Here is a 142,390-nt window from a genome sequence, read left to right as displayed (position 1 = left end):
GAATGTCCAAGAGTCCGTTTTGAGGGCCTAATCCGGCCCGCTGGTTGGTTTAATCCAGCCCCTGTGGCAGTTTATTTCCTGGGGTAAAATCCTTAAAAAAAGCCCTCAACAACTACCATCCTAGAAAAAGCACAACAACTTCAATCCTATAAAGGTCAACAACTTTGGTCGGCCCTCGCAGCCCTTCACTTCATCAAATCTGGCCCTCTGAATACCACTGGATACCACTGAAGTAAGGGAAGGGAAATGGGCTGAACAGATTTTAAAATAGAATAGGAAAAGGGGAATGTGCATTCACACACATACACACAGCAGTGGAAGTTCCACAAGTGCCTATTTTTCGCTCTATAAGACGCACCTGACCATAAGACGCACCTAGTTTTAGAGGGGGAGTTTTAGTGGGATAGCCGCTCCGGAGGCTTCAGGCAGCTATCCCTGAAGCCAGGAGAGCAAGAGGGGAGAGCTGCACTCTGGAAGTTTCGCGTTGCTTTCGCTGAAGCCATGGAGCCTGCATTCGCTCCATAAGACGCACACACATTTCCCCTTACTTTTTAGGAGGGGAAAAGTGCATCGTATAGAGCAAAAAATATGGTACATTGTAGGTATTTGGTAGATTAAATCTAGCCTTCCAAGCAAGCATGCATAGCATTCAAATGACCCTCTGTGCAGACTTTGGTGGGCTGAGCCAATGGTCATAGGATCGTGTAGGATCTACTTGAGATTTCTGCACTGCAGGGGAATGGACTAGATGACTCTGAGGCTTAGGGATTTTTTCAAAAACAGTTGTTCAGACGTCGAGGGCTAATTCTGTTTCCGATGATAAAAACCCATCTCCCCCCCCCCCCAAGCTTTCAGGGGATCATTTGCAACAGTTTGGCACCAATTTTGAGGCAATTGCAGAACGTCAGATTTTTGCTGAAATTGTGACCGCGCGGCTTAGGGATTTTTTCAAAAAAGGTTGTTCAGACGTCGAGGGCAAATTCTGTTTCCGATGATAATAACCCTTCTGTTTCCCCCGAAAAACCATTCCGGGGGTACGTATGCAACAGTTTGGCACCATTTTTGAGTGAATTGCAGAACGTCAGATTTTTGCTGGAATTGTGAAAAAAGTTGTTCAGACATCGAGGGCTAATTCTGTTTCCGATGATAAAAACCCATCTGATTCCACCGAAAAACATTTCAGGGGATCGTTTGCAACAGTTTGGCACCATTTTTAGTGAATTGCAGAACGTCAGATTTTTGCTGAAATTGTGACCGCGCGGCTTAGGGGTTTTTTCAAAAAAAATTGTTCAGACCTCAAGGGCTAATTCTGTTTCCGATGATAAAAACCCACCTGATTCCACCGAAAAACCTTTCAGGGGATCGTTTGCAACAGTTTGCCAACATTTTAGAGAGAATTGCAGAACGTCAGATTTTTGCTGAAATTGTGACCGCGCGGCTTAGGGATTTTTTCAAAAAAGGTTGTTCAGACGTCGAGGCCTAATTCTGTTTCCGATGATAAAAATCCATCTGTTTCCACCGAAAAACCTTTCGGGGTATCGTTTGCAACAGTTTGACACCTGCTAGAATTAGAACTTCAAAGGACAACAGAGTAAACAAAGCTGGAGTGACCCTTTACCAAATGGCCATTCGCCTGAATCTAGTATTCTTGAACGGCACCTTCCCCCCCGATATACCGGGGGAGTTCACTCACCTGGGACCAACATCTAACAGTGTTATCGATTACTTCTTGATCTCCGCAAATTTGGCCGTCAATGTACTTTCCTTCCAAGTTGAAAACCAACATTTCAGTGATCACCTCCCAATAGTGACCACTTTGTCATTGTTCCGGCGCCAGAAAGACTATAAACACTCAGTCCCTCTGGAAACCTCATCAGCGACCAAAATAAGAGGGATCAAATGGTCGGAGGCTGTGGCCCAAAAATACCAGGATTTTTTCCATAGGGAAATCACTGCCTATCTACCTCAAATAACTACTGATTTACAAGATTCCAATTCGGTTTTGAAACTTTTTAACCTTCTTACAACAAACCTTACCTCTTTTTTTACATCACCTCCTCAAAAGGCGAAAGTGGCGCATTGCAGTGCTGGGGCCCCTTGGTTTAACACCTCTTGCAAACAAGCAAGATCCCTTCTTCGTTCCATCTATAATGAATATAAAAACTCTAATGACCATCCTCCAAGCCAAAAGAACATACAAACAGACTTTAAAGCTGGCCAAACGTGAGTGGAATTTAAAGCGTTGCGGCTTCTAGATCCCGCAGACCACAGGAATTTTGGGCTTTGATAAACACAAGAGGAAGGAAGTACCCACTGACGATTATCCCTGCGCCCACATGGGAACAATTCTTGAGTAAATATTTCTCCTTGGCAGAGGAATCCAACTCTTCAACAGAATTCCGAGCCGACCACCTACCTTTGTGGCCCTCTACCGACCCAGACCTGATAATGAACTTGATATTAGAACTAAAAACGGGCAAAGCCCCCGGGCCGGATCTAGTCCCTGCTGAGGCCATTGTTGCGCAACCGAGGTGGTGGGCTGAAATTCTGGCCAAAGTCTTTGACGCAATTAATTCTACGGGGCTTATCCCTACGTCATGGAAGGAGGCCGTGATCGTGCCAGTCCATAAAAAGGGTCCCCCTGCTGACCCGGAGAACTATCGGAACATCAGCCTTTTGTCTATCATCGGGAAAATCTATGCAAAATTTTTGCTGTCTAAGCTATCCCATTGGGCAAACGACTCAAATTTGATTGGCCATGAACAAGCGGGCTTTAGGACCAATTATTCGACCACTGACCATATGGTAATTATGTATCATCTTGCCAGAAAATATTCTGCCCGGAGGCGGGGGCGCCTATGTGTCGCTTTCATAGACCTAAAAGCCGCCTTCGACAGTATCCCAAGAAACTGTCTATGGAAGAAATTAGAGAGATGGGGCATAGATAGAAGGCTGTTATGGCTTATAACCCAATTACATCACGGGTCGTCGGCTAGAGTGAGACTCACACCGGCGGGAAACCTATCCAACGAGGTCCCAATAAATAGAGGTGTGCGCCAAGGCTGCATTTTGGCCCCACTCCTCTTTAACTTGTTTATTAGCGATATGAAGCTCTTTCTGAATGAGTCTCAAGCCAACATTCATGCCCCCTGCCTAGCTGATTTCCGCTGCCCTCTGCTCCTATATGCCGACGATGCAGTGATCCTTTCCTACTCTAGAGTCGGCTTATGCAGAGCTCTAAAGATTTTTGCGGCTTATTGCAAACTCAACCATTTGACAATTAATCATGGGAAATCTAAAGTCCTGGTCTTTACCAGGTCTCGGAAAACTTACAGCTGGAAGTTAGATGGAGTCCAATTAGAACAGGTTTTCAAATTTAAATACCTGGGAGTCTTTTTTCACTACAACCTAAGCTGGAAGCCACAGATACAGTATTTACTAAACAAAGGGAAAACAATACTTTATGCTCTACTCCAATTTTTTGCGGCTGACGGAGCCTCCCACATCCCTTCTGCATTGAAGGTATACCACGCAAAAGCGGTTTCCACCCTCTGTTATGCTGCCCTGCTCTGGGCCCCAGGGTCCACTCTAACATCGCTTGAGACATTGCAGAATCAGTTTCTCCGTCGCCTCCTGAAACTCCCCATGTGTGTGAGCAACACAGCCATACGTTTGGAGTTAAGGATTGCATCTTTGGAGACTGTCATCTGGAAGCGAGTCTTTGGCTATTGGCTGTCCAGCTGGCATAGGCTTCCCGACCATTACCTCTTCCAGTGCCTCTGGCGGGACGACTTTGTCAATCCGTGGGTAGGAAAAATCCAAGCCAAACTTCTGAGCATCAGAATTTCCCCAGCGGACTCCTTAAAGATGAACTTACGCTCAGCCAAAAGCCTTATAGAGCAAAGATTAGCAGACATTGAAAATCAACGCAACCTCGCCTGGGGTGGGGGTGTCTGCTCCCCCAGGTATCACGGAATAACCCCACCACTTGGCCTTCCATCATACATGTCATCTCTTTCATCTGTACCACACCGACTTGCATTTATTCGTGCAAGGTTCAATGTCCTTCCATCGAACCTGCTGAGCCACAGATTTTCCAGGGGTTTGGTGTCTCCGCTATGCGTGTGTGACGGGAAAACTGTTGAAACTCTTCCACATATAATGTTCAACTGTCCCATACATAGCATAGCCAGGACTAAATTCCTGGGTCCTGTGTTATTGCGCTTGGTTGGCAGGCCTGTTGAGTCACACGCCGCACTACTTTTGCAGGATACAGATCCTTCTGTAACTCTGCAGGTGGCGAAATTCCTGAACGCGGTTATCTCACACACAAAAACCACTAAAAAAACAACAACAACATCAAAACTAATCGGACAGCTATGATGAGAGTGCATGTCGGATCTCGTTTTCAGTTTTCCTTTTTCTGCGATCTGTCCCTTGGAGCTCTCCGGGCCCCAAGCTGTTATTTGGCTCGGCTCAATGTCCCACCCTTGCATCGTGGTGTTCTCTTTCTGGTGCCGAATATATCGGTCTTTATGCCTCTGCCCTTTTACGTTTGTACATATTTTATGGGCTAATAGCCGTAAATAAAATTAAGTAAGTACTTCTGTTTCGAGTGCCAAACCTGTCAGGGGAGCATTTTCAAGCTTTTGGCACCATTTTTGAGTGAATTGCCAAAAGTCAGATTTTTGCTGAAATTGTGACCCCGGGGCTTAGGGATTTTTTCAAAAAAACATTTTCTGCCGGTTAAGTTTTTGAGGGCTGATTTCTTGTCCTGTGATAAATATCCTTCTGTTTTGAGTGCCAAACCTTTCAGGGGAGCATTTTCAAGCTTTTGGCACCATTTTTGAGTGAATTGACAAAAGTCAGATTTTTGCTGAAATTGTGACCCCGGGGCTTAGGGATTTTTTTTTAAAAAAAATATTTTACGCCGGTTAAGTTTTTGAGGGCTGATTTCTTGTCCTGTGACAAAAAGCCTTCTGTTTATATCGCCAAAGCTTTCAGTGAAGCATTTTCAAGCTTTTGGCACCATTTTTGAGTGAATTGCCAAAAGTCAGATTTTTGCTGAAATTGTGACCCCAGGGCTTAGAGATTTTTTCAAAAAAATATTTTCTGCCGGTTAAGTTTTTGAGGGCTGATTTCTTGTCCTGTGATAAAAAGCCTTCTGTTTTGAGTGCCAAACCTTTCAGGGGAGCATTTCCAACCAGTTGGCACCATTTTTGAGTGAATTGCCAAAAGTCAGATTTTTGCTGAAATTGTGACCCCGGGGCTTAGGGATTTTTTCAAAAAAATATTTTCTGCTGGTTAAGTTTTTGAGGGCTGATTTCTTGTCCTGTGACAAAAAGCCTTCTGTTTCCATCGCCAAAGCTTTCAGGGGAGCATTTTCAAGCTTTTGGCACCATTTTTGAGTGAATTGCCCAAAGTCAGATTTTGGCTGAAATTGTGACCCCGGGGCTTAGGGATTTTTTCAAAAAAATATTTTCTGCTGGTTAGGTTTCTGAGGGCTGATTACTTGTCCTGTGATAAAAAGCTTTCTGTTTCGAGTGCCAAACCTTTCAGGAGAACATTTTCAAGCTTTTGGTACCATTTTTGAGTGAATTGCCAAAAGTCAGATTTTTGCTGAAATTGTGACGCCGGGGCTTAGGGAATTTTTCAAAAAAATATTTTCTGCCGGTTAGGTTTTTGAGGGCTGATTTATTTTCCTTTGATAAAAAGACTTCTGTTTCCATCCCCAAACTTTCAGGTGAGCATTTGCAACCGGTTGGCACCATTTTTGAATGAATTGCCAAAAGTCAGATTTTTGCTGAAATTGTGACCCCGGGGCTTAGGAATTTTTTCAAAAAAATATTTTCTGCCGGTTAAGTTTTTGAGGGCTGATTTCTTGTCCTGTGATAAAAAGCCTTCTGTTTCCATCGCCAAAGCTTTCAGGGGAGCATTTGCAACCGGTTGGCACCATTTTTGAGTGAATTGCCAAAAGTCAGTTTTTTGCTGAAATTGTGACCCCGGGGCTTAGGGATTTTTTCAAAAAAATATTTTCTGCCGGTTAAGTTTCTGAGGGCTGATTACTTGTCCTGTGATAAAAAGCCTTCTGTTTCGAGTGCCAAATCTTTCAGGAGAGCATTTTCAAGCTTTTGGCACCATTTTTCAGTGAATTGCCAAAAGTCAGATTTTTGCTGAAATTGTGACCCCGGGGCTTAGGGATTTTTTCAAAAAAATATTTTCTGCCGGTTAAGTTTATGAGGGCTGATTTCTTGTCCTGTGATAAAAAGCCTTCTGTTTTGAGTGCCAAACCTTTCAGGGGAGCCTTTTCAAGCTTTTGGCACCATTTTTGAGTGAATTGCCAAAAGTCAGATTTTTGCTGAAATTGTGACCCCGGGGCTGAGGGATTTTTTTCAAAAAAATATTTTTCTGCCGGTTAGGTTTTTGAGGGCTGATTTATTTTCCTTTGATAAAAAGACTTCTGTTTCCATCCCCAAAGCTTTCAGGGGAGCATTTGCAACCGGTTGGCACCATTTTTGAATGAATTGCCAAAAGTCAGATTTTTGCTGAAATTGTCGGGGCTTAGGGATTTTTTCAAAAAAATATTTTCTGCCGGTTAAGTTTCTGAGGGCTGATTTCTTGTCCTGTGATAAAATGCCTTCTGTTTCCATCGCCAAAGCTTTCAGGTGTGCATTTGCAAACGGTTGGCACCATTTTTGAGTGAATTGACAGAAGTCAGATTTTTGCTGAAATTGTGACCCCGGGGCTTAGGGATTTTTTCAAAAAAATATTTTCTGCTGGTTAAGTTTTTGAGGGCTGATTTCTTGTCCTGTGATAAAAAGCCTTCTGTTTCCATCGCCAAAGCTTTCAGGGGAGCATTTTCAAGCTTTTGGCACCATTTTTGAGTGAATTGCCCAAAGTCAGATTTTGGCTGAAATTGTGACCCCGGGGCTTAGGGATTTTTTCAAAAAAATATTTTCTGCCGGTTAGGTTTTTGAGGGCTGATTACTTGTCCTGTGATAAAAAGCTTTCTGTTTCGAGTGCCAAACCTTTCAGGAGAACATTTTCAAGCTTTTGGTACCATTTTTGAGTGAATTGCCAAAAGTCAGATTTTTGCTGAAATTGTGACGCCGGGGCTTAGGGAATTTTTCAAAAAAATATTTTCTGCCGGTTAGGTTTTTGAGGGCTGATTTATTTTCCTTTGATAAAAAGACTTCTGTTTCCATCCCCAAACTTTCAGGTGAGCATTTGCAACCGGTTGGCACCATTTTTGAGTGAATTGACAAAAGTCAGATTTTTGCTGAAATTGTGACCCCGGGGCTTAGGGATTTTTTTTTAAAAAAAATATTTTACGCCGGTTAAGTTTTTGAGGGCTGATTTCTTGTCCTGTGACAAAAAGCCTTCTGTTTATATCGCCAAAGCTTTCAGTGAAGCATTTTCAAGCTTTTGGCACCATTTTTGAGTGAATTGCCAAAAGTCAGATTTTTGCTGAAATTGTGACCCCGGGGCTTAGGGATTTTTTCAAAAAAATATTTTCTGCCGGTTAAGTTTTTGAGGGCTGATTTCTTGTCCTGTGATAAAAAAGCCTTCTGTTTCCATCGCCAAAGCTTTCAGCGAAGCATTTTCAAGCTTTTGGCACCATTTTTGAGTGAATTGCCAGAAGTCAGATTTTTGCTGAAATTGTGACCCCGGGGCTTAGGGATTTTTTCAAAAAAATATTTTCTGCCGGTTAAGTTTCTGAGGGCTGATTACTTGTCCTGTGATAAAAAGCCTTCTTTTTCGAGTGCCAAATCTTTCAGGAGAGCATTTTCAAGCTTTTGGCACCATTTTTGAGTGAATTGCCAAAAGTCAGATTTTTGCTGAAATTGTGACCCCGGGGCTTAGGGATTTTTTCAAAAAAATATTTTCTGCCGGTTAAGTTTTTGAGGGCTGATTTCTTGTCCTGTGATAAAAAGCCTTCTGTTTCCATCGCCAAAGCTTTCAGCGAAGCATTTTCAAGCTTTTGGCACCATTTTTGAGTGAATTGACAAAAGTCAGATTTTTGCTGAAATTGTGACCCCGGGGCTTAGGGATTTTTTCAAAAAAAAATTTTCTGCCGGTTAAGTTTATGAGGGCTGATTTCTTGTCCTGTGATAAATATCCTTCTGTCTTGAGTGCCAAACCTTTCAGGGGAGCATTTTCAAGCTTTTGGCACCATTTTTGAGTGAATTGACAAAAGTCAGATTTTTGCTGAAATTGTGACCCCGGGGCTTAGGGATTTTTTTTGTAAAAAAAATATTTTACGCCGGTTAAGTTTTTGAGGGCTGATTTCTTGTCCTGTGACAAAAAGCCTTCTGTTTATATCGCCAAAGCTTTCAGTGAAGTATTTTCAAGCTTTTGGCACCATTTTTGAGTGAAATGCCAAAAGTCAGATTTTTGCTGAAATTGTGACCCCGGGGTTTAGAGATTTTTTCAAAAAAATATTTTCTGCCGGTTAAGTTTTTGAGGGCTGATTTCTTGTCCTGTGATAAAAATCCTTCTGTTTTGAGTGCCAAACCTTTCAGGGGAGCCTTTTCAAGCTTTTGGCACCATTTTTGAGTGAATTGCCAAAAGTCAGATTTTTGCTGAAATTGTGACCCCGGGGCTGAGGGATTTTTTTCAAAAAAATATTTTTCTGCCGGTTAGGTTTTTGAGGGCTGATTTATTTTCCTTTGATAAAAAGACTTCTGTTTCCATCCCCAAAGCTTTCAGGGGAGCATTTGCAACCGGTTGGCACCATTTTTGAATGAATTGCCAAAAGTCAGATTTTTGCTGAAATTGTCGGGGCTTAGGGATTTTTTTCAAAAAAATATTTTCTGCCGGTTAAGTTTCTGAGGGCTGATTTCTTGTCCTGTGATAAAATGCCTTCTGTTTCCATCGCCAAAGCTTTCAGGGGAGCATTTGCAAACGGTTGGCACCATTTTTGAGTGAATTGACAAAAGTCAGATTTTGGCTGAAATTGTGACCCCGGGGCTTAGGGATTTTTTCAAAAAAATATTTTCTGCCGGTTAGGTTTTTGAGGGCTGATTACTTGTCCTGTGATAAAAAGCTTTCTGTTTCGAGTGCCAAACCTTTCAGGAGAACATTTTCAAGCTTTTGGTACCATTTTTGAGTGAATTGACAAAAGTCAGATTTTTGCTGAAATTGTGACGCCGGGGCTTAGGGAATTTTTCAAAAAAATATTTTCTGCCGGTTAGGTTTTTGAGGGCTGATTTATTTTCCTTTGATAAAAAGACTTCTGTTTCCATCCCCAAACTTTCAGGTGAGCATTTGCAACCGGTTGGCACCATTTTTGAGTGAATTGCCAAAAGTCAGATTTTTGCTGAAATTGTGACCCCGGGGCTTAGGGATTTTTTTTTAAAAAAAATATTTTACGCCGGTTAAGTTTTTGAGGGCTGATTTCTTGTCCTGTGACAAAAAGCCTTCTGTTTATATCGCCAAAGCTTTCAGTGAAGCATTTTCAAGCTTTTGGCACCATTTTTGAGTGAATTGCCAAAAGTCAGATTTTTGCTGAAATTGTGACCCCGGGGCTTAGGGATTTTTTCAAAAAAATATTTTCTGCCGGTTAAGTTTTTGAGGGCTGATTTCTTGTCCTGTGATAAAAAGCCTTCTGTTTCCATCGCCAAAGCTTTCAGCGAAGCATTTTCAAGCTTTTGGCACCATTTTTGAGTGAATTGACAAAAGTCAGATTTTTGCTGAAATTGTAACCCCGGGGCTTAGGGATTTTTTCAAAAAAACATTTTCTGCCGGTTAAGTTTATGAGGGCTGATTTCTTGTCCCGTGATAAATATCCTTCTGTTTCGAGTGCCAAACCTTTCAGGGGAGCATTTTCAAGCTTTTGGCACCATTTTTGAGTGAATTGCCAGAAGTCAGATTTTTGCTGAAATTGTGACCCCGGGGCTTAGGGATTTTTTCAAAAAAATATTTTCTGCCGGTTAAGTTTCTGAGGGCTGAATACTTGCCCTGTGATAAAAAGCCTTCTTTTTCGAGTGCCAAATCTTTCAGGAGAGCATTTTCAAGCTTTTGGCACCATTTTTGAGTGAATTGCCAAAAGTCAGATTTTTGCTGAAATTGTGACCCCGGGGCTTAGGGATTTTTTCAAAAAAATATTTTCTGCCGGTTAAGTTTTTGAGGGCTGATTTCTTGTCATGTGATAAAAAGCCTTCTGTTTCCATCGCCAAAGCTTTCAGCGAAGCATTTTCAAGCTTTTGGCACCATTTTTGAGTGAATTGACAAAAGTCAGATTTTTGCTGAAATTGTGACCCCGGGGCTTAGGGATTTTTTCAAAAAAACATTTTCTGCCGGTTAAGTTTATGAGGGCTGATTTCTTGTCCTGTGATAAATATCCTTCTGTTTTGAGTGCCAAACCTTTCAGGGGAGCATTTTCAAGCTTTTGGCACCATTTTTGAGTGTATTGACAAAAGTCAGATTTTTGCTGAAATTGTGACCCCGGGGCTTAGGGATTTTTTTTTTAAAAAAATATTTTACGCCGGTTAAGTTTTTGAGGGCTGATTTCTTGTCCTGTGACAAAAAGCCTTCTGTTTCCATCGCCAAAGCTTTCAGCGAAGCATTTTCAAGCTTTTGGCACCATTTTTGAGTGAATTGCCAAAAGTCAGATTTTTGCTGAAATTGTGACCCCGGGGCTTAGAGATTTTTTCAACAAAATATTTTCTGCCGGTTAAGTTTTTGAGGGCTGATTTCTTGTCCTGTGATAAAAAGCCTTCTGTTTTGAGTGCCAAACCTTTCAGGGGAGCCTTTTCAAGCTTTTGGCACCATTTTTGAGTGAATTGCCAAAAGTCAGATTTTTGCTGAAATTGTGACGCCGGGGCTTAGGGAATTTTTCAAAAAAATATTTTCTGCCGGTTCGGTTTTTGAGGGCTGATTTATTTTCCTTTGATAAAAAGACTTCTGTTTCCATCCCCAAACTTTCAGGTGAGCATTTGCAACCGGTTGGCACCATTTTTCAATGAATTGCCAAAAGTCAGTTTTTTGCTGAAATTGTGACCCCGGGGCTTAGGGATTTTTTTAAAAAAAATTTTTCTGCCGGTTAAGTTTCTGAGGGCTGATTACTTGTCCTGTGATAAAAAGCCTTCTGTTTCGAGTGCCAAACCTTTCAGGGGAGCATTTCCAACCAGTTGGCACCATTTTTGAGTGAATTGACAAAAGTCAGATTTTTGCTGAAATTGTGACCCCGGGGCTTAGGGATTTTTTCAAAAAAATATTTCCTCCGGATAAGTTTTTGAGGGCTGATTTCTTGTCCTGTGATAAAAATCCTTCTGTTTTGAGTGCCAAACCTTTCAGGGGAGCCTTTTCAAGCTTTTGGCACCATTTTTGAGTGAATTGCCAAAAGTCAGATTTTTGCTGAAATTGTGACCCCGGGGCTGAGGGATTTTTTTCAAAAAAATATTTTTCTGCCGGTTAGGTTTTTGAGGGCTGATTTATTTTCCTTTGATAAAAAGACTTCTGTTTCCATCCCCAAAGCTTTCAGGGGAGCATTTGCAACCGGTTGGCACCATTTTTGAATGAATTGCCAAAAGTCAGATTTTTGCTGAAATTGTCGGGGCTTAGGGATTTTTTCAAAAAAACATTTTCTGCCGGTTAAGTTTATGAGGGCTTATTTCTTGTCCTGTGATAAAATGCCTTCTGTTTCCATCGCCAAAGCTTTCAGGGGAGCATTTGCAAACGGTTGGCACCATTTTTGAGTGAATTGACAAAAGTCAGATTTTGGCTGAAATTGTGACCCCGGGGCTTAGGGATTTTTTCAAAAAAATATTTTCTGCCGGTTAGGTTTTTGAGGGCTGATTACTTGTCCTGTGATAAAAAGCTTTCTGTTTCGAGTGCCAAACCTTTCAGGAGAACATTTTCAAGCTTTTGGTACCATTTTTGAGTGAATTGACAAAAGTCAGATTTTTGCTGAAATTGTGACGCCGGGGCTTAGGGAATTTTTCAAAAAAATATTTTCTGCCGGTTAGGTTTTTGAGGGCTGATTTATTTTCCTTTGATAAAAAGACTTCTGTTTCCATCCCCAAACTTTCAGGTGAGCATTTGCAACCGGTTGGCACCATTTTTGAGTGAATTGACAAAAGTCAGATTTTTGCTGAAATTGTGACCCCGGGGCTTAGGGATTTTTTTTTTAAAAAAATATTTTACGCCGGTTAAGTTTTTGAGGGCTGATTTCTTGTCCTGTGACAAAAAGCCTTCTGTTTATATCGCCAAAGCTTTCAGTGAAGCATTTTCAAGCTTTTGGCACCATTTTTGAGTGAATTGCCAAAAGTCAGATTTTTGCTGAAATTGTGACCCCGGGGCTTAGGGATTTTTTCAAAAAAATATTTTCTGCCGGTTAAGTTTTTGAGGGCTGATTACTTGTCCTGTGATAAAAAGCCTTCTGTTTCCATCGCCAAAGCTTTCAGCGAAGCATTTTCAAGCTTTTGGCACCATTTTTGAGTGAATTGACAAAAGTCAGATTTTTGCTGAAATTGTAACCCCGGGGCTTAGGGATTTTTTCAAAAAAACATTTTCTGCCGGTTAAGTTTATGAGGGCTGATTTCTTGTCCCGTGATAAATATCCTTCTGTTTCGAGTGCCAAACCTTTCAGGGGAGCATTTTCAAGCTTTTGGCACCATTTTTGAGTGAATTGCCAGAAGTCAGATTTTTGCTGAAATTGTGACCCCGGGGCTTAGGGATTTTTTCAAAAAAATATTTTCTGCCGGTTAAGTTTCTGAGGGCTGAATACTTGCCCTGTGATAAAAAGCCTTCTTTTTCGAGTGCCAAATCTTTCAGGAGAGCATTTTCAAGCTTTTGGCACCATTTTTGAGTGAATTGCCAAAAGTCAGATTTTTGCTGAAATTGTGACCCCGGGGCTTAGGGATTTTTTCAAAAAAATATTTTCTGCCGGTTAAGTTTTTGAGGGCTGATTTCTTATCATGTGATAAAAAGCCTTCTGTTTCCATCGCCAAAGCTTTCAGCGAAGCATTTTCAAGCTTTTGGCACCATTTTTGAGTGAATTGACAAAAGTCAGATTTTTGCTGAAATTGTGACCCCGGGGCTTAGGGATTTTTTCAAAAAAACATTTTCTGCCGGTTAAGTTTATGAGGGCTGATTTCTTGTCCTGTGATAAATATCCTTCTGTTTTGAGTGCCAAACCTTTCAGGGGAGCATTTTCAAGCTTTTGGCACCATTTTTGAGTGAATTGACAAAAGTCAGATTTTTGCTGAAATTGTGACCCCGGGGCTTAGGGATTTTTTTTTAAAAAAAATATTTTACGCCGGTTAAGTTTTTGAGGGCTGATTTCTTGTCCTGTGACAAAAAGCCTTCTGTTTCCATCGCCAAAGCTTTCAGCGAAGCATTTTCAAGCTTTTGGCACCATTTTTGAGTGAATTGCCAAAAGTCAGATTTTTGCTGAAATTGTGACCCCGGGGCTTAGAGATTTTTTCAACAAAATATTTTCTGCCGGTTAAGTTTTTGAGGGCTGATTTCTTGTCCTGTGATAAAAAGCCTTCTGTTTTGAGTGCCAAACCTTTCAGGGGAGCCTTTTCAAGCTTTTGGCACCATTTTTGAGTGAATTGCCAAAAGTCAGATTTTTGCTGAAATTGTGACGCCGGGGCTTAGGGAATTTTTCAAAAAAATATTTTCTGCCGGTTCGGTTTTTGAGGGCTGATTTATTTTCCTTTGATAAAAAGACTTCTGTTTCCATCCCCAAACTTTCAGGTGAGCATTTGCAACCGGTTGGCACCATTTTTGAATGAATTGCCAAAAGTCAGTTTTTTGCTGAAATTGTGACCCCGGGGCTTAGGGATTTTTTTAAAAAAATTTTTTTCTGCCGGTTAAGTTTCTGAGGGCTGATTACTTGTCCTGTGATAAAAAGCCTTCTGTTTCGAGTGCCAAACCTTTCAGGGGAGCATTTCCAACCAGTTGGCACCATTTTTGAGTGAATTGACAAAAGTCAGATTTTTGCTGAAATTGTGACCCCGGGGCTTAGGGATTTTTTCAAAAAAATATTTCCTCCGGATAAGTTTTTGAGGGCTGATTTCTTGTCCTGTGATAAAAATCCTTCTGTTTTGAGTGCCAAACCTTTCAGGGGAGCCTTTTCAAGCTTTTGGCACCATTTTTGAGTGAATTGCCAAAAGTCAGATTTTTGCTGAAATTGTGACCCCGGGGCTGAGGGATTTTTTTCAAAAAAATATTTTTCTGCCGGTTAGGTTTTTGAGGGCTGATTTATTTTCCTTTGATAAAAAGACTTCTGTTTCCATCCCCAAAGCTTTCAGGGGAGCATTTGCAACCGGTTGGCACCATTTTTGAATGAATTGCCAAAAGTCAGATTTTTGCTGAAATTGTCGGGGCTTAGGGATTTTTTCAAAAAAACATTTTCTGCCGGTTAAGTTTATGAGGGCTTATTTCTTGTCCTGTGATAAAATGCCTTCTGTTTCCATCGCCAAAGCTTTCAGGGGAGCATTTGCAAACGGTTGGCACCATTTTTGAGTGAATTGACAAAAGTCAGATTTTGGCTGAAATTGTGACCCCGGGGCTTAGGGATTTTTTCAAAAAAATATTTTCTGCCGGTTAGGTTTTTGAGGGCTGATTACTTGTCCTGTGATAAAAAGCTTTCTGTTTCGAGTGCCAAACCTTTCAGGAGAACATTTTCAAGCTTTTGGTACCATTTTTGAGTGAATTGACAAAAGTCAGATTTTTGCTGAAATTGTGACGCCGGGGCTTAGGGAATTTTTCAAAAAAATATTTTCTGCCGGTTAGGTTTTTGAGGGCTGATTTATTTTCCTTTGATAAAAAGACTTCTGTTTCCATCCCCAAACTTTCAGGTGAGCATTTGCAACCGGTTGGCACCATTTTTGAGTGAATTGACAAAAGTCAGATTTTTGCTGAAATTGTGACCCCGGGGCTTAGGGATTTTTTTTTAAAAAAAATATTTTACGCCGGTTAAGTTTTTGAGGGCTGATTTCTTGTCCTGTGACAAAAAGCCTTCTGTTTATATCGCCAAAGCTTTCAGTGAAGCATTTTCAAGCTTTTGGCACCATTTTTGAGTGAATTGCCAAAAGTCAGATTTTTGCTGAAATTGTGACCCCGGGGCTTAGGGATTTTTTCAAAAAAATATTTTCTGCCGGTTAAGTTTTTGAGGGCTGATTACTTGTCCTGTGATAAAAAGCCTTCTGTTTCCATCGCCAAAGCTTTCAGCGAAGCATTTTCAAGCTTTTGGCACCATTTTTGAGTGAATTGACAAAAGTCAGATTTTTGCTGAAATTGTAACCCCGGGGCTTAGGGATTTTTTCAAAAAAACATTTTCTGCCGGTTAAGTTTATGAGGGCTGATTTCTTGTCCCGTGATAAATATCCTTCTGTTTCGAGTGCCAAACCTTTCAGGGGAGCATTTTCAAGCTTTTGGCACCATTTTTGAGTGAATTGCCAGAAGTCAGATTTTTGCTGAAATTGTGACCCCGGGGCTTAGGGATTTTTTCAAAAAAATATTTTCTGCCGGTTAAGTTTCTGAGGGCTGAATACTTGCCCTGTGATAAAAAGCCTTCTTTTTCGAGTGCCAAATCTTTCAGGAGAGCATTTTCAAGCTTTTGGCACCATTTTTGAGTGAATTGCCAAAAGTCAGATTTTTGCTGAAATTGTGACCCCGGGGCTTAGGGATTTTTTCAAAAAAATATTTTCTGCCGGTTAAGTTTTTGAGGGCTGATTTCTTGTCATGTGATAAAAAGCCTTCTGTTTCCATCGCCAAAGCTTTCAGCGAAGCATTTTCAAGCTTTTGGCACCATTTTTGAGTGAATTGACAAAAGTCAGATTTTTGCTGAAATTGTGACCCCGGGGCTTAGGGATTTTTTCAAAAAAACATTTTCTGCCGGTTAAGTTTATGAGGGCTGATTTCTTGTCCTGTGATAAATATCCTTCTGTTTTGAGTGCCAAACCTTTCAGGGGAGCATTTTCAAGCTTTTGGCACCATTTTTGAGTGAATTGACAAAAGTCAGATTTTTGCTGAAATTGTGACCCCGGGGCTTAGGGATTTTTTTTTAAAAAATATATTTTACGCCGGTTAAGTTTTTGAGGGCTGATTTCTTGTCCTGTGACAAAAAGCCTTCTGTTTCCATCGCCAAAGCTTTCAGCGAAGCATTTTCAAGCTTTTGGCACCATTTTTGAGTGAATTGACAAAAGTCAGATTTTTGCTGAAATTGTAACCCCGGGGCTTAGGGATTTTTTCAAAAAAACATTTTCTGCCGGTTAAGTTTATGAGGGCTGATTTCTTGTCCTGTGATAAAAAGCCTTCTGTTTCCATCGCCAAAGCTTTCAGGGGAGCATTTGCAACCGGTTGGCACCATTTTTGAGTGAATTGCCAAAAGTCAGTTTTTTGCTGAAATTGTGACCCCGGGGCTTAGGGATTTTTTCAAAAAAATATTTTCTGCCGGTTAAGTTTCTGAGGGCTGATTACTTGTCCTGTGATAAAAAGCCTTCTGTTTCGAGTGCCAAATCTTTCAGGAGAGCATTTTCAAGCTTTTGGCACCATTTTTCAGTGAATTGCCAAAAGTCAGATTTTTGCTGAAATTGTGACCCCGGGGCTTAGGGATTTTTTCAAAAAAATATTTTCTGCCGGTTAAGTTTATGAGGGCTGATTTCTTGTCCTGTGATAAAAAGCCTTCTGTTTTGAGTGCCAAACCTTTCAGGGGAGCCTTTTCAAGCTTTTGGCACCATTTTTGAGTGAATTGCCAAAAGTCAGATTTTTGCTGAAATTGTGACCCCGGGGCTGAGGGATTTTTTTCAAAAAAATATTTTTCTGCCGGTTAGGTTTTTGAGGGCTGATTTATTTTCCTTTGATAAAAAGACTTCTGTTTCCATCCCCAAAGCTTTCAGGGGAGCATTTGCAACCGGTTGGCACCATTTTTGAATGAATTGCCAAAAGTCAGATTTTTGCTGAAATTGTCGGGGCTTAGGGATTTTTTCAAAAAAATATTTTCTGCCGGTTAAGTTTCTGAGGGCTGATTTCTTGTCCTGTGATAAAATGCCTTCTGTTTCCATCGCCAAAGCTTTCAGGTGTGCATTTGCAAACGGTTGGCACCATTTTTGAGTGAATTGACAGAAGTCAGATTTTTGCTGAAATTGTGACCCCGGGGCTTAGGGATTTTTTCAAAAAAATATTTTCTGCCGGTTAGGTTTTTGAGGGCTGATTACTTGTCCTGTGATAAAAAGCTTTCTGTTTCGAGTGCCAAACCTTTCAGGAGAACATTTTCAAGCTTTTGGTACCATTTTTGAGTGAATTGCCAAAAGTCAGATTTTTGCTGAAATTGTGACGCCGGGGCTTAGGGAATTTTTCAAAAAAATATTTTCTGCCGGTTAGGTTTTTGAGGGCTGATTTATTTTCCTTTGATAAAAAGACTTCTGTTTCCATCCCCAAACTTTCAGGTGAGCATTTGCAACCGGTTGGCACCATTTTTGAGTGAATTGACAAAAGTCAGATTTTTGCTGAAATTGTGACCCCGGGGCTTAGGGATTTTTTTTTTAAAAAAATATTTTACGCCGGTTAAGTTTTTGAGGGCTGATTTCTTGTCCTGTGACAAAAAGCCTTCTGTTTATATCGCCAAAGCTTTCAGTGAAGCATTTTCAAGCTTTTGGCACCATTTTTGAGTGAATTGCCAAAAGTCAGATTTTTGCTGAAATTGTGACCCCGGGGCTTAGGGATTTTTTCAAAAAAATATTTTCTGCCGGTTAAGTTTTTGAGGGCTGATTTCTTGTCCTGTGATAAAAAAGCCTTCTGTTTCCATCGCCAAAGCTTTCAGCGAAGCATTTTCAAGCTTTTGGCACCATTTTTGAGTGAATTGCCAGAAGTCAGATTTTTGCTGAAATTGTGACCCCGGGGCTTAGGGATTTTTTCAAAAAAATATTTTCTGCCGGTTAAGTTTCTGAGGGCTGATTACTTGTCCTGTGATAAAAAGCCTTCTTTTTCGAGTGCCAAATCTTTCAGGAGAGCATTTTCAAGCTTTTGGCACCATTTTTGAGTGAATTGCCAAAAGTCAGATTTTTGCTGAAATTGTGACCCCGGGGCTTAGGGATTTTTTCAAAAAAATATTTTCTGCCGGTTAAGTTTTTGAGGGCTGATTTCTTGTCCTGTGATAAAAAGCCTTCTGTTTCCATCGCCAAAGCTTTCAGCGAAGCATTTTCAAGCTTTTGGCACCATTTTTGAGTGAATTGACAAAAGTCAGATTTTTGCTGAAATTGTGACCCCGGGGCTTAGGGATTTTTTCAAAAAAAATTTTTCTGCCGGTTAAGTTTATGAGGGCTGATTTCTTGTCCTGTGATAAATATCCTTCTGTCTTGAGTGCCAAACCTTTCAGGGGAGCATTTTCAAGCTTTTGGCACCATTTTTGAGTGAATTGACAAAAGTCAGATTTTTGCTGAAATTGTGACCCCGGGGCTTAGGGATTTTTTTTGTAAAAAAAATATTTTACGCCGGTTAAGTTTTTGAGGGCTGATTTCTTGTCCTGTGACAAAAAGCCTTCTGTTTATATCGCCAAAGCTTTCAGTGAAGTATTTTCAAGCTTTTGGCACCATTTTTGAGTGAAATGCCAAAAGTCAGATTTTTGCTGAAATTGTGACCCCGGGGTTTAGAGATTTTTTCAAAAAAATATTTTCTGCCGGTTAAGTTTTTGAGGGCTGATTTCTTGTCCTGTGATAAAAATCCTTCTGTTTTGAGTGCCAAACCTTTCAGGGGAGCCTTTTCAAGCTTTTGGCACCATTTTTGAGTGAATTGCCAAAAGTCAGATTTTTGCTGAAATTGTGACCCCGGGGCTGAGGGATTTTTTTCAAAAAAATATTTTTCTGCCGGTTAGGTTTTTGAGGGCTGATTTATTTTCCTTTGATAAAAAGACTTCTGTTTCCATCCCCAAAGCTTTCAGGGGAGCATTTGCAACCGGTTGGCACCATTTTTGAATGAATTGCCAAAAGTCAGATTTTTGCTGAAATTGTCGGGGCTTAGGGATTTTTTTCAAAAAAATATTTTCTGCCGGTTAAGTTTCTGAGGGCTGATTTCTTGTCCTGTGATAAAATGCCTTCTGTTTCCATCGCCAAAGCTTTCAGGGGAGCATTTGCAAACGGTTGGCACCATTTTTGAGTGAATTGACAAAAGTCAGATTTTGGCTGAAATTGTGACCCCGGGGCTTAGGGATTTTTTCAAAAAAATATTTTCTGCCGGTTAGGTTTTTGAGGGCTGATTACTTGTCCTGTGATAAAAAGCTTTCTGTTTCGAGTGCCAAACCTTTCAGGAGAACATTTTCAAGCTTTTGGTACCATTTTTGAGTGAATTGACAAAAGTCAGATTTTTGCTGAAATTGTGACGCCGGGGCTTAGGGAATTTTTCAAAAAAATATTTTCTGCCGGTTAGGTTTTTGAGGGCTGATTTATTTTCCTTTGATAAAAAGACTTCTGTTTCCATCCCCAAACTTTCAGGTGAGCATTTGCAACCGGTTGGCACCATTTTTGAGTGAATTGCCAAAAGTCAGATTTTTGCTGAAATTGTGACCCCGGGGCTTAGGGATTTTTTTTTAAAAAAAATATTTTACGCCGGTTAAGTTTTTGAGGGCTGATTTCTTGTCCTGTGACAAAAAGCCTTCTGTTTATATCGCCAAAGCTTTCAGTGAAGCATTTTCAAGCTTTTGGCACCATTTTTGAGTGAATTGCCAAAAGTCAGATTTTTGCTGAAATTGTGACCCCGGGGCTTAGGGATTTTTTCAAAAAAATATTTTCTGCCGGTTAAGTTTTTGAGGGCTGATTTCTTGTCCTGTGATAAAAAGCCTTCTGTTTCCATCGCCAAAGCTTTCAGCGAAGCATTTTCAAGCTTTTGGCACCATTTTTGAGTGAATTGACAAAAGTCAGATTTTTGCTGAAATTGTAACCCCGGGGCTTAGGGATTTTTTCAAAAAAACATTTTCTGCCGGTTAAGTTTATGAGGGCTGATTTCTTGTCCCGTGATAAATATCCTTCTGTTTCGAGTGCCAAACCTTTCAGGGGAGCATTTTCAAGCTTTTGGCACCATTTTTGAGTGAATTGCCAGAAGTCAGATTTTTGCTGAAATTGTGACCCCGGGGCTTAGGGATTTTTTCAAAAAAATATTTTCTGCCGGTTAAGTTTCTGAGGGCTGAATACTTGCCCTGTGATAAAAAGCCTTCTTTTTCGAGTGCCAAATCTTTCAGGAGAGCATTTTCAAGCTTTTGGCACCATTTTTGAGTGAATTGCCAAAAGTCAGATTTTTGCTGAAATTGTGACCCCGGGGCTTAGGGATTTTTTCAAAAAAATATTTTCTGCCGGTTAAGTTTTTGAGGGCTGATTTCTTGTCATGTGATAAAAAGCCTTCTGTTTCCATCGCCAAAGCTTTCAGCGAAGCATTTTCAAGCTTTTGGCACCATTTTTGAGTGAATTGACAAAAGTCAGATTTTTGCTGAAATTGTGACCCCGGGGCTTAGGGATTTTTTCAAAAAAACATTTTCTGCCGGTTAAGTTTATGAGGGCTGATTTCTTGTCCTGTGATAAATATCCTTCTGTTTTGAGTGCCAAACCTTTCAGGGGAGCATTTTCAAGCTTTTGGCACCATTTTTGAGTGTATTGACAAAAGTCAGATTTTTGCTGAAATTGTGACCCCGGGGCTTAGGGATTTTTTTTTTAAAAAAATATTTTACGCCGGTTAAGTTTTTGAGGGCTGATTTCTTGTCCTGTGACAAAAAGCCTTCTGTTTCCATCGCCAAAGCTTTCAGCGAAGCATTTTCAAGCTTTTGGCACCATTTTTGAGTGAATTGCCAAAAGTCAGATTTTTGCTGAAATTGTGACCCCGGGGCTTAGAGATTTTTTCAACAAAATATTTTCTGCCGGTTAAGTTTTTGAGGGCTGATTTCTTGTCCTGTGATAAAAAGCCTTCTGTTTTGAGTGCCAAACCTTTCAGGGGAGCCTTTTCAAGCTTTTGGCACCATTTTTGAGTGAATTGCCAAAAGTCAGATTTTTGCTGAAATTGTGACGCCGGGGCTTAGGGAATTTTTCAAAAAAATATTTTCTGCCGGTTCGGTTTTTGAGGGCTGATTTATTTTCCTTTGATAAAAAGACTTCTGTTTCCATCCCCAAACTTTCAGGTGAGCATTTGCAACCGGTTGGCACCATTTTTCAATGAATTGCCAAAAGTCAGTTTTTTGCTGAAATTGTGACCCCGGGGCTTAGGGATTTTTTTAAAAAAATTTTTTCTGCCGGTTAAGTTTCTGAGGGCTGATTACTTGTCCTGTGATAAAAAGCCTTCTGTTTCGAGTGCCAAACCTTTCAGGGGAGCATTTCCAACCAGTTGGCACCATTTTTGAGTGAATTGACAAAAGTCAGATTTTTGCTGAAATTGTGACCCCGGGGCTTAGGGATTTTTTCAAAAAAATATTTCCTCCGGATAAGTTTTTGAGGGCTGATTTCTTGTCCTGTGATAAAAATCCTTCTGTTTTGAGTGCCAAACCTTTCAGGGGAGCCTTTTCAAGCTTTTGGCACCATTTTTGAGTGAATTGCCAAAAGTCAGATTTTTGCTGAAATTGTGACCCCGGGGCTGAGGGATTTTTTTCAAAAAAATATTTTTCTGCCGGTTAGGTTTTTGAGGGCTGATTTATTTTCCTTTGATAAAAAGACTTCTGTTTCCATCCCCAAAGCTTTCAGGGGAGCATTTGCAACCGGTTGGCACCATTTTTGAATGAATTGCCAAAAGTCAGATTTTTGCTGAAATTGTCGGGGCTTAGGGATTTTTTCAAAAAAACATTTTCTGCCGGTTAAGTTTATGAGGGCTTATTTCTTGTCCTGTGATAAAATGCCTTCTGTTTCCATCGCCAAAGCTTTCAGGGGAGCATTTGCAAACGGTTGGCACCATTTTTGAGTGAATTGACAAAAGTCAGATTTTGGCTGAAATTGTGACCCCGGGGCTTAGGGATTTTTTCAAAAAAATATTTTCTGCCGGTTAGGTTTTTGAGGGCTGATTACTTGTCCTGTGATAAAAAGCTTTCTGTTTCGAGTGCCAAACCTTTCAGGAGAACATTTTCAAGCTTTTGGTACCATTTTTGAGTGAATTGACAAAAGTCAGATTTTTGCTGAAATTGTGACGCCGGGGCTTAGGGAATTTTTCAAAAAAATATTTTCTGCCGGTTAGGTTTTTGAGGGCTGATTTATTTTCCTTTGATAAAAAGACTTCTGTTTCCATCCCCAAACTTTCAGGTGAGCATTTGCAACCGGTTGGCACCATTTTTGAGTGAATTGACAAAAGTCAGATTTTTGCTGAAATTGTGACCCCGGGGCTTAGGGATTTTTTTTTTAAAAAAATATTTTACGCCGGTTAAGTTTTTGAGGGCTGATTTCTTGTCCTGTGACAAAAAGCCTTCTGTTTATATCGCCAAAGCTTTCAGTGAAGCATTTTCAAGCTTTTGGCACCATTTTTGAGTGAATTGCCAAAAGTCAGATTTTTGCTGAAATTGTGACCCCGGGGCTTAGGGATTTTTTCAAAAAAATATTTTCTGCCGGTTAAGTTTTTGAGGGCTGATTACTTGTCCTGTGATAAAAAGCCTTCTGTTTCCATCGCCAAAGCTTTCAGCGAAGCATTTTCAAGCTTTTGGCACCATTTTTGAGTGAATTGACAAAAGTCAGATTTTTGCTGAAATTGTAACCCCGGGGCTTAGGGATTTTTTCAAAAAAACATTTTCTGCCGGTTAAGTTTATGAGGGCTGATTTCTTGTCCCGTGATAAATATCCTTCTGTTTCGAGTGCCAAACCTTTCAGGGGAGCATTTTCAAGCTTTTGGCACCATTTTTGAGTGAATTGCCAGAAGTCAGATTTTTGCTGAAATTGTGACCCCGGGGCTTAGGGATTTTTTCAAAAAAATATTTTCTGCCGGTTAAGTTTCTGAGGGCTGAATACTTGCCCTGTGATAAAAAGCCTTCTTTTTCGAGTGCCAAATCTTTCAGGAGAGCATTTTCAAGCTTTTGGCACCATTTTTGAGTGAATTGCCAAAAGTCAGATTTTTGCTGAAATTGTGACCCCGGGGCTTAGGGATTTTTTCAAAAAAATATTTTCTGCCGGTTAAGTTTTTGAGGGCTGATTTCTTATCATGTGATAAAAAGCCTTCTGTTTCCATCGCCAAAGCTTTCAGCGAAGCATTTTCAAGCTTTTGGCACCATTTTTGAGTGAATTGACAAAAGTCAGATTTTTGCTGAAATTGTGACCCCGGGGCTTAGGGATTTTTTCAAAAAAACATTTTCTGCCGGTTAAGTTTATGAGGGCTGATTTCTTGTCCTGTGATAAATATCCTTCTGTTTTGAGTGCCAAACCTTTCAGGGGAGCATTTTCAAGCTTTTGGCACCATTTTTGAGTGAATTGACAAAAGTCAGATTTTTGCTGAAATTGTGACCCCGGGGCTTAGGGATTTTTTTTTAAAAAAAATATTTTACGCCGGTTAAGTTTTTGAGGGCTGATTTCTTGTCCTGTGACAAAAAGCCTTCTGTTTCCATCGCCAAAGCTTTCAGCGAAGCATTTTCAAGCTTTTGGCACCATTTTTGAGTGAATTGCCAAAAGTCAGATTTTTGCTGAAATTGTGACCCCGGGGCTTAGAGATTTTTTCAACAAAATATTTTCTGCCGGTTAAGTTTTTGAGGGCTGATTTCTTGTCCTGTGATAAAAAGCCTTCTGTTTTGAGTGCCAAACCTTTCAGGGGAGCCTTTTCAAGCTTTTGGCACCATTTTTGAGTGAATTGCCAAAAGTCAGATTTTTGCTGAAATTGTGACGCCGGGGCTTAGGGAATTTTTCAAAAAAATATTTTCTGCCGGTTCGGTTTTTGAGGGCTGATTTATTTTCCTTTGATAAAAAGACTTCTGTTTCCATCCCCAAACTTTCAGGTGAGCATTTGCAACCGGTTGGCACCATTTTTGAATGAATTGCCAAAAGTCAGTTTTTTGCTGAAATTGTGACCCCGGGGCTTAGGGATTTTTTTAAAAAAATTTTTTCTGCCGGTTAAGTTTCTGAGGGCTGATTACTTGTCCTGTGATAAAAAGCCTTCTGTTTCGAGTGCCAAACCTTTCAGGGGAGCATTTCCAACCAGTTGGCACCATTTTTGAGTGAATTGACAAAAGTCAGATTTTTGCTGAAATTGTGACCCCGGGGCTTAGGGATTTTTTCAAAAAAATATTTCCTCCGGATAAGTTTTTGAGGGCTGATTTCTTGTCCTGTGATAAAAATCCTTCTGTTTTGAGTGCCAAACCTTTCAGGGGAGCCTTTTCAAGCTTTTGGCACCATTTTTGAGTGAATTGCCAAAAGTCAGATTTTTGCTGAAATTGTGACCCCGGGGCTGAGGGATTTTTTTCAAAAAAATATTTTTCTGCCGGTTAGGTTTTTGAGGGCTGATTTATTTTCCTTTGATAAAAAGACTTCTGTTTCCATCCCCAAAGCTTTCAGGGGAGCATTTGCAACCGGTTGGCACCATTTTTGAATGAATTGCCAAAAGTCAGATTTTTGCTGAAATTGTCGGGGCTTAGGGATTTTTTCAAAAAAACATTTTCTGCCGGTTAAGTTTATGAGGGCTTATTTCTTGTCCTGTGATAAAATGCCTTCTGTTTCCATCGCCAAAGCTTTCAGGGGAGCATTTGCAAACGGTTGGCACCATTTTTGAGTGAATTGACAAAAGTCAGATTTTGGCTGAAATTGTGACCCCGGGGCTTAGGGATTTTTTCAAAAAAATATTTTCTGCCGGTTAGGTTTTTGAGGGCTGATTACTTGTCCTGTGATAAAAAGCTTTCTGTTTCGAGTGCCAAACCTTTCAGGAGAACATTTTCAAGCTTTTGGTACCATTTTTGAGTGAATTGACAAAAGTCAGATTTTTGCTGAAATTGTGACGCCGGGGCTTAGGGAATTTTTCAAAAAAATATTTTCTGCCGGTTAGGTTTTTGAGGGCTGATTTATTTTCCTTTGATAAAAAGACTTCTGTTTCCATCCCCAAACTTTCAGGTGAGCATTTGCAACCGGTTGGCACCATTTTTGAGTGAATTGACAAAAGTCAGATTTTTGCTGAAATTGTGACCCCGGGGCTTAGGGATTTTTTTTTAAAAAAAATATTTTACGCCGGTTAAGTTTTTGAGGGCTGATTTCTTGTCCTGTGACAAAAAGCCTTCTGTTTATATCGCCAAAGCTTTCAGTGAAGCATTTTCAAGCTTTTGGCACCATTTTTGAGTGAATTGCCAAAAGTCAGATTTTTGCTGAAATTGTGACCCCGGGGCTTAGGGATTTTTTCAAAAAAATATTTTCTGCCGGTTAAGTTTTTGAGGGCTGATTACTTGTCCTGTGATAAAAAGCCTTCTGTTTCCATCGCCAAAGCTTTCAGCGAAGCATTTTCAAGCTTTTGGCACCATTTTTGAGTGAATTGACAAAAGTCAGATTTTTGCTGAAATTGTAACCCCGGGGCTTAGGGATTTTTTCAAAAAAACATTTTCTGCCGGTTAAGTTTATGAGGGCTGATTTCTTGTCCCGTGATAAATATCCTTCTGTTTCGAGTGCCAAACCTTTCAGGGGAGCATTTTCAAGCTTTTGGCACCATTTTTGAGTGAATTGCCAGAAGTCAGATTTTTGCTGAAATTGTGACCCCGGGGCTTAGGGATTTTTTCAAAAAAATATTTTCTGCCGGTTAAGTTTCTGAGGGCTGAATACTTGCCCTGTGATAAAAAGCCTTCTTTTTCGAGTGCCAAATCTTTCAGGAGAGCATTTTCAAGCTTTTGGCACCATTTTTGAGTGAATTGCCAAAAGTCAGATTTTTGCTGAAATTGTGACCCCGGGGCTTAGGGATTTTTTCCAAAAAATATTTTCTGCCGGTTAAGTTTTTGAGGGCTGATTTCTTGTCATGTGATAAAAAGCCTTCTGTTTCCATCGCCAAAGCTTTCAGCGAAGCATTTTCAAGCTTTTGGCACCATTTTTGAGTGAATTGACAAAAGTCAGATTTTTGCTGAAATTGTGACCCCGGGGCTTAGGGATTTTTTCAAAAAAACATTTTCTGCCGGTTAAGTTTATGAGGGCTGATTTCTTGTCCTGTGATAAATATCCTTCTGTTTTGAGTGCCAAACCTTTCAGGGGAGCATTTTCAAGCTTTTGGCACCATTTTTGAGTGAATTGACAAAAGTCAGATTTTTGCTGAAATTGTGACCCCGGGGCTTAGGGATTTTTTTTTAAAAAAAATATTTTACGCCGGTTAAGTTTTTGAGGGCTGATTTCTTGTCCTGTGACAAAAAGCCTTCTGTTTCCATCGCCAAAGCTTTCAGCGAAGCATTTTCAAGCTTTTGGCACCATTTTTGAGTGAATTGACAAAAGTCAGATTTTTGCTGAAATTGTAACCCCGGGGCTTAGGGATTTTTTCAAAAAAACATTTTCTGCCGGTTAAGTTTATGAGGGCTGATTTCTTGTCCCGTGATAAATATCCTTCTGTTTCGAGTGCCAAACCTTTCAGGGGAGCATTTTCAAGCTTTTGGCACCATTTTTGAGTGAATTGCCAGAAGTCAGATTTTTGCTGAAATTGTGACCCCGGGGCTTAGGGATTTTTTCAAAAAAATATTTTCTGCCGGTTAAGTTTCTGAGGGCTGAATACTTGCCCTGTGATAAAAAGCCTTCTTTTTCGAGTGCCAAATCTTTCAGGAGAGCATTTTCAAGCTTTTGGCACCATTTTTGAGTGAATTGCCAAAAGTCAGATTTTTGCTGAAATTGTGACCCCGGGGCTTAGGGATTTTTTCAAAAAAATATTTTCTGCCGGTTAAGTTTTTGAGGGCTGATTTCTTGTCATGTGATAAAAAGCCTTCTGTTTCCATCGCCAAAGCTTTCAGCGAAGCATTTTCAAGCTTTTGGCACCATTTTTGAGTGAATTGACAAAAGTCAGATTTTTGCTGAAATTGTGACCCCGGGGCTTAGGGATTTTTTCAAAAAAACATTTTCTGCCGGTTAAGTTTATGAGGGCTGATTTCTTGTCCTGTGATAAATATCCTTCTGTTTTGAGTGCCAAACCTTTCAGGGGAGCATTTTCAAGCTTTTGGCACCATTTTTGAGTGAATTGACAAAAGTCAGATTTTTGCTGAAATTGTGACCCCGGGGCTTAGGGATTTTTTTTTAAAAAAAATATTTTACGCCGGTTAAGTTTTTGAGGGCTGATTTCTTGTCCTGTGACAAAAAGCCTTCTGTTTCCATCGCCAAAGCTTTCAGCGAAGCATTTTCAAGCTTTTGGCACCATTTTTGAGTGAATTGCCAAAAGTCAGATTTTTGCTGAAATTGTGACCCCGGGGCTTAGAGATTTTTTCAACAAAATATTTTCTGCCGGTTAAGTTTTTGAGGGCTGATTTCTTGTCCTGTGATAAAAAGCCTTCTGTTTTGAGTGCCAAACCTTTCAGGGGAGCCTTTTCAAGCTTTTGGCACCATTTTTGAGTGAATTGCCAAAAGTCAGATTTTTGCTGAAATTGTGACGCCGGGGCTTAGGGAATTTTTCAAAAAAATATTTTCTGCCGGTTCGGTTTTTGAGGGCTGATTTATTTTCCTTTGATAAAAAGACTTCTGTTTCCATCCCCAAACTTTCAGGTGAGCATTTGCAACCGGTTGGCACCATTTTTGAATGAATTGCCAAAAGTCAGTTTTTTGCTGAAATTGTGACCCCGGGGCTTAGGGATTTTTTTAAAAAATTTTTTTCTGCCGGTTAAGTTTCTGAGGGCTGATTACTTGTCCTGTGATAAAAAGCCTTCTGTTTCGAGTGCCAAACCTTTCAGGGGAGCATTTCCAACCAGTTGGCACCATTTTTGAGTGAATTGACAAAAGTCAGATTTTTGCTGAAATTGTGACCCCGGGGCTTAGGGATTTTTTCAAAAAAATATTTCCTCCGGATAAGTTTTTGAGGGCTGATTTCTTGTCCTGTGATAAAAATCCTTCTGTTTTGAGTGCCAAACCTTTCAGGGGAGCCTTTTCAAGCTTTTGGCACCATTTTTGAGTGAATTGCCAAAAGTCAGATTTTTGCTGAAATTGTGACCCCGGGGCTGAGGGATTTTTTTCAAAAAAATATTTTTCTGCCGGTTAGGTTTTTGAGGGCTGATTTATTTTCCTTTGATAAAAAGACTTCTGTTTCCATCCCCAAAGCTTTCAGGGGAGCATTTGCAACCGGTTGGCACCATTTTTGAATGAATTGCCAAAAGTCAGATTTTTGCTGAAATTGTCGGGGCTTAGGGATTTTTTCAAAAAAACATTTTCTGCCGGTTAAGTTTATGAGGGCTTATTTCTTGTCCTGTGATAAATATCTTTCTGTTTCGAGTGCCAAACCTTTCAGGGGAGCATTTTCAAGCTTTTGGCACCATTTTTGAGTGAATTGCCAGAAGTCAGATTTTTGCTGAAATTGTGACCCTGGGGCTTAGGGATTTTTTCAAAAAAATATTTTCTGCCGGTTAAGTTTCTGAGGGCTGATTACTTGTCCTGTGATAAAAAGCCTTCTTTTTCGAGTGCCAAATCTTTCAGGAGAGCATTTTCATGCTTTTGGCACCATTTTTGAGTGAATTGCCAAAAGTCAGATTTTTGCTGAAATTGTGACCCTGGGGCTTAGGGATTTTTTCAAAAAAATATTTTCTGCCGGTTAAGTTTCTGAGGGCTGATTACTTGTCCTGTGATAAAAAGCCTTCTTTTTCGAGTGCCAAATCTTTCAGGAGAGCATTTTCAAGCTTTTGGCACCATTTTTGAGTGAATTGCCAAAAGTCAGATTTTTGCTGAAATTGTGACCCTGGGGCTTAGGGATTTTTTCAAAAAAATATTTTCTGCCGGTTAAGTTTCTGAGGGCTGATTACTTGTCCTGTGATAAAAATCCTTCTGTTTTGAGTGCCAAACCTTTCAGGGGAGCCTTTTCAAGCTTTTGGCACCATTTTTGAGTGAATTGCCAAAAGTCAGATTTTTGCTGAAATTGTGACCCCGGGGCTGAGGGATTTTTTTCAAAAAAATATTTTTCTGCCGGTTAGGTTTTTGAGGGCTGATTTATTTTCCTTTGATAAAAAGACTTCTGTTTCCATCCCCAAACTTTCAGGTGAGCATTTGCAACCGGTTGGCACCATTTTTGAGTGAATTGACAAAAGTCAGATTTTTGCTGAAATTGTGACCCTGGGGCTTAGGGATTTTTTCAAAAAAATATTTTCTGCCGGTTAAGTTTCTGAGGGCTGATTACTTGTCCTGTGATAAAAAGCCTTCTTTTTCGAGTGCCAAATCTTTCAGGAGAGCATTTTCAAGCTTTTGGCACCATTTTTGAGTGAATTGCCAAAAGTCAGATTTTTGCTGAAATTGTGACCCTGGGGCTTAGGGATTTTTTCAAAAAAATATTTTCTGCCGGTTAAGTTTCTGAGGGCTGATTACTTGTCCTGTGATAAAAATCCTTCTGTTTTGAGTGCCAAACCTTTCAGGGGAGCCTTTTCAAGCTTTTGGCACCATTTTTGAGTGAATTGCCAAAAGTCAGATTTTTGCTGAAATTGTGACCCCGGGGCTGAGGGATTTTTTTCAAAAAAATATTTTTCTGCCGGTTAGGTTTTTGAGGGCTGATTTATTTTCCTTTGATAAAAAGACTTCTGTTTCCATCCCCAAACTTTCAGGTGAGCATTTGCAACCGGTTGGCACCATTTTTGAGTGAATTGACAAAAGTCAGATTTTTGCTGAAATTGTGACCCCGGGGCTTAGAGATTTTTTCAAAAAAACATTTTCTGCCGGTTAAGTTTATGAGGGCTGATTTCTTGTCCTGTGATAAATATCCTTCTGTTTCGAGTGCCAAACCTTTCAGGGGAGCATTTTCAAGCTTTTGGCACCATTTTTGAGTGAATTGCCAGAAGTCAGACTTTTGCTGAAATTGTGACCCCGGGGCTTAGGGATTTTTTCAAAAAAATATTTTCTGCCGGTTAAGTTTATGAGGGCTGATTTCTTGTCCTGTGACAAAAAGCCTTCTGTTTATATCGCCAAAGCTTTCAGTGAAGCATTTTCAAGCTTTTGGCACCATTTTTGAGTGAATTGCCAAAAGTCAGATTTTTGCTGAAATTGTGACCCCGGGGCTTAGAGATTTTTTCAAAAACATATTTTCTGCCGGTTAAGTTTTTGAGGGCTGATTTCTTGTCCTGTGATAAAAAGCCTTCTGTTTTGAGTGCCAAACCTTTCAGGGGAGCATTTCCAACCAGTTGGCACCATTTTTGAGTGAATTGACAAAAGTCAGATTTTTGCTGAAATTGTGACCACGGGGCTTAGGGATTTTTTCAAAAAAATATTTCCTCCGGATAAGTTTTTGAGGGCTGATTTCTTGTCCTGTGATAAAAATCCTTCTGTTTTGAGTGCCAAACCTTTCAGGGGAGCCTTTTCACGCTTTTGGCACCATTTTTGAGTGAATTGCCAAAAGTCAGATTTTTGCTGAAATTGTGACCCCGGGGCTGAGGCATTTTTTTCAAAAAAATATTTTTCTGCCGGTTAGGTTTTTGAGGGCTGATTTATTTTCCTTTGATAAAAAGACTTCTGTTTCCATCCCCAAAGCTTTCAGGGGAGCATTTGCAACCGGTTGGCACCATTTTTGAATGAATTGCCAAAAGTCAGATTTTTGCTGAAATTGTTGGGGCTTAGGGATTTTTTCAAAAAAATATTTTCTGCCGTTTAAGTTTCTGAGGGCTGATTTCTTGTCCTGTGATAAAATGCCTTCTGTTTCCATCGCCAAAGCTTTCAGGTGTGCATTTGCAAACGGTTGGCACCATTTTTGAGTGAATTGACAGAAGTCAGATTTTTGCTGAAATTGTGACCCCGGGGCTTAGGGATTTTTTCAAAAAAATATTTTCTGCTGGTTAAGTTTTTGAGGGCTGATTTCTTGTCCTGTGATAAAAAGCCTTCTGTTTCCATCGCCAAAGCTTTCAGGGGAGCATTTTCAAGCTTTTGGCAGCATTTTTGAGTGAATTGCCCAAAGTCAGATTTTGGCTGAAATTGTGACCCCGGGGCTTAGGGATTTTTTCAAAAAAATATTTTCTGCCGGTTAGGTTTTTGAGGGCTGATTACTTGTCCTGTGATAAAAAGCTGTCTGTTTCGAGTGCCAAACCTTTCAGGAGAACATTTTCAAGCTTTTGGTACCATTTTTGAGTGAATTGCCAAAAGTCAGATTTTTTGCTGAAATTGTGACGCCGGGGCTTAGGGAATTTTTCAAAAAAATATTTTCTGCCGGTTAGGGTTTTGAGGGCTGATTTATTTTCCTTTGATAAAAAGACTTCTGTTTCCATCCCCAAACTTTCAGGTGAGCATTTGCAACCGGTTGGCACCATTTTTGAGTGAATTGACAAAAGTCAGATTTTTGCTGAAATTGTGACCCCGGGGCTTAGGGATTTTTTTTTAAAAAAAATATTTTACGTCGGTTAAGTTTTTGAGGGCTGATTTCTTGTCCTGTGACAAAAAGCCTTCTGTTTATATCGCCAAAGCTTTCAGTGAAGCATTTTCAAGCTTTTGGCACCATTTTTGAGTGAATTGCCAAAAGTCAGATTTTTGCTGAAATTGTGACCCCGGGGCTTAGGGATTTTTTCAAAAAAATATTTTCTGCCGGTTAAGTTTATGAGGGCTGATTTCTTGTCCTGTGATAAAAAGCCTTCTGTTTTGAGTGCCAAACCTTTCAGGGGAGCATTTCCAACCAGTTGGCACCATTTTTGAGTGAATTGACAAAAGTCAGATTTTTGCTGAAATTGTGACCACGGGGCTTAGGGATTTTTTCAAAAAAATATTTCCTCCGGATAAGTTTTTGAGGGCTGATTTCTTGTCCTGTGATAAAAATCCTTCTGTTTTGAGTGCCAAACCTTTCAGGGGAGCCTTTTCACGCTTTTGGCACCATTTTTGAGTGAATTGCCAAAAGTCAGATTTTTGCTGAAATTGTGACCCCGGGGCTGAGGCATTTTTTTCAAAAAAATATTTTTCTGCCGGTTAGGTTTTTGAGGGCTGATTTATTTTCCTTTGATAAAAAGACTTCTGTTTCCATCCCCAAAGCTTTCAGGGGAGCATTTGCAACCGGTTGGCACCATTTTTGAATGAATTGCCAAAAGTCAGATTTTTGCTGAAATTGTTGGGGCTTAGGGATTTTTTCAAAAAAATATTTTCTGCCGTTTAAGTTTCTGAGGGCTGATTTCTTGTCCTGTGATAAAATGCCTTCTGTTTCCATCGCCAAAGCTTTCAGGTGTGCATTTGCAAACGGTTGGCACCATTTTTGAGTGAATTGACAGAAGTCAGATTTTTGCTGAAATTGTGACCCCGGGGCTTAGGGATTTTTTCAAAAAAATATTTTCTGCTGGTTAAGTTTTTGAGGGCTGATTTCTTGTCCTGTGATAAAAAGCCTTCTGTTTCCATCGCCAAAGCTTTCAGGGGAGCATTTTCAAGCTTTTGGCAGCATTTTTGAGTGAATTGCCCAAAGTCAGATTTTGGCTGAAATTGTGACCCCGGGGCTTAGGGATTTTTTCAAAAAAATATTTTCTGCCGGTTAGGTTTTTGAGGGCTGATTACTTGTCCTGTGATAAAAAGCTTTCTGTTTCGAGTGCCAAACCTTTCAGGAGAACATTTTCAAGCTTTTGGTACCATTTTTGAGTGAATTGCCAAAAGTCAGATTTTTTGCTGAAATTGTGACGCCGGGGCTTAGGGAATTTTTCAAAAAAATATTTTCTGCCGGTTAGGGTTTTGAGGGCTGATTTATTTTCCTTTGATAAAAAGACTTCTGTTTCCATCCCCAAACTTTCAGGTGAGCATTTGCAACCGGTTGGCACCATTTTTGAGTGAATTGACAAAAGTCAGATTTTTGCTGAAATTGTGACCCCGGGGCTTAGGGATTTTTTTTTAAAAAAAATATTTTACGTCGGTTAAGTTTTTGAGGGCTGATTTCTTGTCCTGTGACAAAAAGCCTTCTGTTTATATCGCCAAAGCTTTCAGTGAAGCATTTTCAAGCTTTTGGCACCATTTTTGAGTGAATTGCCAAAAGTCAGATTTTTGCTGAAATTGTGACCCCGGGGCTTAGGGATTTTTTCAAAAAAATATTTTCTGCCGGTTAAGTTTTTGAGGGCTGATTTCTTGTCCTGTGATAAAAAGCCTTCTGTTTCCATCGCCAAAGCTTTCAGCGAAGCATTTTCAAGCTTTTGGCACCATTTTTGAGTGAATTGACAAAAGTCAGATTTTTGCTGAAATTGTAACCCCGGGGCTTAGGGATTTTTTCAAAAAAACATTTTCTGCCGGTTAAGTTTATGAGGGCTGATTTCTTGTCCTGTGATAAATATCCTTCTGTTTCGAGTGCCAAACCTTTCAGGGGAGCATTTTCAAGCTTTTGGCACCATTTTTGAGTGAATTGCCAGAAGTCAGATTTTTGCTGAAATTGTGACCCCGGGGTTTAGGGATTTTTTCAAAAAAATATTTTCTGCCGGTTAAGTTTCTGAGGGCTGATTACTTGTCCTGTGATAAAAAGCCTTCTTTTTCGAGTGCCAAATCTTTCAGGAGAGCATTTTCAAGCTTTTGGCACCATTTTTGAGTGAATTGCCAAAAGTCAGATTTTTGCTGAAATTGTGACCTCGGGGCTTAGGGATTTTTTCAAAAAAATATTTTCTGCCGGTTAAGTTTTTGAGGGCTGATTTCTTGTCCTGTGATAAAAATCCTTCTGTTTTGAGTGCCAAACCTTTCAGGGGAGCCTTTTCACGCTTTTGGCACCATTTTTGAGTGAATTGCCAAAAGTCAGATTTTTGCTGAAATTGTGACCCCGGGGCTGAGGCATTTTTTTCAAAAAAATATTTTTCTGCCGGTTAGGTTTTTGAGGGCTGATTTATTTTCCTTTGATAAAAAGACTTCTGTTTCCATCCCCAAAGCTTTCAGGGGAGCATTTGCAACCGGTTGGCACCATTTTTGAATGAATTGCCAAAAGTCAGATTTTTGCTGAAATTGTTGGGGCTTAGGGATTTTTTCAAAAAAATATTTTCTGCCGTTTAAGTTTCTGAGGGCTGATTTCTTGTCCTGTGATAAAATGCCTTCTGTTTCCATCGCCAAAGCTTTCAGGTGTGCATTTGCAAACGGTTGGCACCATTTTTGAGTGAATTGACAGAAGTCAGATTTTTGCTGAAATTGTGACCCCGGGGCTTAGGGATTTTTTCAAAAAAATATTTTCTGCTGGTTAAGTTTTTGAGGGCTGATTTCTTGTCCTGTGATAAAAAGCCTTCTGTTTCCATCGCCAAAGCTTTCAGGGGAGCATTTTCAAGCTTTTGGCACCATTTTTGAGTGAATTGCCCAAAGTCAGATTTTGGCTGAAATTGTGACCCCGGGGCTTAGGGATTTTTTCAAAAAAATATTTTCTGCCGGTTAGGTTTTTGAGGGCTGATTACTTGTCCTGTGATAAAAAGCTTTCTGTTTCGAGTGCCAAACCTTTCAGGAGAACATTTTCAAGCTTTTGGTACCATTTTTGAGTGAATTGCCAAAAGTCAGATTTTTTGCTGAAATTGTGACGCCGGGGCTTAGGGAATTTTTCAAAAAAATATTTTCTGCCGGTTAGGTTTTTGAGGGCTGATTTATTTTCCTTTGATAAAAAGACTTCTGTTTCCATCCCCAAACTTTCAGGTGAGCCTTTGCAACCGGTTGGCACCATTTTGAAGTGAATTGACAAAAGTCAGATTTTTGCTGAAATTGTGACCCCGGGGCTTAGGGATTTTTTCAAAAAAACATTTTCTGCCGGTTAAGTTTATGAGGGCTGATTTCTTGTCCTGTGATAAATATCCTTCTGTTTCGAGTGCCAAACCTTTCAGGGGAGCATTTTCAAGCTTTTGGCACCATTTTTGAGTGAATTGCCAGAAGTCAGATTTTTGCTGAAATTGTGACCCCGGGGCTTAGGGATTTTTTCAAAAAAACATTTTCTGCCGGTTAAGTTTTTGAGGGCTGATTTCTTGTCCTGTGATAAAAAGCCTTCTGTTTCCATCGCCAAAGCTTTCAGGGGAGCATTTTCAAGCTTTTGGCACCATTTTTGAGTGAATTGCCCAAAGTCAGATTTTGGCTGAAATTGTGACCCCGGGGCTTAGGGATTTTTTCAAAAAAATATTTTCTGCCGGTTAGGTTTTTGAGGGCTGATTTCTTGTCCTGTGATAAAAAGCTTTCTGTTTCGAGTGCCAAACCTTTCAGGAGAACATTTTCAAGCTTTTGGTACCATTTTTGAGTGAATTGCCAAAAGTCAGATTTTTGCTGAAATTGTGACGCCGGGGCTTAGGGAATTTTTCAAAAAAATATTTTCTGCCGGTTAGGGTTTTGAGGGCTGATTTATTTTCCTTTGATAAAAAGACTTCTGTTTCCATCCCCAAACTTTCAGGTGAGCATTTGCAACCGGTTGGCACCATTTTTGAGTGAATTGACAAAAGTCAGATTTTTGCTGAAATTGTGACCCCGGGGCTTAGGGATTTTTTTTAAAAAAAAATATTTTACGTCGGTTAAGTTTTTGAGGGCTGATTTCTTGTCCTGTGACAAAAAGCCTTCTGTTTATATCGCCAAAGCTTTCAGTGAAGCATTTTCAAGCTTTTGGCACCATTTTTGAGTGAATTGCCAAAAGTCAGATTTTTGCTGAAATTGTGACCCCGGGGCTTAGGGATTTTTTCAAAAAAATATTTTCTGCCGGTTAAGTTTTTGAGGGCTGATTTCTTGTCCTGTGATAAAAAGCCTTCTGTTTCCATCGCCAAAGCTTTCAGCGAAGCATTTTCAAGCTTTTGGCACCATTTTTGAGTGAATTGACAAAAGTCAGATTTTTGCTGAAATTGTAACCCCGGGGCTTAGGGTTTTTTTTACAAAAAAACATTTTCTGCCGGTTAAGTTTATGAGGGCTGATTTCTTGTCCTGTGATAAATATCCTTCTGTTTCGAGTGCCAAACCTTTCAGGGGAGCATTTTCAAGCTTTTGGCACCATTTTTGAGTGAATTGCCAGAAGTCAGATTTTTGCTGAAATTGTGACCCCGGGGTTTAGGGATTTTTTCAAAAAAATATTTTCTGCCGGTTAAGTTTCTGAGGGCTGATTACTTGTCCTGTGATAAAAAGCCTTCTTTTTCGAGTGCCAAATCTTTCAGGAGAGCATTTTCAAGCTTTTGGCACCATTTTTGAGTGAATTGCCAAAAGTCAGATTTTTGCTGAAATTGTGACCTCGGGGCTTAGGGATTTTTTCAAAAAAATATTTTCTGCCGGTTAAGTTTTTGAGGGCTGATTTCTTGTCCTGTGATAAAAATCCTTCTGTTTTGAGTGCCAAACCTTTCAGGGGAGCCTTTTCACGCTTTTGGCACCATTTTTGAGTGAATTGCCAAAAGTCAGATTTTTGCTGAAATTGTGACCCCGGGGCTGAGGCATTTTTTTCAAAAAAATATTTTTCTGCCGGTTAGGTTTTTGAGGGCTGATTTATTTTCCTTTGATAAAAAGACTTCTGTTTCCATCCCCAAAGCTTTCAGGGGAGCATTTGCAACCGGTTGGCACCATTTTTGAATGAATTGCCAAAAGTCAGATTTTTGCTGAAATTGTTGGGGCTTAGGGATTTTTTCAAAAAAATATTTTCTGCCGTTTAAGTTTCTGAGGGCTGATTTCTTGTCCTGTGATAAAATGCCTTCTGTTTCCATCGCCAAAGCTTTCAGGTGTGCATTTGCAAACGGTTGGCACCATTTTTGAGTGAATTGACAGAAGTCAGATTTTTGCTGAAATTGTGACCCCGGGGCTTAGGGATTTTTTCAAAAAAATATTTTCTGCTGGTTAAGTTTTTGAGGGCTGATTTCTTGTCCTGTGATAAAAAGCCTTCTGTTTCCATCGCCAAAGCTTTCAGGGGAGCATTTTCAAGCTTTTGGCACCATTTTTGAGTGAATTGCCCAAAGTCAGATTTTGGCTGAAATTGTGACCCCGGGGCTTAGGGATTTTTTCAAAAAAATATTTTCTGCCGGTTAGGTTTTTGAGGGCTGATTACTTGTCCTGTGATAAAAAGCTTTCTGTTTCGAGTGCCAAACCTTTCAGGAGAACATTTTCAAGCTTTTGGTACCATTTTTGAGTGAATTGCCAAAAGTCAGATTTTTTGCTGAAATTGTGACGCCGGGGCTTAGGGAATTTTTCAAAAAAATATTTTCTGCCGGTTAGGTTTTTGAGGGCTGATTTATTTTCCTTTGATAAAAAGACTTCTGTTTCCATCCCCAAACTTTCAGGTGAGCCTTTGCAACCGGTTGGCACCATTTTTGAGTGAATTGACAAAAGTCAGATTTTTGCTGAAATTGTGACCCCGGGGCTTAGGGATTTTTTCAAAAAAACATTTTCTGCCGGTTAAGTTTATGAGGGCTGATTTCTTGTCCTGTGATAAATATCCTTCTGTTTCGAGTGCCAAACCTTTCAGGGGAGCATTTTCAAGCTTTTGGCACCATTTTTGAGTGAATTGCCAGAAGTCAGATTTTTGCTGAAATTGTGACCCCGGGGCTTAGGGATTTTTTCAAAAAAACATTTTCTGCCGGTTAAGTTTTTGAGGGCTGATTTCTTGTCCTGTGATAAAAAGCCTTCTGTTTCCATCGCCAAAGCTTTCAGGGGAGCATTTTCAAGCTTTTGGCACCATTTTTGAGTGAATTGCCCAAAGTCAGATTTTGGCTGAAATTGTGACCCCGGGGCTTAGGGATTTTTTCAAAAAAATATTTTCTGCCGGTTAGGTTTTTGAGGGCTGATTACTTGTCCTGTGATAAAAAGCTTTCTGTTTCGAGTGCCAAACCTTTCAGGAGAACATTTTCAAGCTTTTGGTACCATTTTTGAGTGAATTGCCAAAAGTCAGATTTTTTGCTGAAATTGTGACGCCGGGGCTTAGGGAATTTTTCAAAAAAATATTTTCTGCCGGTTAGGGTTTTGAGGGCTGATTTATTTTCCTTTGATAAAAAGACTTCTGTTTCCATCCCCAAACTTTCAGGTGAGCATTTGCAACCGGTTGGCACCATTTTTGAGTGAATTGACAAAAGTCAGATTTTTGCTGAAATTGTGACCCCGGGGCTTAGGGATTTTTTTTAAAAAAAAATATTTTACGTCGGTTAAGTTTTTGAGGGCTGATTTCTTGTCCTGTGACAAAAAGCCTTCTGTTTATATCGCCAAAGCTTTCAGTGAAGCATTTTCAAGCTTTTGGCACCATTTTTGAGTGAATTGCCAAAAGTCAGATTTTTGCTGAAATTGTGACCCCGGGGCTTAGGGATTTTTTCAAAAAAATATTTTCTGCCGGTTAAGTTTTTGAGGGCTGATTTCTTGTCCTGTGATAAATATCCTTCTGTTTTGAGTGCCAAACCTTTCAGGGGAGCATTTTCAAGCTTTTGGCACCATTTTTGAGTGAATTGACAAAAGTCAGATTTTTGCTGAAATTGTGACCCCGGGGCTTAGGGATTTCTTTTTAAAAAAAATATTTTACGCCGGTTAAGTTTTTGAGGGCTGATTTCTTGTCCTGCGACAAAAAGCCTTCTGTTTATATCGCCAAAGCTTTCAGTGAAGCATTTTCAAGCTTTTGGCACCATTTTTGAGTGAATTGCCAAAAGTCAGATTTTTGCTGAAATTGTGACCCCGGGGCTTAGAGATTTTTTCAAAAAAATATTTTCTGCCGGTTAAGTTTTTGAGGGCTGATTTCTTGTCCTGTGATAAAAAGCCTTCTGTTTCGAGTGCCAAAGCTTTCAGGGGAGCATTTGCAACCGGTTGGCACCATTTTTGAGTGTACTGCCAAAAGTCAGATTTTTGCTGAAATTGTGACCCCGGGGTTTAGGGATTTTTTCAAAAAAATATTTTCTGCCGGTTAAGTTTATGAGGGCTGATTTCTTGTCCTGTGACAAAAAGCCTTCTGTTTATATCGCCAAAGCTTTCAGTGAAGCATTTTCAAGCTTTTGGCACCATTTTTGAGTGAATTGCCAAAAGTCAGATTTTTGCTGAAATTGTGACCCCGGGGCTTAGAGATTTTTTCAAAAAAATATTTTCTGCCGGTTAAGTTTTTGAGGGCTGATTTCTTGTCCTGTGATAAAAAGCCTTCTGTTTTGAGTGCCAAACCTTTCAGGGGAGCATTTCCAACCAGTTGGCACCATTTTTGAGTGAATTGACAAAAGTCAGATTTTTGCTGAAATTGTGACCCCGGGGCTTAGGGATTTTTTCAAAAAAATATTTCCTCCGGATAAGTTTTTGAGGGCTGATTTCTTGTCCTGTGATAAAAATCCTTCTGTTTTGAGTGCCAAACCTTTCAGGGGAGCCTTTTCAAGCTTTTGGCACCATTTTTGAGTGAATTGCCAAAAGTCAGATTTTTGCTGAAATTGTGACCTCGGGGCTTAGGGATTTTTTCAAAAAAATATTTTCTGCCGGTTAAGTTTTTGAGGGCTGATTTCTTGTCCTGTGATAAAAATCCTTCTGTTTTGAGTGCCAAACCTTTCAGGGGAGCCTTTTCACGCTTTTGGCACCATTTTTGAGTGAATTGCCAAAAGTCAGATTTTTGCTGAAATTGTGACCCCGGGGCTGAGGCATTTTTTTCAAAAAAATATTTTTCTGCCGGTTAGGTTTTTGAGGGCTGATTTATTTTCCTTTGATAAAAAGACTTCTGTTTCCATCCCCAAAGCTTTCAGGGGAGCATTTGCAACCGGTTGGCACCATTTTTGAATGAATTGCCAAAAGTCAGATTTTTGCTGAAATTGTTGGGGCTTAGGGATTTTTTCAAAAAAATATTTTCTGCCGTTTAAGTTTCTGAGGGCTGATTTCTTGTCCTGTGATAAAATGCCTTCTGTTTCCATCGCCAAAGCTTTCAGGTGTGCATTTGCAAACGGTTGGCACCATTTTTGAGTGAATTGACAGAAGTCAGATTTTTGCTGAAATTGTGACCCCGGGGCTTAGGGATTTTTTCAAAAAAATATTTTCTGCTGGTTAAGTTTATGAGGGCTGATTTCTTGTCCTGTGATAAAAAGCCTTCTGTTTCCATCGCCAAAGCTTTCAGGGGAGCATTTTCAAGCTTTTGGCAGCATTTTTGAGTGAATTGCCCAAAGTCAGATTTTGGCTGAAATTGTGACCCCGGGGCTTAGGGATTTTTTCAAAAAAATATTTTCTGCCGGTTAGGTTTTTGAGGGCTGATTACTTGTCCTGTGATAAAAAGCTTTCTGTTTCGAGTGCCAAACCTTTCAGGAGAACATTTTCAAGCTTTTGGTACCATTTTTGAGTGAATTGCCAAAAGTCAGATTTTTTGCTGAAATTGTGACGCCGGGGCTTAGGGAATTTTTCAAAAAAATATTTTCTGCCGGTTAGGGTTTTGAGGGCTGATTTATTTTCCTTTGATAAAAAGACTTCTGTTTCCATCCCCAAACTTTCAGGTGAGCATTTGCAACCGGTTGGCACCATTTTTGAGTGAATTGACAAAAGTCAGATTTTTGCTGAAATTGTGACCCCGGGGCTTAGGGATTTTTTTTAAAAAAAAATATTTTACGTCGGTTAAGTTTTTGAGGGCTGATTTCTTGTCCTGTGACAAAAAGCCTTCTGTTTATATCGCCAAAGCTTTCAGTGAAGCATTTTCAAGCTTTTGGCACCATTTTTGAGTGAATTGCCAAAAGTCAGATTTTTGCTGAAATTGTGACCCCGGGGCTTAGGGATTTTTTCAAAAAAATATTTTCTGCCGGTTAAGTTTTTGAGGGCTGATTTCTTGTCCTGTGATAAATATCCTTCTGTTTTGAGTGCCAAACCTTTCAGGGGAGCATTTTCAAGCTTTTGGCACCATTTTTGAGTGAATTGACAAAAGTCAGATTTTTGCTGAAATTGTGACCCCGGGGCTTAGGGATTTCTTTTTAAAAAAAATATTTTACGCCGGTTAAGTTTTTGAGGGCTGATTTCTTGTCCTGCGACAAAAAGCCTTCTGTTTATATCGCCAAAGCTTTCAGTGAAGCATTTTCAAGCTTTTGGCACCATTTTTGAGTGAATTGCCAAAAGTCAGATTTTTGCTGAAATTGTGACCCCGGGGCTTAGAGATTTTTTCAAAAAAATATTTTCTGCCGGTTAAGTTTTTGAGGGCTGATTTCTTGTCCTGTGATAAAAAGCCTTCTGTTTCGAGTGCCAAAGCTTTCAGGGGAGCATTTGCAACCGGTTGGCACCATTTTTGAGTGTACTGCCAAAAGTCAGATTTTTGCTGAAATTGTGACCCCGGGGTTTAGGGATTTTTTCAAAAAAATATTTTCTGCCGGTTAAGTTTATGAGGGCTGATTTCTTGTCCTGTGACAAAAAGCCTTCTGTTTATATCGCCAAAGCTTTCAGTGAAGCATTTTCAAGCTTTTGGCACCATTTTTGAGTGAATTGCCAAAAGTCAGATTTTTGCTGAAATTGTGACCCCGGGGCTTAGAGATTTTTTCAAAAAAATATTTTCTGCCGGTTAAGTTTTTGAGGGCTGATTTCTTGTCCTGTGATAAAAAGCCTTCTGTTTTGAGTGCCAAACCTTTCAGGGGAGCATTTCCAACCAGTTGGCACCATTTTTGAGTGAATTGACAAAAGTCAGATTTTTGCTGAAATTGTGACCCCGGGGCTTAGGGATTTTTTCAAAAAAATATTTCCTCCGGATAAGTTTTTGAGGGCTGATTTCTTGTCCTGTGATAAAAATCCTTCTGTTTTGAGTGCCAAACCTTTCAGGGGAGCCTTTTCAAGCTTTTGGCACCATTTTTGAGTGAATTGCCAAAAGTCAGATTTTTGCTGAAATTGTGACCTCGGGGCTTAGGGATTTTTTCAAAAAAATATTTTCTGCCGGTTAAGTTTTTGAGGGCTGATTTCTTGTCCTGTGATAAAAATCCTTCTGTTTTGAGTGCCAAACCTTTCAGGGGAGCCTTTTCACGCTTTTGGCACCATTTTTGAGTGAATTGCCAAAAGTCAGATTTTTGCTGAAATTGTGACCCCGGGGCTGAGGCATTTTTTTCAAAAAAATATTTTTCTGCCGGTTAGGTTTTTGAGGGCTGATTTATTTTCCTTTGATAAAAAGACTTCTGTTTCCATCCCCAAAGCTTTCAGGGGAGCATTTGCAACCGGTTGGCACCATTTTTGAATGAATTGCCAAAAGTCAGATTTTTGCTGAAATTGTTGGGGCTTAGGGATTTTTTCAAAAAAATATTTTCTGCCGTTTAAGTTTCTGAGGGCTGATTTCTTGTCCTGTGATAAAATGCCTTCTGTTTCCATCGCCAAAGCTTTCAGGTGTGCATTTGCAAACGGTTGGCACCATTTTTGAGTGAATTGACAGAAGTCAGATTTTTGCTGAAATTGTGACCCCGGGGCTTAGGGATTTTTTCAAAAAAATATTTTCTGCTGGTTAAGTTTATGAGGGCTGATTTCTTGTCCTGTGATAAAAAGCCTTCTGTTTCCATCGCCAAAGCTTTCAGGGGAGCATTTTCAAGCTTTTGGCAGCATTTTTGAGTGAATTGCCCAAAGTCAGATTTTGGCTGAAATTGTGACCCCGGGGCTTAGGGATTTTTTCAAAAAAATATTTTCTGCCGGTTAGGTTTTTGAGGGCTGATTACTTGTCCTGTGATAAAAAGCTTTCTGTTTCGAGTGCCAAACCTTTCAGGAGAACATTTTCAAGCTTTTGGTACCATTTTTGAGTGAATTGCCAAAAGTCAGATTTTTTGCTGAAATTGTGACGCCGGGGCTTAGGGAATTTTTCAAAAAAATATTTTCTGCCGGTTAGGGTTTTGAGGGCTGATTTATTTTCCTTTGATAAAAAGACTTCTGTTTCCATCCCCAAACTTTCAGGTGAGCATTTGAAACCGGTTGGCACCATTTTTGAGTGAATTGACAAAAGTCAGATTTTTGCTGAAATTGTGACCCCGGGGCTTAGGGATTTTTTTTAAAAAAAAATATTTTACGTCGGTTAAGTTTTTGAGGGCTGATTTCTTGTCCTGTGACAAAAAGCCTTCTGTTTATATCGCCAAAGCTTTCAGTGAAGCATTTTCAAGCTTTTGGCACCATTTTTGAGTGAATTGCCAAAAGTCAGATTTTTGCTGAAATTGTGACCCCGGGGCTTAGGGATTTTTTCAAAAAAATATTTTCTGCCGGTTAAGTTTTTGAGGGCTGATTTCTTGTCCTGTGATAAATATCCTTCTGTTTTGAGTGCCAAACCTTTCAGGGGAGCATTTTCAAGCTTTTGGCACCATTTTTGAGTGAATTGACAAAAGTCAGATTTTTGCTGAAATTGTGACCCCGGGGCTTAGGGATTTCTTTTTAAAAAAAATATTTTACGCCGGTTAAGTTTTTGAGGGCTGATTTCTTGTCCTGCGACAAAAAGCCTTCTGTTTATATCGCCAAAGCTTTCAGTGAAGCATTTTCAAGCTTTTGGCACCATTTTTGAGTGAATTGCCAAAAGTCAGATTTTTGCTGAAATTGTGACCCCGGGGCTTAGAGATTTTTTCAAAAAAATATTTTCTGCCGGTTAAGTTTTTGAGGGCTGATTTCTTGTCCTGTGATAAAAAGCCTTCTGTTTCGAGTGCCAAAGCTTTCAGGGGAGCATTTGCAACCGGTTGGCACCATTTTTGAGTGTACTGCCAAAAGTCAGATTTTTGCTGAAATTGTGACCCCGGGGTTTAGGGATTTTTTCAAAAAAATATTTTCTGCCGGTTAAGTTTATGAGGGCTGATTTCTTGTCCTGTGACAAAAAGCCTTCTGTTTATATCGCCAAAGCTTTCAGTGAAGCATTTTCAAGCTTTTGGCACCATTTTTGAGTGAATTGCCAAAAGTCAGATTTTTGCTGAAATTGTGACCCCGGGGCTTAGAGATTTTTTCAAAAAAATATTTTCTGCCGGTTAAGTTTTTGAGGGCTGATTTCTTGTCCTGTGATAAAAAGCCTTCTGTTTTGAGTGCCAAACCTTTCAGGGGAGCATTTCCAACCAGTTGGCACCATTTTTGAGTGAATTGACAAAAGTCAGATTTTTGCTGAAATTGTGACCCCGGGGCTTAGGGATTTTTTCAAAAAAATATTTCCTCCGGATAAGTTTTTGAGGGCTGATTTCTTGTCCTGTGATAAAAATCCTTCTGTTTTGAGTGCCAAACCTTTCAGGGGAGCCTTTTCAAGCTTTTGGCACCATTTTTGAGTGAATTGCCAAAAGTCAGATTTTTGCTGAAATTGTGACCCCGGGGCTGAGGGATTTTTTTCAAAAAAATATTTTTCTGCCGGTTAGGTTTTTGAGGGCTGATTTATTTTCCTTTGATAAAAAGACTTCTGTTTCCATCCCCAAAGTTTTCAGGGGAGCATTTGCAACCAGTTGGCACCATTTTTGAATGAATTGCCAAAAGTCAGATTTTTGCTGAAATTGTCGGGGCTTAGGGATTTTTTCAAAAAAATATTTTCTGCCGTTTAAGTTTCTGAGGGCTGATTTCTTGTCCTGTGATAAAATGCCTTCTGTTTCCATCGCCAAAGCTTTCAGGTGTGCATTTGCAAACGGTTGGCACCATTTTTGAGTGAATTGACAGAAGTCAGATTTTTGCTGAAATTGTGACCCCGGGGCTTAGGGAATTTTTCAAAAAAATATTTTCTGCCGGTTAGGTTTTTGAGGGCTGATTTATTTTCCTTTGATAAAAAGACTTCTGTTTCCATCCCCAAACTTTCAGGTGAGCCTTTGCAACCGGTTGGCACCATTTTTGAGTGAATTGACAAAAGTCAGATTTTTGCTGAAATTGTGACCCCGGGGCTTAGAGATTTTTTGAAAAAAACATTTTCTGCCGGTTAAGTTTATGAGGGCTGATTTCTTGTCCTGTGATAAATATCCTTCTGTTTCGAGTGCCAAACCTTTCAGGGGAGCATTTTCAAGCTTTTGGCACCATTTTTGAGTGAATTGCCAGAAGTCAGACTTTTGCTGAAATTGTGACCCCGGGGCTTAGGGATTTTTTCAAAAAAATATTTTCTGCCGGTTAAGTTTATGAGGGCTGATTTCTTGTCCTGTGACAAAAAGCCTTCTGTTTATATCGCCAAAGCTTTCAGTGAAGCATTTTCAAGCTTTTGGCACCATTTTTGAGTGAATTGCCAAAAGTCAGATTTTTGCTGAAATTGTGACCCCGGGGCTTAGAGATTTTTTCAAAAACATATTTTCTGCCGGTTAAGTTTTTGAGGGCTGATTTCTTGTCCTGTGATAAAAAGCCTTCTGTTTTGAGTGCCAAACCTTTCAGGGGAGCATTTCCAACCAGTTGGCACCATTTTTGAGTGAATTGACAAAAGTCAGATTTTTGCTGAAATTGTGACCACGGGGCTTAGGGATTTTTTCAAAAAAATATTTCCTCCGGATAAGTTTTTGAGGGCTGATTTCTTGTCCTGTGATAAAAATCCTTCTGTTTTGAGTGCCAAACCTTTCAGGGGAGCCTTTTCAAGCTTTTGGCACCATTTTTGAGTGAATTGCCAAAAGTCAGATTTTTGCTGAAATTGTGACCCCGGGGCTGAGGGATTTTTTTCAAAAAAATATTTTTCTGCCGGTTAGGTTTTTGAGGGCTGATTTATTTTCCTTTGATAAAAAGACTTCTGTTTCCATCCCCAAAGCTTTCAGGGGAGCATTTGCAACCGGTTGGCACCATTTTTGAATGTATTGCCAAAAGTCAGATTTTTGCTGAAATTGTCGGGGCTTAGGGATTTTTTCAAAAAAATATTTTCTGCCGTTTAAGTTTCTGAGGGCTGATTTCTTGTCCTGTGATAAAATGCCTTCTGTTTCCATCGCCAAAGCTTTCAGGTTTGCATTTGCAAACGGTTGGCACCATTTTTGAGTGAATTGACAGAAGTCAGATTTTTGCTGAAATTGTGACCCTGGGGCTTAGGGATTTTTTCAAAAAAATATTTTCTGCTGGTTAAGTTTTTGAGGGCTGATTTCTTGTCCTGTGATAAAAAGCCTTCTGTTTCCATCGCCAAAGCTTTCAGGGGAGCATTTTCAAGCTTTTGGCACCATTTTTGAGTGAATTGCCCAAAGTCAGATTTTGGCTGAAATTGTGACCCCGGGGCTTAGGGATTTTTTCAAAAAAATATTTTCTGCCGGTTTGGTTTTTGAGGGCTGATTACTTGTCCTATGATAAAAAGCTTTCTGTTTCGAGTGCCAAACCTTTCAGGAGAACATTTTCAAGCTTTTGGTACCATTTTTGAGTGAATTGCCAAAAGTCAGATTTTTGCTGAAATTGTGACGCCGGGGCTTAGGGAATTTTTCAAAAAAATATTTTCTGCCGGTTAGGGTTTTGAGGGCTGATTTATTTTCCTTTGATAAAAAGACTTCTGTTTCCATCCCCAAACTTTCAGGTGAGCATTTGCAACCGGTTGGCACCATTTTTGAGTGAATTGACAAAAGTCAGATTTTTGCTGAAATTGTGACCCCGGGGCTTAGGGATTTTTTTTTTAAAAAAAATATTTTACGTCGGTTAAGTTTTTGAGGGCTGATTTCTTGTCCTGTGACAAAAAGCCTTCTGTTTATATCGCCAAAGCTTTCAGTGAAGCATTTTCAAGCTTTTGGCACCATTTTTGAGTGAATTGCCAAAAGTCAGATTTTTGCTGAAATTGTGACCCCGGGGCTTAGGGATTTTTTCAAAAAAATATTTTCTGCCGGTTAAGTTTTTGAGGGCTGATTTCTTGTCCTGTGATAAAAAGCCTTCTGTTTCCATCGCCAAAGCTTTCAGCGAAGCATTTTCAAGCTTTTGGCACCATTTTTGAGTGAATTGACAAAAGTCAGATTTTTGCTGAAATTGTAACCCCGGGGCTTAGGGATTTTTTCAAAAAAACATTTTCTGCCGGTTAAGTTTATGAGGGCTGATTTCTTGTCCTGTGATAAATATCCTTCTGTTTCGAGTGCCAAACCTTTCAGGGGAGCATTTTCAAGCTTTTGGCACCATTTTTGAGTGAATTGCCAGAAGTCAGATTTTTGCTGAAATTGTGACCCCGGGGTTTAGGGATTTTTTCAAAAAAATATTTTCTGCCGGTTAAGTTTCTGAGGGCTGATTACTTGTCCTGGTATAAAAAGCCTTCTTTTTCGAGTGCCAAATCTTTCAGGAGAGCATTTTCAAGCTTTTGGCACCATTTTTGAGTGAATTGCCAAAAGTCAGATTTTTGCTGAAATTGTGACCTCGGGGCTTAGGGATTTTTTCAAAAAAATATTTTCTGCCGGTTAAGTTTTTGAGGGCTGATTTCTTGTCCTGTGATAAAAATCCTTCTGTTTTGAGTGCCAAACCTTTCAGGGGAGCCTTTTCACGCTTTTGGCACCATTTTTGAGTGAATTGCCAAAAGTCAGATTTTTGCTGAAATTGTGACCCCGGGGCTGAGGCATTTTTTTCAAAAAAATATTTTTCTGCCGGTTAGGTTTTTGAGGGCTGATTTATTTTCCTTTGATAAAAAGACTTCTGTTTCCATCCCCAAAGCTTTCAGGGGAGCATTTGCAACCGGTTGGCACCATTTTTGAATGAATTGCCAAAAGTCAGATTTTTGCTGAAATTGTTGGGGCTTAGGGATTTTTTCAAAAAAATATTTTCTGCCGTTTAAGTTTCTGAGGGCTGATTTCTTGTCCTGTGATAAAATGCCTTCTGTTTCCATCGCCAAAGCTTTCAGGTGTGCATTTGCAAACGGTTGGCACCATTTTTGAGTGAATTGACAGAAGTCAGATTTTTGCTGAAATTGTGACCCCGGGGCTTAGGGATTTTTTCAAAAAAATATTTTCTGCCGGTTAGGTTTTTGAGGGCTGATTTATTTTCCTTTGATAAAAAGACTTCTGTTTCCATCCCCACTCTTTCAGGTGAGCCTTTGCAACCGGTTGGCACCATTTTTGAGTGAATTGACAAAAGTCAGATTTTTGCTGAAATTGTGACCCCGGGGCTTAGGGATTTTTTCAAAAAAACATTTTCTGCCGGTTAAGTTTATGAGGGCTGATTTCTTGTCCTGTGATAAATATCCCTCTGTTTCGAGTGCCAAACCTTTCAGGGGAGCATTTTCAAGCTTTTGGCACCATTTTTGAGTGAATTGCCAGAAGTCAGATTTTTGCTGAAATTGTGACCCCGGGGCTTAGGGATTTTTTCAAAAAAATATTTTCTGCCGGTTAAGTTTATGAGGGCTGATTACTTGTCCTGTGATAAAAAGCCTTCTTTTTCGAGTGCCAAATCTTTCAGGAGAGCATTTTCAAGCTTTTGGCACCATTTTTGAGTGAATTGCCAAAAGTCAGATTTTTGCTGAAATTGTGACCCCGGGGCTTAGGGATTTTTTCAAAAAAATATTTTCTGCCGGTTAAGTTTTTGAGGGCTGATTTCTTGTCCTGTGATAAAATGCCTTCTGTTTCCATCGCCAAAGCTTTCAGGTGTGCATTTGCAAACGGTTGGCACCATTTTTGAGTGAATTGACAGAAGTCAGATTTTTGCTGAAATTGTGACCCCGGGGCTTAGGGATTTTTTCAAAAAAATATTTTCTGCCGGTTAGGTTTTTGAGGGCTGATTTATTTTCCTTTGATAAAAAGACTTCTGTTTCCATCCCCACTCTTTCAGGTGAGCCTTTGCAACCGGTTGGCACCATTTTTGAGTGAATTGACAAAAGTCAGATTTTTGCTGAAATTGTGACCCCGGGGCTTAGGGATTTTTTCAAAAAAACATTTTCTGCCGGTTAAGTTTATGAGGGCTGATTTCTTGTCCTGTGATAAATATCCCTCTGTTTCGAGTGCCAAACCTTTCAGGGGAGCATTTTCAAGCTTTTGGCACCATTTTTGAGTGAATTGCCAGAAGTCAGATTTTTGCTGAAATTGTGACCCCGGGGCTTAGGGATTTTTTCAAAAAAATATTTTCTGCCGGTTAAGTTTATGAGGGCTGATTACTTGTCCTGTGATAAAAAGCCTTCTTTTTCGAGTGCCAAATCTTTCAGGAGAGCATTTTCAAGCTTTTGGCACCATTTTTGAGTGAATTGCCAAAAGTCAGATTTTTGCTGAAATTGTGACCCCGGGGCTTAGGGATTTTTTCAAAAAAATATTTTCTGCCGGTTAAGTTTTTGAGGGCTGATTTCTTGTCCTGTGATAAAATGCCTTCTGTTTCCATCGCCAAAGCTTTCAGGTGTGCATTTGCAAACGGTTGGCACCATTTTTGAGTGAATTGACAGAAGTCAGATTTTTGCTGAAATTGTGACCCCGGGGCTTAGGGATTTTTTCAAAAAAATATTTTCTGCCGGTTAGGTTTTTGAGGGCTGATTTATTTTCCTTTGATAAAAAGACTTCTGTTTCCATCCCCACTCTTTCAGGTGAGCCTTTGCAACCGGTTGGCACCATTTTTGAGTGAATTGACAAAAGTCAGATTTTTGCTGAAATTGTGACCCCGGGGCTTAGGGATTTTTTCAAAAAAACATTTTCTGCCGGTTAAGTTTATGAGGGCTGATTTCTTGTCCTGTGATAAATATCCCTCTGTTTCGAGTGCCAAACCTTTCAGGGGAGCATTTTCAAGCTTTTGGCACCATTTTTGAGTGAATTGCCAGAAGTCAGATTTTTGCTGAAATTGTGACCCCGGGGCTTAGGGATTTTTTCAAAAAAATATTTTCTGCCGGTTAAGTTTCTGAGGGCTGATTACTTGTCCTGTGATAAAAAGCCTTCTTTTTCGAGTGCCAAATCTTTCAGGAGAGCATTTTCAAGCTTTTGGCACCATTTTTGAGTGAATTGCCAAAAGTCAGATTTTTGCTGAAATTGTGACCCCGGGGCTTAGGGATTTTTTCAAAAAAATATTTTCTGCCGGTTAAGTTTTTGAGGGCTGATTTCTTGTCCTGTGATAAAAAGCCTTCTGTTTCCATCGCCAAAGCTTTCAGCGAAGCATTTTCAAGCTTTTGGCACCATTTTTGAGTGAATTGACAAAAGTAAGATTTTTGCTGAAATTGTGACCCCGGGGCTTAGGGATTTTTTCAAAAAAACATTTTCTGCCGGTTAAGTTTATGAGGGCTGATTTCATGTCCTGTGATAAATATCCTTCTGTTTTGAGTGCCAAACCTTTCAGGGGAGCATTTTCAAGCTTTTGGCACCATTTTTGAGTGAATTGACAAAAGTCAGATTTTTGCTGAAATTGTGACCCCGGGGCTTAGGGATTTCTTTTTAAAAAAAATATTTTACGCCGGTTAAGTTTTTGAGGGCTGATTTCTTGTCCTGTGACAAAAAGCCTTCTGTTTATATCGCCAAAGCTTTCAGTGAAGCATTTTCAAGCTTTTGGCACCATTTTTGAGTGAATTGCCAAAAGTCAGATTTTTGCTGAAATTGTGACCCCGGGGCTTAGAGATTTTTTCAAAAAAATATTTTCTGAAGGTTAAGTTTTTGAGGGCTGATTTCTTGTCCTGTGATAAAAAGCCTTCTGTTTCGAGTGCCAAAGCTTTCAGGGGAGCATTTGCAACCGGTTGGCACCATTTTTGAGTGTACTGCCAAAAGTCAGATTTTTGCTGAAATTGTGACCCCGGGGTTTAGGGATTTTTTCAAAAAAATATTTTCTGCCGGTTAAGTTTTTGAGGGCTGATTTCTTGTCCTGTGATAAAAAGCCTTCTGTTTATATCGCCAAACCTTTCAGTGAAGCATTTTCAAGCTTTTGGCACCATTTTTGAGTGAATTGCCAAAAGTCAGATTTTTGCTGAAATTGTGACCCCGGGCCTTAGGGATTTTTTCAAAAAAATATTTCCTCCGGATAAGTTTTTGAGGGCTGATTTCTTGTCCTGTGATAAAAATCCTTCTGTTTTGAGTGCCAAACCTTTCAGGGGAGCCTTTTCAAGCTTTTGGCACCATTTTTGAGTGAATTGCCAAAAGTCAGATTTTTGCTGAAATTGTGACCCCGGGGCTGAGGGATTTTTTTCAAAAAAATATTTTTCTGCCGGTTAGGTTTTTGAGGGCTGATTTATTTTCCTTTGATAAAAAGACTTCTGTTTCCATCCCCAAAGTTTTCAGGGGAGCATTTGCAACCAGTTGGCACCATTTTTGAATGAATTGCCAAAAGTCAGATTTTTGCTGAAATTGTCGGGGCTTAGGGATTTTTTCAAAAAAATATTTTCTGCCGTTTAAGTTTCTGAGGGCTGATTTCTTGTCCTGTGATAAAATGCCTTCTGTTTCCATCGCCAAAGCTTTCAGGTGTGCATTTGCAAACGGTTGGCACCATTTTTGAGTGAATTGACAGAAGTCAGATTTTTGCTGAAATTGTGACCCCGGGGCTTAGGGAATTTTTCAAAAAAATATTTTCTGCCGGTTAGGTTTTTGAGGGCTGATTTATTTTCCTTTGATAAAAAGACTTCTGTTTCCATCCCCAAACTTTCAGGTGAGCCTTTGCAACCGGTTGGCACCATTTTTGAGTGAATTGACAAAAGTCAGATTTTTGCTGAAATTGTGACCCCGGGGCTTAGAGATTTTTTCAAAAAAACATTTTCTGCCGGTTAAGTTTATGAGGGCTGATTTCTTGTCCTGTGATAAATATCCTTCTGTTTCGAGTGCCAAACCTTTCAGGGGAGCATTTTCAAGCTTTTGGCACCATTTTTGAGTGAATTGCCAGAAGTCAGACTTTTGCTGAAATTGTGACCCCGGGGCTTAGGGATTTTTTCAAAAAAATATTTTCTGCCGGTTAAGTTTATGAGGGCTGATTTCTTGTCCTGTGACAAAAAGCCTTCTGTTTATATCGCCAAAGCTTTCAGTGAAGCATTTTCAAGCTTTTGGCACCATTTTTGAGTGAATTGCCAAAAGTCAGATTTTTGCTGAAATTGTGACCCCGGGGCTTAGAGATTTTTTCAAAAACATATTTTCTGCCGGTTAAGTTTTTGAGGGCTGATTTCTTGTCCTGTGATAAAAAGCCTTCTGTTTTGAGTGCCAAACCTTTCAGGGGAGCATTTCCAACCAGTTGGCACCATTTTTGAGTGAATTGACAAAAGTCAGATTTTTGCTGAAATTGTGACCACGGGGCTTAGGGATTTTTTCAAAAAAATATTTCCTCCGGATAAGTTTTTGAGGGCTGATTTCTTGTCCTGTGATAAAAATCCTTCTGTTTTGAGTGCCAAACCTTTCAGGGGAGCCTTTTCACGCTTTTGGCACCATTTTTGAGTGAATTGCCAAAAGTCAGATTTTTGCTGAAATTGTGACCCCGGGGCTGAGGCATTTTTTTCAAAAAAATATTTTTCTGCCGGTTAGGTTTTTGAGGGCTGATTTATTTTCCTTTGATAAAAAGACTTCTGTTTCCATCCCCAAAGCTTTCAGGGGAGCATTTGCAACCGGTTGGCACCATTTTTGAATGAATTGCCAAAAGTCAGATTTTTGCTGAAATTGTTGGGGCTTAGGGATTTTTTCAAAAAAATATTTTCTGCCGTTTAAGTTTCTGAGGGCTGATTTCTTGTCCTGTGATAAAATGCCTTCTGTTTCCATCGCCAAAGCTTTCAGGTGTGCATTTGCAAACGGTTGGCACCATTTTTGAGTGAATTGACAGAAGTCAGATTTTTGCTGAAATTGTGACCCCGGGGCTTAGGGATTTTTTCAAAAAAATATTTTCTGCTGGTTAAGTTTTTGAGGGCTGATTTCTTGTCCTGTGATAAAAAGCCTTCTGTTTCCATCGCCAAAGCTTTCAGGGGAGCATTTTCAAGCTTTTGGCAGCATTTTTGAGTGAATTGCCCAAAGTCAGATTTTGGCTGAAATTGTGACCCCGGGGCTTAGGGATTTTTTCAAAAAAATATTTTCTGCCGGTTAGGTTTTTGAGGGCTGATTACTTGTCCTGTGATAAAAAGCTTTCTGTTTCGAGTGCCAAACCTTTCAGGAGAACATTTTCAAGCTTTTGGTACCATTTTTGAGTGAATTGCCAAAAGTCAGATTTTTTGCTGAAATTGTGACGCCGGGGCTTAGGGAATTTTTCAAAAAAATATTTTCTGCCGGTTAGGGTTTTGAGGGCTGATTTATTTTCCTTTGATAAAAAGACTTCTGTTTCCATCCCCAAACTTTCAGGTGAGCATTTGCAACCGGTTGGCACCATTTTTGAGTGAATTGACAAAAGTCAGATTTTTGCTGAAATTGTGACCCCGGGGCTTAGGGATTTTTTTTTAAAAAAAATATTTTACGTCGGTTAAGTTTTTGAGGGCTGATTTCTTGTCCTGTGACAAAAAGCCTTCTGTTTATATCGCCAAAGCTTTCAGTGAAGCATTTTCAAGCTTTTGGCACCATTTTTGAGTGAATTGCCAAAAGTCAGATTTTTGCTGAAATTGTGACCCCGGGGCTTAGGGATTTTTTCAAAAAAATATTTTCTGCCGGTTAAGTTTTTGAGGGCTGATTTCTTGTCCTGTGATAAAAAGCCTTCTGTTTCCATCGCCAAAGCTTTCAGCGAAGCATTTTCAAGCTTTTGGCACCATTTTTGAGTGAATTGACAAAAGTCAGATTTTTGCTGAAATTGTAACCCCGGGGCTTAGGGATTTTTTCAAAAAAACATTTTCTGCCGGTTAAGTTTATGAGGGCTGATTTCTTGTCCTGTGATAAATATCCTTCTGTTTCGAGTGCCAAACCTTTCAGGGGAGCATTTTCAAGCTTTTGGCACCATTTTTGAGTGAATTGCCAGAAGTCAGATTTTTGCTGAAATTGTGACCCCGGGGTTTAGGGATTTTTTCAAAAAAATATTTTCTGCCGGTTAAGTTTCTGAGGGCTGATTACTTGTCCTGTGATAAAAAGCCTTCTTTTTCGAGTGCCAAATCTTTCAGGAGAGCATTTTCAAGCTTTTGGCACCATTTTTGAGTGAATTGCCAAAAGTCAGATTTTTGCTGAAATTGTGACCTCGGGGCTTAGGGATTTTTTCAAAAAAATATTTTCTGCCGGTTAAGTTTTTGAGGGCTGATTTCTTGTCCTGTGATAAAAATCCTTCTGTTTTGAGTGCCAAACCTTTCAGGGGAGCCTTTTCACGCTTTTGGCACCATTTTTGAGTGAATTGCCAAAAGTCAGATTTTTGCTGAAATTGTGACCCCGGGGCTGAGGCATTTTTTTCAAAAAAATATTTTTCTGCCGGTTAGGTTTTTGAGGGCTGATTTTTTTTCCTTTGATAAAAAGACTTCTGTTTCCATCCCCAAAGCTTTCAGGGGAGCATTTGCAACCGGTTGGCACCATTTTTGAATGAATTGCCAAAAGTCAGATTTTTGCTGAAATTGTTGGGGCTTAGGGATTTTTTCAAAAAAATATTTTCTGCCGTTTAAGTTTCTGAGGGCTGATTTCTTGTCCTGTGATAAAATGCCTTCTGTTTCCATCGCCAAAGCTTTCAGGTGTGCATTTGCAAACGGTTGGCACCATTTTTGAGTGAATTGACAGAAGTCAGATTTTTGCTGAAATTGTGACCCCGGGGCTTAGGGATTTTTTCAAAAAAATATTTTCTGCTGGTTAAGTTTTTGAGGGCTGATTTCTTGTCCTGTGATAAAAAGCCTTCTGTTTCCATCGCCAAAGCTTTCAGGGGAGCATTTTCAAGCTTTTGGCACCATTTTTGAGTGAATTGCCCAAAGTCAGATTTTGGCTGAAATTGTGACCCCGGGGCTTAGGGATTTTTTCAAAAAAATATTTTCTGCCGGTTAGGTTTTTGAGGGCTGATTACTTGTCCTGTGATAAAAAGCTTTCTGTTTCGAGTGCCAAACCTTTCAGGAGAACATTTTCAAGCTTTTGGTACCATTTTTGAGTGAATTGCCAAAAGTCAGATTTTTTGCTGAAATTGTGACGCCGGGGCTTAGGGAATTTTTCAAAAAAATATTTTCTGCCGGTTAGGTTTTTGAGGGCTGATTTATTTTCCTTTGATAAAAAGACTTCTGTTTCCATCCCCAAACTTTCAGGTGAGCCTTTGCAACCGGTTGGCACCATTTTTGAGTGAATTGACAAAAGTCAGATTTTTGCTGAAATTGTGACCCCGGGGCTTAGGGATTTTTTCAAAAAAACATTTTCTGCCGGTTAAGTTTATGAGGGCTGATTTCTTGTCCTGTGATAAATATCCTTCTGTTTCGAGTGCCAAACCTTTCAGGGGAGCATTTTCAAGCTTTTGGCACCATTTTTGAGTGAATTGCCAGAAGTCAGATTTTTGCTGAAATTGTGACCCCGGGGCTTAGGGATTTTTTCAAAAAAACATTTTCTGCCGGTTAAGTTTTTGAGGGCTGATTTCTTGTCCTGTGATAAAAAGCCTTCTGTTTCCATCGCCAAAGCTTTCAGGGGAGCATTTTCAAGCTTTTGGCACCATTTTTGAGTGAATTGCCCAAAGTCAGATTTTGGCTGAAATTGTGACCCCGGGGCTTAGGGATTTTTTCAAAAAAATATTTTCTGCCGGTTAGGTTTTTGAGGGCTGATTACTTGTCCTGTGATAAAAAGCTTTCTGTTTCGAGTGCCAAACCTTTCAGGAGAACATTTTCAAGCTTTTGGTACCATTTTTGAGTGAATTGCCAAAAGTCAGATTTTTGCTGAAATTGTGACGCCGGGGCTTAGGGAATTTTTCAAAAAAATATTTTCTGCCGGTTAGGGTTTTGAGGGCTGATTTATTTTCCTTTGATAAAAAGACTTCTGTTTCCATCCCCAAACTTTCAGGTGAGCATTTGCAACCGGTTGGCACCATTTTTGAGTGAATTGACAAAAGTCAGATTTTTGCTGAAATTGTGACCCCGGGGCTTAGGGATTTTTTTTTAAAAAAAATATTTTACGTCGGTTAAGTTTTTGAGGGCTGATTTCTTGTCCTGTGACAAAAAGCCTTCTGTTTATATCGCCAAAGCTTTCAGTGAAGCATTTTCAAGCTTTTGGCACCATTTTTGAGTGAATTGCCAAAAGTCAGATTTTTGCTGAAATTGTGACCCCGGGGCTTAGGGATTTTTTCAAAAAAATATTTTCTGCCGGTTAAGTTTTTGAGGGCTGATTTCTTGTCCTGTGATAAAAAGCCTTCTGTTTCCATCGCCAAAGCTTTCAGCGAAGCATTTTCAAGCTTTTGGCACCATTTTTGAGTGAATTGACAAAAGTCAGATTTTTGCTGAAATTGTAACCCCGGGGCTTAGGGATTTTTTCAAAAAAACATTTTCTGCCGGTTAAGTTTATGAGGGCTGATTTCTTGTCCTGTGATAAATATCCTTCTGTTTCGAGTGCCAAACCTTTCAGGGGAGCATTTTCAAGCTTTTGGCACCATTTTTGAGTGAATTGCCAGAAGTCAGATTTTTGCTGAAATTGTGACCCCGGGGTTTAGGGATTTTTTCAAAAAAATATTTTCTGCCGGTTAAGTTTCTGAGGGCTGATTACTTGTCCTGTGATAAAAAGCCTTCTTTTTCGAGTGCCAAATCTTTCAGGAGAGCATTTTCAAGCTTTTGGCACCATTTTTGAGTGAATTGCCAAAAGTCAGATTTTTGCTGAAATTGTGACCTCGGGGCTTAGGGATTTTTTCAAAAAAATATTTTCTGCCGGTTAAGTTTTTGAGGGCTGATTTCTTGTCCTGTGATAAAAATCCTTCTGTTTTGAGTGCCAAACCTTTCAGGGGAGCCTTTTCACGCTTTTGGCACCATTTTTGAGTGAATTGCCAAAAGTCAGATTTTTGCTGAAATTGTGACCCCGGGGCTGAGGCATTTTTTTCAAAAAAATATTTTTCTGCCGGTTAGGTTTTTGAGGGCTGATTTTTTTTCCTTTGATAAAAAGACTTCTGTTTCCATCCCCAAAGCTTTCAGGGGAGCATTTGCAACCGGTTGGCACCATTTTTGAATGAATTGCCAAAAGTCAGATTTTTGCTGAAATTGTTGGGGCTTAGGGATTTTTTCAAAAAAATATTTTCTGCCGTTTAAGTTTCTGAGGGCTGATTTCTTGTCCTGTGATAAAATGCCTTCTGTTTCCATCGCCAAAGCTTTCAGGTGTGCATTTGCAAACGGTTGGCACCATTTTTGAGTGAATTGACAGAAGTCAGATTTTTGCTGAAATTGTGACCCCGGGGCTTAGGGATTTTTTCAAAAAAATATTTTCTGCTGGTTAAGTTTTTGAGGGCTGATTTCTTGTCCTGTGATAAAAAGCCTTCTGTTTCCATCGCCAAAGCTTTCAGGGGAGCATTTTCAAGCTTTTGGCACCATTTTTGAGTGAATTGCCCAAAGTCAGATTTTGGCTGAAATTGTGACCCCGGGGCTTAGGGATTTTTTCAAAAAAATATTTTCTGCCGGTTAGGTTTTTGAGGGCTGATTACTTGTCCTGTGATAAAAAGCTTTCTGTTTCGAGTGCCAAACCTTTCAGGAGAACATTTTCAAGCTTTTGGTACCATTTTTGAGTGAATTGCCAAAAGTCAGATTTTTTGCTGAAATTGTGACGCCGGGGCTTAGGGAATTTTTCAAAAAAATATTTTCTGCCGGTTAGGTTTTTGAGGGCTGATTTATTTTCCTTTGATAAAAAGACTTCTGTTTCCATCCCCAAACTTTCAGGTGAGCCTTTGCAACCGGTTGGCACCATTTTTGAGTGAATTGACAAAAGTCAGATTTTTGCTGAAATTGTGACCCCGGGGCTTAGGGATTTTTTCAAAAAAACATTTTCTGCCGGTTAAGTTTATGAGGGCTGATTTCTTGTCCTGTGATAAATATCCTTCTGTTTCGAGTGCCAAACCTTTCAGGGGAGCATTTTCAAGCTTTTGGCACCATTTTTGAGTGAATTGCCAGAAGTCAGATTTTTGCTGAAATTGTGACCCCGGGGCTTAGGGATTTTTTCAAAAAAACATTTTCTGCCGGTTAAGTTTTTGAGGGCTGATTTCTTGTCCTGTGATAAAAAGCCTTCTGTTTCCATCGCCAAAGCTTTCAGGGGAGCATTTTCAAGCTTTTGGCACCATTTTTGAGTGAATTGCCCAAAGTCAGATTTTGGCTGAAATTGTGACCCCGGGGCTTAGGGATTTTTTCAAAAAAATATTTTCTGCCGGTTAGGTTTTTGAGGGCTGATTACTTGTCCTGTGATAAAAAGCTTTCTGTTTCGAGTGCCAAACCTTTCAGGAGAACATTTTCAAGCTTTTGGTACCATTTTTGAGTGAATTGCCAAAAGTCAGATTTTTGCTGAAATTGTGACGCCGGGGCTTAGGGAATTTTTCAAAAAAATATTTTCTGCCGGTTAGGGTTTTGAGGGCTGATTTATTTTCCTTTGATAAAAAGACTTCTGTTTCCATCCCCAAACTTTCAGGTGAGCATTTGCAACCGGTTGGCACCATTTTTGAGTGAATTGACAAAAGTCAGATTTTTGCTGAAATTGTGACCCCGGGGCTTAGGGATTTTTTTTTAAAAAAAATATTTTACGTCGGTTAAGTTTTTGAGGGCTGATTTCTTGTCCTGTGACAAAAAGCCTTCTGTTTATATCGCCAAAGCTTTCAGTGAAGCATTTTCAAGCTTTTGGCACCATTTTTGAGTGAATTGCCAAAAGTCAGATTTTTGCTGAAATTGTGACCCCGGGGCTTAGGGATTTTTTCAAAAAAATATTTTCTGCCGGTTAAGTTTTTGAGGGCTGATTTCTTGTCCTGTGATAAAAAGCCTTCTGTTTCCATCGCCAAAGCTTTCAGCGAAGCATTTTCAAGCTTTTGGCACCATTTTTGAGTGAATTGACAAAAGTCAGATTTTTGCTGAAATTGTAACCCCGGGGCTTAGGGATTTTTTCAAAAAAACATTTTCTGCCGGTTAAGTTTATGAGGGCTGCTTTCTTGTCCTGTGATAAATATCCTTCTGTTTCGAGTGCCAAACCTTTCAGGGGAGCATTTTCAAGCTTTTGGCACCATTTTTGAGTGAATTGCCAGAAGTCAGATTTTTGCTGAAATTGTGACCCCGGGGTTTAGGGATTTTTTCAAAAAAATATTTTCTGCCGGTTAAGTTTCTGAGGGCTGATTACTTGTCCTGTGATAAAAAGCCTTCTTTTTCGAGTGCCAAATCTTTCAGGAGAGCATTTTCAAGCTTTTGGCACCATTTTTGAGTGAATTGCCAAAAGTCAGATTTTTGCTGAAATTGTGACCTCGGGGCTTAGGGATTTTTTCAAAAAAATATTTTCTGCCGGTTAAGTTTTTGAGGGCTGATTTCTTGTCCTGTGATAAAAATCCTTCTGTTTTGAGTGCCAAACCTTTCAGGGGAGCCTTTTCACGCTTTTGGCACCATTTTTGAGTGAATTGCCAAAAGTCAGATTTTTGCTGAAATTGTGACCCCGGGGCTGAGGCATTTTTTTCAAAAAAATATTTTTCTGCCGGTTAGGTTTTTGAGGGCTGATTTATTTTCCTTTGATAAAAAGACTTCTGTTTCCATCCCCAAAGCTTTCAGGGGAGCATTTGCAACCGGTTGGCACCATTTTTGAATGAATTGCCAAAAGTCAGATTTTTGCTGAAATTGTTGGGGCTTAGGGATTTTTTCAAAAAAATATTTTCTGCCGTTTAAGTTTCTGAGGGCTGATTTCTTGTCCTGTGATAAAATGCCTTCTGTTTCCATCGCCAAAGCTTTCAGGTGTGCATTTGCAAACGGTTGGCACCATTTTTGAGTGAATTGACAGAAGTCAGATTTTTGCTGAAATTGTGACCCCGGGGCTTAGGGATTTTTTCAAAAAAATATTTTCTGCTGGTTAAGTTTTTGAGGGCTGATTTCTTGTCCTGTGATAAAAAGCCTTCTGTTTCCATCGCCAAAGCTTTCAGGGGAGCATTTTCAAGCTTTTGGCAGCATTTTTGAGTGAATTGCCCAAAGTCAGATTTTGGCTGAAATTGTGACCCCGGGGCTTAGGGATTTTTTCAAAAAAATATTTTCTGCCGGTTAGGTTTTTGAGGGCTGATTACTTGTCCTGTGATAAAAAGCTTTCTGTTTCGAGTGCCAAACCTTTCAGGAGAACATTTTCAAGCTTTTGGTACCATTTTTGAGTGAATTGCCAAAAGTCAGATTTTTTGCTGAAATTGTGACGCCGGGGCTTAGGGAATTTTTCAAAAAAATATTTTCTGCCGGTTAGGGTTTTGAGGGCTGATTTATTTTCCTTTGATAAAAAGACTTCTGTTTCCATCCCCAAACTTTCAGGTGAGCATTTGCAACCGGTTGGCACCATTTTTGAGTGAATTGACAAAAGTCAGATTTTTGCTGAAATTGTGACCCCGGGGCTTAGGGATTTTTTTTTAAAAAAAATATTTTACGTCGGTTAAGTTTTTGAGGGCTGATTTCTTGTCCTGTGACAAAAAGCCTTCTGTTTATATCGCCAAAGCTTTCAGTGAAGCATTTTCAAGCTTTTGGCACCATTTTTGAGTGAATTGCCAAAAGTCAGATTTTTGCTGAAATTGTGACCCCGGGGCTTAGGGATTTTTTCAAAAAAATATTTTCTGCCGGTTAAGTTTTTGAGGGCTGATTTCTTGTCCTGTGATAAATATCCTTCTGTTTTGAGTGCCAAACCTTTCAGGGGAGCATTTTCAAGCTTTTGGCACCATTTTTGAGTGAATTGACAAAAGTCAGATTTTTGCTGAAATTGTGACCCCGGGGCTTAGGGATTTCTTTTTAAAAAAAATATTTTACGCCGGTTAAGTTTTTGAGGGCTGATTTCTTGTCCTGCGACAAGAAGCCTTCTGTTTATATCGCCAAAGCTTTCAGTGAAGCATTTTCAAGCTTTTGGCACCATTTTTGAGTGAATTGCCAAAAGTCAGATTTTTGCTGAAATTGTGACCCCGGGGCTTAGAGATTTTTTCAAAAAAATATTTTCTGCCGGTTAAGTTTTTGAGGGCTGATTTCTTGTCCTGTGATAAAAAGCCTTCTGTTTCGAGTGCCAAAGCTTTCAGGGGAGCATTTGCAACCGGTTGGCACCATTTTTGAGTGTACTGCCAAAAGTCAGATTTTTGCTGAAATTGTGACCCCGGGGTTTAGGGATTTTTTCAAAAAAATATTTTCTGCCGGTTAAGTTTATGAGGGCTGATTTCTTGTCCTGTGACAAAAAGCCTTCTGTTTATATCGCCAAAGCTTTCAGTGAAGCATTTTCAAGCTTTTGGCACCATTTTTGAGTGAATTGCCAAAAGTCAGATTTTTGCTGAAATTGTGACCTAGAAATTGTGGCTTAGAGATTTTTTCAAAAAAATATTTTCTGCCGGTTAAGTTTTTGAGGGCTGATTTCTTGTCCTGTGATAAAAAGCCTTCTGTTTTGAGTGCCAAACCTTTCAGGGGAGCATTTCCAACCAGTTGGCACCATTTTTGAGTGAATTGACAAAAGTCAGATTTTTGCTGAAATTGTGACCCCGGGGCTTAGGGATTTTTTCAAAAAAATATTTCCTCCGGATAAGTTTTTGAGGGCTGATTTCTTGTCCTGTGATAAAAATCCTTCTGTTTTGAGTGCCAAACCTTTTAGGGGAGCCTTTTCAAGCTTTTGGCACCATTTTTGAGTGAATTGCCAAAAGTCAGATTTTTGCTGAAATTGTGACCCCGGGGCTGAGGGATTTTTTTCAAAAAAATATTTTTCTGCCGGTTAGGTTTTTGAGGGCTGATTTATTTTCCTTTGATAAAAAGACTTCTGTTTCCATCCCCAAAGTTTTCAGGGGAGCATTTGCAACCAGTTGGCACCATTTTTGAATGAATTGCCAAAAGTCAGATTTTTGCTGAAATTGTCGGGGCTTAGGGATTTTTTCAAAAAAATATTTTCTGCCGTTTAAGTTTCTGAGGGCTGATTTCTTGTCCTGTGATAAAATGCCTTCTGTTTCCATCGCCAAAGCTTTCAGGTGTGCATTTGCAAACGGTTGGCACCATTTTTGAGTGAATTGACAGAAGTCAGATTTTTGCTGAAATTGTGACCCCGGGGCTTAGGGAATTTTTCAAAAAAATATTTTCTGCCGGTTAGGTTTTTGAGGGCTGATTTATTTTCCTTTGATAAAAAGACTTCTGTTTCCATCCCCAAACTTTCAGGTGAGCCTTTGCAACCGGTTGGCACCATTTTTGAGTGAATTGACAAAAGTCAGATTTTTGCTGAAATTGTGACCCCGGGGCTTAGAGATTTTTTGAAAAAAACATTTTCTGCCGGTTAAGTTTATGAGGGCTGATTTCTTGTCCTGTGATAAATATCCTTCTGTTTCGAGTGCCAAACCTTTCAGGGGAGCATTTTCAAGCTTTTGGCACCATTTTTGAGTGAATTGCCAGAAGTCAGACTTTTGCTGAAATTGTGACCCCGGGGCTTAGGGATTTTTTCAAAAAAATATTTTCTGCCGGTTAAGTTTATGAGGGCTGATTTCTTGTCCTGTGACAAAAAGCCTTCTGTTTATATCGCCAAAGCTTTCAGTGAAGCATTTTCAAGCTTTTGGCACCATTTTTGAGTGAATTGCCAAAAGTCAGATTTTTGCTGAAATTGTGACCCCGGGGCTTAGAGATTTTTTCAAAAACATATTTTCTGCCGGTTAAGTTTTTGAGGGCTCATTTCTTGTCCTGTGATAAAAAGCCTTCTGTTTTGAGTGCCAAACCTTTCAGGGGAGCATTTCCAACCAGTTGGCACCATTTTTGAGTGAATTGACAAAAGTCAGATTTTTGCTGAAATTGTGACCACGGGGCTTAGGGATTTTTTCAAAAAAATATTTCCTCCGGATAAGTTTTTGAGGGCTGATTTCTTGTCCTGTGATAAAAATCCTTCTGTTTTGAGTGCCAAACCTTTCAGGGGAGCCTTTTCAAGCTTTTGGCACCATTTTTGAGTGAATTGCCAAAAGTCAGATTTTTGCTGAAATTGTGACCCCGGGGCTGAGGGATTTTTTTCAAAAAAATATTTTTCTGCCGGTTAGGTTTTTGAGGGCTGATTTATTTTCCTTTGATAAAAAGACTTCTGTTTCCATCCCCAAAGCTTTCAGGGGAGCATTTGCAACCGGTTGGCACCATTTTTGAATGTATTGCCAAAAGTCAGATTTTTGCTGAAATTGTCGGGGCTTAGGGATTTTTTCAAAAAAATATTTTCTGCCGTTTAAGTTTCTGAGGGCTGATTTCTTGTCCTGTGATAAAATGCCTTCTGTTTCCATCGCCAAAGCTTTCAGGTTTGCATTTGCAAACGGTTGGCACCATTTTTGAGTGAATTGACAGAAGTCAGATTTTTGCTGAAATTGTGACCCTGGGGCTTAGGGATTTTTTCAAAAAAATATTTTCTGCTGGTTAAGTTTTTGAGGGCTGATTTCTTGTCCTGTGATAAAAAGCCTTCTGTTTCCATCGCCAAAGCTTTCAGGGGAGCATTTTCAAGCTTTTGGCACCATTTTTGAGTGAATTGCCCAAAGTCAGATTTTGGCTGAAATTGTGACCCCGGGGCTTAGGGATTTTTTCAAAAAAATATTTTCTGCCGGTTAGGTTTTTGAGGGCTGATTACTTGTCCTGTGATAAAAAGCTTTCTGTTTCAAGTGCCAAACCTTTCAGGAGAACATTTTCAAGCTTTTGGTACCATTTTTGAGTGAATTGCCAAAAGTCAGATTTTTGCTGAAATTGTGACGCCGGGGCTTAGGGAATTTTTCAAAAAAATATTTTCTGCCGGTTAGGGTTTTGAGGGCTGATTTATTTTCCTTTGATAAAAAGACTTCTGTTTCCATCCCCAAACTTTCAGGTGAGCATTTGCAACCGGTTGGCACCATTTTTGAGTGAATTGACAAAAGTCAGATTTTTGCTGAAATTGTGACCCCGGGGCTTAGGGATTTTTTTTTAAAAAAAATATTTTACGTCGGTTAAGTTTTTGAGGGCTGATTTCTTGTCCTGTGACAAAAAGCCTTCTGTTTATATCGCCAAAGCTTTCAGTGAAGCATTTTCAAGCTTTTGGCACCATTTTTGAGTGAATTGCCAAAAGTCAGATTTTTGCTGAAATTGTGACCCCGGGGCTTAGGGATTTTTTCAAAAAAATATTTTCTGCCGGTTAAGTTTTTGAGGGCTGATTTCTTGTCCTGTGATAAAAAGCCTTCTGTTTCCATCGCCAAAGCTTTCAGCGAAGCATTTTCAAGCTTTTGGCACCATTTTTGAGTGAATTGACAAAAGTCAGATTTTTGCTGAAATTGTAACCCCGGGGCTTAGGGATTTTTTCAAAAAAACATTTTCTGCCGGTTAAGTTTATGAGGGCTGATTTCTTGTCCTGTGATAAATATCCTTCTGTTTCGAGTGCCAAACCTTTCAGGGGAGCATTTTCAAGCTTTTGGCACCATTTTTGAGTGAATTGCCAGAAGTCAGATTTTTGCTGAAATTGTGACCCCGGGGTTTAGGGATTTTTTCAAAAAAATATTTTCTGCCGGTTAAGTTTCTGAGGGCTGATTACTTGTCCTGGTATAAAAAGCCTTCTTTTTCGAGTGCCAAATCTTTCAGGAGAGCATTTTCAAGCTTTTGGCACCATTTTTGAGTGAATTGCCAAAAGTCAGATTTTTGCTGAAATTGTGACCTCGGGGCTTAGGGATTTTTTCAAAAAAATATTTTCTGCCGGTTAAGTTTTTGAGGGCTGATTTCTTGTCCTGTGATAAAAATCCTTCTGTTTTGAGTGCCAAACCTTTCAGGGGAGCCTTTTCACGCTTTTGGCACCATTTTTGAGTGAATTGCCAAAAGTCAGATTTTTGCTGAAATTGTGACCCCGGGGCTGAGGCATTTTTTTCAAAAAAATATTTTTCTGCCGGTTAGGTTTTTGAGGGCTGATTTATTTTCCTTTGATAAAAAGACTTCTGTTTCCATCCCCAAAGCTTTCAGGGGAGCATTTGCAACCGGTTGGCACCATTTTTGAATGAATTGCCAAAAGTCAGATTTTTGCTGAAATTGTTGGGGCTTAGGGATTTTTTCAAAAAAATATTTTCTGCCGTTTAAGTTTCTGAGGGCTGATTTCTTGTCCTGTGATAAAATGCCTTCTGTTTCCATCGCCAAAGCTTTCAGGTGTGCATTTGCAAACGGTTGGCACCATTTTTGAGTGAATTGACAGAAGTCAGATTTTTGCTGAAATTGTGACCCCGGGGCTTAGGGATTTTTTCAAAAAAATATTTTCTGCTGGTTAAGTTTTTGAGGGCTGATTTCTCGTCCTGTGATAAAAAGCCTTCTGTTTCCATCGCCAAAGCTTTCAGGGGAGCATTTTCAAGCTTTTGGCACCATTTTTGAGTGAATTGCCCAAAGTCAGATTTTGGCTGAAATTGTGACCCCGGGGCTTAGGGATTTTTTCAAAAAAATATTTTCTGCCGGTTAGGTTTTTGAGGGCTGATTACTTGTCCTGTGATAAAAAGCTTTCTGTTTCGAGTGCCAAACCTTTCAGGAGAACATTTTCAAGCTTTTGGTACCATTTTTGAGTGAATTGCCAAAAGTCAGATTTTTTGCTAAAATTGTGACGCCGGGGCTTAGGGAATTTTTCAAAAAAATATTTTCTGCCGGTTAGGTTTTTGAGGGCTGATTTATTTTCCTTTGATAAAAAGACTTCTGTTTCCATCCCCAAACTTTCAGGTGAGCCTTTGCAACCGGTTGGCACCATTTTTGAGTGAATTGACAAAAGTCAGATTTTTGCTGAAATTGTGACCCCGGGGCTTAGGGATTTTTTCAAAAAAACATTTTCTGCCGGTTAAGTTTATGAGGGCTGATTTCTTGTCCTGTGATAAATATCCTTCTGTTTCGAGTGCCAAACCTTTCAGGGGAGCATTTTCAAGCTTTTGGCACCATTTTTAGTGAATTGCCAGAAGTCAGATTTTTGCTGAAATTGTGACCCCGGGGCTTAGGGATTTTTTCAAAAAAATATTTTCTGCCGGTTAAGTTTTTGAGGGCTGATTTCTTGTCCTGTGATAAAAAGCCTTCTGTTTCCATCGCCAAAGCTTTCAGCGAACCATTTTCAAGCTTTTGGCACCATTTTTGAGTGAATTGACAAAAGTCAGATTTTTGCTGAAATTGTGACCCCGGGGCTTAGGGATTTTTTCAAAAAAACATTTTCTGCCGGTTAAGTTTATGAGGGCTGATTTCTTGTCCTGTGATAAATATCCTTCTGTTTTGAGAGCCAAACCTTTCAGGGGAGCATTTTCAAGCTTTTGGCACAATTTTTGAGTGAATTGACAAAAGTCAGATTTTTGCTGAAATTGTGACCCCGGGGCTTAGGGATTTCTTTTTAAAAAAAATATTTTACGCCGGTTAAGTTTTTGAGGGCTGATTTCTTGTCCTGTGACAAAAAGCCTTCTGTTTATATCGCCAAAGCTTTCAGTGAAGCATTTTCAAGCTTTTGGCACCATTTTTGAGTGAATTGCCAAAAGTCAGATTTTTGCTGAAATTGTGACCCCGGGGCTTAGAGATTTTTTCAAAAAAATATTTTCTGCCGGTTAAGTTTTTGAGGGCTGATTTCTTGTCCTGTGATAAAAAGCCTTCTGTTTCGAGTGCCAAAGCTTTCAGGGGAGCATTTGCAACCGGTTGGCACCATTTTTGAGTGAACTGCCAAAAGTCAGATTTTTGCTGAAATTGTGACCCCGGGGTTTAGGGATTTTTTCAAAAAAATATTTTCTGCCGGTTAAGTTTATGAGGGCTGATTTCTTGTCCTGTGACAAAAAGCCTTCTGTTTATATCGCCAAAGCTTTCAGTGAAGCATTTTCAAGCTTTTGGCACCATTTTTGAGTGAATTGCCAAAAGTCAGATTTTTGCTGAAATTGTGACCCCGGGACTTAGAGATTTTTTCAAAAAAATATTTTCTGCCGGTTAAGTTTTTGAGGGCTGATTTCTTGTCCTGTGATAAAAAGCCTTCTGTTTTGAGTGCCAAACCTTTCAGGGGAGCATTTCCAACCAGTTGGCACCATTTTTGAGTGAATTGACAAAAGTCAGATTTTTGCTGAAATTGTGACCCCGGGGCTTAGGGATTTTTTCAAAAAAATATTTCCTCCGGATAAGTTTTTGAGGGCTGATTTCTTGTCCTGTGATAAAAATCCTTCTGTTTTGAGTGCCAAACCTTTCAGGGGAGCCTTTTCAAGCTTTTGGCACCATTTTTGAGTGAATTGCCAAAAGTCAGATTTTTGCTGAAATTGTGACCCCGGGGCTGAGGCATTTTTTTCAAAAAAATATTTTTCTGCCGGTTAGGTTTTTGAGGGCTGATTTATTTTCCTTTGATAAAAAGACTTCTGTTTCCATCCCCAAAGCTTTCAGGGGAGCATTTGCAACCGGTTGGCACCATTTTTGAATGAATTGCCAAAAGTCAGATTTTTGCTGAAATTGTCGGGGCTTAGGGATTTTTTCAAAAAAATATTTTCTGCCGTTTAAGTTTCTGAGGGCTGATTTCTTGTCCTGTGATAAAAATCCTTCTGTTTTGAGTGCCAAACCTTTCAGGAGAACATTTTCAAGCTTTTGGTACCATTTTTGAGTGAATTGCCAAAAGTCAGATTTTTGCTGAAATTGTGACGCCGGGGCTTAGGGAATTTTTCAAAAAAATATTTTCTGCCGGTTAGGTTTTTGAGGGCTGATTTCTTGTCCTGTGATAAAAAGCCTTCTGTTTCCATTGCCAAAGCTTTCAGGGGAGCATTTGCAACCGGTTGGCACCATTTTTGAGTGAATTGCCAAAAGTCAGTTTTTTGCTGAAATTGTGACCCCGGGGCTTAGGGATTTTTTCAAAAAAAATTTTTCTGCCGGTTAAGTTTCTGAGGGCTGATTACTTGTCCTGTGATAAAAAGCCTTCTGTTTCGAGTGCCAAATCTTTCAGGAGAGCATTTTCAAGCTTTTGGCACCATTTTTGAGTGAATTGCCAAAAGTCAGATTTTTGTTGAAATTGTGACCCCGGGGCTTAGGGATTTTTTCAAAAAAATATTTTCTGCCGGTTAAGTTTTTGAGGGCTGATTTCTTGTCCTGTGATAAAAAGCCTTCTGTTTCGAGTGCCAAAGCTTTCAGGGGAGCATTTGCAACCGGTTGGCACCATTTTTGAGTGAACTGCCAAAAGTCAGATTTTTGCTGAAATTGTGACCCCGGGGTTTAGGGATTTTTTCAAAAAAATATTTTCTGCCGGTTAAGTTTATGAGGGCTGATTTCTTGTCCTGTGACAAAAAGCCTTCTGTTTATATCGCCAAAGCTTTCAGTGAAGCTTTTTCAAGCTTTTGGCACCATTTTTGAGTGAATTGCCAAAAGTCAGATTTTTGCTGAAATTGTGACCCCGGGGCTTAGAGATTTTTTCAAAAAAATATTTTCTGCCGGTTAAGTTTTTGAGGGCTGATTTCTTGTCCTGTGATAAAAAGCCTTCTGTTTTGAGTGCCAAACCTTTCAGGGGAGCATTTCCAACCAGTTGGCACCATTTTTGAGTGAATTGACAAAAGTCAGATTTTTGCTGAAATTGTGACCCCGGGGCTTAGGGATTTTTTCAAAAAAATATTTCCTCCGGATAAGTTTTTGAGGGCTGATTTCTTGTCCTTTGATAAAAAGACTTCTGTTTCCATCCCCAAACTTTCAGGTGAGCATTTGCAACCGGTTGGCACCATTTTTGAGTGAATTGACAAAAGTCAGATTTTTGCTGAAATTGTGACCCCGGGGCTTAGAGATTTTTTCAAAAAAATATTTTCTGCCGGTTAAGTTTTTGAGGGCTGATTTCTTGTCCTGTGATAAAAAGCCTTCTGTTTCCATCACCAAAGCTTTCAGGGGAGCATTTGCAACCGGTTGGCACCATTTTTCAGTGAATTGCCAAAAGTCAGATTTTTGCTGAAATTGTGACCCCGGGGCTTAGGGATTTTTTCAAAAAAATATTTTCTGCCGGTTAAGTTTCTGAGGGCTGATTACTTGTCCTGTGATAAAAAGCCTTCTGTTTCGAGTGCCAAATCTTTCAGGAGAGCATTTTCAAGCTTTTGGCACCATTTTTGAGTGAATTGCCAAAAGTCAGATTTTTGCTGAAATTGTGACCCCGGGGCTTAGGGATTTTTTCAAAAAAAAATTTTTTTTCTGCCGGTTAAGTTTTTGAGGGCTGATTTCTTCTCCTGTGACAAAAAGTCTTCTGTTTCCATTGCCAAAGCTTTCAGGGGAGCATTTGCAACCGGTTGGCACCATTTTTGAGTGAATTGCCAAAAGTCAGATTTTTGCTGAAATTGTGACCCCGGGGCTTAGGGATATTTTCAAAAAAATATTTTCTGCCGGTTAAGTTTTTGAGGGCTGATTACTTGTCCTGTGATAAAAAGCCTTCTGTTTCGAATGCCAAAGCTTTCAGGGGAGCATTTTCAAGCTTTTCGCACCATTTTTGAGTGAATTGCCAAAAGTCAGATTTTTGCTGAAATTGTGACCACGGGGCTTAGGGATTTTTTCAAAAAAATATTTTCTGCTGGTTAAGTTTTTGAGGGCTGATTTCTTGTCCTGTGATAAAAAGCTTTCTGTTTCGAGTGCCAAAACTTTCAGGAGAACATTTTCAAGCTTTTGGTACCATTTTTGAGTGAATTGCCAAAAGTCAGATTTTTGCTGAAATTGTGACGCCGGGGCTTAGGGAATTTTTCAAAAAAATATTTTCTGCCGGTTAGGTTTTTGAGGGCTGATTTATTTTCCTTTGATAAAAAGACTTCTGTTTCCATCCCCAAACTTTCAGGTGAGCATTTGCAACCGGTTGGCACTATTTTTGAATGAATTGCCAAAAGTCAGATTTTTGCTGAAATTGTGACCCCGGGGCTTAGGGATATTTTCAAAAAAATATTTTCTGCCGGTTAAGTTTTTGAGGGCTGATTTCTTGTCCTGTGATAAAAAGCCTTCTGTTTCCATTGCCAAAGCTTTCAGGGGAGCATTTGCAACCGGTTGGCACCATTTTTGAGTGAATTGCCAAAAGTCAGATTTTTGCTGAAATTGTGACCCCGGGGCTTAGGGATTTTTTCAAAAAAATATTTTCTGCCGGTCAAGTTTCTGAGGGCTGATTACTTGTCCTGTGATAAAAAGCCTTCTGTTTCGAGTGCCAAATCTTTCAGGAGAGCATTTTCAAGCTTTTGGCACCATTTTTGAGTGAATTGCCAAAAGTCAGATTTTTGCTGAAATTGTGGCCCCGGGGCTTAGGGATTTTTTCAAAAAAATATTTTCTGCCGGTTAAGTTTTTGAGGGCTGATTTCTTGTCCTGTGATAAAAAGCCTTCTGTTTCGAGTGCCAAACCTTTCAGGGGAGCATTTGCAACCGGTTGGCACCATTTTTGAGTGAACTGCCAAAAGTCAGATTTTTGCTGAAATTGTGACCCCGGGGTTTAGGGATTTTTTCAAAAAAATATTTTCTGCCGGTTAAGTTTATGAGGGCTGATTTCTTGTCCTGTGACAAAAAGCCTTCTGTTTATATCGCCAAAGCTTTCAGTGAAGCATTTTCAAGCTTTTGGCACCATTTTTGAGTGAATTGCCAAAAGTCAGATTTTTGCTGAAATTGTGACCCCGGGGCTTAGGGATTTTTTCAAAAAAACATTTTCTGCCGGTTAAGTTTATGAGGGCTGATTTCTTGTCCTGTGATAAATATCCTTCTGTTTTGAGAGCCAAACCTTTCAGGGGAGCATTTTCAAGCTTTTGGCACAATTTTTGAGTGAATTGACAAAAGTCAGATTTTTGCTGAAATTGTGACCCCGGGGCTTAGGGATTTCTTTTTAAAAAAAATATTTTACGCCGGTTAAGTTTTTGAGGGCTGATTTCTTGTCCTGTGACAAAAAGCCTTCTGTTTATATCGCCAAAGCTTTCAGTGAAGCATTTTCAAGCTTTTGGCACCATTTTTGAGTGAATTGCCAAAAGTCAGATTTTTGCTGAAATTGTGACCCCGGGGCTTAGAGATTTTTTCAAAAAAATATTTTCTGCCGGTTAAGTTTTTGAGGGCTGATTTCTTGTCCTGTGATAAAAAGCCTTCTGTTTCGAGTGCCAAAGCTTTCAGGGGAGCATTTGCAACCGGTTGGCACCATTTTTGAGTGAACTGCCAAAAGTCAGATTTTTGCTGAAATTGTGACCCCGGGGTTTAGGGATTTTTTCAAAAAAATATTTTCTGCCGGTTAAGTTTATGAGGGCTGATTTCTTGTCCTGTGACAAAAAGCCTTCTGTTTATATCGCCAAAGCTTTCAGTGAAGCATTTTCAAGCTTTTGGCACCATTTTTGAGTGAATTGACAAAAGTCAGATTTTTGCTGAAATTGTGACCCCGAGGCTTAGGGATTTTTTCAAAAAAATATTTTCTGCCGGTTAAGTTTATGAGGGCTGATTTCTTGTCCTGTGATAAATATCCTTCTGTTTTGAGAGCCAAACCTTTCAGGGGAGCATTTTCAAGCTTTTGGGACAATTTTTGAGTGAATTGACAAAAGTCAGATTTTTGCTGAAATTGTGACCCCGGGGCTTAGGGATTTTTTCAAAAAAATATTTCCTCCGGATAAGTTTTTGAGGGCTGATTTCTTGTCCTGTGATAAAAATCCTTCTGTTTTGAATGCCAAACCTTTCAGGGGAGCCTTTTCAAGCTTTTGGCACCATTTTTGAGTGAATTGCCAAAAGTCAGATTTTTGCTGAAATTGTGACCCCGGGGCTTAGAGATTTTTTCAAAAAAATATTTTCTGCCGGTTAAGTTTTTGAGGGCTGATTTCTTGTCCTGTGATAAAAAGCCTTCTGTTTCCATCACCAAAGCTTTCAGGGGAGCATTTGCAACCGGTTGGCACCATTTTTCAGTGAATTGCCAAAAGTCAGATTTTTGCTGAAATTGTGACCCCGGGGCTTAGGGATTTTTTCAAAAAAATATTTTCTGCCGGTTAAGTTTCTGAGGGCTGATTACTTGTCCTGTGATAAAAAGCCTTCTGTTTCGAGTGCCAAATCTTTCAGGAGAGCATTTTCAAGCTTTTGGCACCATTTTTGAGTGAATTGCCAAAAGTCAGATTTTTGCTGAAATTGTGACCCCGGGGCTTAGGGATTTTTTCAAAAAAAAATTTTTTTTCTGCCGGTTAAGTTTTTGAGGGCTGATTTCTTCTCCTGTGACAAAAAGTCTTCTGTTTCCATTGCCAAAGCTTTCAGGGGAGCATTTGCAACCGGTTGGCACCATTTTTGAGTGAATTGCCAAAAGTCAGATTTTTGCTGAAATTGTGACCCCGGGGCTTAGGGATATTTTCAAAAAAATATTTTCTGCCGGTTAAGTTTTTGAGGGCTGATTACTTGTCCTGTGATAAAAAGCCTTCTGTTTCGAATGCCAAAGCTTTCAGGGGAGCATTTTCAAGCTTTTCGCACCATTTTTGAGTGAATTGCCAAAAGTCAGATTTTTGCTGAAATTGTGACCACGGGGCTTAGGGATTTTTTCAAAAAAATATTTTCTGCTGGTTAAGTTTTTGAGGGCTGATTTCTTGTCCTGTGATAAAAAGCTTTCTGTTTCGAGTGCCAAAACTTTCAGGAGAACATTTTCAAGCTTTTGGTACCATTTTTGAGTGAATTGCCAAAAGTCAGATTTTTGCTGAAATTGTGACGCCGGGGCTTAGGGAATTTTTCAAAAAAATATTTTCTGCCGGTTAGGTTTTTGAGGGCTGATTTATTTTCCTTTGATAAAAAGACTTCTGTTTCCATCCCCAAACTTTCAGGTGAGCATTTGCAACCGGTTGGCACTATTTTTGAATGAATTGCCAAAAGTCAGATTTTTGCTGAAATTGTGACCCCGGGGCTTAGGGATATTTTCAAAAAAATATTTTCTGCCGGTTAAGTTTTTGAGGGCTGATTTCTTGTCCTGTGATAAAAAGCCTTCTGTTTCCATTGCCAAAGCTTTCAGGGGAGCATTTGCAACCGGTTGGCACCATTTTTGAGTGAATTGCCAAAAGTCAGATTTTTGCTGAAATTGTGACCCCGGGGCTTAGGGATTTTTTCAAAAAAATATTTTCTGCCGGTCAAGTTTCTGAGGGCTGATTACTTGTCCTGTGATAAAAAGCCTTCTGTTTCGAGTGCCAAATCTTTCAGGAGAGCATTTTCAAGCTTTTGGCACCATTTTTGAGTGAATTGCCAAAAGTCAGATTTTTGCTGAAATTGCGGCCCCGGGGCTTAGGGATTTTTTCAAAAAAATATTTTCTGCCGGTTAAGTTTTTGAGGGCTGATTTCTTGTCCTGTGATAAAAAGCCTTCTGTTTCGAGTGCCACAGCTTTCAGGGGAGCATTTGCAACCGGTTGGCACCATTTTTGAGTGAACTGCCAAAAGTCAGATTTTTGCTGAAATTGTGACCCCGGGGTTTAGGGATTTTTTCAAAAAAATATTTTCTGCCGGTTAAGTTTATGAGGGCTGATTTCTTGTCCTGTGACAAAAAGCCTTCTGTTTATATCGCCAAAGCTTTCAGTGAAGCATTTTCAAGCTTTTGGCACCATTTTTGAGTGAATTGCCAAAAGTCAGATTTTTGCTGAAATTGTGACCCCGGGGCTTAGAGATTTTTTCAAAAAAATATTTTCTGCCGGTTAAGTTTTTGAGGGCTGATTTCTTGTCCTGTGATAAAAAGCCTTCTGTTTTGAGTGCCAAACCTTTCAGGGGAGCATTTCCAACCAGTTGGCACCATTTTTGAGTGAATTGACAAAAGTCAGATTTTTGCTGAAATTGTGACCCCGGGGCTTAGGGATTTTTTCAAAAAAAAATTTTTTTTCTGCCGGTTAAGTTTTTGAGGGCTGATTTCTTCTCCTGTGACAAAAAGTCTTCTGTTTCCATTGCCAAAGCTTTCAGGGGAGCATTTGCAACCGGTTGGCACCATTTTTGAGTGAATTGCCAAAAGTCAGATTTTTGCTGAAATTGTGACCCCGGGGCTTAGGGATATTTTCAAAAAAATATTTTCTGCCGGTTAAGTTTTTGAGGGCTGATTACTTGTCCTGTGATAAAAAGCCTTCTGTTTCGAATGCCAAAGCTTTCAGGGGAGCATTTTCAAGCTTTTCGCACCATTTTTGAGTGAATTGCCAAAAGTCAGATTTTTGCTGAAATTGTGACCACGGGGCTTAGGGATTTTTTCAAAAAAATATTTTCTGCTGGTTAAGTTTTTGAGGGCTGATTTCTTGTCCTGTGATAAAAAGCTTTCTGTTTCGAGTGCCAAACCTTTCAGGAGAACATTTTCAAGCTTTTGGTACCATTTTTGAGTGAATTGCCAAAAGTCAGATTTTTGCTGAAATTGTGACGCCGGGGCTTAGGGAATTTTTCAAAAAAATATTTTCTGCCGGTTAGGTTTTTGAGGGCTGATTTATTTTCCTTTGATAAAAAGACTTCTGTTTCCATCCCCAAACTTTCAGGTGAGCATTTGCAACCGGTTGGCACTATTTTTGAATGAATTGCCAAAAGTCAGATTTTTGCTGAAATTGTGACCCCGGGGCTTAGGGATTTTTTCAAAAAAATATTTTCTGCCGGTTAAGTTTATGAGGGCTGATTTCTTGTCCTGTGACAAAAAGCCTTCTGTTTATATCGCCAAAGCTTTCAGTGAAGCATTTTCAAGCTTTTGGCACCATTTTTGAGTGAATTGCCAAAAGTCAGATTTTTGCTGAAATTGTGACCCCGGGGCTTAGAGATTTTTTCAAAAAAATATTTTCTGCCGGTTAAGTTTTTGAGGGCTGATTTCTTGTCCTGTGATAAAAAGCCTTCTGTTTTGAGTGCCAAACCTTTCAGGGGAGCATTTCCAACCAGTTGGCACCATTTTTGAGTGAATTGACAAAAGTCAGATTTTTGCTGAAATTGTGACCCCGGGGCTTAGGGATTTTTTCAAAAAAATATTTCCTCCGGATAAGTTTTTGAGGGCTGATTTCTTGTCCTGTGATAAAAATCCTTCTGTTTTGAATGCCAAACCTTTCAGGGGAGCCTTTTCAAGCTTTTGGCACCATTTTTGAGTGAATTGCCAAAAGTCAGATTTTTGCTGAAATTGTGACCCCGGGGCTTAGAGATTTTTTCAAAAAAATATTTTCTGCCGGTTAAGTTTTTGAGGGCTGATTTCTTGTCCTGTGATAAAAAGCCTTCTGTTTTGAGTGCCAAACCTTTCAGGGGAGCATTTCCAACCAGTTGGCACCATTTTTGAATGAATTGCCAAAAGTCAGATTTTTGCTGAAATTGTGACCCCGGGGCTTAGGAATTTTTTCAAAAAAATATTTTCTGCCGGTTAAGTTTTTGAGGGCTGATTTCTTGTCCTGTGATAAAAAGCCTTCTGTTTCCATCGCCAAAGCTTTCAGGGGAGCATTTGCAACCGGTTGGCACCATTTTTCAGTGAATTGCCAAAAGTCAGATTTTTGCTGAAATTGTGACCCCGGGGCTTAGGGATTTTTTCAAAAAAATATTTTCTGCCGGTTAAGTTTCTGAGGGCTGATTACTTGTCCTGTGATAAAAAGCCTTCTGTTTCGAGTGCCAAATCTTTCAGGAGAGCATTTTCAAGCTTTTGGCACCATTTTTGAGTGAATTGCCAAAAGTCAGATTTTTGCTGAAATTGTGACCCCGGGGCTTAGGGATTTTTTCAAAAAAAAATTTTTTTTCTGCCGGTTAAGTTTTTGAGGGCTGATTTCTTCTCCTGTGACAAAAAGTCTTCTGTTTCCATTGCCAAAGCTTTCAGGGGAGCATTTGCAACCGGTTGGCACCATTTTTGAGTGAATTGCCAAAAGTCAGATTTTTTTTTTTTAAAATAATTTTTATTGCATTTTTTCAAACATAGACAAAGAAAAGAAGAGAAAAAAAAGAAAAGAAACAGAAAGAAAATACAAAGAATCATAACCTTTCCACAACTTATTTCTATCGAGCTTCCCCGCATCTCCCGCACAATGCATTCTTAACAATAAATTTATCAGCAAATTATAACCTTGTTTCATGTGTTTCTTTTGTACTTTCAATTGCAGTTTAAGTTTAAATCCCTTGTTGTCCATTTACTCTAAAAACAGAACATATTATCATTTTTAACATTTAAACATTGATTCTTTCAATAATCTTATCCAATTTCATAAATGTTGCACTCTCATTGCTGGGGCTAGCATTTCAAATTATGCATCATTTTATAGTTCATATAACTTATAAAATTTTTGCAAGTAATTCTTGAATTTTTTCCAGTCCTCCTCCATTGCTTCTTCTCCCAGGTCTCGGATTCTGGCAGTCATTTCGGCCAACTCCATGTAGTCAATCAGTTGCGTTTGCCACTCTTCCAGCGTGGGCAAATCTTGAGTCTTCCAATGTTTGGCGATCAGAATTCTTGCTGCTGTAGTAGCATACATAAAAAACGTTCTATCCTTTTGGCCGACAATACCCAAGAGGAAGGCCTCCGGTTTTTTAGGGAAGGTGTACTTAAACACCTTTTTTAACTCGTTGTAGATCATTTCCCAGAAGGCCTTCACTCTTGGGCAAGTCCACCAAAGGTGAAAGAATGTTCCTTCAGCCTCCTTACACTTCCAACATTTGTTATCAGACAAATGGTATATCTTAGCAAGCTTGACTGGGGTCATGTACCACCTGTATATCATTTTCATAATGTTTTCTTTCAAGGCGTTACATGCCGTAAATTTCATACCAGTGGTCCATAACCTTTCCCAGTCTTCAAACATAATGTTGTAACCAATGTCTTGAGCCCACTTTATCATGGCTGATTTAACTGTCTCATCCTGTGTATTCCACTTAAGCAGCAAGTTGTACATTCTCGATAGTACCTTGGTCTTTGGTTCTAACAACTCTGTCTCAAGTTTCGATTTTTCCACCTGGAATCCTGTTTTTTTGTCCAACTTAACAACCTCGTTAATTTGGGCATAGTGAAACCAATCTTGCACCTTATCCTTTAAATTTTCAAAGCTCCGCAACCTCCAATTGTCGCCAATTTTTTCTATTAGTTCCCAATATTTCGGCCAGCCGGCCTCCATATTGGGTTTTTTCCGCGCCTTAGCCTCCACTGGTGATAACCACCTCGGAGTCTTACTTTCAAGTAAGTCTTTGTATTTCGTCCAGACCATAAAAATTGCTTTCCTGACAATATGGTTTTTGAACATTCCATGTGTTTTTGCCTTGCCGTACCACAGATACGCATGCCATCCTAACGAATTGTTAAAACCTTCCAGGTCTAGGACATCTGTATTCTCTAATAAAATCCAATCTTTCAACCAGCAGAAGGCTGCCGCCTCGTAGTATAACCTTAAGTCTGGCAGGGCAAACCCCCCTCTTTCTTTTGCGTCAGTTAGTATTTTAAACTTTATTCGGGGCTTTTTGCCCTGCCAGACAAACTTTGAGATATCCCTCTGCCACTTTCCAAAACATTCCACTCTGTCCACGACCTGCAAGGTTTGAAATAAAAACAACATTTTTGGCAAAACATTCATCTTAACAGCAGCAATTCGGCCCAGCAAGGAAAGCTTCAGTCTCGACCAAGTTTCCAAATCTTTCTTAACTTCTGACCAGCATTTCTCATAATTGTCCTTAAACAAATTCAAATTTTTAGGCGTCAAGTTTACCCCCAGGTATTTCACTTTCTTAACCACAGTTAACTCTGTTTCCTTCTGAAACCCCTCTATTTCTAAAGGCGTCAAGTTTTTCCCCAAAACTTTAGTTTAGGGATTTTTTCAAAAAAATATTTTCTGCCGGTTAAGTTTATGAGGGCTGATTTCTTGTCCTGTGACAAAAAGCCTTCTGTTTATATCGCCAAAGCTTTCAGTGAAGCATTTTCAAGCTTTTGGCACCATTTTTGAGTGAATTGACAAAAGTCAGATTTTTGCTGAAATTGTGACCCCGGGGCTTAGGGATTTTTTCAAAAAAATATTTTCTGCCGGTTAAGTTTATGAGGGCTGATTTCTTGTCCTGTGATAAATATCCTTCTGTTTTGAGAGCCAAACCTTTCAGGGGAGCATTTTCAAGCTTTTGGGACAATTTTTGAGTGAATTGACAAAAGTCAGATTTTTGCTGAAATTGTGACCCCGGGGCTTAGGGATTTTTTCAAAAAAATATTTCCTCCGGATAAGTTTTTGAGGGCTGATTTCTTGTCCTGTGATAAAAATCCTTCTGTTTTGAATGCCAAACCTTTCAGGGGAGCCTTTTCAAGCTTTTGGCACCATTTTTGAGTGAATTGCCAAAAGTCAGATTTTTGCTGAAATTGTGACCCCGGGGCTTAGAGATTTTTTCAAAAAAATATTTTCTGCCGGTTAAGTTTTTGAGGGCTGATTTCTTGTCCTGTGATAAAAAGCCTTCTGTTTCCATCACCAAAGCTTTCAGGGGAGCATTTGCAACCGGTTGGCACCATTTTTCAGTGAATTGCCAAAAGTCAGATTTTTGCTGAAATTGTGACCCCGGGGCTTAGGGATTTTTTCAAAAAAATATTTTCTGCCGGTTAAGTTTCTGAGGGCTGATTACTTGTCCTGTGATAAAAAGCCTTCTGTTTCGAGTGCCAAATCTTTCAGGAGAGCATTTTCAAGCTTTTGGCACCATTTTTGAGTGAATTGCCAAAAGTCAGATTTTTGCTGAAATTGTGACCCCGGGGCTTAGGGATTTTTTCAAAAAAAAAAATTTTTTCTGCCGGTTAAGTTTTTGAGGGCTGATTTCTTCTCCTGTGACAAAAAGTCTTCTGTTTCCATTGCCAAAGCTTTCAGGGGAGCATTTGCAACCGGTTGGCACCATTTTTGAGTGAATTGCCAAAAGTCAGATTTTTGCTGAAATTGTGACCCCGGGGCTTAGGGATATTTTCAAAAAAATATTTTCTGCCGGTTAAGTTTTTGAGGGCTGATTACTTGTCCTGTGATAAAAAGCCTTCTGTTTCGAATGCCAAAGCTTTCAGGGGAGCATTTTCAAGCTTTTCGCACCATTTTTGAGTGAATTGCCAAAAGTCAGATTTTTGCTGAAATTGTGACCACGGGGCTTAGGGATTTTTTCAAAAAAATATTTTCTGCTGGTTAAGTTTTTGAGGGCTGATTTCTTGTCCTGTGATAAAAAGCTTTCTGTTTCGAGTGCCAAAACTTTCAGGAGAACATTTTCAAGCTTTTGGTACCATTTTTGAGTGAATTGCCAAAAGTCAGATTTTTGCTGAAATTGTGACGCCGGGGCTTAGGGAATTTTTCAAAAAAATATTTTCTGCCGGTTAGGTTTTTGAGGGCTGATTTATTTTCCTTTGATAAAAAGACTTCTGTTTCCATCCCCAAACTTTCAGGTGAGCATTTGCAACCGGTTGGCACTATTTTTGAATGAATTGCCAAAAGTCAGATTTTTGCTGAAATTGTGACCCCGGGGCTTAGGGATATTTTCAAAAAAATATTTTCTGCCGGTTAAGTTTTTGAGGGCTGATTTCTTGTCCTGTGATAAAAAGCCTTCTGTTTCCATTGCCAAAGCTTTCAGGGGAGCATTTGCAACCGGTTGGCACCATTTTTGAGTGAATTGCCAAAAGTCAGATTTTTGCTGAAATTGTGACCCCGGGGCTTAGGGATTTTTTCAAAAAAATATTTTCTGCCGGTCAAGTTTCTGAGGGCTGATTACTTGTCCTGTGATAAAAAGCCTTCTGTTTCGAGTGCCAAATCTTTCAGGAGAGCATTTTCAAGCTTTTGGCACCATTTTTGAGTGAATTGCCAAAAGTCAGATTTTTGCTGAAATTGCGGCCCCGGGGCTTAGGGATTTTTTCAAAAAAATATTTTCTGCCGGTTAAGTTTTTGAGGGCTGATTTCTTGTCCTGTGATAAAAAGCCTTCTGTTTCGAGTGCCAAAGCTTTCAGGGGAGCATTTGCAACCGGTTGGCACCATTTTTGAGTGAACTGCCAAAAGTCAGATTTTTGCTGAAATTGTGACCCCGGGGTTTAGGGATTTTTTCAAAAAAATATTTTCTGCCGGTTAAGTTTATGAGGGCTGATTTCTTGTCCTGTGACAAAAAGCCTTCTGTTTATATCGCCAAAGCTTTCAGTGAAGCATTTTCAAGCTTTTGGCACCATTTTTGAGTGAATTGCCAAAAGTCAGATTTTTGCTGAAATTGTGACCCCGGGGCTTAGAGATTTTTTCAAAAAAATATTTTCTGCCGGTTAAGTTTTTGAGGGCTGATTTCTTGTCCTGTGATAAAAAGCCTTCTGTTTTGAGTGCCAAACCTTTCAGGGGAGCATTTCCAACCAGTTGGCACCATTTTTGAGTGAATTGACAAAAGTCAGATTTTTGCTGAAATTGTGACCCCGGGGCTTAGGGATTTTTTCAAAAAAAAATTTTTTTTCTGCCGGTTAAGTTTTTGAGGGCTGATTTCTTCTCCTGTGACAAAAAGTCTTCTGTTTCCATTGCCAAAGCTTTCAGGGGAGCATTTGCAACCGGTTGGCACCATTTTTGAGTGAATTGCCAAAAGTCAGATTTTTGCTGAAATTGTGACCCCGGGGCTTAGGGATATTTTCAAAAAAATATTTTCTGCCGGTTAAGTTTTTGAGGGCTGATTACTTGTCCTGTGATAAAAAGCCTTCTGTTTCGAATGCCAAAGCTTTCAGGGGAGCATTTTCAAGCTTTTCGCACCATTTTTGAGTGAATTGCCAAAAGTCAGATTTTTGCTGAAATTGTGACCACGGGGCTTAGGGATTTTTTCAAAAAAATATTTTCTGCTGGTTAAGTTTTTGAGGGCTGATTTCTTGTCCTGTGATAAAAAGCTTTCTGTTTCGAGTGCCAAACCTTTCAGGAGAACATTTTCAAGCTTTTGGTACCATTTTTGAGTGAATTGCCAAAAGTCAGATTTTTGCTGAAATTGTGACGCCGGGGCTTAGGGAATTTTTCAAAAAAATATTTTCTGCCGGTTAGGTTTTTGAGGGCTGATTTATTTTCCTTTGATAAAAAGACTTCTGTTTCCATCCCCAAACTTTCAGGTGAGCATTTGCAACCGGTTGGCACTATTTTTGAATGAATTGCCAAAAGTCAGATTTTTGCTGAAATTGTGACCCCGGGGCTTAGGGATTTTTTCAAAAAAATATTTTCTGCCGGTTAAGTTTATGAGGGCTGATTTCTTGTCCTGTGACAAAAAGCCTTCTGTTTATATCGCCAAAGCTTTCAGTGAAGCATTTTCAAGCTTTTGGCACCATTTTTGAGTGAATTGCCAAAAGTCAGATTTTTGCTGAAATTGTGACCCCGGGGCTTAGAGATTTTTTCAAAAAAATATTTTCTGCCGGTTAAGTTTTTGAGGGCTGATTTCTTGTCCTGTGATAAAAAGCCTTCTGTTTTGAGTGCCAAACCTTTCAGGGGAGCATTTCCAACCAGTTGGCACCATTTTTGAGTGAATTGACAAAAGTCAGATTTTTGCTGAAATTGTGACCCCGGGGCTTAGGGATTTTTTCAAAAAAATATTTCCTCCGGATAAGTTTTTGAGGGCTGATTTCTTGTCCTGTGATAAAAATCCTTCTGTTTTGAATGCCAAACCTTTCAGGGGAGCCTTTTCAAGCTTTTGGCACCATTTTTGAGTGAATTGCCAAAAGTCAGATTTTTGCTGAAATTGTGACCCCGGGGCTTAGAGATTTTTTCAAAAAAATATTTTCTGCCGGTTAAGTTTTTGAGGGCTGATTTCTTGTCCTGTGATAAAAAGCCTTCTGTTTTGAGTGCCAAACCTTTCAGGGGAGCATTTCCAACCAGTTGGCACCATTTTTGAATGAATTGCCAAAAGTCAGATTTTTGCTGAAATTGTGACCCCGGGGCTTAGGAATTTTTTCAAAAAAATATTTTCTGCCGGTTAAGTTTTTGAGGGCTGATTTCTTGTCCTGTGATAAAAAGCCTTCTGTTTCCATCGCCAAAGCTTTCAGGGGAGCATTTGCAACCGGTTGGCACCATTTTTCAGTGAATTGCCAAAAGTCAGATTTTTGCTGAAATTGTGACCCCGGGGCTTAGGGATTTTTTCAAAAAAATATTTTCTGCCGGTTAAGTTTCTGAGGGCTGATTACTTGTCCTGTGATAAAAAGCCTTCTGTTTCGAGTGCCAAATCTTTCAGGAGAGCATTTTCAAGCTTTTGGCACCATTTTTGAGTGAATTGCCAAAAGTCAGATTTTTGCTGAAATTGTGACCCCGGGGCTTAGGGATTTTTTCAAAAAAAATTTTTTTTTCTGCCGGTTAAGTTTTTGAGGGCTGATTTCTTCTCCTGTGACAAAAAGTCTTCTGTTTCCATTGCCAAAGCTTTCAGGGGAGCATTTGCAACCGGTTGGCACCATTTTTGAGTGAATTGCCAAAAGTCAGATTTTTTTTTTTTAAAATAATTTTTATTGCATTTTTTCAAACATAGACAAAGAAAAGAAGAGAAAAAAAAGAAAAGAAACAGAAAGAAAATACAAAGAATCATAACCTTTCCACAACTTATTTCTATCGAGCTTCCCCGCATCTCCCGCACAATGCATTCTTAACAATAAATTTATCAGCAAATTATAACCTTGTTTCATGTGTTTCTTTTGTACTTTCAATTGCAGTTTAAGTTTAAATCCCTTGTTGTCCATTTACTCTAAAAACAGAACATATTATCATTTTTAACATTTAAACATTGATTCTTTCAATAATCTTATCCAATTTCATAAATGTTGCACTCTCATTGCTGGGGCTAGCATTTCAAATTATGCATCATTTTATAGTTCATATAACTTATAAAATTTTTGCAAGTAATTCTTGAATTTTTTCCAGTCCTCCTCCATTGCTTCTTCTCCCAGGTCTCGGATTCTGGCAGTCATTTCGGCCAACTCCATGTAGTCAATCAGTTGCGTTTGCCACTCTTCCAGCGTGGGCAAATCTTGAGTCTTCCAATGTTTGGCGATCAGAATTCTTGCTGCTGTAGTAGCATACATAAAAAACGTTCTATCCTTTTGGCCGACAATACCCAAGAGGAAGGCCTCCGGTTTTTTAGGGAAGGTGTACTTAAACACCTTTTTTAACTCGTTGTAGATCATTTCCCAGAAGGCCTTCACTCTTGGGCAAGTCCACCAAAGATGAAAGAATGTTCCTTCAGCCTCCTTACACTTCCAACATTTGTTATCAGACAAATGGTATATCTTAGCAAGCTTGACTGGGGTCATGTACCACCTGTATATCATTTTCATAATGTTTTCTTTCAAGGCGTTACATGCCGTAAATTTCATACCAGTGGTCCATAACCTTTCCCAGTCTTCAAACATAATGTTGTAACCAATGTCTTGAGCCCACTTTATCATGGCTGATTTAACTGTCTCATCCTGTGTATTCCACTTAAGCAGCAAGTTGTACATTCTCGATAGTACCTTGGTCTTTGGTTCTAACAACTCTGTCTCAAGTTTCGATTTTTCCACCTGGAATCCTGTTTTTTTGTCCAACTTAACAACCTCGTTAATTTGGGCATAGTGAAACCAATCTTGCACCTTATCCTTTAAATTTTCAAAGCTCCGCAACCTCCAATTGTCGCCAATTTTTTCTATTAGTTCCCAATATTTCGGCCAGCCGGCCTCCATATTGGGTTTTTTCCGCGCCTTAGCCTCCACTGGTGATAACCACCTCGGAGTCTTACTTTCAAGTAAGTCTTTGTATTTCGTCCAGACCATAAAAATTGCTTTCCTGACAATATGGTTTTTGAACATTCCATGTGTTTTTGCCTTGCCGTACCACAGATACGCATGCCATCCTAACGAATTGTTAAAACCTTCCAGGTCTAGGACATCTGTATTCTCTAATAAAATCCAATCTTTCAACCAGCAGAAGGCTGCCGCCTCGTAGTATAACCTTAAGTCTGGCAGGGCAAACCCCCCTCTTTCTTTTGCGTCAGTTAGTATTTTAAACTTTATTCGGGGCTTTTTGCCCTGCCAGACAAACTTTGAGATATCCCTCTGCCACTTTCCAAAACATTCCACTCTGTCCACGACCTGCAAGGTTTGAAATAAAAACAACATTTTTGGCAAAACATTCATCTTAACAGCAGCAATTCGGCCCAGCAAGGAAAGCTTCAGTCTCGACCAAGTTTCCAAATCTTTCTTAACTTCTGACCAGCATTTCTCATAATTGTCCTTAAACAAATTCAAATTTTTAGGCGTCAAGTTTACCCCCAGGTATTTCACTTTCTTAACCACAGTTAACTCTGTTTCCTTCTGAAACCCCTCTATTTCTAAAGGCGTCAAGTTTTTCCCCAAAACTTTAGTTTTTTGTTTGTTCAACTTAAATCCTGCCACCCGACCAAATTCTTGTATCAGTTCCAGAACTCTTTTTGTACTGGATTCTGGCTCCTGTAATGTTATTACTAAGTCATCTGCAAATGCTTTCAGTTTATATTGTTTCACTCCGACCGTAATCCCCTGTATTTGCCGGTCCCTCCTAATCATGTTCAGCAAAACCTCCAGGACTGATATAAATACTAGGGGGGATAAGGGGCACCCCTGGCGTGTTCCTTTTTCAATATAGAACTCCTCTGTCACCACATTGTTCACTATCAGCTTAGCTTTTTGTTCTGAATAAATTGCTTCTATACCATTTTCAAACCCTCGTCCCACTCCCATCCCTTCCAAGTTTTTCTTCATAAATTTCCAAGAAATATTGTCAAAGGCCTTCTCGGCATCGATAAAGATTAACACTGCTTTAGTGTTAATATTTGTTTGTAAAAGTTCCAGAATATCGATAATATTCCGAGTATTGTCAAACAAATGCCTGCCAGGAAGAAAGCCTGCTTGGTCCTTATGAATTACTTCATTTAACACCTTTTTCAGTCTACTTGCCAAAATGTCTGCAAATATTTTGTAATCCACATTTAGGAGTGAGATGGGACGGTAGTTCCTAAGTTGAGTCTTTTCAGTTTCCACTTTGGGTATCAATGTGATGAAAGCTTCTTTCCACGTTTCCGGTGCCCTTCCTCCCCCCATAATCTGATTGCAAACCTCCATTAGTGGTAGAATCAAATAGTCTTTTAATGTCTTATAGTATTTGGAGGTAAGCCCATCTGGGCCTGGAGATTTGCCCAGCTGCATATTCTGAATGGCATCCTCAATTTCCTGTTGTGTTATTTTACAATCCAAGATTGATCTCTTCTCCTGAGACAGTTCTGGTAAGCCATTGAGTTTCAAAAATCGTTCCATCTCAGACACTTCCTCAGGCCCTTGTGTATACAACTTTTTGAAGTATTTCTGGAAACACTTTCTAATTTCACCTGGTTTCTGGATATTTTTCCCTTCCACCTCTAGATTGGTAACGTAATTAAGTTTCTGTCTTTTTTTCAACTGCCATGCCAGCAGTTTCCCACATTTGTTTGCTGACTCAAAGGATCTTTGTCTCATTTGTTTAATTTTCCATTCCACTTCTTGATTTATCAATTTCAAATATTGTGCCTGATGGAATTTGATTTCTCGCAAGATCTCTTTGGATTTTGGTTTAGATCTCAACCTTTTCTCTCCATCTCTTATTTTCTCCAATATTTTATCCTTTTTCCCATTCCAGAGTTTTTTCTTAATTGTGTTTTGTTGTATCAGAAACCCCCTCATTACAGCTTTACTGGCGTCCCAGATTGTTCTTTTTTCCACTGAAGTATTCAAGTTGATTTCAAAATAGTCCTTTAAAGTTTTCTGGGCCTTCTTTACGATCTCTTGATCTCTAAAGAGGGTGTCATTCATTTTCCATCTGAAGGAGCCGGCTGGAGTAAGTCTTAATTCCATTTTCAGGGCGTTGTGGTCGGAGCAAGTCTTTGGGCAGATTTCCACTCTTGTAGTCTTCGGTGCCAGCCCTCTAGTTGTCCAAATTTGGTCGATTCTCGTCCATGATGAGTGGGCCTCAGAAAAGAAAGTTCCCTCTCTACCTAGGGGGTTCCTTGTCCGCCAAATGTCAATCAAATCCATATTGTCTGTCAGTTCAAAAAAGGTTTTCGGTAGTCTGCCGTCCTTAGTTATTTGATTTTGTGACTTATCCATCAAAGTGGAGACCACCCCATTCATATCTCCCATCATAATGATGTTCGGATAGTCCAGATAGTCCAGTAGTGTCTCATGTAGCTTCTTGTAAAATTCAGCTTTCCCCTCATTTGGTGCATAGATTCCTAATATCAAAACTTTTTCTCCTTGAAATTGTATTTCAATTGCCAAGATTCTCCCTTGCTCATCTTTAAACAAGAATTTCGGTGCTAGGTTCTCCTTTGCGTAGATCACCAGGCCCCTCTTTTTTACTTTGTCTGATGAAATAAATTCTTGGCCTAGTCTTTTGTTAATTAGTACTTTCCTATGGAGCCTAGTCACGTGCGTTTCTTGCAAGCAAATTATATCCAGATTTTCCTTTTTCAAAATATGAAAGATCCTTTTTCGTTTTTCCGGGGAATTTGCGCCGTTAATGTTCCAACTGTACAGCTGCAGAGACATCCTGTATCAATCTGTTGTTGCTCTTTATGGGGTGTCCTCCTTTTTGTCCGGGTCCGAGGGAGATGGTGTTGGTTCCAGTCCAGGCTGTGGCAGAGGCCAAGGGACTGCTATTCCCTTCTGGAGATCTTCTCCGTTGTCATGCAGGAACTTCTGGTTGTCCTCTTTTGACTTAATTCTAACCTTCTTTCCTTTGTATTTAAATGATAAGCCTTGTGGGAACTCCCACCTGTAAGGTATTCCGTTGCCTCTCAAGAGTCTTGCTAGGTCAGTGTAGATGGCCCTGAGATCCAGTAGTTGTTTTGGTATATCCTTATAAATTTCCGCTCTTCTATCCTGGATCTCAAGTGATTTATTAAAATGAAGGTCAAGTATTTTGTCTCTCTCCTGTTTAGTCTTTAAGATGATCAGGCAGTCTCTGGGTCTGTCCTTTCTGGTAACACTTCCCAGTCTAAATGCCGTTGTTATTTTAAAGTCTTCGTCTTCCTTTATTCCACAAAATTTGGAGAATTCTGCTGTCAGAAAGCCAGTCAAGTCTTCTTTTTCAATCTCTGGGATAGAGCGTAATCTTAAATTATTTTCCCTGTTTCTCAACTCCACCATAGACAGGTAGGCCTGCTGGTCACTGATGTGCTTGTGTAGTGGCCTTACCTCTCCTTTCAGTTCATCCACTTTTTGAATTGCTTGGTCAGCTTTTTCGTTCGCCGCTTCAGCTAGTTTCCGATTCTCAGACGTAGCGTCTTTCAGATTCCCAATTGTTTGTGAATGCTGTGCCACTTGTTCAGATAGCTTTGTAATGGAGGATGTGGCTAAGTCAATTTTTGCTGTTTGGTCATCAACCTTCTTATTTAAGATTGCAAATTGTTGTAGCATCTCCTTCAGAAGTGCATCGGATCCACCTGCAGCCATATCCTCTGTTGCTAGTTGTTCAGCTTCCTTAAGTTCAGCTGTTATTGAAGATTCAGTTCCCTTCAATTCAGCTACTGTTGGAAGTTCAATTCCCTTCAGTACAGCAGGGACAGATGATCTACGTGCCTGAGAAGTCAGAGTTGTTTGCACAAGCTGGCCTTTTGCTGCTTTCGCTTTTGCAGATCTTGTTTTCGGTTGGCCACTCATTCCCCACCTGTCTATGAGTCAAGGTCAAGCTGTCAAAAGTTCCATGGGAAGGACAGGCCTCAGTGTAGATAACAACAGCGGAGAGACAAAACAAAGTTGGTTCCCAAAGAATTGTAAATCCCAGTCTCCACTAGAGGGAGTACAGTTGGAGAGAGTACAGTTGAAGTTCAGGAAGGAAGGAAAAAAGTTATGGTCGCCATTAAAGTTCCTACAGCTAAATAATTTTCCAATAGTCCTTAAAACTTTTTCCACAGGCAGAGCCCTTCCAAAGTTGCCACAAATATCACCTCTCAAGGCGCAGGATACAGTTACTTAATTATATAGTCCAAAGTTGCCTCTATGTATCTGTTTCAATTTTATAAATTGTATCAGCAAAGGACATTCTTTTCTCCTGCCACCCCGAGGCTGGGTCTTGAACTTTAAAGTCCACCATAGGAGGAGGTTCCCAAATTGCTTCCACACTCTAAAGTAAATTAATAAAGAAAAAACTTGCCTTTCATTCAAACCTCAGTACTGCTAGATGCACAATGCTTCCACTTTAAAATCCTTTTTCACTGCGTCCAGCCTGTCAGTTCCTTTGCCTTTGATCTGTAAGCTTTGCCAGAAGACGGACTTCCTGTTCCTCGTCACTCCGCTTTCAGCCAAATTCAAAGTCTAAAAAGCCTTCTTAGAATTGTAAAATTCCAATTACTCACGGATTGTAATTTTCCGAAATTGCAGGTTTCAGGAAGAAAGGTCAGCGCTGATCGGCAACAGCAGCGCGGCTTCGCTCCGCTGACTGCGAGACGACCCTCAGTGCCGCTACCCCCTCCGCGATCCGGAGCCCCGTTACGGGGTCCCTTCAACGTTTTAGGGGCTGCTTCTGGCACCCGCCGGGTCTCGGGACCACAGGCTACAACCACCTGTGGTTTTCCTAAGTGGGTCTCCGCTTCGCCGTAGCGGACGACCCGTTTTCAGCGGAGCTCCCCTCTCCTTACAAGGAGCAGGCAGCCATTACCGAACGCGCCGCCTCCGGAAGTCCCAAAAGTCAGATTTTTGCTGAAATTGTGACCCCGAAGCTTAGGGATATTTTCAAAAAAATATTTTCTGCCGGTTAAGTTTTTGAGGGCTGATTACTTGTCCTGTGATAAAAAGCCTTCTGTTTCGAATGCCAAAGCTTTCAGGGGAGCATTTTCAAGCTTTTGGCACCATTTTTGAGTGAATTGCCAAAAGTCAGATTTTTGCTGAAATTGTGACCACGGGGCTTAGGGATTTTTTCAAAAAAATATTTTCTGCTGGTTAAGTTTTTGAGGGCTGATTTCTTGTCCTGTGATAAAAAGCTTTCTGTTTCGAGTGCCAAACCTTTCAGGAGAACATTTTCAAGCTTTTGGTACCATTTTTGAGTGAATTGCCAAAAGTCAGATTTTTGCTGAAATTGTGACGCCGGGGCTTAGGGAATTTTTCAAAAAAATATTTTCTGCCGGTTAGGTTTTTGAGGGCTGATTTATTTTCCTTTGATAAAAAGACTTCTGTTTCCATCCCCAAACTTTCAGGTGAGCATTTGCAACCGGTTGGCACTATTTTTGAATGAATTGCCAAAAGTCAGATTTTTGCTGAAATTGTGACCCCGGGGCTTAGGGATATTTTCAAAAAAATATTTTCTGCCGGTTAAGTTTTTGAGGGCTGATTTCTTGTCCTGTGATAAAAAGCCTTCTGTTTCCATTGCCAAAGCTTTCAGGGGAGCATTTGCAACCGGTTGGCACCATTTTTGAGTGAATTGCCAAAAGTCAGATTTTTGCTGAAATTGTGACCCCGGGGCTTAGGGATTTTTTCAAAAAAATATTTTCTGCCGGTTAAGTTTCTGAGGGCTGATTACTTGTCCTGTGATAAAAAGCCTTCTGTTTCGAGTGCCAAATCTTTCAGGAGAGCATTTTCAAGCTTTTGGCACCATTTTTGAGTGAATTGCCAAAAGTCAGATTTTTGCTGAAATTGTGGCCCCGGGGCTTAGGGATTTTTTCAAAAAAATATTTTCTGCCGGTTAAGTTTTTGAGGGCTGATTTCTTGTCCTGTGATAAAAAGCCTTCTGTTTCGAGTGCCAAAGCTTTCAGGGGAGCATTTGCAACCGGTTGGCACCATTTTTGAGTGAACTGCCAAAAGTCAGATTTTTGCTGAAATTGTGACCCCGGGGTTTAGGGATTTTTTCAAAAAAATATTTTCTGCCGCTAAAGTTGTTGAGGGCTGATTTCTTGTCCTGTGATTAAAAGACTTCTGTTTCCATCGCCAAAGCTTTCAGGGGAGCATTTCCAACCAGTCAGCACCATTTTTGAGTGAATTGCCAAAAGTCAGATTTTTGCTGAAATTGTGACCCCGGGGTTTAGGGATTTTTTCAAAAAAATATTTTCTGCCGGTTAAGTTTATGAGGGCTGATTTCTTGTCCTGTTATTAAAATCCTTCTGCTTTGAGTGCCAAACCTTTCAGGGGAGCATTTTCAAGCTTTTGGCACCATTTTTGAGTGAATTGACAAAAGTCAGATTTTTGCTGAAATTGTGACCCCGGGGCTTAGGGATTTTTTTTAAAAAAAAATATTTTACGTCGGTTAAGTTTTTGAGGGCTGATTTCTTGTCCTGTGATAAAAAGACTTCTGTTTCCATCGCCAAAGTTTTCAGGGGAGCATTTCCAACCAGTTGGCACCATTTTTGAGTGAATTGCCAAAAGTCAGATTTTTGCTGAAATTGTGACCCCGGGGCTTAGGGATTTTTTCAAAAAAATCTTTTCCGCCGCTAAAGTTGTTGAGGGCTGATTTCTTGTCCTGTGATAAAAAGCCTTCTGTTTCCATCGCCAAAGCTTTCAGGGGAGCATTTCCAACCAGTCAGCACCATTTTTGAGTGAATTGCCAAAAGTCAGATTTTTGCTGAAATTGTGACCCCGGGGCTTAGGGATATTTTCAAAAAAATATTTTCTGCTGGTTAAGTTTTTGAGGGCTGATTTCTTGTCCTGTGATAAAAAGCCTTCTGTTTCGAGTGCCAAAGCTTTCAGGGGAGCATTTGCAACCGGTTGGCACCATTTTTGAGTGAATTGCCAAAAGTCAGATTTTTGCTGAAATTGTGACCCCGGGGCTTAGAGATTTTTTCAAAAAAATATTTTCTGCCGGTTAAGTTTTTGAGGGCTCATTTCTTGTCCTGTGATAAAAAGACTTCTGTTTCCATCGCCAAAGTTTTCAGGGGAGCATTTCCAACCAGTTGGCACCATTTTTGAGTGAATTGCCAAAAGTCAGATTTTTGCTGAAATTGTGACCCCGGGGCTTAGGGATTTTTTCAAAAAAATCTTTTCCGCCGCTAAAGTTGTTGAGGGCTGATTTCTTGTCCTGTGATAAAAAGCCTTCTGTTTCCATCGCCAAAGCTTTCAGGGGAGCATTTCCAACCAGTCAGCACCATTTTTGAGTGAATTGCCAAAAGTCAGATTTTTGCTGAAATTGTGACCCCGGGGCTTAGGGATATTTTCAAAAAAATATTTTCTGCTGGTTAAGTTTTTGAGGGCTGATTTCTTGTCCTGTGATAAAAAGCCTTCTGTTTCGAGTGCCAAATCTGTCAGGGGAGCATTTTCAAGCTTTTGGCACCATTTTTGAGTGAATTGCCAAAAGTCAGATTTTTGCTGAAATTGTGACCCCGGGGCTTAGGGATATTTTCAAAAAAATATTTTCTGCTGGTTAAGTTTTTGAGGGCTGATTTCTTGTCCTGTGACAAAAAGCCTTCTGTTTCCATTGCCAAAGCTTTCAGGGGAGCATTTTCAAGCTTTTGGCACCATTTTTGAGTGAATTGACAAAAGTCAGATTTTTGCTGAAATTGTGACCCCGGGGCTTAGGGATTTCTTTTTTTAAAAAATATTTTACGCCGGTTAAGTTTTTGAGGGCTGATTTCTTGTCCTGTGACAAAAAGCCTTCTGTTTATATCGCCAAAGCTTTCAGTGAAGCATTTTCAAGCTTTTGGCACCATTTTTGAGTGAATTGCCAAAAGTCAGATTTTTGCTGAAATTGTGGCTTAGAGATTTTTTCAAAAAAATATTTTCTGCCGGTTAAGTTTTTGAGGGCTGATTTCTTGTCCTGTGATAAAAAGCCTTCTGTTTCGAGTGCCAAAGCTTTCAGGGGAGCATTTGCAACCGGTTGGCACCATTTTTGAGTGAACTGCCAAAAGTCAGATTTTTGCTGAAATTGTGACCCCGGGGTTTAGGGATTTTTTCAAAAAAATATTTTCTGCCGGTTAAGTTTATGAGGGCTGATTTCTTGTCCTGTGACAAAAAGCCTTCTGTTTATATCGCCAAAGCTTTCAGTGAAGCATTTTCAAGCTTTTGGCACCATTTTTGAGTGAATTGCCAAAAGTCAGATTTTTGCTGAAATTGTGACCCCGGGGCTTAGAGATTTTTTCAAAAAAATATTTTCTGCCGGTTAGGTTTTTGAGGGCTGATTACTTGTCCTGTGATAAAAAGCTTTCTGTTTCGAGTGCCAAACCTTTCAGGAGAACATTTTCAAGCTTTTGGTACCATTTTTGAGTGAATTGCCAAAAATCAGATTTTTGCTGAAATTGTGACGCCGGGGCTTAGGGAATTTTTCAAAAAAATATTTTCTGCCGGTTAGGTTTTTGAGGGCTGATTTATTTTCCTTTGATAAAAAGACTTCTGTTTCCATCCCCAAACTTTCAGGTGAGCCTTTGCAACCGGTTGGCACCTTTTTTGAGTGAATTGACAAAAGTCAGATTTTTGCTGAAATTGTGACCCCGGGGCTTAGGGATTTTTTCAAAAAAACATTTTCTGCCGGTTAAGTTTATGAGGGCTGATTTCTTGTCCTGTGATAAATATCCTTCTGTTTCGAGTGCCAAACCTTTCAGGGGAGCATTTTCAAGCTTTTGGCACCATTTTTGAGTGAATTGCCAGAAGTCAGATTTTTGCTGAAATTGTGACCCCGGGGCTTAGGGATTTTTTCAAAAAAATATTTTCTGCCGGTTAAGTTTCTGAGGGCTGATTACTTGTCCTGTGATAAAAAGCCTTCTTTTTGAGTGCCAAATCTTTCAGGAGAGCATTTTCAAGCTTTTGGCACCATTTTTGAGTGAATTGCCAAAAGTCAGATTTTTGCTGAAATTGTGACCCCGGGGCTTAGGGATTTTTTCAAAAAAATATTTTCTGCCGGTTAAGTTTTTGAGGGCTGATTTCTTGTCCTGTGATAAAAAGCCTTCTGTTTCCATCGCCAAAGCTTTCAGCGAAGCATTTTCAAGCTTTTGGCACCATTTTTGAGTGAATTGACAAAAGTCAGATTTTTGCTGAAATTGTGACCCCGGGGCTTAGGGATTTTTTCAAAAAAACATTTTCTGCCGGTTAAGTTTATGAGGGCTGATTTCTTGTCCTGTGATAAATATCCTTCTGTTTTGAGTGCCAAACCTTTCAGGGGAGCATTTTCAAGCTTTTGGCACCATTTTTGAGTGAATTGACAAAAGTCAGATTTTTGCTGAAATTGTGACCCCGGGGCTTAGGGATTTCTTTTTTAAAAAAATATTTTACGCCGGTTAAGTTTTTGAGGGCTGATTTCTTGTCCTGTGACAAAAAGCCTTCTGTTTATATCGCCAAAGCTTTCAGTGAAGCATTTTCAAGCTTTTGGCACCATTTTTGAGTGAATTGCCAAAAGTCAGATTTTTGCTGAAATTGTGACCCGGGGCTTAGAGATTTTTTCAAAAAAATATTTTCTGCCGGTTAAGTTTTTGAGGGCTGATTTCTTGTCCTGTGATAAAAAGCCTTCTGTTTCGAGTGCCAAAGCTTTCAGGGGAGCATTTGCAACCGGTTGGCACCATTTTTGAGTGAACTGCCAAAAGTCAGATTTTTGCTGAAATTGTGACCCCGGGGTTTAGGGATTTTTTCAAAAAAATATTTTCTGCCGGTTAAGTTTATGAGGGCTGATTTCTTGTCCTGTGACAAAAAGCCTTCTGTTTATATCGCCAAAGCTTTCAGTGAAGCATTTTCAAGCTTTTGGCACCATTTTTGAGTGAATTGCCAAAAGTCAGATTTTTGCTGAAATTGTGACCCCGGGGCTTAGAGATTTTTTCAAAAAAATATTTTCTGCCGGTTAAGTTTTTGAGGGCTGATTTCTTGTCCTGTGATAAAAAGCCTTCTGTTTTGAGTGCCAAACCTTTCAGGGGAGCATTTCCAACCAGTTGGCACCATTTTTGAGTGAATTGACAAAAGTCAGATTTTTGCTGAAATTGTGACCCCGGGGCTTAGGGATTTTTTCAAAAAAATATTTCCTCCGGATAAGTTTTTGAGGGCTGATTTCTTGTCCTGTGATAAAAATCCTTCTGTTTTGAGTGCCAAACCTTTCAGGGGAGCCTTTTCAAGCTTTTGGCACCATTTTTGAGTGAATTGCCAAAAGTCAGATTTTTGCTGAAATTGTGACCCCGGGGCTGAGGGATTTTTTTCAAAAAAATATTTTTCTGCCGGTTAGGTTTTTGAGGGCTGATTTATTTTCCTTTGATAAAAAGACTTCTGTTTCCATCCCCAAAGCTTTCAGGGGAGCATTTGCAACCGGTTGGCACCATTTTTGAATGAATTGCCAAAAGTCAGATTTTTGCTGAAATTGTCGGGGCTTAGGGATTTTTTCAAAAAAATATTTTCTGCCGTTTAAGTTTCTGAGGGCTGATTTCTTGTCCTGTGATAAAATGCCTTCTGTTTCCATCGCCAAAGCTTTCAGGTGTGCATTTGCAAACGGTTGGCACCATTTTTGAGTGAATTGACAGAAGTCAGATTTTTGCTGAAATTGTGACCCCGGGGCTTAGGGATTTTTTCAAAAAAATATTTTCTGCTGGTTAAGTTTTTGAGGGCTGATTTCTTGTCCTGTGATAAAAAGCCTTCTGTTTCCATCGCCAAAGCTTTCAGGGGAGCATTTTCAAGCTTTTGGCACCATTTTTGAGTGAATTGCCCAAAGTCAGATTTTGACTGAAATTGTGACCCCGGGGCTTAGGGATTTTTTCAAAAAAATATTTTCTGCCGGTTAGGTTTTTGAGGGCTGATTACTTGTCCTGTGATAAAAAGCTTTCTGTTTCGAGTGCCAAACCTTTCAGGAGAACATTTTCAAGCTTTTGGTACCATTTTTGAGTGAATTGCCAAAAGTCAGATTTTTGCTGAAATTGTGACCCCGGGGCTTAGGGATTTTTTCAAAAAAATATTTCCTCCGGATAAGTTTTTGAGGGCTGATTTCTTGTCCTGTGATAAAAATCCTTCTGTTTTGAGTGCCAAACCTTTCAGGAGAACATTTTCAAGCTTTTGGTACCATTTTTGAGTGAATTGCCAAAAGTCAGATTTTTGCTGAAATTGTGACGCCGGGGCTTAGGGAATTTTTCAAAAAAATATTTTCTGCCGGTTAGGTTTTTGAGGGCTGATTTAATTTCCTTTGATAAAAAGACTTCTGTTTCCATCCCCAAACTTTCAGGTGAGCATTTGCAACCGGTTGGCACCATTTTTGAATGAATTGCCAAAAGTCAGATTTTTGCTGAAATTGTGACCCCGGGGCTTAGAGATTTTTTCAAAAAAATATTTTCTGCCGGTTAAGTTTTTGAGGGCTGATTTCTTGTCCTGTGATAAAAAGCCTTCTGTTTCGAGTGCCAAAGCTTTCAGGGGAGCATTTGCAACCGGTTGGCACCATTTTTCAGTGAATTGCCAAAAGTCAGATTTTTGCTGAAATTGTGACCCCGGGGCTTAGGGATTTTTTCAAAAAAATATTTTCTGCCGGTTAAGTTTCTGAGGGCTGATTACTTGTCCTGTGATAAAAAGCCTTCTGTTTCGAGTGCCAAATCTTTCAGGAGAGCATTTTCAAGCTTTTGGCACCATTTTTGAGTGAATTGCCAAAAGTCAGATTTTTGCTGAAATTGTGACCCCGGGGCTTAGGGATATTTTCAAAAAAATATTTTCTGCCGGTTAAGTTTTTGAGGGCTGATTACTTGTCCTGTGATAAAAAGCCTTCTGTTTCGAATGCCAAAGCTTTCAGGGGAGCATTTTCAAGCTTTTGGCACCATTTTGGAGTGAATTGCCAAAAGTCAGATTTTTGCTGAAATTGTGACCACGGGGCTTAGGGATTTTTTCAAAAAAATATTTTCTGCTGGTTAAGTTTTTGAGGGCTGATTTCTTGTCCTGTGATAAAAAGCTTTCTGTTTCGAGTGCCAAACCTTTCAGGAGAACATTTTCAAGCTTTTGGCACCATTTTGGAGTGAATTGCCAAAAGTCAGATTTTTGCTGAAATTGTGACCACGGGGCTTAGGGAATTTTTCAAAAAAATATTTTCTGCCGGTTAGGTTTTTGAGGGCTGATTTATTTTCCTTTGATAAAAAGACTTCTGTTTCCATCCCCAAACTTTCAGGTGAGCATTTGCAACCGGTTGGCACTATTTTTGAATGAATTGCCAAAAGTCAGATTTTTGCTGAAATTGTGGCCCCGGGGCTTAGGGATTTTTTCAAAAAAATATTTTCTGCCGGTTAAGTTTTTGAGGGCTGATTTCTTGTCCTGTGATAAAAAGCCTTCTGTTTCGAGTGCCAAAGCTTTCAGGGGAGCATTTGCAACCGGTTGGCACCATTTTTGAGTGAACTGCCAAAAGTCAGATTTTTGCTGAAATTGTGACCCCGGGGTTTAGGGATTTTTTCAAAAAAATATTTTCTGCCGCTAAAGTTGTTGAGGGCTGATTTCTTGTCCTGTGATTAAAAGACTTCTGTTTCCATCGCCAAAGCTTTCAGGGGAGCATTTCCAACCAGTCGGCACCATTTTTGAGTGAATTGCCAAAAGTCAGATTTTTGCTGAAATTGTGACCCCGGGGTTTAGGGATTTTTTCAAAAAAATATTTTCTGCCGGTTAAGTTTATGAGGGCTGATTTCTTGTCCTGTTATTAAAATCCTTCTGCTTTGAGTGCCAAACCTTTCAGGGGAGCATTTTCAAGCTTTTGGCACCATTTTTGAGTGAATTGACAAAAGTCAGATTTTTGCTGAAATTGTGACCCCGGGGCTTAGGGATTTTTTTTTAAAAAAAATATTTTACGTCGGTTAAGTTTTTGAGGGCTGATTTCTTGTCCTGTGACAAAAAGCCTTCTGTTTATATCGCCAAAGCTTTCAGTGAAGCATTTTCAAGCTTTTGGCACCATTTTTGAGTGAATTGCCAAAAGTCAGATTTTTGCTGAAATTGTGACCCCGGGGCTTAGAGATTTTTTCAAAAAAATATTTTCTTCCGGTTAAGTTTTTGAGGGCTGATTTCTTGTCCTGTGATTAAAAGACTTCTGTTTCCATCGCCAAAGTTTTCAGGGGAGCATTTCCAACCAGTTGGCACCATTTTTGAGTGAATTGCCAAAAGTCAGATTTTTGCTGAAATTGTGACCCCGGGGCTTAGGGATTTTTTCAAAAAAATCTTTTCCGCCGCTAAAGTTTTTGAGGGCTGATTTCTTGTCCTGTGATAAAAAGCCTTCTGTTTCCATCGACAAAGCTTTCAGGGGAGCATTTCCAACCAGTCAGCACCATTTTTGAGTGAATTGCCAAAAGTCAGATTTTTGCTGAAATTGTGACCCCGGGGCTTAGGGATATTTTCAAAAAAATATTTTCTGCCGGTTAAGTTTTTGAGGGCTGATTTCTTGTCCTGTGATAAAAAGCCTTCTGTTTCGAGTGCCAAATCTGTCAGGGGAGCATTTTCAAGCTTTTGGCACCATTTTTGAGTGAATTGCCAAAAGTCAGATTTTTGCTGAAATTGTGACCCAGGGGCTTAGGGATTTTTTCAAAAAAATATTTTCTGCCGGTTAAGTTTTTGAGGGCTGATTTCTTGTCCTGTGATAAAAAGCCTTCTGTTTCGAGTGCCAAAGCTTTCAGGGGAGCATTTGCAACCGGTTGGCACCATTTTTGAGTGAACTGCCAAAAGTCAGATTTTTGCTGAAATTGTGACCCCGGGGCTTAGGGATTTTTTCAAAAAAATATTTTCTGCCGGTTAAGTTTATGAGGGCTGATTTCTTGTCCTGTGATAAAAATCCTTCTGTTTATATCGCCAAAGCTTTCAGTGAAGCATTTTCAAGCTTTTGGCACCATTTTTGAGTGAATTGACAAAAGTCAGATTTTTGCTGAAATTGTGACCCCGGGGCTTAGGGATTTTTTTAAAAAAAAATATTTTACATCGGTTAAGTTTTTGAGGGCTGATTTCTTGTCCTGTGACAAAAAGCCTTCTGTTTATATCGCCAAAGCTTTCAGTGAAGCATTTTCAAGCTTTTGGCACCATTTTTGAGTGAATTGCCAAAAGTCAGATTTTTCCTGAAATTGTGACCCCGGGGCTTAGAGATTTTTTCAAAAAAATATTTTCTTCCGGTTAAGTTTTTGAGGGCTCATTTCTTGTCCTGTGATAAAAAGACTTCTGTTTCCATCGCCAAAGTTTTCAGGGGAGCATTTCCAACCAGTTGGCACCATTTTTGAGTGAATTGCCAAAAGTCAGATTTTTGCTGAAATTGTGACCCCGGGGCTTAGGGATTTTTTCAAAAAAATCTTTTCCGCCGCTAAAGTTGTTGAGGGCTGATTTCTTGTCCTGTGATTAAAAGACTTCTGTTTCCATCGCCAAAGCTTTCAGGGGAGCATTTCCAACCAGTCGGCACCATTTTTGAGTGAATTGCCAAAAGTCAGATTTTTGCTGAAATTGTGACCCCGGGGCTTAGGGATATTTTGAAAAAAATATTTTCTGCCGGTTAAGTTTTTGAGGGCTGATTTCTTGTCCTGTGATAAAAAGCCTTCTGTTTCGAGTGCCAAATCTGTCAGGGGAGCATTTTCAAGCTTTTGGCACCATTTTTGAGTGAATTGCCAAAAGTCAGATTTTTGCTGAAATTGTGACCCCCGGGGCTTAGGGATTTTTTCAAAAAAAATTTTTTTTTTCTCCCGGTTAAGTTTTTGAGGGCTGATTTCTTCTCCTGTGACAAAAAGCCTTCTGTTTCCATTGCCAAAGCTTTCAGGGGAGCATTTGCAACCGGTTGGCACCATTTTTGAGTTAATTGCCAAAAGTCAGATTTTTGCTGAAATTGTGACCCCGGGGCTTAGGGATATTTTCAAAAAAATATTTTCTGCCGGTTAAGTTTTTGAGGGCTGATTACTTGTCCTGTGACAAAAAGCCTTCTGTTTATATCGCCAAAGCTTTCAGTGAAGCATTTTCAAGCTTTTGGCACCATTTTTGAGTGAATTGCCAAAAGTCAGATTTTTGCTGAATTTGTGAGCACGGGGCTTAGGGATTTTTTCAAAAAAATCATTTCCTGCTGGTTAAGTTTTTGAGGGCTGATTTCTTGTCCTGTGATAAAAAGCTTTCTGTTTCGAGTGCCAAACCTTTCAGGAGAACATTTTCAAGCTTTTGGTACCATTTTTGAGTGAATTGCCAAAAGTCAGATTTTTGCTGAAATTGTGACGCCGGGGCTTAGGGAATTTTTCAAAAAAATATTTTCTGCCGGTTAGGTTTTTGAGGGCTGATTTATTTTCCTTTGATAAAAAGACTTCTGTTTCCATCCGCAAACTTTCAGGTGAGCATTTGCAACCGGTTGGCACCATTTTTGAATGAATTGCCAAAAGTCAGATTTTTGCTGAAATTGTGACCCCGGGGCTTAGGAATTTTTTCAAAAAAATATTTTCTGCCGGTTAAGTTTTTGAGGGCTGATTTCTTGTCCTGTGATAAAAAGCCTTCTGTTTCCATTGCCAAAGCTTTCAGGGGAGCATTTGCAACCGGTTGGCACCATTTTTGAGTGAATTGCCAAAAGTCAGATTTTTGCTGAAATTGTGACCCGGGGCTTAGGGATTTTTTCAAAAAAATATTTTCTGCCGGTTAAGTTTCTGAGGGCTGATTACTTGTCCTGTGATAAAAAGCCTTCTGTTTCTTGTGCCAAAGCTTTCAGGGGAGCATTTGCAACCGGTTGGCACCATTTTTGAGTGAACTGCCAAAAGTCAGATTTTTGCTGAAATTGTGACCCCGGGGTTTAGGGATTTTTTCAAAAAAATATTTTCTGCCGGTTAAGTTTTTGAGGGCTGATTTCTTGTCCTGTGATAAAAAGCCTTCTGTTTCGAGTGCCAAACCTTTCAGGTGAGCATTTGCAACCGGTTGGCACCATTTTTGAGTGAATTGCCAAAAGTCAGATTTTTGCTGAAATTGTGACCCCGGGGCTTAGGGATTTTTTCAAAAAAAAATTTTCTGCCGGATAAGTTTTTGAGGGCTGATTTATTTTCCTTTGATAAAAAGACTTCTGTTTCCATCCCCAAACTTTCAGGTGAGGATTTGCAACCGGTTGGCACCATTTTTGAATGAATTGCCAAAAGTCAGATTTTTGCTGAAATTGTGACCCCGGGGCTTAGGAATTTTTTCAAAAAAATATTTTCTGCCGGTTAAGTTTTTGAGGGCTGATTTCTTGTCCTGTGATAAAAAGCCTTCTGTTTTGAGTGCCAAACCTTTCAGGGGAGCATTTGCAACCGGTTGGCACCATTTTTGAGTGAATTGCCAAAAGTCAGATTTTTGCTGAAATTGTGACCCCGGGGCGTAGGGAGTTTTTCAAAAAAATATTTTCTGCCGCTTAAGTTTTTGGGGGCTGATTTTTGTCCTGTGGTAAAAAGCCTTCTGTTTTCATCGCCAAGCTTTCAGGGGAGCATTTTCAAGCTTTTGGCACCATTTTTGAGTGAATTGCTAAAAGTCCTGTGATAAAAAGCCTTCTGTTTCCAACGCCAAAGCTTTCAGGTGAACATTTGCAAGTGGTTGGCACCATTTTTTAGTCTTTATAAATTGGAGTTGTGGAGCAGGTCCTCGAGGGGGGGGGGGCTCCCACCATTCCTCCTCAGTCCAGCCCCTGACAACCATGTGGGTTACGACGTCGATGGCTCATTTTGTGGGGCAATGTGAAACGTAGTGTTTTCACCCCCAAACCTTGCAGGGGGCATTCTCTGGGTGTTTGGCGCCACTTTGGAGTGAATCGGACAACGTCTGACTTTTGGAGAAATTGGGATCCCATGAGTTAGGGCGCCAAAGGCTCATTTTTGGGGGTGCCATGAAATGTGGGGTTTTCACCGCCAAACATTTCAGGGGGTCTTTAGCAGGTGTTTGCCGTTGTTTTGTTGTGAATCCTAAGACATCGGGTTTTCAGCGAAATCGTGGCCGCCATATCTATCCTGATAGATGATTTGGCCTGTCACCCTTGTGTGGAAGTAAAGGATGAGATTCCCCTACTATTCCGCCTGCTGTCTCCAATGTGGTGCACCCAGCCTCCACTCACACTATTCCTATGCTGGGGGATTTGGGGGTGGTTTGTGGGGATGTTATGTACTGAGTTGAATAGGATCCAAAATGCTACAGTCTGATTGGTCCTAGAACAATAGGATGCAACATGCAGCAGTCTGATTGGTCCGCAGGAGCCACTCAATCCAGCTCCAGGTGGAAGTGAATCCACAACCTGATTGGCCTACAGGAGAATCCCAGAATTAGCCAATCACGTGCAGCCCATTGTGTAAATAATGTATATAAAGCAATCCACTCTCGACTCCGAGTATATTTCAGGGGAAGAGCTGTTTGGGATATTTCCTGCTTGTGAATTATTATTTGTGTGTTTGTGTGTGTGTGTGTGTGTGTGTGTGTAAAACACATGCCTAAAGCTTTAAATCTGGGATGGGCATGGAAGTTCCGAGGTGGGCCACCAGGTGGCACTGCAGGCCATGCTCCAGCTGCTGCTGCTGCTGCTGCTACAGGTGCCAGTAAGTCTCGCATTTTCAACCTCTTCCTCCTCCATTGCACTGGCTAAATGATTCCTTGCTGGACTCCCATCGCTGAGGCCAAATGTACCTTTACCGAGCAAAATATCCGTTCGAATTATACACCCAGCACATGGAACCTGACAAAGGGGCAATACAAGTGGACTCTCTGTGCCCTTACCACAGTAAAAAGATTGATACTGGTGAGCTGGAAAAATAAAAATGCGTCTCCCTTCTATGATTGGATTGAAGACTTCTACAAACTCACCACATATGAACAACCTGCAGATAAACGCAGACTTGCCATGGACAAATTCAATGATGCAGTGGTACCTCGGGTTAACATACACTTCAGGTTACAGACTCTGCTGGTAGCCTTTTTAGCCTTGGGTGAGAAGAGCTTTGCGCCCGGGACGGGGAAATGGGAGTCAACAGACACTCAAGGAATAGTTTCAGAGAAAAGCTTTATTCTGCCATCCGGGGTGGCAGAAGGAGCAAGTGTGATAGATTCACAAAAGAAGCATGAGTTCACAGCCATTTGCGCAGAGCATATATTCCCCTTCCAGTTCCCTCCCCTTTCTCCTCCTCCTCAAGAGTCCTGCCCCATTGTGATGAAATTCCAGTGCCTGTCTTCGGAGAACTTCCAGACATTAGTGACGAAGATGCCTCCAGTGCTGAAGGACACGAAGAAGAAGTGGTTCTTGAAGATGATGCTCCACATCCATTTTCCCAAAAGGAGTTGAATGATCTAGTTCGCGACCTCAGCTTGTCAAAGGACTCTGCCAAACTGTTGGCATCCAGATTGTTTTTTTTTTTTTTTAAAAAAATATTTTTATTGAATTTTTAAGAGAAGAAGATAGCAAAACATATATCAGACACAAAACACATAGCTATCAACAATATATAAAGAAGAAAAGAAAAAACTCACAGTTTTCCATACATATTTTCCATAACCAACTGGACTTCCTCACATTTCCCTTTCCTGCGTTCTCCATAGAAAAGTTATGTTTAGCAAATTATTACCTTCTTTCCAATTTTATGTTCTAATTCTAATGTATTATGCCTCTAGTAAGTATTTCCATCAAATATTTAAGTGCTTAGTTTTGGCATAACTTTACTTCAAATCTCATCTTTGTATTTCAACTTATTCTCATCCATATCTCATTTAAACTTCTGATGCCATAGTCTTTCCTTTCATGCACCTTCTTAACATTCATGCAATTTATATAATTTTTGTAAATAGTCTTTAAACTTCTTCCAGTCCTCTTCCACCTCCTCTTTTCCCAGGTCTCGAATTCTGCCAGTCATCTCAGCCAGCTCCATGTAGTCTATCAGTTGCGTTTGCCATTCTTCCAGTGTGGGTAAATCTTGTAACTTCCAGTATTTTGCAATGAGTATTCTTGCTGCTGTTGTTGCATACATAAAAAAAACTCTGTCTTTTTTTAACACCTTCTGGTCGACAATACCCAAAAGGAAGGCCTCTGGCTTCTTAGGGAAGGTATACTTAAATACCTTTTTTAACTCATTGTAAATCACTTCCCAGAAGGCCTTCAGTTTCGGGCAGGTCCACCACAGGTGAAAAAACGTTCCTTCAGTCTCCTTACATTTCCAACATTTGTTATCATGCAGGTGATATATTTTTGCAAGCTTGACTGGGGTCATGTACCACCTGTATATCATTTTCATAATATTTTCTTTCAAAGCATTACATGCCGTAAACTTCACACCGGTGGTCCATAACCTTTCCCAGTCAGCAAACATGATGTTATATCCAATATCCTGTGCCCATTTTATCATAGCTGATTTAACTGTTTCATCTTGTGTGTTCCATTTCAACAGCAGATTATACATTCTTGAAATTACCTTGGTCTTAGGTTCTAACAATTCTGTTTCTAATTTCGATTTTTCCACCTGGAATCCTATCTTTTTATCCATATTGAAAACCTCCTTAACCTGGGCATAATGTAACCAATCTCGCACTTTACCCTCCAGTTTCTCCAAGCTCCGCAACCTCCAGGTTTCTCCGACCTTTTCAATTATTTCCCAATATTTCGGCCATTCAGCCTCCATATTGAGTCTTTTCCGAGCCTTAGCCTCCATAGGTGACAACCACCTTGGAGTCTTGTTTTCTAACAAATCCTTGTATTTTGACCAGACATTAAATATTGCTTTCCTGACAATATGGTTCTTGAAAGTTTTATGAATCTTTACCTTGTCGTACCACAAATAAGCATGCCAACCAAAAGCATTATTAACCCCCTCCAGATCCAGGACATTAGTGTTCTCAAGGAGTAACCAATCTTTCATCCAGCAGAAAGCTGCAGCTTCATAATACAACCTTAAATCCGGCAGGGCAACCCCCCCCTCTTTCCTTTGCATCGGTCAAAATTTTAAATTTTATTCTGGGCTTTTTGCCCTGCCAGATAAACTTAGAAATATCTTTCTGCCACTTTCCAAAACATTCCACTCTGTCCACGATCTGTAGGGCCTGAAACAAGAACAACATTTTTGGCAACACATTCATCTTTATGGCAACATATTCATCTATTCGGCCCAACAAGGAAAGTTTCAATCTTGTCCAAATTTCTAAGTCTTTTTTAATTTCTGACCAACATTTTTCATAGTTATCTTTAAACAAATTCAAATTTTTCGCAGACAAGTTGACCCCTAGGTATTTCACTTTTTTAACCACATTTAAATCAGTCTCCTTCTGAAACCTCTCTGTTTCCATGGATGTCAATTTTTTTTCCAACACCTTAGTTTTCTGCTTGTTTAATTTAAATCCCGCCAACCGACCAAATTCACGAATCAATTCTAAAGCTCTTTTCGTACTAGATTCTGGCTCCTGTAATGTTAAAACCAAGTCATCTGCAAACGCCTTTAATTTGTACTGTTTGGTTCCGACCTGTATCCCTTCCACCAACCGGTCCCCTCTAATCATGTTCAAAAGAACCTCCAGAACCGAGATAAATAACAGAGGGGAGATAGGGCAACCTTGTCGTGTTCCTTTTTCAATCATAAACTCTTCTGTCACCACATTGTTAACTATCAGTTTAGCTTTTTGCTCTGAATAAATTGCCTCTATTCCATTTTCGAACCCCCGTCCCACTCCCATCCCTTCCAAATTTTTCTTCATAAACTTCCATGAAATATTATCAAATGCTTTCTCCGCATCTATAAAAATTAACACTGCTTTAGTATTGATATTCGTCTGTAAAAGTTCCAAAATGTCAATAATGTTCCTCGTGTTATCAAACAAATGTCTACCTGGGAGAAAGCCTGCCTGATCTTTATGAATTACTTCGTTTAGCACTTTTTAAAATCTACTTGCCAAAATGTCAGCAAAAATTTTGTAATCCACATTCAGGAGCGAAATGGGACGGTAGTTCTTAAGTTGGGTCTTTTCAGTTTCCGATTTAGGTATCAATGTGATGAAAGCTTCTTTCCACGATTCCGGTGCCTTCTTCCCCTCCAAGATCTCATTACAAACCTCCAAAAGTGGTTGTGTCAGATAGTCTTTCAATGTCTTATAATATTTTGAGGTAAGTCCATCTGGCCCTGGAGACTTGCCAAGTTGCATATTCTGAATGGCACCTTCAATTTCTTGTTGTGTTGTTTTGCAATTTAGGATTGACCTCTTTTCCTGAGTTAATTTTGGTAGTCCATTCTTCTTTAGAAATTGATCAATCTCTGTTTCTTTTTGTGGCCCTTGCGTATAGAGTTGTTTAAAGTATCTCTGGAAACACTTTCTAATCTCTTCGGGGTTTTGTATATTTCTCCCTTCATTTTCTAAATTTGTCACCGTGTTCAGTTTTTGTCTCTTCTTCAGCTGCCATGCTAGTAGCTTCCCACATTTATTTGCTGACTCAAATGTCTTTTGTTTCATTAATTTGATTTTCCACTCCACTTCTTGATTTACCAATTTGGTATATTGAGCTTGATGAAATTTAATTTCTCTCAAAATCTCCTGCGACTTTGGTTTCAGTCTCAACTTTTTTTCTCCTTCTCTTATTTTCTCCAAAATCTTATCTTTTCTCTCATTCTGTGCTTTTTTCTTAATGGAGTTCTGTTGTATCAAAAAACCCCTCATAACAGCTTTGCTTGTGTCCCAGATTACTCTTTTTTCCACTGTAGTGTTCAGATTTATTTCAAAATAGTCTCTTAATGTCTTTTGGGCCTTCTTAATAACTTCCTGATCTCTAAACAAGGTGTCATTCATTCTCCATCTGAAGGAGCCGGTTGGAGTTAGTCTCATTTCCATTTTCATAGCGTTATGGTCGGAGCAAGTTTTTGGGCAGATTTCCACTTTTCTAGTCTTCGGTGCCAGTCCTCTAGTTATCCATATTTGGTCGATTCTTGTCCATGACAGATGAGCTTCAGAGAAGAATGTTCCTTCTCTTCCTAGGGGGTTCTTTGTCCTCCAAATGTCAATCAAGTCCAGATTGTCAGTTAGCTCAAAAAAAGTTTTAGGTAGTCTGCCGTCTTTTGTCAAGTTTTGGTTTTGTGATTTGTCCATGTTGGTAGATACCACCCCATTCATATCTCCCATCATGATGATGTTATTGTAATCCAAAAAATCCAGCAATGTCTCATGCAGCTTCTTATAAAATTCTGACTTCCCCTCATTTGGAGCATAAATTCCCAATATCAAAACCTTTTCGCCTTGTGCTTGTATCTCAATTGCCAAGATTCTTCCTTGCTCATCTTTAAATAAAAATTTTGGTGCTAGGCTCTCCTTTGTGTAAATCACCACTCCTCTTTTCTTGACTCTGTCCGATGATATAAACTCTTGGCCTAATCTCTTGTTGACTAACACTTTCCTGTGGAGCCTAGTCACATGCGTTTCCTGCAAGCAGATAATGTCCAATTGCTCTTTCCTTAATATGTGAAATATTCTTCTCCTTTTTTCCGGGGAGTTACCACCGTTGATGTTCCAACTAAGAACCCAAAGATTGGAGACTGTTCATTGACAGCAGCAAGCGATCACTGAAATGTGTTCTGCTACACAACGGCAACCAGTTTGCCTCTATACCCCTGGCTCACTCGACTACAGTGAAGGAGAACTATGAAGCAGTGAAGTATGTGCTGGAGAAAATTGGTTATGGTCAGCATAAGTGGTTTATTTGTGTTGGCCTGAAGATGGTGAACTTTTTGTTGGGACAACAGTCTGGCTTCAACAAGTACCCATGTTTTCTGTGCATGTGGGATAGTAGGGACAGTGCTCAGCATTACACGAAGAAGGACTGGCCTGTGCGGGAGGAATTGGTGCCTTGCAAAGAAAGGAACGTCATCAACGACCCTCTGGTGGACAGAGACAGAATACTCTTCCCACCGCTGCACATCAAGCTCGGCTTAATCAAGCAGTTCACCAAAGGCTCTGGACAAGGATGGTGACTGCTTCACTTGTGCCATGATTGACCATGGAGAAGTTGAAAGCTGGCATCTTTGACGGTCCTCAGATCCGTCAGCTCATCAGAGATCCAGAGTTCAGAAACTCAATGAACGAAATGGAACTGGAAGCGTGGAAGGCATTTGTTCTGGTAGTGAAGAACTTTCTAAGCAACAATAAGGTCAGAAACTATGCAGAACATGTCAACAACATGCTGACTGCTTTCAGAAACCTGGGCTGCAACATGAGGGTCGAGATGCACTACCTATTTTCACATATGGACCGGTTTCCTGAGAACCTGGGTTCAATGAGTGACGAGCAGGGGGAGAGATTCCATCAGGACATGAAAGAGATGGAGACCAGGTATCAGGGTCGCTGGGACGCAGTCATGATGGCTGACTACTGTTGGACTCTGAAGAGAGACCTCCCTGCCACTGAGCATTCCAGGAGTTCCAAGAAACGGAAGTGCAAGCCCTGAAGTTTGAAAAATGGTGAAGCAACATGCAATTTATGTGTACTTACCTTTATCAATGCCCACCATTCAGTTTACAGTAATCGATGTTTCTATCAGGTAATCAATATATGTTGTTGGAAAAACATTATTTTCTCTTAAAAACTTATTTAGGATGATATGTGTTGACAAAAATCAGCTGATAATGCCACAAAATGTAATCGATTTTGTCACAAGATCTGATTTTTTACAAATCAACATAGCACAACAATCTGACCTGATGGAGAGAAACGGATGCCATTTCCTGATTCAGCAGTGCAAAAAGACCCTAAATCAATTGTAGAAATCTAGACAACATTCAAAAGGTAAAAAATTGTTGCCCAGTGTATAATTTAACATCTTTTGGGGGCAATTCCAAACCTGTTATTCCAAGAAGAAAGGCCTCTGGTTTCTTTATAAATGTATATTTCAACATTTTTTTCAATTCATTATAAATCTTTTCCCAGAAGTCTTTCACCTTGGGGCAGGTCCACCACATATGATAGAAAGTACCTTCGTTTTCTTTACATTTCCAGCAATGGTTATCACAGTTATGATAAATCTTTGCTAATTTAACTGGGGTCGGATACCATCTATACATCATTTTCATTATGTTTTCCTTTAGTACAGTACATGCAGTGAACTTGACCCCTTTCTTCCACAATCTTTCCCAATCCTCAAACATGATGTTATGTCCTACATGTCTTGCCCAATCTATCATCACTGATTTAACTTGTTCATCCTTTGTATGCCACTCTAACAATGGGAAATGTAGTGTTTTCAAAGCCCCCCCCCCCAATGTTGCAGGGGGCATTCTCTGGGTGTTTGGTGCTGCTTTGGAGTGAATCAGATGACATTGGACCTTTGGAGAAATCGTGACCCTGTGGGTTAGGGCACTGACGCCTCATTTTTTGGGGGGGGCGCCATAAAACGTGGGGTTTTCACTGCCATGGATCACAAAACGGCTGCTGTTTTGTGCAAAGCTGGTAGACTGAGAAACTAGTATTTTATTTTTATTTTTAAGAAGATAAACTAAAGGTGTGTGCTTACAGGTAAACAGATACCAGTGTGCATGCCCATTATGACCTCAGGCAAGAATCAAGAAAATACAGGTGGTCCCTCTTAACTGACATTCTGAACTGAACAGAACTGAAGGGAGGGGCTGGTTCTGGAGCAAAGCTGTTTAGATTGGGTTTGGGTGGATGCGAAGAGGATGCCTCAAACTTCTTGGGCTTTGCTTCTCAACTTATTCTGCCTTCTGGGACCCCCCAGCCCAAGACCAACCACCTCTTGGATAGGTGAGCATGCAGATATTTTGGAATGTGAGTGTGGGGCAGGATGACCGCGTATGAAAGCTCCTTTGAGCACAAGTGCTGGCCCCCCTTTTCTCTCCCATGGAGGCCCTGAACTGGCCAGCTCCTGGTTCAGGGCCTCCAAGGGAGAGAAAAGGGAACCTCAGTTACTCTTTGCCTTCTGAGGACAATGTCTCACTCCCAGCAGAGCCCCAAGACTTACGGCTGCTGCTCTAACAGCCTCAGGACATCCAAGGGATCATGAGCAAAGCACACAAGCCCTGCCCGCCAGATGTGAAGCACTCTACGGAGAGAATTTGGGTTTTTTAACTGGCTGAACAGAGTTTCAGCCCTTGGGGAATTTGATTTCTTAAACATACACCTTCCCCTTCCTTGTGTCCCTGGGGAGAAAAGCCAATCCTGCTTTCTTCCTTTGGTAATTTAATCAGAGGAAATAACTCTTTCGGTGGTCTAATAGATTTGCTGAATCATGAATTCTGTACATGCACAGAGGCTATACCTCTTGAAACCCCAAAGATGGGCAAGATGGGGCATTTCTCTCCACCTGGCTCCACCGGATATTGCTGATGGCCAATGAAAGCCCAAGTAGGGATTCCTAGTGGGGGATGTTGCTGTGGTATAGTGGAGGAGCAGGGCCAGGAGGCTAACTTGGACACCTGAGAACACAAAAAGCAGCAGCAAAACAACTACAAGTTTCCTTTTAAATGGGCCTTCCTGCTGAGTGTAAAGCATAGATCCTCATTTTTTAAGGGAAAAGGGAGAGAAGGCTTCTCCCAAAGTGTTAGAAGGCCACAAATAATGTAACAATAGAACAAAACAAATGTGCCGTTTCATGTGATACAGAATCCTATGTGCAAATCTGTTAGATTGAGAAATTTGTACTAAATAAGAAAAAAAATTAAAGGTGTGTGCTTGCAGGTAAACAGATTGGAGATTTTCTGCAAGATCTTGTGAGATCTCATTGAAGTCTTGCAAGATGTCTAGGAGAGCAAAATATGTATTGAGATTTGGGAGAGATCTTGCATGCTCTTTCAGGGACCAAAGCCATCACTGCTGCAGCGCCAAAGGCAGGTGGCTAAGGGGTGGTGAGTGTCCCACGGGGCGAAATGGGATGTACCCCTCCTCAAGCTCAGGATTCCAGAACTAACAACTGTCAGTTGGGAGGGACGGAAGGCAAGGACCCACAGCCCAGGTGGGTCTCGCTAGCTTGGGGAGGAGGTGTGTGATTCCTCAGCTGGAGTAGATGCAGGACAGTTGAGGCTCACATGCCTCATCACCGCAAAAGCTATAACTGGAAAGCTGAATTATGATTTTCAAGTTTATACATTTCAGTAATTTTGCAGTCATTTTAGCATTTCAAAACTTGACTTCCTTCCCCCTCTTTCTGCAGTTCTTTAAATTGATTCTCCATATCTTATGCATATCCAAATTACCTCAATTTCTTCATTTATGCATCTGCTTTAAATAGATAATCGTATTAAACTGCAGGTTATTCCAATAATCCTGCCAATGTTCTTATCTGTTTACAGTTTGTAACTATTCATTCAACCATTTCCATTCTTTAATAAAAAGTTTGTTCTCTTGCTCCTAGAAATGGTCAGCATGTGACAGAGGCCACATCCTGGGAACGGTTTGACTGGCCACCTAAACCAGGTGAGAGCAGCCAAGGAGTCTCAAATGCTCAGGAACTTCCCCTGTGTGCCAAGACGGGCTCCAGCAGATTGAGCGGACAAGACCAAGCGTGGGCCCAGTGGTCAAGAAGGTGGTTTCTGCAATGCTGTGGAGGGAAGTGAGGGGCAGATGGGGCTCATCCACCTGTAAAGATAGCCCATCGAAGAGAAGGAAAACTCTGATCCTAATTTGCTTTGTGGGATATCTTTGGGAGCTGAAAAGGCTAAGGAGTAAAGCCTACACAAATCTGGAGTGGAGTCCCTCAGGCGGTTGGATGGCGCCGTTTACAACCCCTTCTGACATCTCCTACAGCCCAACTGGTGCCTAACTCTGCTTTCCTTGGAGACACATCTGCAAGGCCAAGAGAGGGAAGCCCAGGACCTCCAGACACACTGCCCAGTCTTGCTCCCTGGAGAGGTCACTTTGGGACTGCTGACACCGTTGCTTGACTTTTGACCTCACCCCCGGAGTCGCACTCCATTGCTTCTCAAGACAGACAAATGACAACGTTAAAAAACTATTTGAAAGAATTTTATTTCATTCAAAAAAGACAATCTGGCATGTGATTAGGACAGTGGTTTTCAGACAACGGGTGACACGTTTATTGATCCAGTTTGGAAGTCTCTGTCTTGTCTTCGCACATGCGCAGTTCCATCTAGGAGCAACAACAAGGGAAGGAGCCAAACTGTCAACTCCTGCAGCGAGACTCAGGATTTCCACTCATGCTCACAAACGTAGGAAAAAGCACCGCCTAGGATAAAAGGATGATCACAGAATAGCATGTTTGTAAAGGAACTTGATTAGAATAATAATGATGATGATGATTTTTATTTTATTTTTCTATTTGGGTTTGTGGGGAAGGGGGGGACTGGGTCTTGGTGGGGAGGGAGATCTGTGCTGGAGTTGCTGGCCTCACTGCTGTCGCTGCCCGGAAGAGAGAAGAAGAGAAAATATTTTTAATCTTTCCATTTATTATTATGTTGACAACTCATCTTTCCTTCAAGGATCTCCAGGTGGCTTACGCTATTCTCCCTTTCTTTAATTATATTTACTTCCTCATTCCATTTCTCTTCCAATATCTCTTCCTCCTCCTCCTCGCAGACCAGGGGGTGGATTTTAGGGGCACGACAGCAGGAGGCCAGCAGCTCGCACAGCCTGCCACACTGGCCATTCTCTCTTTCAACAGCCTTGGAGAACAACTGAGTAGGCATCTAGAGCGTCAACTGAACAGGCATGTGGATCAGCTAGTCACTGGGCACAGTCTATTCTTTTGGAGGGGGCTTTCCCCAGTTTCCATTTATAAGAAGTTTGAAAGGTTGCCTCTTTATAAAGTCTGTTTCCTTGTGACGAGAGACCACACTGGAGACTCAGTGTTTTTGAAATATATCAAGGTAAAGGGACTCCTGACCATTAGGTCCAGTCGTGGCCGACTCTGGGGTTGCAGCGCTCATCTTGCTTTATTGGCGGACCGGTCATGAACAGCTTCCGGGTCATGTGGCCAGCATGACTAAGTTGCTTCTGAACCAGAGCAGCGCACGGAAACGCCCTTTACCTTCCCGCTGTAGCGGTACCTATTTATCTACTTGCACTTTGACGTGCTTTCGAACTGCTAGGTTGGCAGGAGCAGGGACCGAGCAACGGGAGTTCACTCCGTCGTGGGGATTCGAACCGCCAGCCTTCTGATAGGCAAGTCCTAGGCTCTGTGGTTTAACCCACAGCGCCACCCGCATCCCTATTTAGATACTTGGGTTTTGGGCGAAGGGAGAACTGGGTCTTGGAGTGGGGTAGAGCTGTACTGGAGCTGCTGGCCTCACTGGTATCGCTGCCTGGAAGAGAAATGAAGAGAAAAAATTCTTAATTTTTTCATTGATTACTACACTGATGACCCATCTTTCCTGCAAGGATCTCCAGGTGGCTTGCGTTATTCTCCCTTCCTCCCTTCCTCATCCCATCCCTGAACTCTTCTTGAATCAGGGAGCTGCCTCCCCCCATCCCAGTGATCCAGATTCTCTCTGGCCTCCCTGTTCCTCAAGAACAAAGATCAACACTCCCCATCTATATATCGGTGGCATCCATCCCCTGGTCGCTTGGTCTTACATAAATTGTTTTCACCTTCACTAAAGATTCCTTCTGATCTTCATAACCATCACTTCATCCTCCCATTTCTCTTCCAATATCTCTTCCTCCTCCTCCTCACAGACCAGGGGATGGATCTTTGGCACGTGACAGCAGGAGACCAGCAGCTCACGCAGCCAATCTTTATAAACTAATCTAACCATGACTTGGTTCCCTATGTTTCTGAATCTTGAGGGATAGTAAAAGAAACAGAATGCAGAAGGAATTAGGAATCCTACTTATACTTTATATGAAGAAAGTCTCTTCATTACACCAGAAAACGTATTTCCTTTCTCACAAACTAGCTCCTCAAGCTAAAGATGCTCATCTTTAATTTTATAGTCCCTTTCCTCTTTTGTGCAGTTCTGCCCCTCCTTTCGCCACTTTTCTTCTCTTCCCGATTCTCCAATTAGTCCAGCCGTTTCTCCTAGACCACGCTATGCCATCTTTGCCATCTTTATAGGTTAGTGTTTAATATAAGTTCAATATTAAAAGTGTTGCCTTCTCTTTTACCTTTGTTTTCCAGTAACTTCCACTCTTTTACCACAAATAGCGCTGACAATCCAAGTCTTTTAACTCAGTCTCTTTCGCTGGGCTCACGCCACTTCAAAGTAAAAAACAAGTTAAGTCCTTGAATTCCGCTTCTTTTAATGGGCTACTACTGCTGCTGCAGAGTGAAATTTGAATCTGTCTTCCTTTTCTTACTGGTACTTGTTAGAGAAATCTTTGCTTATGCTTACGTATAATGAGAAAGATTTCCAATATGTTTTAGATAAAATCTCCCGTTCTTTACTCTTTATGTGCTAGTCTTTTGGGTCTGTTTCTGAGCAGTTCACTTTGTATAAAGAAGTCTCACAGACCCTCTTCTCCTCAAGCTCTCCTTGTTAGCTGCCGTTCTTACCGTTTGGGACTTTGAGGCTTGCTGCTAAGGATTGCTCGTGTCCTTGCATCTAGGTACTCTCTGTCGACTCACCTCTTGGTTAGGACGTGGGCTTCGAAGGGTTCCTTTTTTGACGCTGCCGGACAATGTCAGCCCTGGGCCACGCCCAGAGCCTTTTTGGGGGTCGTGTAGCCTTCGCGTTGCCCCCCAAAGTTCCCTCTAACAGCTGCTAGGCGCGGAGAACCCGCGAAGCACATCCACAACGGAGGGCGGAAAAACCGGAAGCCCTTACATACCAGGTTTGGGAGGGGGATTTGGTCTGCGATAGGCTTTTTCCGTAGGGGCACGGGTGGCCACAGAGCCTAGGGCTTGCTGATCAGAAGTTCGGCAGTTCGAATCCCCGCGACGGGGTGAGCTCCCGCTGCTCGGTCCCAGCACCTGCCAACCTAGCAGTTCGAAAGCACAAAGTGGAAGTAGATAAATACCGTATTTTTCGCTCTATAGAACACAATTTCCCCCCTCCAAAAATTAAGGGGAAATGATAAAAGCAGCAGAAATAAGAGATGATTGGATCCCTTTAAGAGCTCAAAGCATGGGTACCCCCAACAAAAATTTAAAATTCGGTTTTGTAATTTGGAACTAATGTGATTTGATTGGTTTGCTAATAAAAAATATATTACAAAAAAAACAAAAATTAAGGGAAAATTTGTGTGCGCCCTATGGAGTGAATGCAGGCTGCGCAGCTAAGCCCAAAGCCAGAGCAGGCAGAAGGAGCTCTGCACAGCGCTCCGTCTCGCTGTTCTAGATTGGGGTTAGCTGCGCAAAGCCTCCGCAGGGCAGCAGGGTGAAGGCCCCCTGCTGCCCTGCGAAGGCTTCAAAGGCCGTCCCCGAAGCCAGAACAGTGAGGCGGAGCGCTGCGCAGCGCTCCGTCTCACTGTTCTAGCTTGGGGATGGCTGCGCAAAGCCTCCGCAGGACAGCAGGGTGCCTTCACCCCGCTGCTCTGCAGAGGCTTCAAAGGCTGCACTCCGTTGGCTTCAGGCAGCTATCCGCAAGCTTTCGGAGCGCAGCAGGAGTTCCCGCTGTACTTCGAAGGCTTGCGGATAGCCACCTGAAGTCACCTAGCAGTTCAAAAGTGGAAGTAGATAAATACCGTATTTTTCACTCTATAGGACGCACTTTTCCCCCTCCAAAAATTAAGGGGAAATGATCAAAGCAGCAGAAATAAGAGATGATTGGATCCCTTTCTGAGCTCGAAGCATGGGTACCCCCAACCAAAATTTAAAATTCGGTTTTGTAATTTGGAACTAATGTGATTTGATTGGTTTGCTAATAAAAAATATATTATAAAAAAAACAAAAATTAAGGGAAAATTTGTGTGCGCCCTATGGAGTGAATGCAGGCTGCGCAGCTAAGCCCAAAGCCAGAGCAGGCAGAAGGAGCGCTGCGCGGTGCTCCGTCTCACTGTTCTAGCTTGGGGATGGCTGCACAAAGCCTCCGCAGGGCAGCGGGGTGCCTTCACCCCGCTGCTCTGCGGAGGCTTCAAAGGCTGCACTCTGGGGGCTTCAGGCAGCTATCCGCAAGCCTTCCAAGCGCAGCAGGAGTTCCCGCTGCACTCAGAAGGCTTGCGGATAGCCGCCTGAAGCCTGGAGAGCGAGAGGGGTCTGTGCACAGTTTTCCCTCTCTGCGCAGCGCCCCTTCAGCGAAGCGGGAGGAGAAATGGAAGCGGCTCCATTTCTCCTGCCGCTTCGCTGAAGGGACACTGAGCAGAGAGGGAGAGAATTCCCCCCCCTGTTCTCCCCCTCCTATAATCCGGTGCGTCTTATGGTCCGGTGCGTCCTATAGAGCGAAAAATACGGTAGGTGCCATTCTGTCGGGAAGGTAAACAGCCTTTCCGTGCACTGCTCTGCTTTTGCCAGAAGCGGCTTCGTCATCCTGGCCACATGACCCGGAAGCTGTACGCCGGCTCCCTCAGCCTATAGAGCGAGATGAGCGCGCAACCCTAGAGTCGTCCGCGACTGGACCTAACGGTCAGGGGTCCCTGTACCTTTACCTAGGCTTTTTCCAGATCTGCCTTACTGCCCTATGTTTCTAAATCTTGAGGGAGAGCAAAAGAAGCAGAATGCAGAAAGAATTAGACATCCTACTTACACTCAAGAAGAAGAAATCTTTATTTTGCCGGAAAACATCATTACTTCTCACAAACCACCTCCTTTCTCCTGAACTATCCTCAAGTAGTTGCTCTTCCCAAAGTCCTCAGCCAAGTCACTCAGCAGGGGGACGTGTCACAATGGAGGCCCTGACCCTGTTGCTTTAGCTACCTTGCTTAACAATGTGAATTGTTCCCCTTAACATTAATTTTTCAAATATATCTTCCCGTGGGTTTTTATTTTATTTATTTAGGAAGGATCTAGAGCTGGCTTCATCCAGCACGGTGCATTTCTGGACAGGACAGGAAACACCTTGCAAACACACACTTTTCAACATGGCGGTGTCACCAAGGAAAAACACTCCTGGCCTAGACTATGGCTGCTGTTTCTCAATTCATAGTAAAAAATGACCCTTCTCAACATCCTGTAATCATCTGTCCAGTATTAGGATGGACAGGAGCAGGACTTCACCCTTAGACCCCCTCATCCCCCTGTTTCTTTCTGTTTCTGCCCAGTGTCTTCTGCCAATCAACAGCTTTCCTTAGCTTGCAAGGAAGTGAAATGTTATGAGTTACTTGGTGCCAGACTCCCCTTTGCCATGAGTTTCTGGGTGCCAGGCACTGAACCCCTGGACACTGAACATCTGGGGTATTGATCTAAGCTGTACCCCAAGCACTACATTTGATTGTTGGTTATTAAAAACTGATTGAAACCATTTTATTTCATTCACAAAAGAAATTTTGACATGTGATTATGATAACAGTTTATATAATAAAGGTGACACGTTTATTGATCCTTTTTGTAAGTTATTATTTGTCTACTTTAATGTATTTTTTATATATATTAATCAGTAAGGGGGTGGGGTGGGAAGCAGTTTTGCATATGAAACTGGTGGATGGCTGTCATTAATCCAGATCAATTTCATAGAATCATAGAAACTTATAGCTGGAAGGGACACCAAGGGTCATCTAGTCCAACCCCCTGTGATGCAGCAATCTCAGCAAAAGCATCCATGGCAGACGGCCATCCAACCTCTGCTTAGTAACCTCCAAGGAAGGAGAGTCCACCACCTCTCATGGGAATCTGTTCCAATGCCAAACAGCCCTTACTGTCAGAAAGTTTTTATGAATGTTTACTTGGAATCTCCTTTCTTATAACTTGAATCCATGGGTTCGAGTCCTACCATCTAGAGCAGGAGAAAAGAAGCTTGTTCCCTCTTCCATGTGACAGCCCTTAAGATATTGGAAGATGGCTGTCAGATCTCCTCTCAGTTTCCTCTTTTCCAGGCCAAACCTCCCCAGCTCCTTCAAGTGTTTCTCTTCAATCTTAGTTTCCAGACCCTTGGTTGTCTTGGTTGCCCTCCTCTGCACACATTCCAGCTTGTCAACATCCTTCTTAAATGATGGTGCCCAGAACTGGACACAGGACTCCAGGTGTGGCCTGACCAAGGTAGGAGAGAGTAGGACTCGGACTTCCTTTCATCAGGACCCTGGACTTCCATAGATGCAATCTAGAACAGTGTTACCATTTTCTGCTGCTGCACATTCCTTGTGGCTGAGGCTCAGGGTAACGCCCCCGGGACCTTTCAGTTCATGGTGTCCATGGAGGCGCAGGTCAATTCTGTGTCCAGGGCAGCTGTTGACCAGCTTCATCTAGTACGCAGGCTGAGACCCTATCTGCCTGCGGATTGCCTCGCCAGTCCTCCTCCATAACTTCTTCTCCCAGGTCTCGGATTCTGGCGGTCATTTCGGCCAACTCCATGTAGTCAATCAGTTGCGTTTGCCACTCTTCCAGCGTGGGAAGATCTTGAATCTTCCAATATTTGGCAATCAGGATTCTTGCTGCTGTGGTAGCATACATAAAAAACGTTCTATCCTTCTTTAACACCTTTTGGCCGACAATACCCAAGAGGAAGGCCTCCGGTTTTTTAGGGAAGGTGTACTTAAACACCTTTTTTAACTCGTTGTAGATCATTTCCCAAAAGGCCTTCACTCTTGGGCAAGTCCACCAAAGGTGAAAGAATGTTCCTTCAGCCTCCTTACACTTCCAACATTTGTTGTCAGACAAATGGTATATCTTAGCAAGCTTGACTGGGGTCATGTACCACCTGTATATCATTTTCATAATGTTTTCTTTCAAGGCATTACATGCCGTAAATTTCATACCGGTGGTCCATAACCTTTCCCAGTCTTCAAACATGATATTATAACCAATGTCTTGAGCCCACTTTATCATGGCTGATTTAACTGTCTCATCCTGTGTATTCCATTTAAGCAGCAAGTTATACATTCTCGATAATACCTTGGTCTTTGGTTCTAACAACTCTGTCTCACGTTTCGATTTTTCCACCTGGAATCCTGTTTTTTTGTCCAACTTAACGACCTCATTAATTTGGGCATAGTGAAACCAATCTTGCACCTTATCCTTTAAGTCTTCAAAGCTCCGCAACCTCCAATTGTCACCAATTTTTTCTACTAATTCCCAATATTTCGGCCAACCGACCTCCATATTGGGTTTTTTCCACGCCTTAGCCTCCACTGGTGATAGCCACCTCGGAGTCTTACTTTCAAGTAAGTCTTTGTATTTCATCCAGACCATAAAAATTGCTTTCCTGACAATATTGTTTTTAAACATTCCATGTGTTTTTGCCTTGCCGTACCACAGATACGCATGCCATCCTAACGAGTTGTTAAAACCTTCCAGGTCTAGGACATCTGTATTCTCTAATAAAATCCAATCTTTCAACCAGCAGAAGGCTGCCGCCTCGTAGTATAACCTTAAATCTGGCAGGGCAAACCCCCCTCTTTCTTTTGCATCAGTTAGTATTTTAAACTTTATTCGGGGCTTTTTGCCCTGCCAGATAAACTTTGAAATATCCTTCTGCCACTTTCCAAAACATTCCACTCTGTCCACGACCTGCAAGGTTTGAAATAAAAACAACATTTTTGGCAAGACATTCATCTTAACAGCAGCAATTCGGCCCAGCAAGGAAAGTTTCAGTCTCGACCAAGTTTCCAGATCTTTCTTAACTTCTAACCAACATTTCTCATAGTTATCCTTAAACAAATTCAAATTTTTAGGCGTCAAGTGTATCCCCAGGTATTTCACTTTCTTAACCACAGTTAATTCTGTTTCCTTCTGAAACCCCTCTATTTCTAAAGGCGTCAAGTTTTTCCCCAAAACTTTAGTTTTTTGTTTGTTCAACTTAAATCCTGCCACCCGACCAAAATCTTGTATCAGTTCCAGAACTCTTTTTGTACTAGATTCTGGCTCCTGTAATGTTATTACTAAGTCATCTGCAAATGCTTTCAGTTTATATTGTTTCACTCCGACCGTGATCCCCTGTATCTGCCGGTCCCTCCTAATCATATTCAGCAAAACCTCCAGGACTGATATAAATAATAGGGGGGATAGGGGGCACCCCTGGCGTGTTCCTTTTTCAATATGGGACTCCTCTGTCACCACATTGTTCACTATCAGCTTAGCTTTTTGTTCTGAATAAATTGCTTCTATGCCATTTTCAAACCCTCGTCCCACTCCCATCCCTTCCAAGTTTTTCTTCATAAATTTCCAAGAAATGTTGTCAAAGGCCTTCTCAGCATCAATAAAAATTAACACTGCTTTAGTGTTAATATTTGTTTGTAAGAGTTCCAAGATGTCGATAATATTCCTAGTATTGTCAAACAAATGCCTACCAGGAAGAAAGCCAGCTTGGTCCTTATGAATTACTTCATTTAAAACCTTTTTCAATCTACTTGCCAAAATGTCTGCAAATATTTTGTAATCCACATTCAGGAGTGAGATGGGACGGTAGTTCCTAAGTTGAGTCTTTTCAGTTTCCACCTTAGGTATCAATGTGATGAAAGCTTCTTTCCACGTTTCCGGTGCCCTTCCTCCCCCCATGATCTGATTGCAAACCTCCATTAGTGGTAGAGTTAAGTAGTCTTTTAGTGTCTTATAATATTTGGAGGTAAGCCCATCCGGGCCTGGAGATTTGCCCAGCTGCATATTCTGAATGGCATCCTCGATTTCCTGTTGTGTTATTTTACAGTTCAAGATTGATCTCCTCTCCTGAGATAGTTCTGGTAAGCCGTTGAGTTTCAAAAATCGTTCCATCTCAGACACTTCCTCAGGCCCTTGTGTATACAACTTTTTGAAGTATTTCTGGAAACACTTTCTAATTTCACCTGGTTTCTGAATATTTTTCCCTTCCACCTCTAGATTGGTAACGTAGTTAAGTTTCTGTCTTTTTTTCAACTGCCATGCCAGCAGTTTCCCACATTTGTTTGCTGACTCAAAGGATCTTTGTCTCATTTGTTTAATTTTCCATTCCACTTCTTGATTTATCAATTTCAAATATTGTGCCTGATGGAATTTAATTTCTCGCAAGATCTCTTTGGATTTTGGTTTAGATCTCAGTCTTTTCTCTCCATCTCTTATCTTCTCTAATATTTTATCCTTTTTCCCATTCCAGAGTTTTTTCTTAATTGTGTTTTGTTGTATCAGAAACCCCCTCATTACAGCTTTGCTAGCGTCCCAGATTGTTCTTTTTTCCACTGAAGTGTTCAAGTTGATTTCAAAATAGTCCTTAAAAGTTTTTTGGGCCTTCTTTACAATCTCTTGATCTCTAAAGAGGGTGTCATTCATTTTCCATCTGAAGGAGCCGGCTGGAGTAAGTCTCAATTCCATTTTCAGGGCGTTATGGTCGGAGCAAGTCTTTGGGCAGATTTCCACTCTTATAGTCTTCGGTGCCAGCCCTCTAGTTGTCCAGATTTGGTCGATTCTCGTCCATGATGAGTGGGCCTCAGAAAAGAAAGTTCCCTCTCTACCTAGGGGGTTCCTTGTCCGCCAAATGTCGATCAGGTCCATATTGTCTGTCAGTTCAAAGAAAGTTTTCGGTAGTCTGCCATCCTTAGTTAAATTTTGACTTTGTGACTTATCCATCAAAGTAGAGACTACCCCATTCATATCTCCCATCATAATGATGTTCGAGTAGTCCAGATAGTCCAGTAGTGTCTCATGTAGCTTCTTATAAAATTCTGCTTTCCCCTCATTTGGTGCATAAATGCCCCGGGGTCACAATTTCATAGAAAATCTAACTTTCGGCAATTCACTCAAAAATGGTGCCAAACGGTTGCAAATGCTCCCCTGAAGGGTTTTCCGGTGGAAGCAGAATTTTTTTTATCACAGGAAAAGGAATCAGCCCTCAACAACTTAACCGGCAGAAAATGATTTTTTTGAAAAAATCCCTAAGCCCCGGGATCACAATTTCATCAAAAATTTGACTTTCGGCAATTCACTCAAAAATGGTGCCAAATGGTTGCAGAAAAATATTTTTTTGAAAAAAACCCTAAGCCCCGGGGTCACAATTTCATAGAAAATCTGACTTTCAGCAATTCACTCAAAAATGGTGCCAAATGGTTGCAAATGATCCCCTGAGAGTTTTGGCGGTCGAAAGAGAAGGCTTTTTATTACAGGAAAAGGAATCAGCCCTCGACAACTTAACCGGCAGAAAAAGTTTTTTTTTGAAAAAATCCCTAAGCCCCGGGGTCACGATTTCATATAAAATCTGACTTTCGGCAATTCACTCAAAAATGGTGCCAAACAGTTGCAAATGCTCCCGTGAGAGTTTTGGCGGTCAAAAGAGAAGGCTTTTTATCACAGGAAAAGAAATCTGCCCTTGACAACTTAACTGGCAGAAAAAGATTTTTTTGAAAAAATCCTTAAGCCCCGGGGTCACAATTTCATAGAAAATCTAACTTTCGGCAATTCACTCAAAAATGGTGCCAAACGGTTGCAAATGCTCCCTTGAAAGGTTTTTCGGTGGAAGAAAAAGTCTTTTTATTACAGGAAAAGGAATCAGCCCTCAACAACTTAACTGGCAGAAAAATATTTTTTTGAAAAAATCCCTAAGCCCCGGGGTCACAATTTCATAGAAAATCTGACTTTCGGCAATTCACTCAAAAATGGTGCCAAACGGTTGCAAATGCTCCCCTGAAGGGTTTTCCGGTGGAAGCAGAATTTTTTTTATTACAGGAAAAGGAATCAGCCCTCGACAACTTAACCGGCAGAAAATGATTTTTTTGAAATATCCCTAAGCCCCGGGGTCACAATTTCATCAAAAATCTGACTTTCGGCAATTAACTCAAAAATGGTGCCAAATGGTTGCAGAAAAATATTTTTTTGAAAAAATCCCTAAGCCCCGGGGTCACAATTTCAAAGAAAATCTGACTTTCCCCAATTCACTCAAAAATGGTGCCAAAAGGTGGCAAATGCTCCCCTGAAGGGTTTTCCGGTGGAAGCAGAATTTTTTTTATTACAGGAAAAGGAATCAGCCCTCGACAACTTAACCGGCAGAAAAAGGTTTTTTTTGAAAAAATCCCTAAGCCCCGGGGTCACGATTTCATAGAAAATCTGACTTTCGGCAATTCACTCAAAAATGGTGCCAAACGGTTGCAAATGCTCCCGTGAGAGTTTTGGCGGTCAAAAGAGAAGGCTTTTTATCACAGGAAAAGAAATCTGCCCTTGACAACTTAACTGGCAGAAAAAGATTTTTTTGAAAAAATCCCTAAGCCCCGGGGTCACAATTTCATAGAAAATCTGACTTTCGGCAATTCACTCAAAAATGGTGCCAAACGGTGGCAAATGCTCCCCTGAAGGGTTTCCCGGTGGAAGCAGAATTATTTTTATTACAGGAAAAGGAATCAGCCCTCGGCAACTTAACCGGCAGAAAATGATTTTTTTTGAAATATCCCTAAGCCCCGGGGTCACAATTACATCAAAAATCTGACTTTCGGCAATTCACTCAAAAATGGTGCCAAATGGTTGCAGAAAAATATTTTTTTGAAAAAATCCCTAAGCCCCGGGGTCACGATTTCATATAAAATCTGACTTTCGGCAATTCACTCAAAAATGGGGCCAAACAGTTGCAAATGCTCCCGTGAGAGGTTTTTCGGTGGAAACAGAAGTCTTTTTATCACAGGAAAAGGAATCAGCCCTCAACAACTTAACCGGCAGAAAATGATTTTTTTGAAAAAATCCCTAAGCCCCAGGGTCACAATTTCATCAAAAATCTGACATTCGGCTATTCACTCAGAAATTCTGCCAAAACGGTTGCAAATGCTCCCCTGAGAGTTTTGGCGGTTGAAACAGAAGGCTTTTTATCACAGGAAAAGAAATCAGCCCTCGACAACTTCACTGGCAGAAAATGATTTTTTTGAAAAAAATCCCTAAGACCCGGGATCACAATTTCATCAAAAATCTGACTTTCAGCAATTCACTCAAAAATGATGCCAAATGGTTGCAAATGCTCCCCTGAGAGTTTTGGCGGTCGAAAGAGAAGGCTCTTTATTACAGGAAAAGAAATCAGCCCTCGACAACTTAACCGGCAGAAAAATATTTTTTTGAAAATATACCTAAGCCCCGGGGTCACAATTTCATAGAAAATCTGACTTTCGGCAATTCACTCAAAAATGGTGCCAAACGGTTGCAAATGCTCCCCTGAGTGTTTTGGCGGTCGAAAGAGAAGGCTTTTTATTACAGGAAAAGAAATCTGCCCTTGACAACTTAACCGGCAGAAAAAGATTTTTTTGAAAAAATCCCTAAGCCCCGGGGTCACATTTCATAGAAAATTTGACATTTTGGCAATTCACTCAAAAATGGTGCCAAATGGTTGCAGAAAAATATTTTTTTGAAAAAATCCCTAAGCCCCGGGGTCACAATTTCATAGAAAATCTGACTTTCAGCAATTCACTCAAAAATGGTGCCAAACGGTTGCAAATGCTCCCCTGAAGGGTTTTCCGGTGGAAGCAGAATTTTTTTTATTACAGGAAAAGGAATCAGCCCTCGACAACTTAACCGGCAGAAAATGATTTTTTTGAAAAAATCCCTAAGCCCCGGGGTCACAATTTCATCAAAAATCTGACTTTCGGCAATTCACTCAAAAATGGTGCCAAATGGTTGCAGAAAAATATTTTTTTGAAAAAATCCCTAAGCCCCGGGGTCACAATTTCAAAGAAAATCTGACTTTCGGCAATTCACTCAAAAATGGTGCCAAACGGTTGCAAATGCTCCCCTGAAGGGTTTTCCGGTGGAAGCAGAATTTTTTTTATTACAGGAAAAGGAATCAGCCCTCGACAACTTAACCGGCAGAAAAAGGTTTTTTTTGAAAAAATCCCTAAGCCCCGGGGTCACGATTTCATAGAAAATCTGACTTTCGGCAATTCACTCAAAAATGGTGCCAAACGGTTGCAAATGCTCCCCTGATAGTTTTGGCGGTCAAAAGAGAAGGCTTTTTATCACAGGAAAAGAAATCTGCCCTTGACAACTTAACTGGCAGAAAAAGATTTTTTTTGAAAAAATCCCTAAGCCCCGGGGTCACAATTTCATAGAAAATCTGACTTTCGGCAATTCACTCAAAAATGGTGCCAAACGGTGGCAAATGCTCCCCTGAAGGGTTTTCCGGTGGAAGCAGAATTTTTTTTATTACAGGAAAAGGAATCAGCCCTCGACAACTTAACCGGCAGAAAAAGGTTTTTTTTGAAAAAATCCCTAAGCCCCGGGGTCACGATTTCATAGAAAATCTGACTTTCGGCAATTCACTCAAAAATGGTGCCAAACGGTTGCAAATGCTCCCGTGAGAGTTTTGGCGGTCAAAAGAGAAGGCTTTTTATCACAGGAAAAGAAATCTGCCCTTGACAACTTAACTGGCAGAAAAAGATTTTTTTGAAAAAATCCCTAAGCCCCGGGGTCACAATTTCATAGAAAATCTGACTTTCGGCAATTCACTCAAAAATGGTGCCAAACGGTGGCAAATGCTCCCCTGAAGGGTTTCCCGGTGGAAGCAGAATTATTTTTATTACAGGAAAAGGAATCAGCCCTCGGCAACTTAACCGGCAGAAAATGATTTTTTTTGAAATATCCCTAAGCCCCGGGGTCACAATTACATCAAAAATCTGACTTTCGGCAATTCACTCAAAAATGGTGCCAAATGGTTGCAGAAAAATATTTTTTTGAAAAAATCCCTAAGCCCCGGGGTCACGATTTCATATAAAATCTGACTTTCGGCAATTCACTCAAAAATGGGGCCAAACAGTTGCAAATGCTCCCGTGAGAGGTTTTTCGGTGGAAACAGAAGTCTTTTTATCACAGGAAAAGGAATCAGCCCTCAACAACTTAACCGGCAGAAAATGATTTTTTTGAAAAAATCCCTAAGCCCCAGGGTCACAATTTCATCAAAAATCTGACATTCGGCTATTCACTCAGAAATTCTGCCAAAACGGTTGCAAATGCTCCCCTGAGAGTTTTGGCGGTTGAAACAGAAGGCTTTTTATCACAGGAAAAGAAATCAGCCCTCGACAACTTCACTGGCAGAAAATGATTTTTTTGAAAAAAATCCCTAAGACCCGGGATCACAATTTCATCAAAAATCTGACTTTCAGCAATTCACTCAAAAATGATGCCAAATGGTTGCAAATGCTCCCCTGAGAGTTTTGGCGGTCGAAAGAGAAGGCTCTTTATTACAGGAAAAGAAATCAGCCCTCGACAACTTAACCGGCAGAAAAATATTTTTTTGAAAATATACCTAAGCCCCGGGGTCACAATTTCATAGAAAATCTGACTTTCGGCAATTCACTCAAAAATGGTGCCAAACGGTTGCAAATGCTCCCCTGAGTGTTTTGGCGGTCGAAAGAGAAGGCTTTTTATTACAGGAAAAGAAATCTGCCCTTGACAACTTAACCGGCAGAAAAAGATTTTTTTGAAAAAATCCCTAAGCCCCGGGGTCACATTTCATAGAAAATTTGACATTTTGGCAATTCACTCAAAAATGGTGCCAAATGGTTGCAGAAAAATATTTTTTTGAAAAAATCCCTAAGCCCCGGGGTCACAATTTCATAGAAAATCTGACTTTCAGCAATTCACTCAAAAATGGTGCCAAACGGTTGCAAATGCTCCCCTGAAGGGTTTTCCGGTGGAAGCAGAATTTTTTTTATTACAGGAAAAGGAATCAGCCCTCGACAACTTAACCGGCAGAAAATGATTTTTTTGAAAAAATCCCTAAGCCCCGGGGTCACAATTTCATCAAAAATCTGACTTTCGGCAATTCACTCAAAAATGGTGCCAAATGGTTGCAGAAAAATATTTTTTTGAAAAAATCCCTAAGCCCCGGGGTCACAATTTCAAAGAAAATCTGACTTTCGGCAATTCACTCAAAAATGGTGCCAAACGGTTGCAAATGCTCCCCTGAAGGGTTTTCCGGTGGAAGCAGAATTTTTTTTATTACAGGAAAAGGAATCAGCCCTCGACAACTTAACCGGCAGAAAAAGGTTTTTTTTGAAAAAATCCCTAAGCCCCGGGGTCACGATTTCATAGAAAATCTGACTTTCGGCAATTCACTCAAAAATGGTGCCAAACGGTTGCAAATGCTCCCCTGAGAGTTTTGGCGGTCAAAAGAGAAGGCTTTTTATCACAGGAAAAGAAATCTGCCCTTGACAACTTAACTGGCAGAAAAAGATTTTTTTTGAAAAAATCCCTAAGCCCCGGGGTCACAATTTCATAGAAAATCTGACTTTCGGCAATTCACTCAAAAATGGTGCCAAACGGTGGCAAATGCTCCCCTGAAGGGTTTTCCGGTGGAAGCAGAATTTTTTTTATTACAGGAAAAGGAATCAGCCCTCGACAACTTAACCAGCAGAAAATGATTTTTTTGAAATATCCCTAAGCCCCGGGGTCACAATTACATCAAAAATCTGACTTTCGGCAATTCACTCAAAAATGGTGCCAAATGGTTGCAAGTAGATCAGATAGGGTCTCAGCCTGCGTACTAGATGAACTGGTCAACAGCTGCCCTGGACACAGAATTGACTTGCGCCTCCATGGACACCATGAACTGAAAGGTCCCGGGGGCGTTACCCTGAGCCTCAGCCACAAGGAATGTGCAGCAGCAGAAAATGGTAATGCTGTTCTAGATTGCATCTATGGAAGTCCAGGGTCCTGATGAAAGGAAGTCCAAGTCCTACTCTCTCCTACCTTGGTCAGGCCACACCTGGAGTCCTGTGTCCAGTTCTGGGCACCATCATTTAAGAAGGATGTTGACAAGCTGGAATGTGTGCAGAGGAGGGCAACCAAGACAACCAAGGGTCTGGAAACTAAGATTGAAGAGAAACACTTGAAGGAGCTGGGGAGGTTTGGCCTGGAAAAGAGGAAACTGAGAGGAGATCTGACAGCCATCTTCCAATATCTTAAGGGCTGTCACATGGAAGAGGGAACAAGCTTCTTTTCTCCTGCTCTAGATGGTAGGACTCGAACCCATGGATTCAAGTTATAAGAAAGGAGATTCCAAGTAAACATTCATAAAAACTTTCTGACAGTAAGGGCTGTTTGGCATTGGAACAGATTCCCATGAGAGGTGGTGGACTCTCCTTCCTTGGAGGTTACTAAGCAGAGGTTGGATGGCCGTCTGCCATGGATGCTTTTGCTGAGATTGCTGCATCACAGGGGGTTGGACTAGATGACCCTTGGTGTCCCTTCCAGCTATAAGTTTCTATGATTCTATGAAATTGATCTGGATTAATGACAGCCATCCACCGGTTTCATATGCATAACTGCTTCCCACCCCACCCCCTTACTGATTAATATATATAAAAAATACATTAAAGTAGACAAATAATAACTTACAAAAAGGATCAATAAACGTGTCACCTTTATTATATAAACGGTTATCATAATCACATGTCAAAATTTCTTTTGTGAATGAAATAAAATGGTTTCAATCAGTTTTTAATAACCAACAATCAAATGTAGTGCTTGGGGTACAGCTTAGATCAATTCCCCAGATGTTCAGTGTCCAGGGGTTCAGTGCCTGGCACCCAGAAACTCATGGCAAAGGGGAGTCTGGCACCAAGTAACTCATAACATTTCACTTCCTTGCAAGCTAAGGAAAGCTTTTGATTGGCAGAAGACACTGGGCAGAAACAGAAAGAAACAGGGGGATGAGGGGGTCTAAGGGTGAAGTCCTGCTCCTGTCCATCCTAATATTGGACAGTTTATTACAGGATGTTGAGAAGGGTCATTTTTTACTATGAATTGAGAAACAGCAGCCATAGTCTAGGCCAGGAGTGTTTTTCCTTGGTGACACCGCCATGTTGAAAAGTGTGTGTTTGCAAGGTGTGTCCTGTCCTGTCCAGAAATGCACCGTGCTGGATGAAGCCAGCTCTAGATCCTTCCTAAATAAAAAAAATAAAAACCCACTGGAAGATATATTTGAAAAATTAATGTTAAGGGGAACAATTCACATTTTTAAGCAAGGTAGCTAAAGCAACAGGGTCAGGGTCTCCATTGTGACACGTCCCCCTGCTGAGTGACTTGGCTGAGGACTTTGGGAAGAGCAACTATTTGAGGATAGTTCAGGAGAAAGGAGGTGGTTTGTGAGAAGTAATGATGTTTTGCGGCAAAATAAAGATTTCTTCTTCTTGAGTGTAAGTAGGATGTCTAATTCTTTCTGCGTTCTGCTTCTTTTGCTCTCCCTCAAGATTTAGAAACATAGGGCAGTAAGGCAGATCTGGAAAAAGCCTAGGTAAAGGTACAGGGACCCCTGACCGTTAGGTCCAGTCGCGGACGACTCTAGGGTTGCGCGCTCATCTCGCTCTATAGGCTGAGGGAGCCGGCGTACAGCTTCCGGGTCATGTGGCCAGGATGACGAAGCCGCTTCTGGCAAAAGCAGAGCAGTGCACGGAAAGGCTGTTTACCTTCCCGACAGAACGGCACCTACCGTATTTTCCACTCTATAGGATGCACCGGACCATAAGACGCACCGGATCATAGGGGCGCTGCGCAGAGAGGGAAAACTGTGCACCGACCCCTCTCGCTCTCCAGGCTCTCCACCCCGTTGCCCTGCGGAGGCTTTGTGCAGCCATCCCCAAGCTAGAACAGTGAGACGGAGCACTGCGCAGTGAGCTCCGCCTCACTGTTCTGGCTTCGGGGACGGCCTTTGAAGCCTCCACAGGGCGGCAGGGTGCCTTCACCCCGCTGCCCTGCGGAGGCTTTGCGCAGCTAACCCCAAGCTAGAACAGCGAGACGGAGCGCTGCGCAGCGATCCTTCTGCCTGCTCTGGCTTTGGGCTTAGCTGCGCAGCCTGCATTCACTCCATAGGGCGCACACAAATTTTCCCTTAATTTTTGTTTTTTTATACTATATTTTTTATTAGCAAACCAATCAAATCACATTAGTTCCAAATTACAAAACCGAATTTTAAATTTTGGTTGGGGGTACCCATGCTTTGAGCTCTTAAAGGGATCCAATCATCTCTTATTTCTGCTGCTTTGATCATTTCCCCTTAATTTTTGGAGGGGGAAAAGTGCGTCCTATAGAGTGAAAAATACGGTATTTATCTACTTCCACTTTTGAACTGCTAGGTGACTTCAGATGGCTATCCGCAAGCCTTCGAAGTACAGCGGGAACTCCTGCTGCGCTCCGAAAGCTTGCGGATAGCTGCCTGAAGCCAACGGGTGCAGCCTTTGAAGCCTCTGCAGAACAGCGGGGTGAAGGCACCCCGCTGCCCTGCGGAGGCTTTGCGCAGCCATCCCCAAGCTAGAACAGCGAGACGGAGCGCTGGGCAGCGCTCCTTTGCCTGCTCTGGCTTTGGGCTTAGCTGCGCAGCCTGCATTCACTCCATAGGGCGCACACAAATTTTCCCTTAATTTTTGTTTTTTTTATAATATATTTTTTATTGGCAAACCAATCAAATCACATTAGTTCCAAATTACAAAACCGAATTTTAAATTTTGGTTGGGGGTACCCATGCTTTGAGCTCTTAAAGGGATCCAATCATCTCTTATTTCTGCTGCTTTGATCATTTCCCCTTAATATTTGGAGGGGGGAATTTGCGTCCTATAGAGCGAAAAATACGGTATTTATCTACTTCCACTTTGTGCTTTCGAACTTCTAGGTTGGCAGGTGCTGGGACCGAGCAGCAGGAGCTCACCCCGTCGTGGGGATTCGAACTGCCGACCTTCTGATCAGCAAGCCCTAGGCTCTGTGGCCACCCGTGTCCCTACGGAAAAAGCCGATCGCAGACCAAATCCCCCTTCCAAACCTGGTATGTAAGGGCTTCCGGTTTTTCCGCCCTCCGTTGTGGATGTGCTTCGCGGGTTCTCCGCGCCTAGCAGCTGTTAGAGGGAACTTTGGGGGGCAACGCGGAGGCTACACGACCCCCAAAAAGGCTCTGGGCGTGGCCCAGGGCTGACATTGTCCGGCAGCGTCCAAAAAAGGAACCCTTCGAAGCCCACGTCCTAACCAGGAGGTGAGTCCACAGAGAGTACCTAGACGCAAGGACACGAGCAATCCTCAGCAGCAAGCCTCAAAGTCCCAAACGGTAAGAACGGCAGCTAACAAGGAGAGCTTGAGGAGAAGAGGGTCTGTGAGACTTATTTATACAAACTGAACTGCTCAGAAACAGACCCAAAAGACTAGCACATAAAGAGTAAAGAACGGGAGATTTTCTCTTAAACATATTGGAAATCTTTCTCATTATACGTAACCATAAGCAAAGATTTCTCTAACAAGTACCAGTAAGAAAAGGAAGACAGATTCAAATTTCACTCTGCAGCAGCAGTAGTAGCCCATTAAAAGAAGCGGAATTCAAGGACTTAACTTGTTTTTTACTTTGAAGTGGCCTGAGCCCAGCGAAAGAGACTGAGTTAAAAGACTTGGATTGTCAGCGCTGTTTGTGGTAAAAGAGTGGAAGTTACTGGAAAACAAAGGTAAAAGAGAAGGCAACACTTTTAATATTGAACTTATATTAAACACTAACCTATAAAGATGGCAAAGATGGCGTAGCGTGGTCTAGGAGAAGGAGGAGGTGGTTTGTGAGAAAGGAAATACGTTTTCTGGTGTAATGAAGAGACTTTCTTCATATAAAGTATAAGTAGGATTCCTAATTCCTTCTGCATTCTGTTTCTTTTACTATCCCTCAAGATTCAGAAACATAGGGAACCATGTCATGGTTAGATTAGTTTATAAAGATTGGCTGCGTGAGCTGCTGGTCTCCTGCTGTCACGTGCCAAAGATCCATCCCCTGGTCTGTGAGGAGGAGGAGGAGGAAGAGATATTGGAAGAGAAATGGGAGGATGAAGTGATGGTTATGAAGATCAGAAGGAATCTTTAGTGAAGGTGAAAATAATTTATGTAAGACCAAGCAACCAGGGGATGGATGCCACTGATACCAATTTAGATGGTGAGTGTTGATCTTTGTTCATCAGGAACAGGGAGGCCAGAGAAAATCCCGCTCGCTGGGGAGTGGGGAGGCAGCTCCCTCATTCAAGAAGAATTCAGGGATGGGATGAGGACTTTGGTATGAGAAACTATTTGAGGATAGTTCAGACGAGAGGAGGAAGATTTTGAGGAAGCAAACATGTTTTTTAGCGCAACGAATTGACTTTCTTCATCTAAAGCGTAAGTAGAATGCCCAAATCACTGTGCTACATGAAAAGGAAGAGGTATCGAACTTTTTAAAATAAACAAAGCAAAACTGCTTAACCCACTAAAATATATATTTTTAAAATTGAACATTAAAGGGAGCCATGTCCCTTGTAAAGCCAGGTAGCTAAAGTGACGGTGTCATGTCCTCCATTGTGACACGTTCTCCGGCTGACTGACTTGGCTGACAACTTTGGGAAGAGCAACTATTTGAGGATAGTTCAAATAAAATAGGTTGTTGGTGTGAATTGTGTTTTCTGAAAAATGAAAATTTATTCATCTCGTGTATACATAGGATCTCTTATTCTTCCTGCATTTTGCTTCATTTGCTATCCCTCAAGATTCAGATATATAAGGAACCATATCATGGTTAGATTAATTTTTAAAGATTGACCTCAGGACCCTCTTAGATCCTTTGAGGGAAATGGCTTGCCTTCTCCCTTGCGGGCATCACCACAAGAAAGGGATCTCCCAGTTCTGGAGGGTCTCTTGACAAGATGCCCTCCTCTCTGGTTTCAGCTGCTTGCTGCAATCGCCATGAGAGGTTTCTGAAAGTAGGTTTATCTGCCAGATAAAGAGTATCAAGGAAGCATCTAGAACCCATTTCCTGACTATTTTCCCTCTTCTTCCCTAGATTCTGCAGTCTGAGAAGGCTGGGTGAGCTGCTGGTCTCCTGCTGTCGTGCCACAAAAATCCATCCCCTGGTCTGTGAGGAGGAGGACACAGTGAGTGTAATGAAGGATGGAAAGGAAAGAAGGGTAAAGGTGAGAACGATCTACGTAAGGCCAAGGGACCAGAGGATGGATACCACAGACGCTACTACCAATGGTGAGTGTTGATCTTTGTTCAGGAGGAACAGGGAGGCCAGAGAGAATCTGGATCACTGAGGGTGGGGGGAGGCAGCTCCCTCATTCAAGAAGAGTTCAGGGATGGGATGAGGAAGGGAGGAAGGGAGAATAACGCAAGCCACCTGGAGATCCTTGCAGGAAAGATGGGTCATCAATGTAATAATTAATGAAAAAATTAAGAATCTTTTCTCTTCATTTCTCTTCAGGCAGTGATAGCAGTGAGGCCAGCAGCTCCAGTACAGCTCTACCCCGCTCCAAGACCCAGTTCTCCCTTCGCCCAAAATCCAAGTATCTAAATAAATAAATAATAGGGGTGCGGGTGGCGCTGTGGGTTAAACCACAGAGCCTAGGACTTGCCTATCAGAATGTCGGCGGTTCGAATCCCCACGACGGAGTGAACTCCCGTTGCTCGGTCCCTGCTCCTGCCAACCTAGCAGTTCGAAAGCACGTCAAAGGGCAAGTACATAAAAAGGTAATGCTCCGGCGGGAAGGTAAAGGGCGTTTCCGTGCGCTGCTCTGGTTCAGAAGCAGCTTAGTCATGCTGGCCACATGACCCGGAAGCTGTTCATGACCGGTCCGCCAATAAAGCGCTGCAACCCCAGAGTCGGCCACGACTGGACCTAATGGTCAGGGGTCCCTTTACCTTTATATATTTCAGTGTGGTCTCTCGTCACAAGGAGACCACACTTTATAAAGAGGCAACCTTTCAAACTTCTTATAAATGGAAACTGGGGAAAGCCCCCTCCAAAAGAATAGACTGTGCCCAGTGACTAGCTGATCCACATGCCTGTTCAGTTGACGCTCTAGATGCCTACTCAGTTGTTCTCCAAGGCTGTTGAAAGAGAGAATGGCCAGTGTGGCAGGCTGTGCGAGCTGCTGGCCTCCTGCTGTCGTGCCCCTAAAATCCACCCCCTGGTCTGCGAGGAGGAGGAGGAAGAGATATTGGAAGAGAAATGGAATGAGGAAGTAAATATAATTAAAGAAAGGGAGAATAGCGTAAGCCACCTGGAGATCCTTGAAGGAAAGATGGGTTGTCAACAGAATAAGAAATGGAAAGATTAAAAATATTTTCTCTTCTTCTCTCTTCCGAGCAGCGACAGCAGTGAGGCCAGCAACTCCAGCACAGATCTCCCTCCCCACCCAGACCCAGTCCCCCCCCTTCCCCACAAACCCAAATAGGAAAATAAAATAAAAATCATCATCATCATTATTATTCTAATCAAGTTCCTTTACAAACATGCTATTCTGTGATCATCCTTTTATCCTAGGCGGTGCTTTTTCCTACGTTTGTGAGCATGAGTGGAAATCCTGAGTCTCGCTGCAGGAGTCGACAGTTTGGCTCCTTCCCTTGTTGTTGCTCCTAGATGGAACTGCGCATGTGCGAAGACAAGACAGAGACTTCCAAACTGGATCAATAAACGTGTCACCCGTTGTCTGAAAACCACTGTCCTAATCACATGCCAGATTGTCTTTTGTGAATGAAATAAAATTCTTTCAAATAGTTTTTTAATGTTGTCATTTGTCTGTCTTGAGAAGCAATGGAGTGCGCCTCTGGGGGTGAGGTCAAAAGTCAAGCAACGGTGTCAGCAGTCCCAAAGTGACCTCTCCAGGGAGCAAGACTGGGCAGTGTGTCTGGAGGTCCTGGGCTTCCCAGATGACAAGACTCCCTCTCTTGGCTGTGCAGATGTGTCTCCAAGGAAAGCAGAGTTAGGCACCAGTTGGGCTGCAGGAGATGTCAGAAGGGGTTGTAAATGGCGCCATCCAACCGCCTGAGGGACTCCACTCCAGATTTGTGTAGGCTTTACTCCTTAGCCTTTTCAGCTCCCAAAGATATCCCACAAGGCAAATTAGGATCAGAGTTTTCCTTCTCCTCGATGGGCTATCTTTATAGGTGGATGAGCCCCATCTGCCCCTCACTTCCCTCCACAGCATTGCAGAAACCACCTTCTTGACCACTGGGCCCACGCTTGGTCTTGTCCGCTCAATCTTCTGGAGCCTGTCTTGGCACACAGGGGAAGTTCCTGAGCATTTGAGACTCTTTGGCTGCTCTCACCTGGTTTAGGTGGCCAGTCAAACCGTTCCCAGGATGTGGCCTCTGTCACATGCTGACCGTTTCTAGGAGCAAGAGAACAAACTTTTTATTAAAGAATGGAAATGGTTGAATGAATAGTTACAAACTGTAAACAGATAAGAACATTGGCAGGATTATTGGAATAACCTGCAGTTTAATAAGATTATCTATTTAAAGCAGATGCATAAATGAAGAAATTGAGGTAATTTGGATATGCATAAGATATGAAGAATCAATTTAAAGAACTGCAGAAAGAGGGGGAAGGAAGTCAAGTTTTGAAATGTTAAAATGACTGCAAAATTATTGAAATGTATAAACTTGAAAATCATAATTTTTTTTTTAAAAAAATATTTCGCCAAAAATCAGACGTCATCCGTCTCACTCCCAACTGGAGCCAAAGGACACAGGCCTGGCCAGGACAGCTTTCCAGTTATAGCTTTTGCGGTGATGAGGCATGTGAGCCTCAACTGTCCTGCATCTACTCCAGCTGAGGAATCACACACCTCCTCCCCAAGCTAGCGAGCCCCACCTGGGCTGTGGGTCCTTGCCTTCCGTCCCTCCCAACTGACAGTTGTTAGTTCTGGAATCCTGAGCTTGAGGGGAGGGGTACATCCCATTTCGCCCCGTGGGACACTCACCACCCCTTAGCCACCTGCCTTTGGCGCTGCAGCAGTGATGGCTTTGGTCCCTGAAAGAGCATGCAAGATCTCTCCCAAATCTCAATACATATTTTGCTCTCCTAGACATCTTGCAAGACTTCAATGAGATCTCACAAGATCTTGCAGAAAATCTCCAATCTGTTTACCTGCAAGCACACACCTTTATTTATTTTTTCTTATTTAGTACAAATTTCTCAATCTAACAGATTTGCACATAGGATTCTGTATCACATGAAACGGCACCTTTGTTTTGTTCTATTGTTACATTATTTGTGGCCTTCTAACACTTTGGGAGAAGCCTTCTCTCCCTTTTCCCTTAAAAAATGAGGATCTATGCTTTACACTCAGCAGGGAGGCCCATTTAAAAGGAAACATGTAGTTGTTTTGCTGCTGCTTTTTGTGTTCTCAGGTGTCCAAGTTAGCCTCCTGGCCCTGCTCCTCCAATATACCACAGCAACATCCCCCACTAGGAATCCCTACTTGGGCTTTCATTGGCCATCAGCAATATCCGGTGGAGCCAGGTGGAGAGAAATGCCCCATCTTGCCCATCTTTGGGGTTTCAAGAGGTATAGCCTCTGTGCATGTACAGAATTCATGATTCAGCAAATCTATTAGACCATTGAAAGAGTTATTTCCTCTGATTAAATTACCAAAGGAAGAAAGCAGGATTGGCTTTTCTCCCCAGGGACACAAGGAAGGGGAAGGTGTATGTTTAAGAAATCAAATTCCCCAAGGGCTGAAACTCTGTTCAGCCAGTTAAAAAACCCAAATTCTCTCCGTACAGTGCTTCACATCTGGCGGGCAGGGCTTGTGTGCTTTGCTCATGATCCCTTGGATGTCCTGAGGCTGATAGAGCAGCAGCCGTAAGTCTTGGGGCTCTGCTGGGAGTGAGACAGTGTCGTCAGAAGGCAAAGAGTAACTGAGGTTCCCTTTTCTCTCCCTTGGAGGCCCTGAACCAGGAGCTGGCCAGTTCAGGGCCTCCATGGGAGAGAAAAGGGGGGCCAGCACTTGTGCTCAAAGGAGCTTTCATACGCGGTCATCCTGCCCCACACTCACATTCCAAAATATCTGCATGCTCACCTATCCAAGAGGTGGTTGGTCTTGGGCTGGGGGGTCCCAGAAGGCAGAATAAGTTGAGAAGCAAAGCCCAAGAAGTTTGAGGCATCCTCTTCGCATCCACCCAAACCCAATCTAAACAGCTTTGCTCCAGAACCAGCCCCTCCCTTCAGTTCTGTTCAGTTAAGAATGTCAGTTAAGAGGGACCACCTGTATTTTCTTGATTCTTGCCTGAGGTCATAATGGGCATGCACACTGGTATCTGTTTACCTGTAAGCACACACCTTTAGTTTATCTTTTTAAAAATAAGAATAAAATACTAGTTTCTCAGTCTACCAGCTTTGCACAAAACAGCAGCCGTTTTGTGATCCACGGCAGTGAAAACCCCACGTTTTATGGCGCCCCCCCCCAAAAATGAGGCGTCCGTGCCCTAACCCACAGGGTCACGATTTCTCCAAAGGTCCAATGTCATCTGATTCACTCCAAAGCAGCACCAAACACCCAGAGAATGCCCCCTGCAACATTGGGGGGGGGGGGGCTTTGAAAGCACTACATTTCCCATTGTTAGAGTGGCATGCGAAGGATGAACAAGTTAAATCAGTGATGATAGATTGGGCAAGACATGTAGGACATAACATAATGTTTGAGGATTGGGAAAGATTGTGGAAGAAAGGGGTCAAGTTCACTGCATGTACTGTACTACAGGAAAACATAATGAAAATGATGTATAGATGGTATCCGACCCCAGTTAAATTAGCAAAGATTTATCATAACTGTGATAACCATTGCTGGAAATGTAAAGAAAACGAAGGTGGACCTGCCCCAAGGTGAAAGACTTCTGGGAAAAGATTTATAATGAATTGAAAAAAATGTTGAAATATACATTTATAAAGAAACCAGAGGCCTTTCTTCTTGGAATAACAGGTTTGGAATTGCCCCCAAAAGATGTTAAATTATACACTGGGCAACAATTTTTTACCTTTTGAATGTTGTCTAGATTTCTACAATTGATTTAGGGTCTTTTTGCACTGCTGAATCAGGAAATGGCATCCGTTTCTCTCCATCAGGTCAGGTTGTTGTGCTTTGTTGATTTGTAAAAAATCAGATCTTGTGACAAAATCGATCACATTTTGTGGCATTATCAGCTGATTTTTGTCAACACATATCATCCTAAATATGTTTCTAAGAGAAAATAATGTTTTTCCAACAACATCTATTGATTACCTGATAGAAACATCGATTACTGTAAACTGAATGCTGGGCATTGAGAAAGGTAAGTACACATAAGTTGCATGTTGCTTCACCATTTTTCAAACTTCAGGGCTTGAACTTCCGTTTTTTGGAACTCCTGGAATGCTCAGCGGCAGGGAGGTCTCTCTTCAGAGTCCAACAGTAGTCAGCAATCATGACTGCGTCCGAGCGACCCTGATACCTGGTCTCCATCTCTTTCATGTCCTGATGGAATCTCTCCCCCTGCTCGTCACTCATTGAACCCAGGTTCTCAGGAAACTGGTCCATATGTGAAAATAGGTAGTGCATCTCGACGCTCATGTTGCAGCCCAGGTTTCTGAAAGCAGTCAGCATGTTGTTGACAAGTTCTGCATAGTTTCTGACCTTATTGTTGCTTAGAAAGTTCTTCACTACCAGAACAAATGCCTTCCACGCTTCCAGTTCCATTTCGTTCATTGAGTTTCTGAACTCTGGATCTCTGATGAGCTGACGGATCTGAGGACCGTCAAAGATGCCAGCTTTCAACTTCTCCATGGTCAATCCTGGCACAAGTGAAGTAGTCACCATCCTTGTCCAGAGCCTTTGGTGAACTGCTTGATTAAGCCGAGCTTGATGTGCAGCGGTGGGAAGAGTATTCTGTCTCTGTCCACCAGAGGGTCGTTGATGACGTTCCTTTCTTTGCAAGGCACCAATTCCTCCCGCACAGGCCAGTCCTTCTTCGTGTAATGCTGAGCACAGTCCCTACTATCCCACATGCACAGAAAACATGGGTACTTGTTGAAGCCAGACTGTTGTCCCAACAAAAAGTTCACCATCTTCAGGTCAACACAAATAAACCACTTATGCTGACCATAACCAATTTTCTCCAGCACATACTCCACTGCTTCATAGTTCTCCTTCACTGTAGTCGAGTGAGCCAGGGGTATAGAGGCAAACTGGTTGCCGTTGTGTAGCAGAACACATTTCAGTGATCGCTTGCTGCTGTCAATGAACAGTCTCCAATCTTTGGGTTCTTAGTTGGAACATCAACGGTGGTAACTCCCCGGAAAAAAGGAGAAGAATATTTCACATATTAAGGAAAGAGCAATTGGACATTATCTGCTTGCAGGAAACGCATGTGACTAGGCTCCACAGGAAAGTGTTAGTCAACAAGAGGTTAGGCCAAGAGTTTATATCATCGGACAGAGTCAAGAAAAGAGGAGTGGTGATTTACGCAAAGGAGAGCCTAGCACCAAAATTTTTATTTAAAGATGAGCAAGGAAGAATCTTGGCAATTGAGATACAAGCACAAGGCGAAAAGGTTTTGATATTGGGAATTTATGCTCCAAATGAGGGGAAGTCAGAATTTTATAAGAAGCTGCATGAGACATTGCTGGATTTTTTGGATTACAATAACATCATCATGATGGGAGATATGAATGGGGTGGTATCTACCAACATGGACAAATCACAAAACCAAAACTTGACAAAAGACAGCAGACTACCTAAAACTTTTTTTGAGCTAACTGACAATCTGGACTTGATTGACATTTGGAGGACAAAGAACCCCCTAGGAAGAGAAGGAACATTCTTCTCTGAAGCTCATCTGTCATGGACAAGAAACGACCAAATATGGATAACTAGAGGACTGGCACCGAAGACTAGAAAAGTGGAAATCTGCCCAAAAACTTGCTCCGACCATAACGCTATGAAAATGGAAATGAGACTAACTCCAACCGGCTCCTTCAGATGGAGAATGAATGACACCTTGTTTAGAGATCAGGAAGTTATTAAGAAGGCCCAAAAGACATTAAGAGACTATTTTGAAATAAATCTGAACACTACAGTGGAAAAAAGAGTAATCTGGGACGCAAGCAAAGCTGTTATGAGGGGTTTTTTGATACAACAGAACTCCATTAAGAAAAAAGCACAGAATGAGAGAAAAGATAAGATTTTGGAGAAAATAAGAGAAGGAGAAAAAAAGTTGAGACTGAAACCAAAGTCGCAGGAGATTTTGAGAGAAATTAAATTTCATCAAGCTCAATATACCAAATTGGTAAATCAAGAAGTGGAGTGGAAAATCAAATTAATGAAACAAAAGACATTTGAGTCAGCAAATAAATGTGGGAAGCTGCTAGCATGGCAGCTGAAGAAGAGACAAAAACTGAACACGGTGACAAATTTAGAAAATGAAGGGAGAAATATACAAAACCCTGAAGAGATTAGAAAGTGTTTCCAGAGATACTTTAAACAACTCTATACGCAAGGGCCACAAAAAGAAACAGAGATTGATCAATTTCTAAAGAAGAATGGACTACCAAAATTAACTCAGGAAAAGAGGTCAATCCTAAATTGCAAAATAACACAACAAGAAATTGAAGGTGCCATTCAGAATATGCAACTTGGCAAGTCTCCAGGGCCAGATGGACTTACCTCAAAATATTATAAGACATTGAAAGACTATCTGACACAACCACTTTTGGAGGTTTGTAATGAGATCTTGGAGGGGAAGAAGGCACCGGAATCGTGGAAAGAAGCTTTCATCACATTGATACCTAAATCGGAAACTGAAAAGACCCAACTTAAGAACTACCGTCCCATTTCGCTCCTGAATGTGGATTACAAAATTTTTGCTGACATTTTGGCAAGTAGATTTAAAAAAGTGCTAAACGAAGTAATTCATAAAGATCAGGCAGGCTTTCTCCCAGGTAGACATTTGTTTGATAACACGAGGAACATTATTGACATTTTGGAACTTTTACAGACGAATATCAATACTAAAGCAGTGTTAATTTTTATAGATGCGGAGAAAGCATTTGATAATATTTCATGGAAGTTTATGAAGAAAAATTTGGAAGGGATGGGAGTGGGACGGGGGTTCGAAAATGGAATAGAGGCAATTTATTCAGAGCAAAAAGCTAAACTGATAGTTAACAATGTGGTGACAGAAGAGTTTATGATTGAAAAAGGAACACGACAAGGTTGCCCTATCTCTCCTCTGTTATTTATCTCGGTTCTGGAGGTTCTTTTGAACATGATTAGAGGGGACCGGTTGGTGGAAGGGATACAGGTCGGAGCCAAACAGTACAAATTAAAGGCGTTTGCAGATGACTTGGTTTTAACATTACAGGAGCCAGAATCTAGTACGAAAAGAGCTTTAGAATTGATTCATGAATTTGGTCGGTTGGCGGGATTTAAATTAAACAAGCAGAAAACTAAGGTGTTGGAAAAAAAATTGACATCCATGGAAACAGAGAGGTTTCAGAAGGAGACTGATTTAAATGTGGTTAAAAAAGTGAAATACCTAGGGGTCAACTTGTCTGCGAAAAATGTTGTTCTTGTTTCAGGCCCTACAGATCGTGGACAGAGTGGAATGTTTTGGAAAGTGGCAGAAAGATATTTCTAAGTTTATCTGGCAGGGCAAAAAGCCCAGAATAAAATTTAAAATTTTGACCGATGCAAAGGAAAGAGGGGGGGGTTGCCCTGCCGGATTTAAGGTTGTATTATGAAGCTGCAGCTTTCTGCTGGATGAAAGATTGGTTACTCCTTGAGAACACTAATGTCCTGGATCTGGAGGGGGTTAATAATGCTTTTGGTTGGCATGCTTATTTGTGGTACGACAAGGTAAAGATTCATAAAACTTTCAAGAACCATATTGTCAGGAAAGCAATATTTAATGTCTGGTCAAAATACAAGGATTTGTTAGAAAACAAGACTCCAAGGTGGTTGTCACCTATGGAGGCTAAGGCTCGGAAAAGACTCAATATGGAGGCTGAATGGCCGAAATATTGGGAAATAATTGAAAAGGTCGGAGAAACCTGGAGGTTGCGGAGCTTGGAGAAACTGGAGGGTAAAGTGCGAGATTGGTTACATTATGCCCAGGTTAAGGAGGTTTTCAATATGGATAAAAAGATAGGATTCCAGGTGGAAAAATCGAAATTAGAAACAGAATTGTTAGAACCTAAGACCAAGGTAATTTCAAGAATGTATAATCTGCTGTTGAAATGGAACACACAAGATGAAACAGTTAAATCAGCTATGATAAAATGGGCACAGGATATTGGATATAACATCATGTTTGCTGACTGGGAAAGGTTATGGACCACCGGTGTGAAGTTTACGGCATGTAATGCTTTGAAAGAAAATATTATGAAAATGATATACAGGTGGTACATGACCCCAGTCAAGCTTGCAAAAATATATCACCTGCATGATAACAAATGTTGGAAATGTAAGGAGACTGAAGGAACGTTTTTTCACCTGTGGTGGACCTGCCCGAAAGTGAAGGCCTTCTGGGAAGTGATTTAGGTAAAGGTAAAGGTACCCCTGCCCGTACGGGCCAGTCTTGACAGACTCTGGGGTTGGTGCGCCCATCTCACTCTATAGGCCGGGGGCCAGCGCTTTCCGGAGACACTTCCGGGTCACGTGGCACCTTTTGGGTATTGTCGACCAGAAGGTGTTAAAAAAAGACAGAGTTTTTTTATGTATGCAACAACAGCAGCAAGAATACTCATTGCAAAATACTGGAAGTTACAAGATTTACCCACACTGGAAGAATGGCAAACGCAACTGATAGACTACATGGAGCTGGCTGAGATGACTGGCAGAATTCGAGACCTGGGAAAAGAGGAGGTGGAAGAGGACTGGAAGAAGTTTAAAGACTATTTACAAAAATTATATAAATTGCATGAATGTTAAGAAGGTGCATGAAAGGAAAGACTATGGCATCAGAAGTTTAAATGAGATATGGATGAGAATAAGTTGAAATACAAAGATGAGATTTGAAGTAAAGTTATGCCAAAACTAAGCACTTAAATATTTGATGGAAATACTTACTAGAGGCATAATACATTAGAATTAGAACATAAAATTGGAAAGAAGGTAATAATTTGCTAAACATAACTTTTCTATGGAGAACGCAGGAAAGGGAAATGTGAGGAAGTCCAGTTGGTTATGGAAAATATGTATGGAAAACTGTGAGTTTTTTATTTTCTTCTTTATATATTGTTGATAGCTATGTGTTTTGTGTCTGATATATGTTTTGCTATCTTCTTCTCTTAAAAATTCAATAAAAATATTTTTTAAAAAAACAATCTGGATGCCAACAGTTTGGCAGAGTCCTTTGACAAGCTGAGGTTGCGAACTAGATCATTCAACTCCTTTTGGGAAAATGGATGTGGAGCATCATCTTCAAGAACCACTTCTTCTTCGTGTCCTTCAGCACTGGAGGCATCTTCGTCACTAATGTCAGGAAGTTCTCCGAAGACAGGCACTGGAATTTCATCACAATGGGGCAGGACTCTTGAGGAGGAGGAGAAAGGGGAGGGAACTGGGAGGCGAATATATGCTCTGCGCAAATGGCTGTGAACTCATGCTTCTTTTGTGAATCTATCACACTTGCTCCTTCTGCCACCCCGGATGGCAGAATAAAGCTTTTCTCTGAAACTATTCCTTGAGTGTCTGTTGACTCCCATTTCCCCGTCCCGGGCGCAAAGCTCTTCTCACCCGAGGCTAAAAAGGCTACCAGCAGAGTCTGTAACCTGAAGTGTAAGTTAACCCGAGGTACCACTGTATCATTGAATTTGTCCATGGCAAGTCTGCGTTTATCTGCAGGTTGTTCATATGTGGTGAGTTTGTAGAAGTCTTCAATCCAATCATAGAAGGGAGACGCATTTTTATTTTTCCAGCTCACCAGTATCAGTCTTTTTACTGTGGTAAGGGCACAGAGAGTCCACTTGTATTGCCCCTTTGTCAGGTTCCATGTGCTGGGTGTATAATTCGAAAGGATATTTTGCTCGGTAAAGGTACATTTGGCCTCAGCGATGGGAGTCCAGCAAGGAATCATTTAGCTAGTGCAATGGAGGAGGAAGAGGTTGAAAATGCGAGACTTACTGGCACCTGTAGCAGCAGCAGCAGCAGCAGCAGCTGGAGCATGGCCGGCAGTGCCACCTGGTGGCCCACCTCGGAACTTCCATGCCCATCCCAGATTTAAAGCTTTAGGCATGTGTTTTACACACACATACACACACACACACAAACACACACACAAACACACACACAAATAATAATTCACAAGCAGGAAATATCCCAAACAGCTCTTCCCCTGAAATATACTCGGAGTCGAGAGTGGATTTCATGCTCTATATTCAGCTCATAGTAGCGAGGAATGAAAGTTCCCCCACAATATCTGCTTTATATACATTATTTACACAATGGGCTGCACGTGATTGGCTA

The sequence above is a fragment of the Podarcis muralis genome, chromosome 9 (assembly GCF_964188315.1).
Source record: "Podarcis muralis chromosome 9, rPodMur119.hap1.1, whole genome shotgun sequence".
In the NCBI taxonomy this organism is placed as follows: domain Eukaryota; kingdom Metazoa; phylum Chordata; class Lepidosauria; order Squamata; family Lacertidae; genus Podarcis; species Podarcis muralis.
This window is presented reverse-complemented; position numbering follows the sequence as displayed.